The sequence below is a fragment of the Netta rufina genome (assembly GCF_964035555.1).
Source record: "Netta rufina genome assembly, chromosome: 1".
Lineage (NCBI taxonomy): Eukaryota > Metazoa > Chordata > Aves > Anseriformes > Anatidae > Netta > Netta rufina.
Genome location: NC_140123.1, coordinates 81,781,219 through 81,925,397, shown reverse-complemented (window position 1 = coordinate 81,925,397; position 144,179 = coordinate 81,781,219). Strand labels below are relative to the sequence as shown.

Sequence of the window (144,179 nt, the reverse complement as noted above, 5' to 3'; positions counted from 1 at the left end):
GTAGAGATGTCACAGTGGTGGGTTAGGGTCTGCCAGAAGCCACAGGTGTCTTTCTAATACCCACACCTTGCTGCCGATCAGTGCTGACTTTCCTTCAGAAAGAACAAACGAAACCTACTGGCTTAGCTCTGAACTTGACATTTTGCAGGTGACAATAGAAGTGGTTATTCTGGAAGAGACTATGGTTGATATCTTCATTGCAAAACTGGAGATGAGGTTCCCAGAAGCAGAGCAAGGAAGTCTTTCTCTAGCCTCTGTTGGCCAACAGATTGCTATGAGGCTATTTCCATGTCCTTTATCTACCAATATGGCCAATAAATGTAGAGCATCAACTACTCCAGTAGCACCCCAAGAGCTGGATGCCAGCCTCTCCTAACTTCATCAGTAGGCTCTTACAGTTTTCCTTCCTCAGTGTAAATGAGGTATTTGGGGTTTACCTGGAAACAGTCATCTTTAATACTTAAGGATACGTTTCATACTGACCTTCCCTGAGCTACTGGTTCCTTCTACCACTTCCTAATTCAGATGGAAAATTTCTCATGAGTATCATAATCAGCTCCTAGAGACCTATCTGTCCAGATACAGGTGAGGTATTCATGGCTTATCTTGGGTTGAGGGGCTATCTCAACTATTCTGTGCACTTCCTTGTTACACCATTTGTAAGTCTGATCCTGCTACTAATTACGTATTAGTTTTTACCACATGTCATTAGACAATCTCTACAATTACTTTGGCTTTTCATAAAGATTACACATGATTCATAGATCTTATAGGTGGCAGAGTCTACAGAAGGGCTTTTAGACCAAGCAGCTTCCACTCCATCCCACTGAGGCACAGGACAGCAGAGTGCTACACTGACTGCTTCAGAGATAAGGAAATGATACCCATGAGAGCCACAAGTCTGACGTCTGCAAACACTCATCTTCTGGTTTAATAACTGCCCTACAGTTGCTGAGACTAGTGTGGCCTGAATGACACAAGGCAGAAAATAATTACTTCTCCTCCTGTGTTTAAAAGTTACAAGAGAGCTCAGCTTGTAACATTTTCAGCAGAATCAAATGGTAATCATAAATAGAGGCCTGAGTACACAGACCTAATTAGTGTACAAGGCTGTTTCTCCAAGATTATGAAGTGCAAAAATCAGTCATGCTTCTTGGCTCCAATTCTAAGCTAAACTGCTCCAGCAAATACTGCTTCATTATCCCGAATCTGCTGACATATTTATATTGTTTACAGTGTGATTTTCCATGTCCTTTTTAAGCAAGTTGAGAAGACTGTCACACACAGCTGGATCTGAAAATACATTTATATTTTATATTCAGAATATGAGGGGTCTAAATTCATGAGGTATTTTGTTTGCAGATTACTTTAGGAAGCGTATCTGTGAAACCTAGGCTTCCCAAAGTGAAACTGCCCAGGACTGCTGGGGAGGCACAAGGGATGAGGAGGAGGTCCTGAAACACACACTGAAACCCAGGGAATCCCCGAGGGCTGTACTGCTCAGGTGCACCTCCACATCCCAAACAGCATAAGCACTCTGCCCCACAGATTTACACAAAAGTCAGCACTGGGTCCCTTCGGTCACACTTGAACAGAAGGGGTAGCTCATGCCTAGTCACTTTCGTCACCCATCTCCACCATGGTCAGAGACCAAGACCAGTTTCAGGGCAGGCAAAGTCAGTAGGCACCTGCCAGGGCACCAAACCCACTTGCACCCTAATGTTGCCCTGCTCCGGGCTCTGCCCCTCCACAGACAGTACCACAATTTACAGAGTTGTACCCGTCATGCTGTAAATGCTAACAGTGATGGCAACACACTGGGGTGTGGAAGGAGCAGTGAGTATCAGTCTCAGTATCATTAGCTAGGGCACCAGGTCCCAGACACCAGCTAGGACGCCAGCTCCCAGGCACCCCATTTTATGTCGCCACTTCTTCACTTGTCCTCTCATTAACATCTATATTAACTCTATTTAACATCTGCAACTATGTATGAATGTTCATAAAATGTATTGGTGACCATATATTTTGTGAACTCTATCTAAAACTAAACTCTTGCTTTATTTGGCATTTATTTTTATCATTCTCATTTCCTTTTCTTCACATGAGCGTGTGACTCTAGCACATCCCTGGTGGTTAATATTTTCAAAATGCTGTGCTGTATATCCTCAGAGCTCCGATAAGGGGAGCTCAGCCTGATTTGGCACATGTACTCGGGAGGCTGACAGGAAGACATGTTTGTTTCTTGAAGACCCCAGCACTTCAGGTACTGCAGGATGTGGTCATCCCACCCAACAGGCCCAGCTGAAAGGCAAAGCAGTCTGGGCACTTGTATGATACAGTCATGAGGCAAAGCTCTTACTCAGAACAGCAGTACTTTGAACAGTGCAGCCACAAAAAAAAAAAAAAAAAATCTCCAAAGAAGGAACAGCCATAATTTTTTTGTCTACAACTTCGTCTATTAGAAACCATGCAGTGCTACCACGTTAAGATTGTTTCCAGTTTTAAAATTTGCTGAATAATTTTTACAGTCTGTAAAATTTTCAGCTATTCAGAAAGACTCGGGGTTGTGCCACATTCGTTTTGATCATCTCATGGCAGCTGGCTGAGTCACTGAGATGGCGATCTGAAGGGAAGCTGCCATTTCTCTGAACCGCTGTGTCTACATTCCAAGTGTGTGAATGTGACTTTTTCAGCGTTCTCAGGTGGGAAAAGGTCTGGGATAATACTACAGATACAGAATAATCAGGGAGCCTCTCTAAAGCACTTCAGACACATGCAAAGAAGTGAAGGACTGTTAGAGCCCGGATCAGGAAAACACTGGGGTTATGGTGAAAAAGAAAAATAAACATTGATAAAATCTAAAAGTCAGAAAATTAAAGATAAAAAAATGCTTGTGCGCATTAAAAAAAAAAAAAAAAAAAAAAAAAAAAAAAAAAAAAAAAGCAGGCACTCAGGCACTGTAGCTCTACACCGTTGTCAACACTGTTTGATGATTGTGCAATTTGATGCCTACTGGTGCTGTCCTTTTTATGAACCATTCCTTGAAAATATTGCAAATTATTTAAAAAATAAGTTGCAAACCTATTTTTATTCTCTACTTTCCTCCTGGGGCACTTGCTTGGTTTTGAACATGATACTGCAACAGGTAAGCTGAAAGTCTCCCGTACATGGAGACTGGTTTTGATGCGTTTAATTACTATAAAACTAATCTCCTGTCAGTTCAAGACTTGTGGGTGCAGGTTGCAGAGTGAAATTCATTCATGAGATGTCCCTGTCACTCACTGATCTGGCAATTCTCAAAGACATTACCCATGACAACAAAAAGCATGTAGATCTGTGCCAAGTTACTGTTTACTTCCATAGCAATTATGTGGGAAAAAAAAAAAAAAAAAAAAAAAAAAAGGTTAAGTATTGTTGAAGTGAAACATTTGTCTTAAGAAGTTAGTCATCTCAAAAGGACAATGGAAGTAGGACTACTGTTTGTTACCATAACTGAAGTATCCTAATGAAAACATAACTCACTGTACCTCTATTTTAATCATAAGAGTAGACTTTCAGAACTGGATCAAAGCCAACCAGTCCACTACCTGATGGTGACCAAGCGCAGGTATGTGCGGAAGTTTATAAAAGCAGGATGAGCAATTGAAGACACTCTTGCAGAACACTCTCCTAGCCTCTGACAATGTGCTGGACAATCATATCCAGAGCCAGAGATCCATGTTTAATCTCAGCATTAAATAGGCTTCAGTGTCTGTTTTTTTTTTTTTTCATTTGTTTGGTTTTTTTTTTTCATGAATTTGTCTAATCATTAATACAATGTAAATTTTAGTATCTATATTATCACCAGGCCAGGTTTCTAGAGCTGAACTGTTGCCTTGTGATTTCCTTGGATTATTCCTCTTATTTCAGAAGAGAAAAATTATTGCTCCTTATTGATCTCCATCCCATATGTGATTATTTAACTGTCCTTCATATCTCTCTGAGTCATTTTTTCCTAGCTAGAGTCCTAGTATGTTTGATTATTCTTGTGTTGAAACCATTTCATATCTTTGATTGTCTGTGTCACTTTAAGATCTGTTCCTTTTTTGCTTCTATTATATATATATATTATGATATGTGGACCAAAAATGTCCACAACATTCAAGATATTGTAGCCTAATAATGCTTTAGAGTTTGTTCTCCTTTCATTCCCTAGTAATTTTCTTCATATTGATTGCCACTGAGCTGACATTCTTACAGAACTTGCTATTATAACTTCAGAATCTTTGTACTAGTTGATAATAGCTTTTTTGGAGTCTGTAATTGCATATATTAAATTAGGATTTCTCTTGTGAACTCTTTATATATTTTCATACATTCTCTTCACCCCTGCCCCTCCCACCCCTCCACCCCCGACATGTTACTCAGTATCACAAGACATAGCAATTCTTCACCCTTACTTTTTGCTTTTTCCAAGAGGAAGGGTTCAGAACAGTCACTGAACTTTATCACTTCATTTTCTGCCCTTTTCAATTCATTTGTGAAGATGATGAATACCAGCAATATTCCTGTGGGACCACAGTGCTCACTCTGGTGAGAAAAGTATCTACTTCTTCTTTTAATCAGTTGCATATCCATGTCAGTTCTATCCTCATCCCAGTCTTAATTTCTCAGAGACCCTTTGGTGAATTACCTCATCAAAAAATGCCTTCCAGAATTCCAAGGAGACTATAAGGGCTGTATTCCCATACTGATGTGCTTGCTCAGTCCTTCAAATAGCTCTAGTAGATATATGAGGAATTAAATTCCCTGACAAAACCATGAAGAATCTTGCCCAAACACATAATATTTTCCTACATATCCAGTAACTCTAGTATTTTATTAATGCACAACAATGGTCTTTAATCTTCTAAAATCCCTGCAACTCCTTTCAAAAATTAGCATCGCAGTTGCTATCTTCTGTTCCTCTGGTATTTAAGTGGTTGGTTGTATCTGAAAGATTTAAGTGGGTGTATACTACAACTAGTAGATCAGCTATTTCAGTAGCATCACTCTAGAGCTCTCAGGTGAAAAACATGTGGTCCTGCTGATATCTCTCTGTTAACTCTCCGTGTGGTGGCCACTTAGTGGAATCAGTCTTTTCATGGGTTTGCCATTGCCAGACTCAGTCCTCCAGAACTGCTTCAGGTTCGGGGCATACTGCAACCATTCTTTATTACTATGAAAGTAAGTGAAATGAGAATTGTGGAAAGAGAAGGAGAGGGAAAATACATAACAACCTATCCCTGGAAGACCACATCAGAATGCTCCTTTCAAAGACTGGCAACGCACAACCTTTATATTTAACTTCCCATGTCTTCCTTGAAAGGCTCTGTGGAAAAGCACAAGAGGAAAGAAAGAGCCTATGTTCCCAAGAGCCTCTTTTCCCATTCAGTTGTGTTTCTTTTTCTGTCTACACTCTCCTGGTTCAAGAGGAATGAACAGACAAAAGATTATGGTGCATATGGTTTTTAAGTAGGATGAGCCTTCATGAAATGAAAGTTTCTGTAACAAAGGCTTTTAGGCACTGGGGCTTTTTATGTATTGCTCACATATAATTTAGTAATGAGCAGTTACCGATGTAATTAGGCAGTTGTGGACCCAATTATCCAATTACTGCAACTGACTGCACAAACAGAGTAATTGTACAGCAGACACACTCATGTACTTTGTATTCGTGCTTTTGTAAGTCTGGCATTACCCTTTCAGTGTCTTTCCAGAGTGGGGACAGTTCACCCCATTTATTGTCACCTCTGTCCTTGGGCAAGTTGTAGCATACGTTTTGGGGAAGAAAAAAAAAAAAAAAAAAAAAAAGTTCTTTGTTTTCACAGAAGGCAGCTAACTGTAGCACTATCATGAGATATCTGGCAAGCAGAAGCACTAATTCTCTCAAATTCAGATGGCATTTAAGTTAAATTTGCTAGATTCTCTGACTTTCCTATCCTTGAAATTCTCTTTTGTGATAAGATAATTCTATTCCTTATAGATGCTGAAAGTCATAGCAGCCTCATCATACAGAAATTTGCATGCAGCTGAAATAAACCTGCAGTGAAATCTGATTTTTTCCCCTTTATCTTAATGGAATGTTAGAGTCTAATGTATGTCACAGAATACAAACCCAGACCTAACTCACAATAAATTTCAGCATTCTTCATGCTATTTCTCTTGACACACAGGTTTGGCTTGAGAAGAGAGAGGTGCATGTCAAGTCTGTGCCTGTGAAATAGCAGTATAAAGAATTAGGCAAATTTTTCTTCAAGACTTAAGTTCATGTACAAAGCTTAACAATAACAGCAGATTTTGGGGGCATTTTCAAATAAATCAGATCAAAAATTCATGTTGAGAGAGAGTGGAGTACATATTCTTCCACAATTTAAAGCAATGTGTTTTCCTTTGCCATTATATTTCTAGCTGTGAATTGTTGTGTGGGAAGTATAATGGCTGGGACAATTACTGAGTAGAATGGCACTGCAGGAAAGGAGATACTCTTTGTGGGATGCAGCAAAGGTAAAATCACAGGTTGTTCTAAACTGCTCGTATAGAATGTACCTTATCAGCATAAAATACATAATAGTATTTTTGCTTTGATACAGCAATATTCTTACAGTGTAAATCTTTTTCCTATTATTCTCACAGATTCCCACAGTGCACTGCTCCCTTTCATTTGTCCCTTATCCTAAAAACTAGTTGATCAAACTCCAGGACCATGTTTATCTTGCTGGAGGCAATTAGCTGGGACCAACTGTCAAAGCCACAGCCGGTTCCTAGCACACGTGGGTGCAGCTTGTCAGTGAGTCTAAGCAACAGCATATGCCTTCCAGCAGATAACGATATGGATCTTAAACTGGAATCAAGTTTTGTTTAGTAGAATAACACATGGGGAACCAGACTACACCATAACTGAATACTACGATATTTCGATAAGTGATTCAACGTCAGGCCTATTTTTGGTTTTGTCGACTGTTAGCACAGCAGCTGTCTTTAATACAAGCTCCAGTTTATCTATGCCCTCCCGGTACTTGGAGGTTTGAATACTCCTATTGAATTTAGTTCCATCTCTATTTTTAAAAGCTCATTTAGCAGATAAGTGCATCTGAAAGACCAAGAAAGCTCCGGGTTTTGAATGGATGGATTAGATTAAAGTGTTGGGCATACGTGAATATTTTATTCAATTATACAACTTCCCCTGCACATCAGTGTTTTCAACACTTTGTCATATTTAGAATCTGTTTAGCTGCAATATTATTAGAAACACTAGTTAAGTGTTACTTATGAAAGAAAAACAAAATAACATTACCAATTTGTGAGCCAGAAACCTCTACCTCCTACTGAATGAGAATTGTCAAATAATAAAAGGCTCTTTGAAATCTATAAAAAGACTCCTGTAGCAAAATATGTTCTACACCAAAACCCTGTAATTCACAACAAATTTAAAATGTAAAATCAATAAGGAACAAATGAAGATTAAGCTCATAGCAATCTCTAAGTACAGGTCAGAGATGGGAACTTTTCACTCTAGGAATGGTTCATCAAGATTAAGAAACTTTGTATTTGCGTGAAGACACACTTCTAAGGATGAACCTCATTCCCTCTTGCTACCAAGCACACTCCCTCACCCTGACAGGCTGTGACGGCCCCAAAAGGGAACCACTAAGATTGAAAGCTTTTCTGTGCAAGTTCCTCTAGGAAGAGAAAGTGTTATCAGGCCTGACAATGCTGTAGTAGCTTACTGGGAAACTGAGACAACCATCTGCTAGAAGGGAAGTTCAAACCCAGCATGGTGATTCCTTCTGAAACAGAGAAGTAGAAAAGAGAAACAAGCTACAGGAGCTTGAGCCACTTGTAAATGTAGTGTCATATAATAAACAGGGAGCTTATTGATAGCATATAAGTTATATCTTGGAAAGAAGTAAGACAAGGGAAGCTTTCCATCTTCTTAAGCGTGTACCTGAGTAGGTGACTCAGGGTGGTTTTGGATGTGTGGTTGTGCTTTATGTTTGTGCATGATTTGGACTGAAAACTTTGTCTTTTAAGACAACACACAGCTCCTGAGAAGTAGAAGAGCTCATATATTTTTGCTTGCTTTTAAAGTGTGAAGTTCTAGACAGTGGAGGTGACACCCTCTTTAATAAATGTTTTCCCTTTTTTTAGAGAAGGGAAATTGAGCTGGAAGCTCACTATAAGAGTAATTCTGAAACTCTCTCTCTTCATTTTTGGAGAACACTCTGCAGTGCCAGACATAGGAAAAAGAGAGAAAGAGAGAGAAGAAATAGGAGATGGGGAAAAAAAAAAAAAAAAAAATGTTGAACTGATATTGAATATTTTAAAATTATCCAAGTAATGTCTTAAATGAAAACAACCCTTGGTTATGTTGCAGAAGCTGCATGTGGATAGCCCTTCTGGGTAGAAAATTCTTCCTCCTAATTGTAAAGAAAAACTCTGTGCAAGTAATCTAAAAGGAGAATAATAGTATTAGTCACTCCTCGTGCTCTGAGATTAACTCCTTTCAAAAGACTGATTACAGCTCTAAGTACAATCCAAAACTGGTATTTACAAACCAGATGAGAAAGTGACATTTTAGCAATTCACTTTCAGATCCTAGCCATTTTCTTCCTACTTAACCAAGAGGGGCTTTTTATAAGCTTATAAATTTCCGCTTTACATAGTTATTCACCCTATACAGTAAACTTTCTCTATGAATCATACTATGTTTCAGTCAATTTGACTACTTACTGCCTAGGACTCAAAGTTATACTGTGTATGGCACCCCATTGCACAGCCTGCTTACTGCAAAGGACTGTGAAATGTCTCTCTGCCTGGCTCTTAAATCTCATCAGGCATCCCTATATAGAGGTCAGGCCATCGTTTTGAGTATAGGTCTTTTTTGCCTCCTGTGATGTGTTTGGCCTCCAGGTAGACACAGAATCCACGGGAGGTAACAAGGCCTGTTCTTGCACTAAGCACATGATGAACAGGGGACAGGAAAGCCTGAGTGGCCACATCCACTTGTCACTCCCAGACAGTCTTGGCTATTCCCTGGCAAACCAGTTCTCAGCTCTGAATACCCAAGGTCAGCAAGCAATAAATTATGTTGTGAGAAGATACTGACAGAAACACATGAAGAGACTTACACAGAAGTTCCATTTTGGAAAGAAGAAAGGAGGAAAGAAGGAAGAACCAGGAGCAAAGAAGGTTGTGAGGCACAGATACCCTTCTGTCATAGAATCAGAAAATCATAGAACCACATATTTGGTTTGAGCCGGAAGGGACTTTAAGAATCATCGAATGCCAAACCCCTGCCCTGGGCAGGGACACCTCCCACCAGACCAGGTTGCCCAAAGACCCACCCAGCCTGGCCTTGAGCACCTCCAGGGATGGGGCATCCACAGCTTCTCTGGGCAACCTGTGCCAGTGCCTCACCACCCTCCGTGTGAAGAACTTCTTCCTGTCAGAGGAAATCTACTCTTTTCTTCTTTTAATTATAGCTTGTAAATTTAAGCAAAATAACCCTGAAGTAGGAAACTTTAATGAAATCTTATTTAACAAGCCTGCATGTTCTCTGGCTTCTCGAGAAATTAAGTTGCAAAGTCAGCTACTGCCTGGTCTATCTCTAAACATCTGGAGGTTGCATATCACAGGTGTGCAGAGCAATTTCCAGGCTTCTATGAAGATGAGAAAAGTCTCAGAAAAGCTTCCCACCTTTTCTCTTTACCTTTTCTCCCTTGTGCCTGAATATGAGTACTGAGTCACGGCAACCTTACGCATGAGTTGGAAGAGAGATGTGTTTGTCCAGCAGAGTTCACATAACTAAATATATACTTAGTCTCTTGCCCGTATGAAAGCTTTAACTGCTGCTTAGCTCATACCCTGCCAAATGAAATCCATAAGGACTAATAACACCAGTGCTCAATGATGATGAAACTGTGTGGTCAGACTAACAAAGCAAGTGCTCATCCTGTGCTGAACCTGAAGAAAGCAGGCTGAAAGCTTGTTAACATGGATCATGTTACTGGAAAGGACATTAAGATAGTTTTAAGCTTAAAAAAACACAAGACTGAAACTCTGTAGTAACTGCATTTCATTACAAGCATTCGCAGTACACATCTGGTAACCTAGGTGAAAGTGATTTGATCTCAGTATATATGTTGACACCATATCACCCACATTAAAAGGATGTACATTTAAAGAATATGTAAATTGCCTAAGGACAGCAAGATAGAAAGCACTAATACTGAGGTTATTCATTTAGTCTTAAATCAGTCTGCTGCACTGATTCTTAACTGAATGATCATATAACATTTCTTTATTTCCTATTTCTTTCTGTGTATCAAGACTTTTATTTTATATCCTCACCTAACCCCAAAGCCAACATTTTTTTCCTTGAATTGTTCCTTAGTGCAGTTATTAGCATGTCAGTGAGTGTCTGAATATTAATATCAAATGGAAATAAAGAAAAGGAACAAACATACTTTTTTAATAATGTCTCCTTTTTGTTCTTTTTAAATTACTACCTCAGTATTCATCCCCTAACTTAAATGTATTTACTTGAAATACACTCGGGTGACTCAGTGTCCAGTTCCTATTCAAACCAATTAGCAGAATTCCAAGTGATGTAAATGAAAGGGAAAATGAGGCTCGGTTACGTCTCTCACTCCCAGCCTTATGTTCCTTTTTTCTCTTCCTTCTCAGATATTTCACTTGGTTTCTGAACGGGATGACATCTGACCACGCTGTCTGTCTGCCCACCTTCACTCCCATGCCAGCTTTTAAACCTTCTGACTAAATGTACCTTAGTTTGAGAAAGCTACTATAGCAGATAAAAGAAAGCTGAATCAGTCACCCCTCTAATGGAAAGGTATCAAAGTGAGATGTGTTGCTGCTCCGGGTTTGCCTGTGGCTGGCTCAGAGCCAGCCTGTGCTCCCTCTTGCTAAGGTGGTGCTTTGGAAACACAGGAGGGAAATGTGGACAGCAAGGTCAGTAGCTGGGTATCAGAGAACAGGGAAACGTGAGCAGGGTGAATGTGATAGCAGGTTTAGATAGATAGGTTGCCAGACTGTGGAAATTAAAATTCACAAGTTACAACTCACAAACTGAATGCCCTGTAATTCGGGGGATGGAGGAGGGGAAGCTGTGCTTGATCATGACTAGCAGTCCTTGTGCAGGTCTAAGGTCTGAAGATAAAATCTAGCTAAGTCATATAGGTATTCAGCTGAGCTAAAACTAAGCATAAACTCTGGGACTTGGCCCACTGATGGTAAGATCTTGCTTTCTCATAGCATTTCCTTCCCAGATATCAAATGAGCCTTTCACCAGGCTATCCGCTTATCTCACCCATGGCAGCTGTGAAAGCTCGTATCAGGTCCAGCTTCTCCATGTAGTTTCATCTGGTGTTGCATCTTCCCTCAGAGATAATTTCAACAAGACTTTAATTTTTGCTTCAGAAATATGACACCTCAAATCCCAGGTCTTAGAAATGAGGGCTGCTTTATGTAATGACTAATAAACATAAAAGTAGGACAAGAAATATGAAAATCAAATCCCATGGCCCACTCAGTTGTGGGAATTTCTTTCCATTATAATAGCCAGTGCAGCTGATGTATCTCAGCTACAGCTAAAATTATTCACATGCATGTTCTATTTTCTTCTTCACAGCAGCTTTGCTACTAAAAAAATAAATAAATAAAAAATAAAATAAAATGTTTTCCCCACATAATGACCTCTCAATCACATTGGCCGGTACCTTCAGGTAAGTCCTACCCAGCCCCCTGGTTTTGAGTACATCCAACTTCTGTCGAGCCTACAACTTTTTTGTCCCCTCCCCAGTGTTTTCTGACCCTTCCCACCCCAAATTATTTCAGTACCCAAACAATCTTTGCTTGTGAAGGCCAAGGAAAAAAAGTCATTGAATACAACAGCCTTTCCTGCTCCATCAGTAACAAGAGTTTCTTCTCCCCCTTTAATGGACCACTGTTCTTCATGAACTTGCTTTTCCAGATGGCATTGCCACAGGATCTCTTTTTCCCTTCAGTGCCCTGCAGGAGTCCTAGCTCCAGCTGGGCTTTGATTTTGACATGAGGTGCCTAACACTGCTTTTATACTCCTGTTTTGCTGCCTGTCCTCATTTCTACCTCTTCTCCACTCCCTTCTTGTGTGCTAGCTCACTGAAAAGCTCCCCATCTTGCCACGCAGACCTCCTGAAACTCCCAGTCTTCCTGCATGGCAAAAGAGTTCATTCCTGAGCTCTCAGTAAGTCACCCCTAGAAACCTCCCAGCTCTCCTGGATGCCCCTCCCCCTCACAACAGCTCCCCATGAGGACCCTGCCATACAATACCCGAACAAGACCCCATGTGCTTCCCCAAAGCCCATGGTCCCAACCCTGCTGCCCACCTTCCAGCCTTCCTCTGGACCCCCACCTGCAGCATCCTGTAGCTGTTGCAGCCAGGGCTGCCCCCTGTGAGCAGAGCTGCCAGCAGCTCTGCCCTGCTCGTGAGCAGCAACTTGGGTCAGCCACTGAGCCTGTTCAGCTCCTCAGGCATCTCCATGAGGACATATCTTTGCCCCTGCAGCCCAGGAGCCTCCTGGGTTCCTGCCAGCCTTTGTGTTGCCCTCCCAGGAGGAGTCTAAAGGACCAAACCCCCACCGCAGGATGACAGCCTGCAAGGAGGAGCCTGCTGCTAGTCTAACTGGGTCTAGCTGGTGTTCGATCCTGGGGAGCACACATCCTGCTGCCATGGGGGAGCATTCTGTGTCTGTAATGCCAGGCACTGCCAGCCACAGCCCCTAGTACACTCATAAGTCCTCACAGTGTGTCGCCACTGAGGAGAGCAGCTAGTCTATTTTTAGGAGACCTGGGAGAGTCTTTCTATTGACTGCAGAAAGACTTAATGCAATTAAAATGATGCTTAAGAAACCCAGACCTTCAAACCCCTGTCTGAAAACAAAAAGAGCACCAATCCAAATTACTTATTATAAATTGCTGATGAAGTTCAAAGATGTTTTATGTGCAATATAGCTTTCCAGTTTGTTTTCACTTTAAATTCTTTTCTGACCTGACATCCCTACTCCATTCGAAGACTTTTTTTTTTCTTTTTTTTTTTTAAAAAAAGCTTTGATACAGCATCTAAGTCTTGGGAGGGAGTGTTGGTGGTTCAACAAAAATAGTATTATACAGAGATTTTTTTTTAGAGTTAAATAACAAAATGACCATGTCTGTACTATGGCACTTCTAATAAGCACAACTACACTTTGTTCAATCTGTGATTATGAAACCGCTGTTTAGTGAAAGCTCAGATCCATGTGAATGCATTGTGGGGGCAGGGAAGAGTTTTCAGCATAGTGGTAATGGAGCTGTATGTCCCTGACAACAATAGCATGTCTGAGAAATCTCACTCAGGGATAAAAATGGTATAATTATGGGGGGAAAAAAGATACATGGCTTGGCACTTGCAGCAGTTTGTCAGGCTGGGTGGCTAAACCAGTACGGTCTGCATCAGTGAGACATGACCTTAATACAAAGTTGCAATACATTAATGTTTTTTATAGTACCTGAAATCTTCAGTGCTGAAATTCAGATCCACAAATATGGGACATGATGAAAAAGTGGTTACCTTTGAAAGTGTTCCCCTTTGAAAGCCTTTGAGACTCCTTTTTCCACAGTAAAAAAGAGATCCCTGTACTAAGAGTGCAGAGTTGCTGAGTACAGTACACATTGTGTGTTCTGTCAAAAAAAAGAATATGGAGAGTGCTGAATTTTAATGCTACCATCTACATTCTTCCCTTTCTATACCATTCTTTTTGATCTTTATAGTCTACACTTTGCTGATTTTCACTACCAGAAAATCTAATTTTAGAAGTAGGGATCCTTATTCCTGAGAATGAAGAATACATGGAAGTGAATATAGTAAAGTCAATAGATAGAATAAGTATCACGGAAATTTAGAAATGGACAACTTTGCTACCTCAGGTTCAATACACCCTATTCCAGTCACAGGTATCAGCTACCAGAAAGGTCTCCTTCCAGAGGTCAGAAGCTGTGTGGTACTTTGCTGTCTGTTGCAGTAGAGTGAAAGTCTGCAGTCCTTAAGTATTGTGAGTTTATGGGTCATGTAGGAATGAACAGATTTTTTCCCTATTGTCTTACTCCTTTCCTTTCAAGATTCTAGGTGAATGGCATTTGCAATGCCACCTCTGTCACATAAGCTCTGTTTATAAGACATTATGTTTTTATTCCCTGCCTTTCCTTAGCCATCTTTATCTAAATCGGTTTCTAAATGCTAGCACTTATGCTTCAATACCTGAATCCTGCCAGCAGGAATTTGATTCTGGTATCTATAGGGGTATATTATCTTCTAAATAATTACCTGCCTCTCACGGCAAGCCATTAAAATTCAATTTCAGTTTAGTTTTTGTTCCATCTGTTACAGACACTCAGTGTATTTGCCCAAATAGAAAGGCTAGAGTTTAACCCAATGGACTGAGTGGAATTTCCCAGTATATCAGGTTCTACCTATCTGGTATTACAGGCAAATAACCCATATCATCCTTTTCATAAACCTGCCAAGTTGTGTTTTAGAGCTGTTCAGATGTTGTCCTCCCTTATTTCCCTGTCTGTTTTAAAACTATCAAGAGTTTTACTGATTTGATGGTTATAAACCTCCTAGCCATCAATCTACATTTATTCACGGCCAATATCTACTCATTTGTTCCTGTAGCAGTACTGTTATTTAGCATAAATGTCTCCCTCTGTTCCAGGTGTTTTACCTGCTATGCATGCACAGAGAATAACCATGACATCTTTCAGCCTTTGAATTTATAAGCTGATCAAGCTTTCTTCTCTAAAACACTTTTCATTACTGTCATCACTTCTCTGCACCTGTTCCAGTCTGAATGCCCTCTCCCTCAGTCATTGATGCTCAGATAAGTATTGGCAGAGTCACACACACACCTGCATGAGCATGTCTCATTTTTATTAAAATCACCTCAATTGGCACATCTAAGCACTGCACTTCATGGAAGCTTCTCATTAGAGGCTTACAGTCAGATTCTGGTCTGTTAATACAACTAAGCAATTTATTCCCTCCACCATTCCCACTCCTACAACAGAGCACAGGATATTCCTGCAAGGAATAATTTCATTCATACAATTTTAGCTATTTAAATGTTAGCGGTCAGGCTCATCAACTTCAAAATAGTTGTCTAAGGCAATTTAGGCAGAAAAATCCCACTCTGTGATTCACCCCATCTATCATGCTGTTCATCCCATTCATCTTCAGTGAAATCTCTAGTACAAACACGATATCTAAAACTAAAGGTCATGCAGACTCTGGGACATGTGTGGGCTACATTCCCATGTAAACATCCATCCTTTGCCTAGGACCTAGGGGCCATTTGTCTGTGTCATGCTAGCCCTCTAAGTCCCATTTCTGTCCACTGTCTCCACAGTTCTCTCTGAGCTTACATCATCCTCAGCCAATGCAAACAAGTGAAAACCAATGCTCCCAGACTGTCAGTTAGGCTCACCCACCCTATGTAAACACTAACCCCCTTGGCCTTAAATTACCCTACAAGGAACAAATACATGAGACGTGTTTTCACAGAAGGCGTTTAGACTGAGTTAGACAGATGTTAAACTGGATTAGAGAAGGATGAATTGGAAGATAGAAATGGGACTTGGAAATGAAAAATATGGGCACTAGATGGGGACCATTTCTCCTCCTGGTCCTGGAACAAATGGATGGACAGACCTAGACAGCTTTAAAGTCTGGTGAACTACTCTGGTGAATCCCTGAGAGTACAGACAGTGGGACAGCTCATGAGCAGTGACCTGACATAAAACCACGCATAAGCTACACCTATATCTATACTTCTTTGTTTGCACATAACACAGTATAAGAAAGCTCTCAATGATATTTGCCACATTCTACTTTACAGTTTTCAGTCAGATGGCAATGTTTATCTACATTACCATCAAAATGCGCTAAAGATGTCCTAGAAAAGCCAATAGTTTTCAATCATGATTAACTCTGACTCTCCATCCTAGAGAAAGTTTTTTGAAAGTGTGTTGTCTCAATGCGTCTGAAGAGAGGGCATTAGATATCTTTTACAGAACAATAGAAGCTCATAAAACCGGGATAGCTCCGTAATTTTTATTCTGTCATGGTCCATGCAACCACCTGGCACAATTACATCATAAGTGCTATGATGAGCATTTTGATGCTTGCATCTATTTAATTTTGGCAAGTCCTTGATTGCAGCCTTTTGTATGGAGGCAGTTCCTGGTGCTTAAAAGCTGCAGCTAGGAATTGTGATAGACAGTAAATCTAACTGATTTTGAGTTGGGAACAATAGCTGTAATGAAGATTTGCATTTTTAAAGGCAAGTAATTAACACCAGTATTAGCTTCTTCCTCTAGCTAAAAAAGTCAAGCTCAACTACCTTTTGCTGAACTTTTGTTGGATTTTGTATTTCTTTCGCTTTGCTGACAAGTATAAAGCATGCAGATCAGCTTCTGCCCAGGTACTATTTTGTCTATTGCTCATAGAAATGGTTAGTGTGTGAGAGAGAAGCAGCAGGACAAATCAGCAGATGTGCTAGGAATCAACAAAATACGTAGTTTATTTCAGAACCAGATAGGGGGTATTCACATTACAAACCTGGGCCTTCCTCTGTTTTGTAAAACAAAATTACACTCTCACAGGGCAAGAAGAATTTCTCTTCCATAGTTTCTTCAAGTTATATTTTGCATGAATGTTTAACTAATATATACAGTGCCAAAAATGGAAGCGGCTTAGTTATCCCTTATGTTCTCCCAGTCTTATGACATAGAAATCCAATGAAGCATGCACCTCGATCCAATTATTACAATTTTATAAACATTGCCAAATATGAAATAGATTATGATTATTATTCTAGACAGAGTACCAAATCACATGGTTTTGAACAGCATAAAAGTCATCTACTGCCCAAAAGGCTGTATTCTTATTTCTCACTACGTTGTTTGATTCTTGTGGATAACATTTCTTGAGCTGAAATCTTCTTTAGCTTTTCTACCAGGCTCAGTAACTGTTAGTAGTAACACTGAAGAATGATTTACTCAAGTATTCTCTGGGCCAAATCCTGAGGTTTCTAATTAAGATTTATTTGGTACTTCATCAGACAAAATGATGAAGAGCTTCCCATGAGCTTTCAGTGGTCTTTGCTTTTAGAAACGCCTGCATATAGGCCTCTTTGTAGGATGCAGAGCCGCTAATGTGAAGAGCTCACCAAGGAGTATGCCAAGTTAAGAAGCAAAGCTAAGAATGAACATTTGAGATGCCAGTGTGGGATGGGAAACAAAGCCTCTCCTAGTTTTGTTTATGACACACAGCTCTTGATACCTGGAAATTTCAATTCTCTCTGGTAAAGTCCTTTACCAGTCCATGAGTAAAAGGAAGCATTCCTTAATACTTAACCATTGCTGTCTGGAAAAGAAACATTGGGACATTTTCACAGAAACTGTGTTTGTTGGTGTAGTCATTTAAGCCATAAACCATGCTCCATCAGCCTAATGCCTTATCTCACCCTTGTAGATGACTCAGTACAGTATTTAGAACAAAATTAATCTGACCATGAATTCACCCTGTCCTGACTCTTCAGGGATTCCTAAAACAGGATTAAATCAGACTCCTTCAATCTGCAGCATTAGGATGAGTCTTCTCCACACCATCCTAAAAATGACCATGCTCATGTTGAGTATAGAGACAATGTCTTAACTACATGGTGTTATACTAGGCAGTTGTTTTGACAGCTATTGCAAAGCTCCTAGGTTGAAGGATACTATGCAGCAATCTTCTAGGTCTGAATGAAGATTGCTGATTTAAAAGTTAAAAATTTAGATTGAGTTTTTCTACTGTAAGGATTTATTTGAATTATGCCTATGGTTTCAAAGGGAAAATTACTGTATTCATTGTTTTAATGCAATAGTATATTATCTTTCCATGTATTTAAATTAGATATTGTCATTAGTTTTAACAGTTAGTTTATAAGAAGATACATTGTACTATTGAAATTAATCCCAGTTGTAGGGGAAAGAGTAATAAAAGAATATTGCCATACAAAAGAATATTGCTAAAGTTGTTGCAACATCAATTTCTAGAACTCCACATTTATTTCCTACAGAAATACTCAGACCTATTATTAAAATACATGCACATAATTAAAACTACGACCAAAAAAAAAAAAAAAAAAAAAAAAAAGAGTTCATTAGAATTCAGAAATATGCCAGCATGTTTTTGTTTTTTTTTTCTGCATTGTCCTGAAGCCTAACAAAAAGGTGAAAAAACAGCAAGAGTAGTTCCCAACCTAAACTCTAGAAGGAGAAACTGAAAACTAATAAGGTAAAGATAAAAAATATGATAGGTCTGATGTTAAATAACTTCTAAAGATTACAGAAAAGTAAAATGAAACTAAGGCAACACTACTTAAACATCCTGAGGAAAACCACAGGGCTGAAACAATCTGTATCTTTTTGGAATTATTTCTTGTGTATGTTCTTCCTTGCTATAAATATTTAGAGCCTTTCATTGCTCTTAAATGTGCCTTTTTTTTTTCTTTTTTTTTTTAAGATTACTACCACAATTCCATTTTGCTTAGGAGACAAAGGTAGATAAAGGTTTAAAAGCCCAGGAGATGCAAAGTGGTTAAAAAAGGTGGAGCTCCTCTCATCTTCCACCAGCAGAGGACTGGGGCCCCGGGTAGTTAAATAAAGAAGGAGAGTCAAAAAGAAAGTTATGTTCTTAGGAAGAGTCTCTGCTTGCTGCTACTTTGCCAGTCCAAACTAAACTGCAATCCCTTTTTTCAAAATGTATGTAAAGTATGTAATGTAGACATCAAAAAATATTCGTTGTGGGCAAGGTAAATTCTGCCACAACCTCACAGGTACATGGAAAACAACAGATAACTAAGTCAGAGCACCCTCATGTTCAAAATTGGTTCATTTACACACCGACTTCTTCACTTCAGCTTGAAGAGACATTAGGGGGCAGGCCAAGAGAGAAAAATAAAAACATGGGAGTGATGGATCAGCAGCCAGCCCATCTCTCACTGACATCACTGCTTCTCAGCCTTACCACTGAAGTTAAGGTCATCTCTGCACTGTGGTCCAGTATGAAAACGGAAAACCATTCAACAGGACAACTCTGCCAAAATCTTGCAAATCCTTGCTTTATACCACATCTGCTCTGTGACAACAGAGTGCAGTTACTTCAGACCCTTTATTTCCTTTCTTCTTCCTGGATATGAGTACCTATATCTGCTACAAAGGTGGTGGATATTTAAAACAGCAATCTCATTGCCAAATAGATGAAATAAACATAACTACTTCACTTCAGACCTAACAAGTGAGTCAGCAGTCAGAGTCTATTTCCCCTGCTGAAGTCAGAAAACAAATTATGTTGACAGTGTGCCTGTAATGGTGATGCCATCACTGTGAGAGGAGTTATTTTCAGTCTGCACAGCACTAGTAGAGGAGAAGCAAACATGAGAAAAGGGAAGATGAACTTTCTCTCATGCCTGCTCCTAATATATTTGCTTGTACACCCACTCCTTCAGAGTAGGTTTTTTTTCAATTGTCATTATGTGCCTAAAAGTACACATGCATTTTTCAAAGACTTGCAATTGAATATGATTTATGTATTTATTTATTTATTTTTAGGGAGCTACATATACCTCAGGCTTAGAGCAATTTCATCTTTGTATTAAATGGGAACACCTCCTTCAAGTACTTCAGAATTTCTAAATAAAACTGGGAAGAGCTTAAATTGTTTGCCAAAATGTACAAAACTGACCTTATTTAGGGTCTCTCAGTCTTTAGATACCCACTGTGTCAGCCCTGAAGGACAACACAGAACGTGGTTCTACATCTGCCAAAATCTCTCTCCAAAATGCACTCACTGCTTTTAAAGTGGAGGTGGAAAGGCTTCTGCTTTTTGACATTACTAAAGCCATGCTTTGAAGAGTTTACTGTCTAACTTTGGAAAAATACAGTTTCTGGGACAGCAGTTGAAAGACACTGTTGAGCTGGATACAAGAAAACTTGAGGGAATTTGGGGAAAAGCAGGGCTTTTTACGTGAGAGGCCTGAAGCACAGAGTGACATAAAAAATGCATGAGGCTGAGAAACACAAGAGACAAAGCAGGAAAGAAGGATATGAAACCGTGAAAAAGGTAAAGGATAAAATAACTGCAGTAAGCCAGGGACAGAATTCTGCTGGGCCACAGAGGTGAACCTGGATAAGGAGCAGAAAGAAGTGAAGGGGCAAGAAAATGACAAGAGAGATCAGAGGAGCCTGGCTTTGTTGGTGAGTGATGAGAAATGAGGAGAGCCTTGCAACAACAGGACTGCAATTTCTGGCAGCAGCAATAGGCAGGAAATGCTGAATTGCAAATACACAGCTCGTGAAGGCACACGACTTAATGAGAAGCTGATGACTTGACAATGAGGATTAGAGAGGTTTCTTGTATGGCAGGTGGGAAGTTATTAAAAGAAAGAGTTTGGGTGGGAAAAGGGGAAACAGTTTTGGACACACTGCATGCAATGAGGTGAGAATAAGGATGACTGGACAAGGAAAGAGTAATGTGCTATGTGAGGAAATAGATGTGCACAAGGTGGGTGGGTGAACAGGGAGAGCAGGTTATCTGCTTCTTCTGCGAAGTGCCAACTTGGGGCTGCCTATGAGGGATGAAGAATACCTCAAGAGGAACGCAAGAGTGAAGTTAAGAGAACCAGAACTGTACTCAGAAGATAAAACAGGAGAAATTTGCAGAGGATTAAGAGGACTGAGAAAAGGCAGTCAGAGCTGGCTGGAAGGAAATTAGTGACAGATTTCCTGCTTGTCTCCAAGGAAAAATAAACCCAGTGTGGAATGTAACCCTTTAAACAAGAGCATTGGTGTGTCACTAATGTAAAAGGAGTTTTTGTGGACTAAAGTGGACAAATTTTGTAATATAGACAAGTGGTTCTTTTAAGGAGCTCATAAAGGATCTCTTTGTCTTTAGAAACTATTAAAACAAAAAAAATAAATCTGTAGCAATGACATTAATAATTAAAGAATCCTTGCAACAGGCTAATTCAGCGCTCTCTGGAGATGGCCATCTTATTGCAATTTGCAGTCTCTCTTAACCAACGTCATTAGTAGTGGTTCTAGAAAGCACAAAGGAACGAGACACTGAAATACTGCAGGAACACTGTCAACACTGATCAAAGCCCTTGTCGTAGTTTTTATTCAACTAGGGCAAGCAGCTCATTTGTGCACAGCACAGAGGCATTCATTCGGCTAAAGCAGGCAAAATAACGTCATTCCTTCCTGAAAATGGTGATTTTTATTTTTTTTTTTAAATAGCTTCTTTGAAGCCAGACAAAGTTTCATTTTTGCTACAAGTGAATCGGTAGGGGAGGAATATGATCCTGACAACCTGCTTAATCCCTTCTACTGTCTGTGGTGATTTAATACCAAAGACTCTATTAACTTGTAGGCCCACTGATGGCTGAAAATTTGCTTCTTACTGCAAACATTTAGCTGAAGCCACTGGACATTTTATCTGGTTGTAATTGATTTAATGAGACACTGAATGGATGTTTGCTTCATTAATCTTGTATCAAGTGGCCCTAAAAAAGAAAACATTGGCACATCTCTACAACTGCTTAGAGCTTCTCTATGGTTTATCACTGTTAACACATCAGCATTTCCAGTTTCCTGTGATTCACTAAATACTGACACAAAAATTCGTATATAGAATTACCTGGCTATTAATTTTCAAGGCACAACTGATCCTTACACGATCTCTAGAATTGTTTTGTGCTTTCTCCTCTTCCCTGTTTAAACAGCCCTCACCTATTCTCAGCATCCCTTTTCTGTTTCCTCCTACATATTGCTCTACCTTCGTTTTCACTTACTGGAATGATCAACAAGTCAAAAAACTTCCACAGCCTCCCCTCCTCTACCTGAAATATCTTGTGTGATCTAGGAGTAGGTCAAGTCCATACCACTTATTAGCTTAAGCACACCGTAACTCAGAACCTTTTACAGCTCAAACAGCACAGACTTTATAGTTTCTGACTCATCTGTTGCATGTATACATTTTTGCAACACCGCAGCTCCAAATAAGGGACCACATCAAAAAACGCAGCAATCAGCTGCTCTGCAACACTGCATAAATGTTGATGTCTCCTCGTCTTGCTACTCCTTTTGGCAAGGCAGTGATGCTGGAGCAAGTCTTTGCTCCATCAGAAAGGGCAAAGTGGGTCAACACAGCAGGGACAAAGTGTGTAACCCATGAGGGGGACAAGGATGTTTCAGACAATATGCTTCTCTTCAGTCCTTCCAGAAATCGAGATGATTTCCATCACATTCATTCCTCTCTTTCAGTAAACTCTGGTTTTGGGTGATGGAAATGAGTACTCACTGTGGGACTGCCTCATCACGAGGTCCTGAAGCTACTGCTGGAGGTCTAAAATGTCCATATTCAGAGTAGGCATCTGCCCTTTACATCAGTAAATCACCCAAGGGACCCATGATCCTGCTGGAAGGAGAAGTGCCTGCACTGTTTGGAGTTTGCCAGCCCCTAGTTGGGTTGTGAGTAGTGAAAAAACACTTCAGGGTAAGTCAGTCATCAGTGACATTTCTTATTCACAGAAGACACATCAACTAGGCATGGGAGTGAATCAGTCACATTTCTGAATTACAGTGAGGCCAGGGCTCACAGCAGGAGCTCCCAGGTGCAAGGGAACAGGAGACACCATAGAAGCAGGTGGGAAAAATACTACGTACTGTACACCAGGTACAATGACAACCCCTGGTGATTTACATTTGATGACACTACAGGTCTTATTTTTGTACTGGAGAGGATTTATGGACAAGGTGTCTGGCTACAGACCTGGGCCCCCCTCAGAAAGGCACTGCTTGGTTTTCTACAGGGAAAAAGACAAGGCACAACTGTGAGATGCTGGTGAAAGAGTGAGTGAACCATCCAGAGAAAGCACGCAGACCTTTTACTGTTGCAAAGAAACAGGGGTAGCAAACTGTATGTGTATGTCTGATCACTTTAACAGGAAGTATTCCAGAAGAGATTAGCAGACTGCTGGGAATGAGGATCAGGTGTTGTTCAACATGATAAAGGATAGATGTTAGCTCAGTCAGGAGAATCCTTTTTTGTATAATTAAGGGGCAGGAAAGAGAAAATAAAGCTTTCTGGATCTAAAAGGGATTCTTGGCTAAGAGACACTGGATAATCTATAAAAGGAAGTGAAGAGTTAGATCGTTAGAGCAGATGATTTGGTGGGTAGCTTTTGAAGAGAGCCAGTAACGGGGGAGGATATTAAGACAATTTAACTGGGAGCGGGCTATAGCACAAAATCAGGAAATGGAGGTAGCAATGTTACAACACAGAAGAGCTGGATAAACTGTGCTTTTCTTGTCAGTAGCCTCTTTAAATCAGACCTAATTTGATAACAATAACAGAAGGATATGTGATCCTTAAACTCCTAGGTCTGGGGGAGGAGACGGGCAGCGTATGTACAGCACTGTGGTCTCCCTGGGCCTAGTGTGTTTTATAGCAGTGACTTGTGAGGCTGACAAGTTTGTTACTGTTATACTAGCCTTGTATAAACACAACAGAGTCTCATATTCTACTTCCATCAACTTTGTATCTTTTTGCTTGTGAACAGCTACCCTATGTAATATGTAACCCAGCAGAACCCTGACCCACAGAGACTGATCCTTGTTTATACTGTACCATTTCCTTTCTGTGTCAAAATACCACCATCTGGAATTCGGGTATTCTTCTCGACGTCCCACCATAACAGGGTGGTAACTTGAACTCAGTATTTGATAGCAGGTTTCCATGCAAGACTTTGAAGCTCAGCAAAAGCTTTCTCATATTCTGCGGTGAACAGGATAAGCATTGTCATTCGGAAGATAAATCTGAGCTATCCATATGTACAGAAACGCTAAAATGAGAACATATGTTGGAGACAGGTAATGAGACCGTATTTTATTGAATTCCACATTTCCACTCAGGATATAGAAACCACAGGCACAATATTTCCTGCTAGTACTGTAACCACAGATAAAACTCAGATCAGCAATACCATGAAATCTGATCCATTACGCTTTACTCTTGTGATACCGGTGTACTGTGATATAAACATACATATATATGCATACACAGACAAGCTAGAGTTTTAAGTGGTGAGTCAGATACCACATCCCTAATATAGGTAGGATTTAGAAGTATTCTTATTGGCATTATTGTATCTTCTACTACATTTGCAGGATCAGAACTTCAAAGAAAAGTCTGCCAGAGGAAATTGTAGGAAATGTTTGCATTCCAGTACGATTCCATCATCCAGGGGACTGTAACAGTGAAAGCACCCTTCAGCAGATTATTTTTTTTTTTTTTTTTTTTTTGCAAGGCCAGGTCAGGTCTCTATCCACAATAGTTGTTCACTTCAGTTTTTCCCTTTTTAATTCTGTTATAACTCTCTGTAACCCTGGTTTACATAGATGATTCTATACATATGGGGGCAGACTACACGACTTCTGGTGCCTCTGCTACAGCAACTCACACCAGCTGGGAACTTCTTTCAGCACTTTATTTCTCTCCCTGGTCTTCATCAGCTCTCCAAACATCAATGAAACCATGCTTTCAATATCCCAATGAGGTTAAGGAGACGTTCCTTATATTTGCATCCAAAGCACAGAGCAACCAGTTCTAATTACCACTAAGGCTTCCTTATTCTATTCCGGCAGGATGTATTTACTCTTCCCCAATCAAGGCCTCTTCACTCTTTTGAAAACATCATTAAGAAAGATTAAGCGTCCTTAGATGAATCTCATCTATATTAAGTGACTTACCAAATTACACAATTGTCCTTTGTGATCTGCTAGGAACTGAATTCAGGTGTCCCGAGAGCAAGAGACTCTGCCTCTGCTAGCTAAACAAACAAATTGTACTGATTTTCTCTTTAACTCCTCTGATGTTTTTTACATGTAAATTTGAACAGTAACTTCTGTGTATTTTTGTGCATTAAATTCAAATTATATGCCTCAGTACTATGATCATAATACCTACAACTGAATTTCAATTTGCACTTTCAGAACGCATTTACCCTTTCATATTCTACTCACTGTAATCAGAACATACTGCACAATAATTCACACCTAATACACTACACCTATATGAGTGTGGAATTTGTGTTTTTTGTTGCCATAATTTCAGTTTGCTATGCAGTTCCCTCCCTTTTCTTCGTATTTTAAAAATGGAAGTTCTAGCTTCCAATTACTACTCTTATAGCAATACTAGCAAACTAAACCTTTTTTATACTTACTAATTGTTCTTCTGGTGGTATGACTATGGTGATTTACTAACTTTGCCAAGAATTTTGCCTTAAATACAAAGAGGAAGTAGATGCATTAGATGCCACTGCAAATAAGCAAAGTTCCCCAATTTCTATGACTCACAAGTAATATCTCCCCTTTCAATATGGTTTGAAAGGGGAGATATTACTTGTAAATAAAAAAATTATAAATAATTAAAAAAAAAAGTGCAGCTTGTGAAGCTCACTTAATTCCTATGTTGACAGGTTAACAAGATTTTATACAGTACTGTAATTGCAGTGCCATATGCTACTTCTTCCTAATGAATGTGATCACTTTTTCAGGTGCAATGCATGTATAACATCTGTGTGGATGCAAAATTATTGCAACCACTTATGCAAAGGTGAAACCAACCCTTGCTGAGTCTGGTGACAGAGTTAATAGCAGTGACTACATTTAAGTGGTGATAGCTGTGCTTAGAGGAAATTAAGTTAAAAGGAAAGGTCTGCTGCCATGGGTGAAACAAAGATCTTGCTTTGGCCTGAGAGAACAGGAATGAAACATAGGAGCTGCTGTCTTGAGGCAAAATACCTTCAGTATCTTACTTCTCACTGTGAGGACAATCCAACTCTGAGTCTAGCAAGATCTGAAAGACGGAATGCCCTACATCTCCCAGGGATTAACTGGTATGTTTCTCTTCCCCGTGGAGAAAATTTCAAGACAGTTTTTTTGTCCTCAAGTCTGTTCTTGCAAGGTAGCCCCTATTAAGATCCAAATGCAACTTCTTCCCTTATAAAATTTAAATGTGTGGTGTGATAATACTCAACCCCCCCGAACAATGAAATGGCATAATTCTGCCTACCCTCTGCATTTCTGTGCCTGAGAAAAGGTCAGATTTCTACTGTTTGCAGTCCTCTTATATGCTACCACATAAGATCTTTGCCCTTGTTTTTTCTGGATTGGATGACTGCATACATGGAAAGACAGAAAATGACCAACATACAAAAATTCAGAGTAACACCTGAAATGTAACACCCAATCTCCATCTAAAAAGAGTTTCAAATTCAAATAAGTAATTCAGAACAGGTACCTATGGCAGGAAAGGAACAGACAAATATGAAAGGAAAAGAGGAGATCATGGAAACTTTAATTTAATATGTGGAGAAAAAAATCTCCACATAAAGAGGGATTGCTTGAATTATGTTAAACAAAAGCTTTGTTAATATCTTTTTCTGTTTTGGTTGCCACCTTCCAGGTGACCAGATTCTTTTCTCTAACAGCAAGTCTCAGATGTATGTACCTGACTGTGTAGTTGATGCAGGTACGAAACAATTAAAGTGAGATATGCCTCTGAAGGAACAGAAATTGTTTCCAGAAGGATGTATGGAAACTTTTTTTCTTCATGGACTCTTACATGGATTCAAAAATCCTTATTTCCTTATTTGTGTGTCAAATGCTGTATGGCTGCTGTGAATATGAGCTTTCTATTCAAAGTTCCAGAAGCCACCTTGAGACTAAAGTGACCTGGTGCTAATGAAACTACCAAAAAAAAAAAAAGTCAGTCCTTGCTGTTAGGCTAATCTTGAAGGCTGCCAAGCACGACTTAATTGTCCAGTTTTTTGTTACCTCGCTCTAAATTTCAAACAAACAACTGGCCAGAGTTTTACAAATTGCCCGTGTTTTTGAAGGAAGCCATCCTGAATTCTCTTCAACCTTTAACTCAAATTTCAATAGGGTTGTGTTGTAAGTTTTTTGTTTGTTTGTTTTGGTTGTATTTGTTTTGGGGTTGATTTTAGTTGTTTTGTTGTTGCTTTGCTGTGGTGGTGGTTTTGTTCGTTTTGTTGCTTGAGGACAGCGGAGAAGACAAAAACGGTAGAATTAGATTTTACCTAGATCTACTCCCCGGTCTAATTCACCACGTGGCAGCACAAGTAATTGCACCACTTCAAAAGGGAGGGTGATGCAAGTGAACAGGCAGTGAGCAAGGGGAGGGCACAGCTGCTTCTCCTGGCAGTAGCGAAGGCTTAAAGGGATCGTTCAACTCTGACCTTTTACTCCAGACATGAAAGCCTCTCAGCTGAAGCCTGATTCACCATGAGCAACTCCCCATCTACTCCTTCGTACCTCTTTGTAGACAGATATTTACGCTCACATAAATATAAAGTGGGATGAAAAAAATGCTACCCAGCAGAAACGGAAGTAGCCTGTGTTCACCACAATGACGTGTGCGTGGACAGGACATGCATTTGTGCACACACAAACAAACTGATTTTTAACTACCAGCACTCTAGCCGTGCCACACACACACACCAGAAAAAGGAAAATAAATAAATAAAAAAAAAATTTACCTGCTATCAAAGTTGGAACAGCACAAGTTACCTGTAAAATCTGGACATGCTTTGGTACAGCGGGGGCTGTTCAAAATGATGTAGCCCTCTCAAACACTGCTCTGAAAACTCTGGCTTTGATAACAAGATGCTTGACATCCGTACCCCTCCTCAGTCGCTGGTCTAATGTTTCAAGGATTCTTCTGCGTCAGCCAAACTATCTGATGTTGCAAAAGGGTGGGTGTTTATTACAGCGCTTAACATCTTAAGAGAACCGTATGAGACTGCATACATTTCTGAATCTCAGTATACGTTTAAGTCAAGTGTTTGTGTACTAGCTAGCAGCTGAGGATGAAAAGGAGTAAAATAGGCACTCCTTTCAGAACCTGTGGGGCTTTTTGACAGCTTTATCTTCACGTCTCATGGCCTGCAGAAATATGACTTATCTGCTCTGAGCTAACTCTTACTCACACAGCCCAACCGCCGCTCCAACGGCGTTGATTTAAGAGCAGGTTTCTGCATCTTAATTCCTTCCCCTCTTTGCCTAATGGTCCTCTGCACAGCACTACGTCTCCCTCGCTTGCCCCCAGCACCTCCATCCCCTCTTCTGTTTACACAGACAAACTTTTAGCCTGCCCCCCACCACACACTCCCCCGACTCATTTCCCTGAGCAGCGCCAGCCCTCGGCGGGGCTTTCTGACAGCCCTGCGGGTCACGGCTCGGCTCGAACCACGCTTAGCGGAGGTGACGGGCACAACCCTACAGAGGCACGGACTTCGGGGAGCCCCAGCCCGGCTGCTTAACGGGCGGGGGACCGGCGGGGACGAGCTAAAACCTCCAGCGGGCCCCTCCGCCGCCTCTCCCCCGGCACCTGCGGGGGCCGCCCCGCGGCGGGGCGCGCAGGCGCCGCTGGGCGGGCAGGTAGGGGCCGGGCGCCATGTTGTGAGCGGAAGCCGTGCCCGGGCGGCTGGGCCGGGGGGAGGGCGGAAGCGCGGCCCCGCCTGGCGGCGGGGAGGGACGGAGGGACAGCGGCTGCGGGCACCGCTCGCTCGCTGCCGCTACCGGAGCCAGAGCCGGAGCCGGAGCCAGAGCCGGCCGGGGCGTCCCGCGCCCTGCCGTAGGGCTCTCCGCCCCCGGAGCGCGGAGGCTGCGGGAGCGGCGCGGGGAAGATGCCCCTGGCTCAGCTGGCGGACCCCTGGCAGAAGATGGCTGTGGACAGCGCGGCCGAGAGCGGCGCGGAGGTACGGGGCAGGGGGGGGTGGGGGTGGAAAGTTGCGGGATGGGGGTCGGGAGCCGGCCCGCGCTGCCCCCCTCCGGGGCTCCGCGCTGCTCCCGGCCCGCGCTCTCCCTCCCTCCCTCCCTCCCTCCCTCCCCTTCCGCCCCCTGCCCCGGCGGGGAGCGACCTGCGGCCCTTTTGTTCCTCCTCAGGGGCTGGGGGCGGCTGCGGAGGGCCGAGAGGGGCCGGGGTCTGCCCCCCACCCCCCCGGTGCCCGTCCCACCCCGCGGGGTGCCGAGAGGGCGAGCGGGCGGGCGGGCTCCGTGCGCTCGGCGGCGGCGGCTGCGGGGAGCGTCCCCGGCAGGGAAGGCAGCGCCGTGCGGTTTCCTGCCCTTGTTAGGCAGTGCCTGCTCGCCGCCTGCCCCGCGATCATGTGAGCCGGCAGCCCGGGGGGTGCCCGCGGCTCCTTTGTGCTCTTTGTGCCCCCAGCGTGAGCCCACGGGGCTGGAGGCGCGGTGGCCGTGCTCGCCCTGCGGTCCCCCGGCTGCCCGCGGTGTTTCTGTGCGGGCTGATCGGGCTCGCACCTGGAAGGAAAGAGCCTCCCCTGACAGGGCAGCTTCCACCGGGCTCCGCTCCAGCTGACACGCAGCCAGCAGGCTCCGAGTGATGCCCAGCGTGAAGCCTGTGGGCTCAGGCCAGCCCCCGGCGATTAGTCCGAGGCTAGGACTTACTCCTTAGGTGAGCAGGGCGGCGAGGGAGGCCGATGTAAAGTTTCCGCGCTCTCGGAGGTATTTGTCCTTCTGGTGCTTGTCTGCTCCGAGTGACCGCAGCTCTGGGAGCCGAAGGAATCCGCAGTTCTCATCTGACAGAGCGAGCAGACCTTTAAGTTGCTGCCAGCTGCTGGGGCTGCCCGCAAGGAGTTGTGAAGCGGCTCGGTGACTGCTCCTTCTGAAGGGAGAGCAGCTACAGCAGTAGAGTGGTGCTCGGGGGAAGGTGGTGGGAGAGGTGTTTCTGAAAGACTGCTTAGGCTGAGGGTTTAGAGGAAAGATCTTCACTGCTGCTTCAGACATCCACCACACTTACCACCTGTGCTTGATATAAGTAATAATTTCTGGCTTTATATGCCAGAAAGGCAGCAAAATAGATTGCTCCATTTGAAATGTGTGTACACGCATGATCAATTGCACTTTGTTACTTGCTTTTTTAATATACTTCAGAACATGGTTTGTTTTTAAACCACTGCCATGAACTTCTTGAAAAAAGTGTATTCCCTCTTCCTAAATACATTAACACTTAAAAAATATCGACACATGTCTACGGTAGTTTATAAGACGCCTAAAAATTCTCCAGGATCACTAACAAAACGTGGGACAGCAACTGAGCTGACTGGTTTGCACCGTAAGGTGCTAGTCCAGAATAGATGACCAGCTCTTGAAAAGACCAGGCTGCACCTATAAAACTGTTTTAAACAAACCTCGAAAGGAAGAGTGAGGCTTAGAAAGGTTGCTTACTTGAAATTGTTTTTTTTAAGAGGAGATGTTCCGGTGAAAAGAGATATCTGTCAAATACATAAACAAATGACCTAAATACATAACTTAGAATTTCAATTTACATGTGTTGTGTTTATCCATAGTGTAGCAGTCTCATAATTACAGACCCTGTCCTGCAAGAGTGTCCTTGGGCAAAAATATTTTATACGTCCTCCTGGAAGCTCATTGTGATTTTAGTCATAGGTTGATAGTAGTAATGCCTTTAGCTGTAATAGTGAGGTAAAGAGTTTCCACTAACGTTTCAGATGTGCTGACACAGCTCTTGTAACACCATCTTATCCACGTGGAATTATGAATTACTGAGCTTTAAAACTCAGCTCAGACACTTCCTTTGTCTTAACAACTCTCTGGAGTTTTATATTGGATTTTTTTTTTTTAATTTGCTTCCCAGTGAAACCCCGTATTCAGTTGTATGCCGCTACCACTGAGGGGGTGATTTGCTGTGATAAGTGAGCAAATTCAGTAGGAGGAATACAGTACCTTTAACTAGCATTAGTTTTTCAGACAGCGTAGTTAACCATCAACAGCCATTGCAACTGAGGTGTACAGGACAGCAGATCTGTAAAACGTGGTCCTTCTTAAGATAAAATGCAAACAGTTCTTTAGATAAGATATGGATTTCTAGTTTTCAGAACTCAGTTGCAGGATTTCTGTTTCAACAGTTACAAATAATTTGGTGATTTACAGTGCATCTCTGACAGTGTTTTCAATGTGTAAACTTGTTGAACAATGTAATTTAAAGGAGATATATTAACTACTGTGGGATTTTTTTTAACATTTCTTGTTTTAAATCAGAGCACCTTGAAAGCCCATAGAATTATACTGTCTTTTATTGACTCAGGGCTGACTCAAGATCTGTAACAAGCACAGGTTTGTTTTTCATGGTGAAAATGTGCCTGTTTTTTCAAGCCATCTGCTTTCAAGCAAATTAAGTATTGATGATTTGAATTTGTATTTGGATGTCTGAATAAGTAGCCTGAACCTCTGATCTGTACTCCCAGCTATGCATATTAATGTCGACTGGAGGAGAATGAATACAGTTACAGCAGCCAAGTTTTGGACACCAGTATGTTGAAAGAGTTGGCCATGATAAGGAGATATCGCTTGCTAGGCATCCAGGGAAGCATTTGTGCCATCTATCTTTAGGAGTTTTAATTTAGGTGCTCTAAATTGGCTGTGGAGAAAGTTCAGTTTTTTCCGCTGCCCTCTATAGAGGATTTATCATCACCTATTTAGGTACCTAAATAGAAGGTGTGAATTCTCTTTCTCAGAAATCCTTGTTTTTAGCTCCTGTATCCAGAATTTTATGAATCTTACACAAGACAATAGGTGCGAGCATTTAAGGGTCAAGTTGCTGCTTAAAAGAATCCAGCACGATGTAATTTTGGCTTTGTAATTCAGTTCTGATGTCAGTGTGACATTTCTTAAGTCGATGTATAGCTCTGGCCTGGACTCTGAAGTTCATCGGGTTTCTTGCTGCTGAGGCCAGGCAATCATCTGCTGGTTGTGATCCCCTCTGTACACCCTGTGCTGGTGTGTGTGCAATCGGTGCTAGACTTGTGCTCCACCACAACGGAGGCTGGATTTACAGTAAATTCTCGTGCAGTTCAGACAGACAAACAGCTGGAATGCTGAAGCAGGATCACCTAAAGGGGCTGGTCTGTGTGCGTTTTGGAGGCCATTCGTCATCTCTCCCTTGCAGTAAGAATTCCCAGCAGTGTCCTCACAGCACTCAGCTATCGCTTCTGATGCAGGGCTGGTGTCCGTACGGTGGGTTCTGAGGTGTGGTGGTATTTTTTTCAGATCTGTCAAGTGAAATTTTCTTACTGTGTGTCAGAAGTGACGAATGGCAGTATAATTCTCATCTAAATAAGCAGTTTACCCAGTATTCAGCAAACTACTGTGATAGAGACGCAGATAGCAGTTGCTATATATATGTAAATACTGACTTGAAAAACATACTATCTGCATGAAAGATATTTAGGTGTTTTTTCAGCCCTTCAGATCCTTAATGGCATGATTTTTACCTGTAGAATTTTTCAGTTTAGCAAATTACTGCTAAATGTGGTGTGGCAGAGAGATCTTGCTGTTGGATGGGTGGGACAGGAGGGGGCAGCTGCTTTGCTCAGCACCTCCACGCAGTGCTGCACGTTGGTTTCCTCATGGAAGCTTTGATTTCTCAGATTGCTCTCTAAGTTTTCCTAGGGCATTGGCAGCTCTTAGCTCACAATTGTTTTTTCCGTTGTCATGTACATAATATTTCTTGCCACAGTTGGGCATTTAACGCGCAGTAGATGGAAGCTGGCTGACGTGCTTGAAGGGTCATACTAATTGTAGTCGTTTTCCATTCACAGTGCTTCACTTAGATTTACAATGATAGACAGACTAAGGTGGACATGGCATTATCTCTGCATATCAAAAAATATTAGCTTTATGAGTTGATTGATCCTGGGAACTGGCCAAGTTACCAACTTTAAGAACTCGTGCAATACACTGGTTTTGTTATTAAGATATAATTCATTGCAGTATTTCAATAGTAAAACACTTAAGCAGCTCTTCAGGCAACAGCAAAACCTTGTGGCTGTTTGTTTCCATTGTAGTGACTTCTCGTGGGGAAATAATTTAACCAGTAAAACTGGAGACGTTTCTCTTCAGGGAATTTTTATGTTTAGGCCAACTAAAGTGGTTAATTATTGCAAGTATTGTGCTAGATACTTGCATGCATGATGCCATGCTACTTATTCTCTCCTTACACTTGGAAATAAAACAAAACTCCTCATCCATTGGAAGGGGGGGGGGGGAAGTCCTGTTTAACAGATGGGAAAATGAGGTGCAACATCTTAGTGACTCTGTCTAGTGTAATTCCTGGGGTCTGTTCTAGATCTAGGAGATGAGCGCTGGTTTCCAGGGACCCACTCCAGCGGCTCAACCACAAAGTTACTGCTAGCTGTTCTTATCAGTAACAGATACCATATGCTCCCTTTGATGCAAGGAACCCCCTGTGGTATGCTTAATGCTCTGCTTAACTCTTTTTGGAGGATATGTTCTCTCTCTTTTTTTTTTTTTTTTTTTTTTAAATTGAGTGACACAATTGGATCGTGTAAAAAGTAGCATGTGTCTCCTAAATGACATTATCATCATCTAAGTCTGTTTTCTGACGTAACTTTGAAGGTTCCAGGTCTTTTATTAACATTTAATTTCAAGCATTAACTTACTGGAACAGTTTGTGTTTACTGTATGCAGAAGATGTGAGGCAATGGTTTTCTGTCATGCTTTTAAGTGTCCAGCAAATCATAGCTTTGAAAAATGCCTTTTGTTCTTCCTGAAGCCAAACTTGTTTGTCCCGAAGGCTCAGAAGTTAGTGGTTTCTTGATGTAATTAGATCACGATTAATATTATTTATGTTATTTCTTGTAACTTGGTTGCCAAATTAGTTACTGTTAGAACTCAGACTCGCACGTTAATTTCTTTCACTCACAGAGGAGTATTCCTTCTCCTGTCCTCCAGCATTGCTCCACAGGCACCTTGGAAATCCATGATTTTAGGAAGTAGTGAAGTTGTTCCACACCTTAGTCTGTCTTCCAGAGTCTATTAAAATGGCTAAGTGACAAAATGAGCAGAAATGGGTGATACTTTCCCTGACATCAACTAAATTTCAGCCTCTGACATTAATCATAAGAGACCATAAGAAGCCCACTCTCCCCTTGGGAAGGAGCCAGGCAGGCACGGGGGGCTTTGGTGGGCCCTGCTGTGCAGCAGGCTGTGATGCAAAGTGTTTCTGCTTCCTGGTGCGACTACAGACTGCAGTGGGACCGTGTGCTGGAGGTGCTTGGGGCACTGGTAGCAGCAGGGAAGGGGTTCATGCTGCTTTCCTGCGTGTGGCAGTGGTCTGGATGTATTGACGTCAGTGATTTCTGCCTGCTTATCTCTTCCTTTTTGAAGCAGATGAACAGATAATAGGTGGTGTGTGTTTTACTAATGCTGCTGAACCTCTGTGTTATGGGCAATAATTTGTCTCCCATGTAGGTAGGGAACTAAATGAAAATCACTCATCCCTCTTTTATTTTCTCTCCTGAGCAACTGAACATATGTAATTTGGAGCTTGTTTTAGCTATAGAAAGCAGTTGGCCTGGACAAAGGTTTTATGATACTATATGTTTGGCATCTTGGATAATGCCATGCAACTTGCCTGGCTTGAAGCTGAGTTAATTCAGGGAATTAAAGTCACTGAAAGCTGCAAACTCTTTTTTAGTTCTCTTTTGTCACCTAGCTTGGCACAGGGCTGGCCAAATGCCAAGAGCAATTTAGTAGGAAAGGGACTGCTTTTCTGTGGCAGCTAGGCCACAGTCATACTCGAGTCGTATTTGTACTCTGTACTTCTGAGTCATGAGATAAGTGGCACTGTAAAGTAGATAAAGTTCAGGTTAAAGTTGTCCAAGTATCATAACTTTAGGAAGTTATTGGGCTCCATACCCAAATAATGTCTGTTAATGGCTTGTGTCTGAGCTTGCTTGCCTGCAGAAAGGCAAATGTTGGAAGTCCTGCCGCTGCTCCTAACACTCAGCAAAAAATCAGTCACCTCAGTTGATAAAGTTTATAGGGAATTATGTGCAATTAATGGAAGTTGAAGTAGCAGAGTTTTATGTAAAGAAGTACTAGCAGTATTTTTTTCATAAAAATAAGCACTTGCACCTTTTTGTTTTTGTGGAAATTAAAGAAGTTTTTTCAACTCCTTTGTACTATTTTTAACAGTATATGCAAAATACATTGAATGTATACGATGAGACAACAGCTAAAGAAAATCTGAGATGATAGCTCACATAATTAGCCTTATTCAGGTTAGGATTAAGGTAAGTGCTTTGGATGTGTGTGGTTCCCTAGCAGGGGAGTTAGGGCATGAGTCAATTCAGGTTCTGTTAAGGCCCTAGATTTTAGTTAAGAACTAAAATTAATCTTCAGTAAAGAAGTCTTTACAATCTAAGAAGGAGTTACACATAAACATCTTGAGTGATGTTTTAGGAATAGCTGATCACGCTTTGGTGCGCTGAGATAGGTTGGATGACCTCTCAAGGTCCCCTCAGTCTATTTTCAACTATTTTTCTGTGGACCTAAGAATTTTTTCTCAGAGTTTCTAAGCATTGCTGCTTAGAATAGCAAGTTTAAGCATGTGCAGCTTGAAAGGCTTTTACTGAATATAGTTCCACGCAGTGCCTTCTTTTACCAGCAGCAAATTTGTTATGAACGTTTCAGAGGGAACACCGCATTTTGTGCTGCTTTGAAACAAGCCGGAAGCTTTGTTACAGCTTCACTCAGGTCAGGGATTGCGGGGTTCTTGAACTGTGTTTGCCAGTTGAGTCCCCTGAAAACACCAGAGAGCAAAAGGTCTTGGATCTGCGTATGATCAATATTCTATTGGATAAATGATACAGAAAATGGATTTAGAAACATTTATTTTTGGTATCTTAAACTTGGTTTTCAGAAGGTTTAGAGGAAATAAAAAGTTTTCATTAAATTCTGTAACTGGTGAAAATTGTTGGGTAAGTTTGAAGATTTTGGTAGGTAAAAACTAGGAATTACCTGGGAGAATCTTCAGACATTCAGGTAACTTACCTAAATTCTCCTTCCAAAGAGTAATTAGATTATCACCTACGTCACATACTAGCCTTTTATAGTTTCTAACTACTGATTTTTACACCGTGTGATTCAGACCTCTTATCTTGTCTGCTTATTTACGCACTTAAAATGTCATCCTGCATTGATTTACGGTTCGTAAGTCTTTATTTGTACACTTGTAAACTCTAAGACTATAGCACTTTTGTTTTACAACATCTTAATTAGTGTGTATAGTTCTGCTAAAAGGCACCAATTACATGGAATATTCAGTAGTCATATAATATGCTGAAGTCCACTAGTAGTAGACTGGTTACTGATTTATATGCTCAAGCCTAATATTAATCGTTAGGGAATACTAAGATTAATGGAAGAAAAATTGTACCAAAAGCAATAACTGCTGTTATTTTCATAAGGGTATTTAAAACAACTGACAAATGGAGTTGGGAGGAAAAAGTTAAAATGTTTGGCAGAGAGGCTACTTAAGCATCCTAAAATAATCTAGCAATAGTCTAAACACAGAACAAAGATGCTCTGGGGAAGGAAGAGGTTATGTGTTGGTGTTTAATATTCAACAAGCTTCATGGTCAAACACACATTCTTCAGGAAGAAAATAATAAAATCTATTAAAACTGTATGTAAAAACATCCAGATCAGAGAAGTCCATATTAACAAAACTTTGATTTGCAAGGGCAATGTAAGAATGGAGATACCAAACTAAATCTATAAACTTTAAGTGTATACTAAGTGTATACTGTCTGTAACGATACTGATGAAAATAATAGGAAAAATAGGAGAAGTGAGCACTACAGGACACAAATGTTTTGTCTACTTAATATTTCAATTAGTGATTTAGATACTTGTAAAGAACTGTGTAGTGGGAATGATGGGTACCTAACATTATTATTAAATAAGGTATTCTGTGCTAAATTGCAAATGCCAAATTGCAGTTACAGATGCTCTTTCAGGTATTTTACGTACGAGATTACAAACACAGATCCAGTGCCAATCAGTTGAATGTTCCTGTTTTATTGTGCAGATGCCCAAGTTTGTACTGTTGCAAACTTGATTATAACTAAGGTTGACATTCATATACCAACTGGCTGATGCAGGTTCTCTAAGGATTGTCTGCTTTATGCCTGGTCAGGGAACCTGAAGGATCTCCTTTGTGTTCCTGTCTACATGCCTTCAGGAAAATTGCTGGAACCTAACTGTATTTAAGTATTCTACCAACTTAATGAAATGTGGCAACAGGTTTAAAAGCTTTGGGGAATGAAATTTACCTCCAACAACAGGGCTGTTTCCACTGGAAGTTAGAGTAGGAAATTGTATTGTAGTGGACTGGATAGCATTTTATAGATTACCTTTATAAGGGGTGTGTGCCCTCACTTCAGTGGTGTAATTTGAACGCTGACATGTTTAGGTGATAAGTAGAAGTTTTTTGTAGACCTTTTATATTGTTTTTATTACAGTTCTCTTGTGCTGTCATCTGAAACACCTGGTAACTTTTGGAGTTAGGGTACTGGAAATAACCAGATATTTGGTCTATTCTGCTTGCTTGGCATCCCTGCTACAGCAACGGTGCAGCTGAAGAATAATCAAGGTCTAGAGTCTTTTGAAATAAATCAATCTGTGCATGTAAAAGATGCATTCAGCCTTCTCTTACCCTGTATTCTTCAGACTATTATATCTAGTCCCAGTCTGTTATCTCATTGAGACGTGTCCTTGGCTCTAATTAAATACTAGAGCAAGTTCAGCCTAGCAAGAGGGAACTTATTTCATTCACTCACCTCTTAAGCATGCTGCTGATTTTGTTCCTCAAAGTGTTTAAATATTGTCACTTCCAATGTGAACTTTTTGGCTTTACATCTTAACTCTTCAGAAATGCAGTACAGTTTGTGGACCTTCTGAATACACAGCTGCTTTCTATTTAGTAGTATCTCAACTAACAACAACAAACCATAAATCACATCTACATATTCTTCTTTACCTTACATGGCTCAGGCTGTTCCAAGCAAAACTGGTTCTACCATCCAGTGATTCCTTAGCATAATCATTGTTTGGGGAGACTTGTTTAAAAAGATCTTGCTAATCTGGTGATCTGGCTCAGACACGGCTGCATAGCATACATGCTGACTTCTTGAGTTTGTTCGTGCTGCCAGCAAGCGTGTTTGGAATCCATTTATTGAATTCATGTGAAAAGTAACTGGAAGCAATGCAGGATTAGACAGGGAAACCAGATTGTACAACCCAGTTTATCTGTGATGCGAAAACTTTCTGCTTTTTGTTTCTTCTGGTAGACTGATGTTGAAGTCAGTGGGGTTACAGATTAGAGCTGTCTCAAAAAGCAGTTGATCTCAATTTTTTTGTCTTCAAAGAGAGGTTTGTCTCAAGTTTCTTGAAAGTGTTCCACTTTCAACTATTTTATAGTTGCCTTAAAATAGTAAGAGTGAGATCTTAAGGCTTAATGTTTAGTAACGTCTTACTTAACCTGCAGTTAATGTACATTATTTTTCAGTGGAATGACTTGTAGCAGAAGTCACTGTTTCTGCATGTGGAGTCAGTTTAGAGCAGATGGCTTTGATACACAAGTTGCCCTAGTTTAGGCCCCTGAGTTTAGCCATCATTAGTTGTCAGGACATTATAAACTCCTCCTTTCAGGCTGAAGTCAATTGTCTTGTTCTGCTGTTTTTCTGCTTGTTTTTTTTTTTTTTTTTTTTTTTTTTTTCCTATTGACGAGATCCTCTGGAAGCTATCTTGTGGCATGAATAGAGTATAGAGATATGTAGCTAAAATGCAAATGCTAATTTAACTTTTATGTATGCCATAGATTTGAGAAAAGGGAAAGTCTGTGACTTGATAGAAATGGCATATGTATAAACAATTATGCTTCCTTGTAAACAAGCTTTATTGAAAACGCTCGTTTCTGTAACTTAGATAAGCTGGTGTTCTTATGGTCTTCTGTTTGATAATTTCATTTTTTTTGTGTATCTTAAAGAAGACTAATACGATCTCTGCTATTATACTCTAAGCAGAAGATACTGCAGAAAGGGAAGCTTAGGTTCTTTGGAACATTGTCTTAGCAAATAACCCCTAACTGTACAATTAGAAGATATATTCTGACTGCTCTTAACTGCGAATTTAATAAAAATAGTAACCTGTAGTAACCTGTGAAAGTAACTTGTAACCTCTGTGGTAACATGTGAAGCTGTTTTTTACTACTCCTTCCTTCATGGAAACATGGTGTCTAACCAGAAGTCTCTAAAATCTTCCCAAAGTCAGTTCAGATGAGAAAATGGCAGTGTTATCATGTGAGCTCTGCACTGGAGACAGAATCAGCTGGGCCCTCTCCTTTCCTCCCATTAAAATAAAAAAAAAATAAATAAATAAAAATAAAAATTTAAAAAAAAAAAAGCCTGTGATATATTTGGGTATATATTTGGGCAATCCATAATTCTCATAGTCTAGCTTTATCCAGTTGTATCTTTCAGCAAAAAATGCACAGGGAAAAACTTGTTAGGAAGCTGGTAATCGTCATTTGGTATGTTTGGCATATCTGAAGGCTGCAATTCGTAAGTTGCTGAGGTTTAATCTGTTTTTTTCATAGAAAATATTCTCCAGCCACTTGCAAGCCAGAAGACTGTGTTGATCAGCAGCTGTTACAGCAGAACACAAGGAAGGTTCCACCCAAGAAGTCTGTTGAAAAACGGAACTGTGGGAAGGAACTTGCAGGACGAAACTCAAATCTCTGAACCCTGCTTAGCAGCTTTTCGTAGCTTTCTGGCATTTAGAAAATATGTGTCCATGTAACTTTTTCAGTAGATAAAGTTCTGTGAAAATAGATTAATTAGGCTTTGTGTTCTTTGGGAAAACAATGCAAAAATGGAAAAAACTTTGCCTCCACTGGTACTGGAGGACACGGCTATTTGGGGTATTTTTTCATTTGTTTCAAAAAGAACGTTAAATTTTGTAAAACTTTAAGAGCAAGCAAAGATTTAAAGCCCCAGGTGATATTCTTTACCACACCTTAGGAAACATATTTTTCCTTACAGCTTGCTAATATACATATCACTCTAAGTCTTTCTGGGAAAAAATGCCACTGAGAGATTCCCCAAGTAGTAACCACTGCCAAGGAAAAGAAAGCATTTGTTAACCAAGAAGGCATTTAGGCTTTTTCACATTTGAAAGCTTTTTAGAATGGTCTTTAGGAATGTACTAAAAGTAGTGAGTGGACCGTTTTGTTAGCCAGCAACTGTAAGCATTTGTAGTTTTTTATAAGTATATAGTGTAGTTATAAATGGTCTTGTAGTACTCATGGCAGAGTAAGGACTGACTGTTGCCACACAAGGTACTAGTCTAAAAAAGAACCTGTTTATCTGTTCTTTGATGTGGCTTTTTGCTGCTCAGTCTCTATTGGATTTATTTGCTTTTGAAGAGGTTGTAGTAATAGAAAATAATCTCTAGCTTTGTAGTAGTCAGACTTAAAATGCCAAGTTGTTTTACATGTTTCTTACTGTGACTTCATCCGATTCGGTCGTACATAAGGATCAGAGTGGCATGGCACCATGTGCCAGCCATAGGCAGCCTTTTGTGCCCACTTCCAATGATTCATTTTTTTGTTTTGTTTGACAATATGTTGAAGAGAACTCTTGACCCTATAGAGGAACATGCTGTATAAGCCCATCAGCAACGTGTATTTCTGTAGCTGGATTCAGCACCTCTGTTAACTTGCTGTGTCTGTTTTTTACAGAATGGACAGCAAATTGTGGATGAACCTATGGGAGAAGATGATATCAACCCACAAACTGTGAGTAAAAGATGGTTGTAATAAAGATAGTACTGTATTATGGCACACTGGTATCACAGTTTGCAGGCACTGTTGTTTAGGCTTACTTGACAAGAAGCTTACTTAAGCCAATTTAGGATCCTGATACTTTTAAGAGTTCTTTATCACTGGCTCTTGTCTGATGTGGTATCCTACTGTTTGTTCTGATGAACTTTCATGCTTTCCATACTATTTTTAGTATGAGGTAGAAAGCACAAAACTGAATATGGTAGAAATTATAATTGGACTGGGGAGTGAGAAGTCTTGAAAGTAAAATGTGGCTACGTAGAGCATTCCTGAACAAGGAGGGAGGTTGAGTTCCTCTGTTCTTATCCTTGCAAACCTTAAAACTGGTGGTTCTTTTTTTTTTTTTATTGCTCACTTTTTCCTAGTGCCAGTGAGCAAAGCACTTCATTGCCTTCTGTTAGTCTCATCAGTGCATAGGTGAAAATATTCTACATCTGTGAGTTCCAGAGTGTGCTTTATTAATAGTTAAGATTTCAGTTGTGGTCATGTCACAACAAATGATTCTCTCATGGTTAAATTCCACGTAGATTCCATTGCAGATGCATGTGTGTTTACTGTATGAAATCTGATTCTTTCAGAGTGACGGCATATACCATAGCTTCTCCCCGTCTAGTTTGGTGTGTAAGGTGTACAGCAGCTCTCGCCTTTGTTTTTTCTGTACTGTTGGGAGATTTTTTGGCAGTGTTTGTCTATGCTGTTTCATTGTTAGCATTGGTCATTTCTTATTTTCTTTCTTGACCTGTGCGAAACTAGAATATTTGCATAATAAGTCTTTATTAACCTGGAAGATTTTCTGCGTCCTTTCCACATAGATTATTAGGATTATACTAAACCAAGACATTAAGTTTTAAGTCGTCTTTCTGTGTTTGTTTCCAGCTGAAAAGTTTAGATATGTCTCTCTGGAGTGCATTCAAGAATAGCAAAGCTAGTCAGTTGAGGCACAGTGGTTTCTTAATTCTTTTCTTTGTGGGTTCCAGTTTTGCTCTTCTGATGCTATTTTGGCTACTTGATGTGGAAAAGAACTTCTGTTTATTAGTTCAGAGCTAACAAATCTAAAGGGATCCAGAAAAGTTTGTAGAGAGATACTTGAAGATGAAAGCTGTAGGTGTCAGTTTAGCTGGTGACTTAAGACCGTTCTCTCTTGGATGAGTTGCTAAATTCTGAAGCATGCACAGTAGAAACTTTCATAGTGGAAGAAGAGCCAAAGGCTAAGGCTGAACTATTAATACAGATCTGACGTGTTTGCTGTAAATCAATCTGAAGAGTAAACAGAGTGCTTTGAACCAATACGTTGTGAAGTACTTACTGGAACAAAGTGGTCCTTCTGAGCTTGAACTGGCAGGTGAACACAAAAAGAAGTATCTATCCTTTTTCTTTCTTCCCCATAACTTTTTTTAATTTCAGTTATCCATAAATTATAAAGGCCTGTACCTTAGTCCTCCCTGCTTTTCAGTTTCAGTAGTCTTTCAAGGGAAGACCCAGGGTGAGGAAGGACCATGAAGCTGCGGTTTCTTTTGCTCTTGTTATTGAGAGGCATTAGTCAGACATTCTTAACCCAGGCTTTTTGAACATAGGGCTGGCTGCTAAAGATCACAGTCCAGAAGGTTCATACGTAATCTGTAGAAGGTCCTTATCTTCATATCAGACTTGCAGTTTACAAAATCTCGTGATGTGGAGATATGAGTGACTTCAAGTTTCTTCATGTAATCCCTGTGACTTTCTCAGCAAAGAAGGCAACTTTAGTATTTATCTGGAGTTTTGTGTCAGACAGCACTAGCTGACCGGTAGACTTGGTGATAAAAGGGCCTTACTGATAAAACACAATTTTTGGAACTCCAGATATGGTTGAGGTATCATAGAATCACAGAATGGTTTGGGTTGGAAGGGACCTTAAAGATCACCCAGTTCCAACCCCCCTGCCATGGGCAGGGACACCTCCCACCAGACCAGGTTGCCCAAAGCCCCATCCAGCCTGGCCTTGAGCACCTCCAGGGATGGGGCACCCACAGCTTCTCTGGGCAGCCTGTGCCAGGGCCTCACCACCCTCCGAGTGAAGAATTTCTTCCTTATATCCAATCTAAATCTATCCACTTTCAATTTAAAGTCATTACCCCTTGTCCTACCCCTACACCCCCTGACAAAGAGTCCCTCCCAACTTGCCTGTAGGCCCCCTTTAGGCGCTGGAAGGCCACTATAAGGTCCTAGTGGAGCTTTCGCTTCTCCAGGCTGAACAACCCCAACTTCCTCAGCCTGCCTTCATAGGAGAGGAAGTACAACATATTGGAGTTCATATGCTGATACTGCACGTTGTGCAGACCTCAGCTTGTGATTTAGATGGTCAAACCTCTTTCCATCTATGCAAATGGGTATAATTACAACCTGCATAGCAGCTTACCTTTCTGCTGAAGTTGTGAGCAGAGCCATTTTAGATAATCAGTGAGTTGTCTTTTCCATGCTTGCGTAGCGGTAGTAAATGTAGCTCTTAAGCTGATGTGAAAAGTCAGAGATTGAAAGCCTGTGCTATGTAACCACTTCTGATTCCTCCTCACAGCATGCAGGGCTCCTATGTCTTTAACACAGGGTGAAGAAACAAAGGATGTGCTCACAGGTGACTCGGAAGTAGTGCGGTGTTAGAGTTGAAGGAATATAATAAGGCAACAGCAAAAGGGGATCGTTTGTTCTACGTATTCTGCATAACGTAGGCTATAGTGCTTACTTGAATTCTTTTTTTATCTAAAATGTTTCTTTCGGAAAAAATATTCAGTTTCAGTTGAAATCTTAGTAACAGTGATGAATGAGCTCAAATACTCATTGATATATTCTGACTATTGCCATTTCTTGATAACATTTTATTTATTTTTATTAACTTCACCTTCTACCTGTGAGCCTTTTTGTTACACGTTTATCCACTAAAATGATATTTTCTGTAGTATTATATTGGGTTTACATAACAAGGTTTTAGTAGTGGAAGGGGTGGCCTCTCCTGAGAAGAGACTGGGGGTTATCCCCATGCTAGATAGCTGGTTCCAAAACACAACCACTGCTGGTTATTGCTGGGCCCATCGGTGATTCTCATGGTGCCTCTGTGATGACATATTTATGGAAGGGTTAAAAAAATGTTGAGCAGCAGTAGTGAGAGAGGAGTGACGAAAAATGTGAGGAAACAACTCTTGCAAAGATCAGTGAAGAAGGAAGGAGAAAAGGCACTCCGTGTCAGAGCAGAGATCCCCTAGCACTCAATGGAGAAGACTGTGATAAAGTCCGTGGTGAAGCTGCCCATGAAGGACCATGTTGGAGCAGGTACCACACTGCAGGCCGTGGAGGACCCCAAACTGAAGCAGGTAGAGATACCCTGGAGGAAGCTGCAGCCATGCAGTAACAGGCTCCTGGCCTATGGAGAGGAGCCCATGGCTGTAGTAGGAGGTCTGACAGGAGCTGTGGCCTGTGGGATGCCCACACTGGAGCAGTCTGTTCCTGAAGGTCTGCATCCCCTGGAAGAGACCCATGCTTGGGGCAGTCAGTGTTTCATGGTAGGGATCCCACGGTGGAGCATAAGAGAAGTATGAGGAAGGAGCAGCAAAGACAAAGTGTTGGGAACTGACCGCAACCCCCATTCCCAACCCCTTGTGCTGTTCAGGGGTCACAGGGAAGAAGGATGTGGAAAAGTAAGGAGTGAAGTTAAGAGTTAAGCCTGGAAATAAGGTGTTTTTAGTTTTGTCTTTTGTTTCTTGTTATCCTACTCTATTTTTGATTGGCAATAAATTGATCTTCCCCCAGCAGTCTGTTTTGCCGATGACAGTGAATGGTAGACTATCTCCCTGCCTTTATTTCAACCCACAAGCTTTCGTACCTCTTATTTTCTTCTTCTGTGCCCTTGATAAGGGGGAGCAAAAGCATGACTTGGTGGGTATCGGGCAGCCAGTCAAGGTTAGCCCACCACAATTATCAGATTTCTCTTTCAAGATTTAATAACTGTAGGATTACTTACAGGTGGTTTCCTGTACTTTCTTCAGACACTTCCAAACCTTTACTTTTTTTGGGGGGAAGCAACCTATTTAACTGTGATTGCAGCCATTTAAAAACCAAACAAACAAAAAAAAAACCACAACTCTAATATTCTTTCTGTGATGCTTGAGCTGTTTGATTGTTTTAGCATTTTAATCCTTCAGACTAGTATTTTAATTTTGTGTTTTTTTTTTTTTTCATATATTGCTAGGTTGTGGTGAATAAAGCCAAATTGTTTTAAATCACCGCTGACAATCTTTTTTTTTTTTTTTTTGGGGGGGGGTAGGTTTTTGCCTCCCTAAAAAAAGAAAAATACTACAGCTGCTCAGTTATAGCAGGAAGGTAGTCTTGGATTGTCAGCTATTAAAATACTACCTCAGCTGAGATGCAATAGATTTCTTTGTGATTCATGTCTGTTTTGGCATAAGATAAAGACTAATGTTAAATTGGCGCTGAAACTCATTTTAATTCTTCTGTTTGACCTTGTGTCTAAAACGGCTTATGTGGTTACTGATAATCCATGAAATTTCTCTGCTGTAACTTGAGGACAGTAGCATGAACGGGCCTAGCATGTGTAGACACTTGTACGTCAGGTCAGAAGACAAAATATTCTCACAGTTGTGTAATGTATGCAAGCTCAGGATAGAGAGTTGCCACAGCTCTGTGGAGAGAAGAGGGTGAAAGCTTGAAATAGTGCATCCTTTTGCAGTGTCAATGTATGAATAGTATGCTGATAATGCAAATTGGATAAGAAGTTTAAAACAAATGTAGAAGTCTAATGCAATTTTGTTTGCATAGGAAGTCTCCCTAGTATTGTGCATATCAAAAGATAAGTTTCAAATTGTTAGATCCCTGTTCTTTCGCCCAAAAGTGAAGTTAATGGACAGGTGAGTCTGAGTTGCACAGATTTGTTTCAAACTCAGTGGTTTGTCATAAGAAAAGCAGCAGATTTAAGGTTACATACCTATTTCTGAGGAGTCCAAGGTGCTGTATAGTTCAGTGTTGTTCCTCTTAAAACAGGAATCACTCAATATTCCAGTTTTATTACAATTAATATACTGGTTATATCTAGCTTCATAACTTAAGTCAACATTTAATATCTGATGAATGTCATAAATAACCTGGGCCCGGCAGGAAATAAATGCAAGAACAAATACACTGGCTGAAGTTTGACCTGATGTGAAAGCTTAAGTGAAGATTACTGAAAAAGGGAAGCAATTTAAAGCCTTTTATTTGCTACCTTTCTCACTCTTGTGCTATCTACTGTTGTTTTCTTTACTGCTGTGTCCATAGAGATCGAGTTAATTAACAGAGCACATGAAATGTTTTGAGTTCTCAAAATCATGATGCACACTTTGCTACCCTTGTAATCTATGTTCAATTTGGCTGTTAAAGCAGTACTACAACTAGTCAGTTATCATTGCATTTTGCTAGCTTAAGCACAATATTAAAAATACAAAAATACTAGGTTCCAAGAATTTGTGAAAGGTGGTTTCTAATAATGCTTTGTAAGCTGCATGAGCTGACATACGTTTCTGTTTGGTAGCCTACAGGGACTGAAGGTTACTGTTTGTTTGTTTTTTAGTACAGGCCAGAGTGGAAATAATTCAGGCACAAGCAACTGAGATGAAAAAGTAAATGCTGTCTCCAGTGGGGGAGGTTGGGAAGTATTGTTATGCTTTTTGTATGTTTTGGTATAACTTTAAACAAAACCCTACTCTTAAATAAGTAGAACGTAAACACAGGTAGAATTACATAGAAGTGAAACATGAAACAGTATATTAAAACATGCTGATCTGGATGATGGAAAACTAAACCTCAGTGGCTTTCATCCATTCACTAAAAACATATAACTAAAATAACTAGGACTGTAGTCAACAGGTAACGTAAGCTAGGCTTATAAAGAAAAGTCAGTGGTTATGTCTGTTTTTCTCAATAGAATTGAAAACTGCAATCAGGAGGTATGAAAGTGGTGAGCTTTTTCTTGCCTATCAGTGTTTTATTAGAAGAGGTTATGAGGAAAACATGATCTTAGAAAAAAGATTAAAAATGCATTAGAAAAATAATTTGAAGCATATGGGCAAAATAGTTTTTGTCCAATTACTGGCCTTGAGGCCTTGAACAGTCAACTTTATATACTAATCTTGACATTCTACATTATGCATACCTAGGTATCTGATACACGGTATATAGTATATGTAAAATACTGGTCAACCTTTAAATATATATATATATATATATATATATATATACACACACATGGGATAATTTTGACAATAAATGTGCAGTATTTGAAACATCTTAGACCTTGAGGAAGGCTTGAGACTATAATCAGAGAGGTCTTACAGAAGATAGCTGAAATCTAGTGAACAAATATGAATCTACACAGAAAATTCCCATGTGAACATGTAATCCTCGTGTGCCTACTGTTATTCAGGCAGTACCACTAAAACCACAGTAATCTGGGGTAATCTCATTTGTTGTCACCAGCAATGAAAAGATAAAACATGAAAATGAAGTAATTCAGCAAAAAAGTGTGTGTTAACATGAAAGTGAATGTATTGCTGATGCTAATTTTGATACGCTTGTTTTACTTTTGCTGGCATAACATTTATATTTCAATTTTCCGTGTGTGGTTTTGTCAACATTTTGATGTAAATTCCTAAGTCTGTGGTAGGGGTTTTAAGATCTAGCTAGAGTTTCTTAGATATTACGGAAATGATTGAGCTCACAAGTGTTCACAGAGCACTGTGGTTAGGATTTCTCAATTTCTACAGAACTGTCTAATATTAGCAGAAACAGCTACTCGACTTTTTTATCAGTAGTGTAAAACATTGACATTTTAATATTTTTGTATTTTCCTGAGAGATGAGGTATACAGTCAAGTTATTTTTTCACATTGCTTACGCTTTATTTAGTGTGTGGTTATTGCCTGTTTATGTGGAAATCAAATTGAGGAAGCTTTGCAGCCATAGCAATGTAATTCTTTGAAACTCTGTATTACATAATTCAATATAACACCGTGTTCCTTGTTGTGAACTAAGTCATAGTTTCTGTTAATGCCAACAGATAATCTGACTATTTAATGAAACAGTGCCCGGTGTGTAATGAAGGAAACAGTCTGGGTGATAAATACTAAACTAAGACTTTAAGGAGTTTCATAGTTCTTATATTCCTTCTGCTGTATTTTACTAAATGTATTTGTATTTATTCACATGTACGTATGTATGTTTAATTATATTTTACAATAAAGTACCTTGATTCTTGAACAAGTAAGTTTTCCAAGGAAAACATTTACGTCTGTAAAAATCAAATCCAGTTAATGCCTTCTCTGTGCTCAAATTCTCCTTTGTAAAAGGCAGAATACTTTTTTTTTCTCTAGACTTAAACTGATATGCATGCACTTTACCTATGTAAGAATGAACTCATTGGTCTGTATGTAAGGAGTTACAGCATACTTGTAAAATATTGCAACGCTTTTGATCTGAAAGGTTAATTTATACATCAAACCCGTACAGGGCAGACAAGGCTTGGGATATTTTTTCCCCCCCAAGATGTCCTCAGGTGTTGAGGGAAGGTTACAGCAAAACTCTTTCAGAAAATCCATTAGAAGGCATCAATGAGTGCTTGGTGTCTTAGGTGCAGCATGCTTTCTGGATCTTGATCAGAAAATTGAATGATTTGAGCATGTAAGCAACATTAACAGTCAATCTGCTTACTTGTTACATGAAGAGAAAACAGATGGTAGCCCTGAAAAGCCTGCAAAATAGCAGATGGAAACTGCCACACCCTCTGATTAATATAATATTGCTGCCTTGGCTATACAAACATGTTTGTTATGAAGATAAGTATGTTATTCAGCTTCTGGAAACTCCAAGAAGTAGCTCTCTGTACCTACCAATTAACCTTCATCAAATGAGGGTTTTTCAGTTCTTGTGTACTCTTGTTTTGGGTGATTAAGGAGGTATTGGGGAGGCAAGGACAATCCCCAGACAAGGACTGTGTATCTCAAAACAAGACACTGGAACTCATGATAAGGAAGCAGCAGATGGACAAAGAAACAAATGTAAGGACTATAAATCTCAAAACTGGACATTGGAATTCATTATAAAGATTCAACAAATGGGAGAATTAGCAAGAATCAGCTCCTGCAATGAAGAAGCATGCCAACTCAGCAGATTCCTGACCAAAGGTGAAAAGTACACTGTGAGGAAGACTCGGGATCTTCCTCCCAAAGACCCCTGCCCACAATTCTTGGGAGGCTCTACGCAGGCGCAAGGTGCCAAAAGGCTAATTAGCATGAGAAGCGAGGGAAGGTGGGGATAGGTAATGAATATGTATAGGCACTTGCAGAATATTGATAGATTGATTGTATAAATTCAAGACTGCTTTCCGCTTTGTGTATGCACGAAAGGTGGAGAGATCCCCTGTGCATCCAGCGCTGCAATAAAGAATATACAACTTAAAGGAATTTCGGCTTTGATCTTTGAATCATGGGATTGTTGTTTTTCTTTGGTTTGTTTTGTGTTTTTTTTTTTGTTTTGTTTTCAGATAATTGAAGGTAATCTGTACTACAGAGTCCTCCTTGTCTAGGAACAGTAAGACTTCACATGCATTATTATGCTCCCCAGGCTGAGGGTACGGGAAAAAGTCCGGTTTACCTAGTGGACTCCACATAGAGGAAATGCCTCAGGTTTTTCTGGTAGTGTGTAAAAGTGGGTGTCCAGCTGTAGTGTGCACACTTTATTCAGTAAAACTTTGTGGTTCCCATGTTCTGTACCGTGTGGGGAGTTCCTCCAGCATCTTTCGGTTCTCCTGCTTTCTGTGGAAGCTGTGAGCTCCATACTCCTGACTGCAAGTTTGATGACGTTTTCCCTTCATTTTTCTAAGTTCAGAGCATCCAAATTCGAAGTGCAGAAGGGAAGGATGGGAGACAAGCTCACTTCGTATTTCCCTCCTGGAGGAGGAAATTCATTGTGAATTGTGTGCTTTTTTTTTTTTTTTTTTTTTTTAATCCAACCTGCAATTGACTCAGCTGTCACTGACAGGCATAGCAAATTCCTTTTTGTTTTGGGGACACTTGTGTTTCTTGATAAGCATGTAATATAAAAGCTTATCAGACTTCAAGGTTAGGGGAGCAATTTGCTGGAGCAATTTGTCCTCGTTATCACAGGCTTCCCTGTTGGGGGACCGCTGCCCTCTAACCTGTCTCCTTCTCATATGAAGGAATATTTAAAAGGACAAGCTCTCTTCTCAGAGATTCTCTAAATGAATTACATAGCGTATATCTTAATGTTTCTGGTTGGCTAGTAGTGCTCTTTGGGAACCATGCCGGCTTTATTCTCCCAGAACACAAGAAATTTCTTCCACCTGCTGCAGACCCATGCCGGTTATAGGAGAACTATTGTTGGGAAGTAACCCCATTGACCCCTGAGCACTGCGCTTTGTACTTCTCCGGGAGGTCAAATAAAAGGTTTGGGGAGCAGTAGTCAGTTATTGTATGAATGTAGCAGTTGAAATGTCTTATTTGTGTTGCCCTTAGCACATACAGCTTGCTAGTGCAATACACTCGCACCCTTCCTAGAAAAAGGGAAGAAAATGGTTATTTACCCACAGTACGTTGCCAGCTTGAAAGAGCTTAATATTTAATGTAGGTCTCCCTTGCTCTTCGTTTCTGCTTTTAGCAGTTCATCCTACGTACATTTAGTGATTTGAAGGAGACTCATGATGACTCTGCTTTTAGTGCATTCACACATGTGCTTGACAGGGCTCGGCAGAGAAAGCTTGAATGATCCCCCCCTGACCTTCCCACCCCCCTTTTTTCCTTCAAAGTGTAAACTTCTGTGTCGCTATTAAACTGCAATTCTCGAGATGCTACAGTTTTGAGGGGGAAGTCGCTGGGGATTTAAAGCAAGTGAAGAGAGCAATTTCAAGTAATTCTTGTACCATTTAGGAAATACTTGAAATCCTTGTGTAACCTCCTAGTGTTCAAGACGCCTTGTTTATCCCAAAGCATAGATTGAATCATTTTTCATGCTGCGTTACTGCTGTTGTAGTAGAGGCTGTTTATTCCAAACAGGCTGTAATACCCTGGTGTATAAAAAGGACATAGTAATTGAGAAGTTGAGGTGTAGTAGTGGTTACCAAATGTCTGTGTAATTTATAACAGCAATTGGTTCAAATTTTATGTACCAAATATAAAGACCCATGCTTGTAGATGTGGCATAAATGAACACCCAGAGAAGTACAAGAGAACATAAAAGCACATTTTTGCTTGGGGACCATGAATTATTTTGGCTCCGCATTTGGGCAAGAGGGTCTTCCGTGCTGAAGAGGTGTATAATGCAGGTTTTAAAGGCGAAGTTAAAAAGCGATACTGTAGAAAGCCAGGATGTGATTTACAGAGGGAAGCAACATGTTCTTTCACTTAAATAAATCACTGTCTTTGTCTTATGAAGAGCAATTAAAAGCTACAAAAAAAAAATAAAAAAATTGCAGTAATCCAGGTACTTGTTAGATCCCAATCAAGAAAGGTAGTTTGGAGGGTTTGTTTTAATGTCTTGTGCAGGAAGTGTACAGTATTTTGCCTTGTTTCCTTTGGTACAGATTTGCTAAATGGAATCACCTGGCTCTATTTCTGGTTGAGCATGTGTATATGCTGTTACCTAAATGTCATTACTTGCATTTATTTATTCATTGCTTGAATAAAGCAGTCTTGCTACGTATTATAATGGAGCGTGGACTGCAGAATTTGCTGGTTTTTAATGAATACTGAAGCGAGAGATCCTTATGTTGTCAATACACGTAACAGTGACTTAGGTACTAAACACAGAGAGATCAAACTGAAAACTTGGTCTCTAGCTGTTTGGAAGTAATATATTCTAATTCTAAGAAATATTTTGAAAGTTATTTTGGAAACACTAAAAGAAAGCTTAGGTATTTATATTAATTTAAGAAGTTATTCACTTTGTACAGAGCATTTGTAATATTTGTGCTTAAGTCAGACACTTGAGCTGGGTGATCCAATTCAAATAATTCCTGTAGTCTATCTTGGCCTAACCTCTATAACATCTGTGTAGCATTTTCAGTGTGCAGGGTTTCAAAGGCCTGTGTGCAAGGTCAGTTCTGTCCTCGAACAGCCCTAGTAAATAAAAATAGTCACTAAACATAAGCATACCACATTGTCTGCACTGAAGTCTAAAAAGTAGTGATTTTCGTGCAACTGAGCACAAAAAATACAAATATCATAAGCAGGACTTAAAATAGTTGCTATTCTCAATATGTTGCTTGGGAGCTTGATTTCTGAAATAGATGTTGATCTTTTTTGTTCTTTTTCTGGGAACGAGAAATAAATAACATCTGCAACAGCATGTTGCTATCAGGCAATCTGCTTAAGTTTCCTGTGCTGATCTCTACAGCATCAGCAACATGAGTACCAGCGCTGCCCAGTTTTTCTTTACCACAGGGGGAAAAAAATCAATTTCTTTTATTTTTTTTTCTGACCTTTTTTTCCCCCCTTCTCCCTCCCCACCCCCAACTGTGTCTGACTTGCCTGACAGGAAATTTTCTAATTGCCGGAACAGCTGGTCGCAGCAAAAACGCTAGGGCTGGTCTTCCCTGCTAGACTTATGATCGCTCAGTCAGAAAATCTAAACATCATGGCTTCTTAGTCATGTTTAAGTTTCTGGCTCTCCGTGCTCGTTCTATTCGGGTGAGTTTAGTTTCTTGATTAAAAAAGCTAAGGGAGAGATTTATTAGAGCATCGATAGGGCTTAAGCTTCTAGTTTCAAAGCACTTTTGGTATTTCACAGCTTTGTGATCAGTGCTGCTTGTATACAAAGCCTTCTGTATATTCTTTTTCTAAAAAAAAAAAAAAAAAAAAAAAAAGGATGTGGGAGGGAGTTTGTGTTCCTATAATATTCTGTAGAAACTTCTAAGGTAACTGCTGACAGCCTGATTGGGAAGTTTTTACCTCTGAAAATGCTGCAATGCTTACTATTTTCTCCCATAAAAGTATGAGTATAGCTATGTATTAAGCTTTCTCATTCGTAGTCTTATTTTATTAAAAATATTTCTATTTTGAAAATTAAAACTTGTTTTAGTAGTTAAATTATATGTAGTCCTTTTAACTATAAGGTGTAGTTATTTGTGGAGTGACAGTTAAAATAACATGGGCTCGTTAGTATTTACTTATGAACATAGAACTAGGAATAGTGACACTTGTGTTGTAGTTCGTGTTATGGTTATTTCATCTTGAGGCAATAATTTACATTAATAACTTGCATAGAATAATTTACACTGAATTTGTATAATTTGTTAAACCTATACATTTAAAGATAAAAGTTGCTTTCAGTTAAAAAAATCTCTAGCGACAAACTGCATTATCCTGTGCACTGTTTCCGATACATGTAATTTTGCAATGTATTTAAGAATTTTCACTGAAACTTAGATCAACTTTCATGTTTCTGCTCCTGTAAGTCTACAAATCCTTCTCAGTGTAAAACTTTCTTGTATGCTGTCTTAACATCCTAAGCAATGCATGTCTACTAGTTTGTAAATAAAAGGGATAATAATTTAACATCTGCTGGCCTATGTACTCATTTGAACTTTGCAGTAAGTGTTAAAAACTGAAGTCTAATTTGCTTGCTGTAACTGAAACAGTGAAACAGGACATGAATGTAAAACAATAGAACATAGGATGCAGTATACACAGCTTTTTTAAAAGTAACCCTATAAAATAAACGTTTGTCAACTTAGCCATGAAGTTTAGTTCTTTTCCATGAGCAAGGTGAAAGATATTTTTAAGTCTGTGATCAAAAATGACACTATTTTATCTGCCTATGGCAATTTGGCTATATTGTCTCTAAAATTCTATTGATTTTTTTTAAAATGCTAGACAGTACACCCTGAGCTAAGGGTTTTCAGACCACGTACATTTTAGAATATATTATTGAATAAAAGCAAGATTCATAGTTTTCGTAGATTAGTACTAAATCTGTTTATGGATTTCTAAAAATAATTCATTAAAAAAAAAATAAATTGCAGTGCTCTTAAATGCCAGTGCTTACAGAGGAACAAAGCTTGTATCAAAGTTACTGGGAAATGAAAGTTCCACCCAGTGAGTTATTTTTTTCCAATGCTGACATGCACAATCTGGTTCATGAGATAATTTTGTGGTGTTTGATCAAAAGAAAATGACATTACAAAACTGTTTTTGGTGACCAGCATCAGGCTTTTACGTGAATTCCTCATCTTTACCTGCTGAACAACCTAGTGCTCGCAGTTCTTTTGGGTAGGAAGGAACGGGATCCCTTTTTTCGTCCTGGCCTCTGTGTTTTCAGTATGAAAAGTATTTTCAAAATCACTCCCTTAGCCTTGGCCAGTCATGTTTATCCAAAGGGCCTCCTCATCTATCCATTGACGCAGTGCTCTGAGACAGGACTTGTTCTTCAAATTCCTATCTTGCTTCATCTGAAACACCAAAAGAATGGGAGGAGTTCAATCTCAGCAACCAGGTCTGTGGTTTTCATTATATGAATGAATTGGCTACCTGGAACAAATGTGGATATAGGCATCTTCTGGGACCTTAAAACTGTTGCAGTATGCTAGAAAACCATGAACGGAAAAGAGCAGAAGGTGCAGAAAGTAAAGAGGAGGTGCCTAAATACGGAGATTTTTGTTTGTAATGTCTGAATATTTTTTTTTTATTTTGGAGACTTCACGTTTCTTTTTTTTTTTCAGTTGTTAAATTAGGCACTTGCTAATCAAATTTGTTTTTAGGAAATTGTATTGTTTCTGCCAGGTAAAAATAATAGATACCATCTGCACAAGTAATATGATGTCAATAGAATTGAGATTTTTCTAATATTTTTAAGTATTTTTCTGTCCTAAAAAGAACCAAAGTTTATAAAGTGTGGAAAAACTCTGACTTCAAATGTCACTGTTAGTTACAACTTCTCTGTTCTTGCTTTGCTAAAGTACTAGTGTAAAAGAAAATGCACACAGAATATCCCTTAATAAGCTTAATTTTAAGCATGGCAATGCTTTGCCTTTTGTTGTATTAGAATAGTTACTACTTCAGTAGTAGCTGTTTTAACCAGCTTTTTAAAGCAATTGTACACTTATAAAAATTTAAATACATACTAGGTCTGTTAAATGACTTGAATTTTGAATCTTAGTCACAAATATAAGAATTGCTTTTATGCCGTGGTTTACATCAGTGATGTTGCTCACTGAAGTGATGGGAAGTTATGAAATAGTTGTTGGACATAGATATTTTTTTCAAGGGTAGTTCTGAGTTTAGAGGTAGGACTATAATGAGTATAGAATATGTGAATGTATATAGAATATTTCTGAAATTTAAAAGAAATAGCTGACGTGGTGCATTCCTCACACTTTTAACTCCCATTTTTAACTTAATAAAGATTTCCATAAGCTCTAATACAAGCGGTAAAAATAAATGGTTTTCAGTTTGCTGGCTCTTTCTTCTTCAAAATGCGTAGTTCATATGGATTTTATTTCTTCAGGTAACACTGAAAATTCATTCTACTTTCAAAACAAGTTAGGAAAGTCAGTGCATCTAGGAGACTTCCTGACTCAAGGGAGGGGAGGAAAAGGAAATTATGTATATGAGCTGCGGAGCTGTGCCAGCATTGAGTCATCCTTTTGAAATCACTTGATATCCAATAAGCTTACTGTCCTTACTGCTTCATGTAACTTTAGAAACGAGGTTTAATATCATAGAAACCATTTCTGAGATACTGAGTATTTGATTACCGGAATCAACGATATTTTGCCCATGACAGTCAGAAAAATGAACTCTGAGTACAATGAAGGTTAACAAAGTAGTAAAAGGAGACTTTCAACAGCAGTTGTTGGAGCAGCGTTAACAACTTGGTGGGGAATCCGTTTTTAGGTGTTCATCCTTACCTTCACTTGTACTGAGCATATGTGTGCCTTGAAAACAGTCGTTTCTTTCAGGGAAGCAAAACTTTCCTGAAAAAGACTGAGGGAATGAAAACAAAGCTGCTGCTTCCTTAGGGAAGATGGAAAAAAATCTATGTAGCTTACGTAGCTAAGACTTACAAGTGAAAGCTGAGAAAAGCAGTATTTTTGCTGGTGCTCAGCTTTGAAGTGGAAGATGACAACTGGAATTAGCTCTTTATTCACTGGATTTGCTTTTTGAAAGTTGTATGGTCAATAGTGTAAGCTGATAGAGTAGTGAGTTTGTTAGGTAAGTTAAAATTCATTTAGGGCAATTGAATAAATCCATTCATTGAACAGTCACTATAAACTGCCCTTTACGCTTTTAGAAATGACTATTTCCTGTCTTTTCAGGAAAAAAGATGACACCAACACCATTGAAATATCTGTCTTTATTTCAGTAACTTATTTTAAAAATTTATTATAGGGCTGTCTTATCTGCAAATATGGTTGATCTTTGGGGTGATATTCACCAACACTGGTCTGACTTAGTCGTGATTGAAGGTAGCAGAAAGGTTTTCCTCTCCTTCATGCTCTTTGCTGTACTGAAGTTGTGATTCCAGAAGCATGAACTTCCCTAATGGTGATTCTGGCTCTTTCTCTTCCATAAATTATCTCTATTACAGAATAAGCATATTATATGAAATGAATTTTAATCAATTTTGAGATGTTATTTTAAATGGGAAATATGAATTAAATAGTTCCCGAAGAGCGTTTTGGTGGAATCCCACCAGCATTTCTTAGTGCATTAATAGTGTCCTTTTAGAAGGAGTTTTCTAATTATACCTAGACTGACCCAGTTAAATGCTAAATTGTGTATTAGGAACAAAGAATTTTGCATGAGTTGGAGGTGGTCGTGGTGTTTAACACTGGAAAGTGGTGACTGGGAAAGGATGAGCAGTGTCACTTACCACTCATCTGAGTGCAGGCTTGGAATCATTGCCTTTGTAAGCACAGTTCTCGTGGGTCTGAGCAGGAAGATATGGACTTGGAGTAGTAGGGGGCTATGCCAGTTGTGAGCCCAGCTGTGATGCAGGGGCTTCCAAATTAACATTAAAAATGAAGTTTATCGAAACCAAAAAGTGATTTGAGAAGACCCTTTCAAGACCAGGGGGTGTGAGGTTGCTTTACAGTGGAAAAAAAACACTGAGCTAACCTTTACTTACCTTAAGGGGAAAATTAAGGTAACATAGCTAAGTCTGTAAGTACCTATACATAGAAGATGCTCCTGATTGCACCTTCTTAACTTGATTAAAAGAGCAGGACAGAATTAACAGGTGAAGGTGAAACCTGGAAATGTTGGAAGCGGGAACATCAGTGTTGAAGTTAACTTCTCCAGTGTTACTTAACCTGGTTTAGATATTCTGGATTCTCTTTAGATTAGAACCTTAATATAAGGAACCAATGTATTTCTGATCAACACCTGTATTTTTAGATGAAAGATCTATTAGGGATGTTGGAGATACTGTGTGAAAATAGGGGTATTCTGCAGAATTACAGATACACTGAGAACGGAATTTTAATAATTCCTTGACATTAAAATTTCTTAATCTGTTTATCTAATGCCAAAGTCTTAACACCACTTTTACTGCTTTTGGTCAGCATGTCAACAACCTTTGCTGTCCAGGAAGAATTTTTTTTGTATACAGGACCTATTTTTTGCATATGACTGATTTCTCACCCACAGAATCACAGAACTGTAGGGGTTGGAAGGGACCTCGAAAGATCATCGGGTCCAACCATCCTGCCAAAGCAGCCTCAGAGCAGGCTGCCCAGGCAGGTGTCCACATGGGCCTTGAGTATCTCCAGAGGTGACTCCACAACCTCCCTGAGCAGCCTGTCACAGTGCTCCGTCACCCTCACCATGAAGAAGTTCTTTCGCGTGTTGGTGCGGAACTTCCTCTGCTCCATCTTGTGGCCATTGCCCCTTGTCCTGTCCCTGCAAACCACTGAAAACAGGTTGGCCAAATCCCTCTGTCTCCCACCCCTCAGGTATTTATACACATCGATGAGATCCCACTGGGTTCTCATCCCACTGGGTATAAGCCATGTCTGTCCTAGTCATCTGAGCCTCATTACACATTAGAAAAATGTGGTATTTTTAAAAGCCCTACTGATAGGGAAGTTGCTTCTGAATTCCAAAAGCAAACATACCATGGTGTATTTTTTGGCCAGAAATTGTTGTAACATTCAGATGCTTTGATTTTTTAGAAGTGTGAGGGTCAGTTTTATTCTTGTTCCTTCATGTCAGTTATGAAAACTTCCATCTCTGTTAGACACAGAAGGGGATATCGCCTCTTTCTTTCTCTCAACCCTGAATATTTTATTGAGGTGTTACAGATTTGATGGTGTATTTCGTGACTTATTTCATGTAGTCAGCAAGTGTGCAGAAGGAAAATTCTTTTGGTTGGTGCTTAACTGTCTGCCAACTGAAATTCACTGCAGCTCCCAGGAGGTTCTCACCAGTGTCTAAGGAGAATTTGCTTTCTGGGAAAGCAAACAAACACGCGACCTTGTTTTGCAGTCACTGCTGCCCCTTTTCTTAACTGAATACGGATGCCGTGTGTTATCTTTCATAATTCCTTCCTGATGCAAAGGATTCAGCATAGGGCAAACAACTGTATTCTGTTTTTTCATAATGAGAACTTGTGGGGTTTTCTAAATCCATACCTGATTTACTTTCCTAATAAGGAAAATTTTCTTGGAAATCTGTTTCTGAGTTTGATAGAAGCTTTCTAATAGATTCTGTGTATTGTGATAATCTTTTTTTTTTTTTTTGATTTTTTTTTTTTTTTAACATTTAGCTGTTCCCTTCTTTGTTTGTTATAAACTAGAAGACTCATTTTATACAAGAACAGGCATCAGAGTCATTAAAATTGTAAAGCTAATTATTTTGAAACTAGTTGAACACTGTAGTGTGTTAAATATAAATGTTCTCGCAGAAAGTCTGAAAGTCTCAATCTACAGGCACTCAGCATATACTTGTCTTTGCTCTTGGTATTATAAAAATAAACTGCTTGTTATTCTGCACGTAGCTGACCACAAATGCATTAAAAAACAAACAAACAAACAAACATGCTGTTTTAATGGATTTAACACACCCGCTACTCAGTCTCTTTGTACATGCATATCTTTGTTAGAGGTTTGATGTTTGGATATCTGTTTTTTGATCGGCTTTCTGTATTTTATCTGATTTCAATGTAATTTCACTGAAGTTGATGGGAGAGAGTGCAGGGAGTCTTCTTGTTCAGGGTGGGTCTGGTTTTTTGAGTCACCTTCTATTTGACGTGAATGCTTAGGGTGGCTTAGGTTATAAGCATTTCCTTGTATTTCTTTCTTACCTTTATGGATCGATGTCACTTCACGACTTTACACCCATTAAAAGTCACCTATGTGTAGGAGCAATTTAAATATACCATTCCATCATACTGTGGCTGTAAAACTTTACATTTCTAATGTAGCTGCTACTTTTTCCCTCTGGTGTAGTCTATATGTCACAATTAACGTATGCTTCCACTACAACTGTATACTCAGATCTTTGTCACTCACTGTCAAGCTAATGAACTAATTTGTCTCTAAACACTTAACTTTTTATGATTACATATTTGAGTTATTAAAAATATTTATACTCATATTCATACAATCTTAAGTACCCAGAAATGAGGAATCTATCTTCCAGGGATACCTTTCCTAAACAAACATCCTGTAAGTGAACATAACAGTGTACTCGTTGATGTTCTTTTTAAGTTAACTCACATCTAATTTTTACATAGCTTTGAAAGAAAGGTAACTTTCTTGGTAGATTTCCAGTTTCTGTCCCAGTGTTTTGGAATTTTTGTCCTGTTTGTCGCTGTCCATGTTCACACTGTGCTTATACATTTATTCAGGAATCTGAAACTGAGAATTTTAGGCACGCAGGATGCCTGTGGTATTTCCATATGCTGATGCTCCTTATTCCTGATAGCTTTCCTCTCCATCATATGAGTAAGGACATAAGTCTGTTCCTGTGCCATCCGTTCAGATGATTCAGAGTTTTCTTTGCAGATGATTTTGTCTGCATCAGAGCATACACTTAAATATTTTTTTAATTTATAGTTGGTTGTTTCGCTGTTCTTTCATTGTTAAAGTAAAATTTATGGACTAAGCATGCTTCTGGTTTTTAAAGTACTGTTCGAATTCTAATTGTTGTTAATTATATTTTTCTAAATTTATCGAGTTGTGCACAAGAGCATATCACACACAGCACTCTCAACCGTTGGATAAGTATGTGTTTGGCAACCCTTTCTCAAAGTGACTACAGATGGTTTAAGCCCAGATGCAAGAATTTGGTTCATGGCCCCCCCTTTTACTTGTTTCTCCTTTCACATCACTGTCACGTTATGTTCAGCTTCGTTTGTCCTCTGTGGCACCTGCAGTGAGGAACTGAAAGTAGAGATAAAAGGCCTATACGTACTCCTTTTTGCCGCTATATTTATTAGAAAAGAAATACAATCTGTGAAAGCATCAGAATTACTCAGAGCAATAAGGGAAGTGGAAATTACAAAGCTGTATGATAGGAATGGTATTGTGGACCAGCCCTAGACAGCATGATTTCTTTTCAGTTTTTCTGAGGTGTATGTTTCCAAGATCAAGGTCTGCAGATAAACTGATTCACGTCAAGCAAGCAGTGTGTTATGGCATCCAATTCCGCATGGGTCACGTCTTTACAAATAGACGTGTTTTCAGATCTGCTGCTGAAAATTCAGAAATCCGAAGGATAAATTATGGGAGATTCTGCGTATAGACAAACTCTCGTTTTTCTCTTGGTTCTCTGGCCTTTGTCATTACTACTGAGGAATGTTTAACTAACAAGGCTCTTCTGTTTCTACTTCCTTTAGGGTTTGAAGTCCAGCTTCCTTTTAATATGTTATCTAGTAGTTGTTCCTGTAATAAGATCTCAGAAACAAATACAAGTGTTTTGTATTATAGCAGAGTTAATCAATCAAGGAAATTAATATGAATTAAAATACTAGAAGTAAAGTAAGCATTCAGTATTCAATAAGTACTTAAAATACGGAATAAAATACAGATTTTTTCCAGTGATAGGCAATAAAAATAATGGCCTAATTCTAAAAAGGGTTAAATAGCTTTTTACTGCTTGCCTAGAAGGTGTGTATATGTGTGTATATATATATATATATTTTTATTATTATTTTTTTTTTTTTTTTCTGACAAGCATATTTCCTATTCCAGTTTGCATCTGATTCCTAAAGAGAAAAAATGAGTCACCCTTGTGGCTGATGAATTCTAAATTTTGTTAGTTTTTCTCTTCTAGATTTGATTTGTCTGTGGAATATAGTCCATTCAGTGTTCTTCTCCTGTGTTTGTATTCCTGTGCACAGATGTAAATTGTGAAGTACATTACTAAGAACTTACCTATACTGAAATACTGACCAGCACAGTTGAGAGTCGTGAATGCATATCAACGATATCAATGCAGGAAGTTATTCTAAAATAGTGATGTTTTATATTCATACTCAAACTTGTTTTTCACTGACTTCCCGTCTAGAACAGTGTTGATTTAACACTATTATACTGTTAAGGAAATGTTAAGGAAACTCGGTGTAATGTTACCTTCTGTTTATTTCCTTGTGCTCTATATTTAGTTTCACAATAACGGAAGCCAGTAGCAACCACTTTAAGTTGACTAACACAGCATATGTGTTGTTTTTTTGTATTAAATGTGACTTTTTATGGCAGTTTTACTTTATGGTGTGAAGAAAGCCTTAAGACCTGTGTGGCTAGAAAAAGAAAAATTTCTTGGAATTTTCTATTTAGACAATGTTGCAGTATTAGGCTTGAGAAAAGGGAGCTTTCCAAGTTTATAAATAACCGAAATAAAAGATGGGCAGTATACTGTAATTATAACTGGAAGGAAGGGTCTGTCCCGCTGCTGTAGCGGCTGAAGCGCTGGTGAGTGAGTCTCTGTAGTGGTGTGAAAGCTGTCAGGGAAGGGAAGAAAGGAGAGGAGGACCAGAGTCTTTCAGCAGCCTATCTGTCATCCTATTTAATTTGAGCCCATCACATGAGGCAACTGTTTTTTTCGAAGTATCTCAGGAATGAGCAGGAATGGAGAAAATCAGCAAATTAGAGCAAATTCAGCACTCGACTGAATGGCTTCTCTTCTGGAGTATACATTACAACAGCACCTATCAATTACTGTGATTAGTGCTGGTGTCTGAGAAATAGCCATTTCAGCTTTGCAGTGTGAGAGGCTTATATTTTAATTCGAGTAGGTAATGGGTACAGTGAGGGTTAATTACTTTGGCATATAATTCTCCTCTCTATAAAAGGCTGAACTTTTGTATTTTTAGCTGCACTTGCAAAATACTGTTTAGGTTAAAATAACAAATGTTCAGCAATTATGTAGAAAGAAGAAGAAACTGCAAATCTGTGGGTATATATTCATCATAAATCTTGCTCCGAAGCGTATGTTAAGGACAAGCTACTAAAGTAGGATATGATCTGAGTTCCCGTTTGTTTATAAGGGAGTTATATTAGGTCTGCCTTATAAGGACTGAAAAGTATCTGAACCTTGAGAACTGTGAAGACTGGAAGTATTCACTTCGCATCAGGAATGTGAAGTGGTGTTTTTGAAGAGGGTGCCCAAAATAACCACTGGAAAGTTTCTTACATAATAATTGCATAGCATTTGAAAATATGTTTTGTTTGTTTATAGAAAACATGTGAATATCCTTTCCTTTCATGTCTTTGTTACCTTTTGCGATGCTTTTAAAACAACATGCATACCCGATCAATTTGAGTCCTTAAAAGTGACTAGATAACAAGAAGATTGGATTTTTTTTTTTTTATACTTTCCCAAGACTCCAAGGGAGTTAATAGGTAAAACAGTTGAGCTGAAGCAGATCAAAGTGTACAAAGGAATATGTGCTTAGCAGTCTGTTCTATTGTGCTGCTCCTCCCCTGGGATTCTCTAAGATTGCAGAGAGTGGTTCAAGTAGTATGTTATCCAGCTGATCACATGCTAAGGTAAAGCATAAAAACACAGATACCCACCAACAAATAATTACTTTCTGAAGTAGAAGGAACCAACATTTCTTTCAGGCTCTCTAAAGATTCAAGTTTGAGTGATTGATCGAAGTATTCATAACTTTCTCATGAAAAAAGGTTTGGGATAGATTCTGACATTAGGAGCAGTACATGGCATACGTGCACGCACATGTGGAGTTTCGGCTGTTTTACAAGAGAAATTGGCCCCTGTCTTTATTGGTGGTCTTAGTTTTTGAAAAATCCAGTTGTTTTGTTTTTGTTTTTTTTTTTTCTTCTTCTTTTCACTATTTCATTTCAACAGTTGCTAGTACATTCTGTGCATTCTTAAAAACTGTGCACTGGAATTATTCTTTATATGTGGATAGATGTGCATGCTCAGGCTTTGTTGTGTGCAGTTTGTTTCCAAGTTTGGTTGCTAACCTTTTGAAAAGAGTCCTTAGAAAGAAAAACAGTGATCTAGAAGTACGTTTCAGTAGACATGTATGGACAGTTACTGTGCATTTGTAAGGGATATTAAAATGACTGTACAAAACTATACTTTTAGCAATAATTCATGCACATAAATGTTGCCGAATGCTTGAAAAATACATAAATGAGTGCTGCAGAAGCACATATTTAAAATGCTACCTCTACTCCTCTGTCACTAGAATTATTGTATATTTTGGTACATTTTTATCAAGGGGAAGATCTGGAGCAAGAAAGACCTTACCGTTGGTGGAAGAGGGATGGGTTATGTAGTACTTAAAGTGGATGTATGTGAAGTTCATTGGCTATGTCGGGATGCACACGAGTGCTGACGGGACCTGTCTCATGGCACTGTGAGGCCATGCTTGATTATCTTCCAGTTATCGTGGCAAATGGGAGAGGTGTCCAAGGACTCGAGCAGAGCTTATGCAGCTCCTGTCTTCAAAAAAAGCAAGAAGGAAGACCCAGGGAACTACAGGCTGGTCATCCTCAACCCCTGAGAAGACAAGGGAACTACTAATCCTGAAAACTATTTATGTGTGTGGAGGAAAAGGTGCTTGCAGTTAGTCAACACAGATTCACATGGGTGAAATCATGTTTGACCAACCTGATAATGTTCTACGATGGAATGGGTAGACAGATAGTGGATATTGCCTACTTTGACTTCAGTAAGACAGAAGACAATCTTCCATAAGATCCTTACATAGAAACCAATGAAGCATGGGCTCAATGAACAGACTGTGGTGTGGATGGTTCTGTACCAAGGGTAGAGTAACTCCATGCAGTAGCAGTGGGCCAACCACCAGCTGGAAAGAAACTTTGCAGGGAAGGACCTGGAGATGCTGGCCCACAAGGTGAACACGAGCTAGCAAAGTGTCCTTGCAGCCAGCAGGCTGAGGGAGGTGATCATTCCTCTCTACTTTGCACCAAGTGCCATGTCTAGTTCTGGGCTCCCCAGTACAAGAGTTAGAGAGCTACTGGAGAGAGTATCCCTTAGTAAAGGGATACTAAGGTGTTTGAGGAACTGAGATACCTGTCATGAGGACAGGCCAAGAGAACTGAGATCCTCTGAGGTCTTTAAAAGCTGCCTGGGCAGCCTGCTCTTGATGTCCATGTTGAGCAGGGGGGTTGAATATGACATCCAGAGCTGTCTTCCAACCTCAGCCATTCTGTGATTCTGTGAAATAAATCTGAGTTTAAGTAGAGGGAAAGTATTCTTAGTTTTGTTTTATTCACTGTAGCCCAGGGAAAGAATAGGAAGAGAATGCACAAAAAGTTGAAATTGTTGTTGTTGTATTTATCATAGAAGTTACTTAAGCAGCACTGACTGTAAGTTTGGGTCATGTATAATGCCTAGATAGTTGTTCAGGTGACGCTGATAAGAATGCATTTTTTCTCACCTTTGAATGATTGCTGATAAGTTTTGAAATTCTTCTGTTGTGTGGCACACAGCGTTGTTTTTCAGGGGATTATCAAATTTTTAGTAAAAAAATACAGGATTAAGTGAAGACTGGAAGATGACTAGGAGGCCCGCTGCCTCACAGTCGTCCTTATTCAAGTGTTAAAAATCTCTTCCTAAGAGATCTGGTCCGCTTATTACATACTTTAAGGGAACTTTAAGGGAAATTTGGTTTCCACCTCTGGGTTGTGAATCTGAAATGGAGATGATGAACCAAACAACATGGGCTTAGCCACAAAAACTTGGGTACTGATGACATGTTACTGTCAACTCCGTTATTGTCTGGTTTCTGATATGTCTCTAAAGGTTTAAGCTACATGGTCACTAAATTAATGCAACCTTTTGTACCAGGTAAATTTTTTATTTTTTTTTTGTAAACGCCTTAATTATGGGAGTGGTATTGCTGAATGTTTTATCTACTGTTGGGAACATATAGTTGGTTAGATTCAGTTACACTTATTTTTTAATGTACTGTGAATTTATAAATGTTTCAGGAAGATGCACCACTAATGTAAATTTGCTCATCTTTCTTGCTCTGTCAGGAAGAAGGAAATATCAAAGAAATTGCAATAACTCATCATGTAAAGGAAGGACACGAGAAAGCAGACCCGTCACAGTTTGAACTTCTAAAAGTGCTCGGACAAGGATCCTTTGGGAAGGTTGGTAATAGTCCTCTTGTGGAGTAGTATTTGGGAATATCATATTGAAAAGTGTTGAAGAATGAAATATTTAGAACAGTCTCGTTGAATTAAGGCAATGTTGGTGGTCAAAACTGCTTTCTAAATTAGTGCTAATTAGTGCCACCATAATTGTGGCAGATCTTCTAAAGTGGTAAATTTATTCTAGTTTGCATGTAGACCTCAAAGATGCATGGAAAATTTGACGTGAAGGAAGGAATGTCATTTTGCTTTAACTACTTTTCTGTGTTTGAAAGGGACAAGGTTTGAGAGTTTTTTTGGTATGTAATGCTTGTTGCTAACTCAAAGGTTATCACCAGTACAGAAACTACAGACAATATATTTTTGTAATACATTGTAATTTTAAATAATAAATTTTAGACAGTGGTAGTCGTTGAAGTAACTATTATATACTTTGGATTGTTAATGCTAGGCCCATGCTAGAATTTGGTTAAGGCACAGTCTAACTGGATACTTATTTAAACTTCTGTTAAATACTCATTTTCTGGCATTTTAGTGGGTACTCTCCACACCAAGATCTCAATAGGTGTATGTGACCTCTACCTTTCACTGTCCAAATCAAACTTAAAAATAAAACATTAATTTCTTGTGACAGAGAGATCATTGAGAAAGAATGGAATTTACAATGAAAAGCAACAGAGCTTTTAAGTCCATTTTTAGCCTTAATTCAAGTTCTGAATGTAGTGTTAGCTTTCTAGTATGTTAAACCAATGCTAAACCAATCTTGGATACTGGGGAAAATTAGAATAGTCAGTTCACTTCTTGTCGTGGAAGAAATTTACTATTGGTCATGTTGTTGAAGCAGCAGTTCCAATTAATCTTGGAAATCTAGATGTTTATAAATTACGAAGTTTTGTACCCATGTCTAATAAGTACTCGATCTAATAAGACTACACTGGAGAAACCTAATGGTCATTTCTGATGTCATTTGATTACATACGGAATGAAGATAATAGCTTTTATTTGGAAATCTTCTAATCAGGAGAAGTAAATCATTCAGAGGCAAGGAGATGTAAGCTAATGAATGATGATTTCAACAACCCCTTCAATTCTGTTGATATTACTAAATATGATGCTATAATTGACCTTTTTCATGTTTTGAAAAAGCAAAAATACTTAACTACCCAGCTGAGATATAATGTAAAAATGCTTGTCTTCTCACTTGCTTTAGCATTTAGGTAAAAAATATATATATAATTATTATTATTTTCTAAAAAGTTTGGAAGATACTGACACTCCGCCACTATTCGTTCAGTTTAAAAGGCTAATCTGTATGCTTTTCAAGGGTTGTTAATACGACGGGTTACAAAAACAGATAAAACTAATCTCATATAGCACATTTAATATTCTCATTTACCACAACATATCTCTGTGCTTTTTCATGAATAACTAGAAAACCTGTGGGAAGTGTATATTTCTCATCTCAAAGTAGAGAATATATCTGCATCTTAGGGTTATTAAAAACAACTCCAGTCAAGAAATCCTTTTACACAAAAGAATAAAGTGAAAGACACTTTAGTTGAGGCTGGTTTTACTTCACAGATACATGCAAAATTCAATCAAAGTGTATTAGCTGTGTTTTTTTTTGTGACACAAGGTTGGTTCTCGCTATTTTATATGTTGCTAAAATGAATTATTAAACATTATTTTACATAACTTTGTGGATCAACTTCTGTACACTGATTTATTTTCATATCAGGCAACTATTTCATTAGCACTTTCATTATGCTATCTTACAAATTTTATTAAGACGGAGCTACTTAAAAAGTTAACATCAATAAGCTTATTTTTACAGAAGAGTATGACTATAAAGTTGAATTTTGTTTCAATCTTTTCATCTAAGTGAATCCAAATTCATCCTTCCCTTTTCTCGCTGAAATCAATTAAGTTTAACCAGAATTAATTTGGCAGATTTTGCCTTGAATGAACCTTTTAGATTATGAAATTAAATAATACTATGTAAAAATGCAAGGAAATTTCTATTTGTACTTTGCAGAATTTGAAAGCAAGATATAAAAAATGTAAGAGGAGCAAACTCAGGTTTTGTACCGAAGTATATTCATCTGAGTTGCCTTTACTTCTTTTTAATAATTCTTTTAATTTTCCATGCAGGTATTTCTTGTCAAAAAAATCTCAGGATCAGATGCCAGGCAGCTTTATGCAATGAAGGTGTTGAAAAAGGCCACCTTGAAAGGTAAGCACTATTTGGAGCAAGGAGGTAGAGAAATCATGGATATTATTACCAAAAAATAATCTTTACACACAGGCTATTCTACAGATTGTATTTTAGAACTTATTTCTATCAAACTGTTTTGTGTAGTAAACACAGAGAGATTTAGTAAACAGTACAATATTGCTATTAAAGGGGGAATTAGGTTCAGTCCTTTGCCATGTTAAATGTTAGGTCCCTCTCATTGGTGGTGGTTTAAAACAGTAGTTGCATTGTATCTGCCACTTGACTTTCTACTGAGCTGTTGTGTGAAACATAATATCCTTCCTTTTTTAACTTTCTGTGTATCGCAAATGAGACAGCTAATACTGTTTGCTCAATTTACGTTGAGGTTACAATATTTAAAAATGTACTATTCGAGTTCTTTTATTCTAGAATCTCTAAGAAGAGTTAGGTTTTGTTTGTTTTTTTTTTTTTTTTGCTTGTTTTTTTAATATATCAGTACATTTTTCCAGAACTTTTGATGCTTGCTCTTGGATGTAGGATATATTTGAAGAAATCTTAAGTGTCTTAAGCTAAATGAGCAAAAATTAGTTTTAAAATGAGACATTATAATATTTTGTTTCTTGAGTGGTTTTGGTCACAAATGATATCAGTAACAAAATAAGTTCAAACCTGCACAATATCAAATCTGTCCTGGAGAATTCCATAAGATTTTTTTTATAGTAGATTAAAGTGTTCTCTAATTGCTTAGCCAGAATGTGTATTTATTGTTTTACGTTATTGTTTAATATTTCAGTCTATTGTTGATATTATTTAGATGTTACTGATATAATACTGATTTGCAGTTTTAACATGTTTTAATCTAAAAATATTCACAGATGACATGTAAACAAAAACTTCATACTTGCATTGAATTACGAACCTCTGTTAAAATGTTGAACTTTGCATTTTTCTGCCTAAGATCTAGTGCCAAATCTCATTATACTTCACTTACGTTTAAAACTATTAGGGTGTGAGTGGTTTTGAACAGTTTCCTATATTTTGATTACTCTGTATTGTGGCACAAGTTATTCTCATTATTTACTTCCTATTTTTCTGTAATTGATTTCCACTCATTTAAGGTCCTTTGATATCCTCAATAGTCTTTCATTTCCCAAACCTGTTAATAGCTGAGAATTGGAGTCAAAGGTCATTTAGCAGTTGCTTTTTTAAGATGTTTGAGCGTTTGTCTTCATCACATTTTAATGGTGGTTGAGCCTTATGAATAAAAAGTTGTGGATCTAGTTCTGCCTGCACATGGGGAGACTGATAAACACTGAAATTGGAAGTGTGACTTGCAGCTGGAAAAGGAGATGCTCTGAGGCAGTAAGCATTCAAGGATGCAAAAGGCTAGAACAGAAAACTGACAGTAGCAGGAAGATATCACACTTTTCAACTATTTTCAGTTGGTTTGGAGTGTCATTTGGTTCAAGTTTTAAGAAGAACAAAGTTGAAAGCAAATGAAAGTTACTGTTAAAATCTTAATATGAAACTATTTGGAAATAATGCTCTTTTTCTGTAATTGCAACTTCCTTTGAGATCTAATATTGTAATTTAAAATACGCTGTATTGCTTGATTTGCATAAGGTTCTTTAGTTCTTTTGAATCTATTTCATAATACTATTTTTGTGATGTAAAAGTCTCGAATCTCGTCTGTATACACAACAGGGATCTGTAGGCAGTTGTTATACCACAGTATGTGATGTGAAGTACATCAGGAAATATAGGAGCAATGCTGATTCATAATGTGATTTACTTTTTTTTAATCTTGCTCCTGTTCTGTTGTAGTTCGAGATCGGGTTCGGACAAAAATGGAACGTGATATATTAGTAGAAGTTAACCATCCTTTTATTGTCAAGTTACATTATGGTGAGTTGGAGGGGGAAAATAAATTATATCTTAAAAATGGGAGCTTGTTGAAGTACTACGTAACATTTATATTGTAGTTCAGAGAATCATAGAAAATGTGTGCTGTCTAAATCCTGATTGTGCAAAGGCTTGCTGTGTAGTAGTTTTCATGTGACTCTATATACATGGTTAACTTCATACATGGTCTTAAATCTTTATGGGACTGAGAGTCTGTAGTTCTCTGCTTTATCAGAAAGGACGTTTACCTATCTGTATCTAGCTATTCTTTTCCAAAACCTCTTATCTTTTATATTAGTCATTCACTTTTTAAAAATTGATTTCTTACCTTTGCCATGCTCTGTAGAAAATGTGCAATGGTATCACTTCTGGTTTCATTAAAATTGGTGAGAAAACTTCTTTTAATTTTATTGCATGGACAGCCATTAATGTGTATTCAAGTTGAGGGGGAGGAAATTAATACTTTTAAAACATTATGCAGAAAGTAAACAAGAAAAAAAAATAGATAAACAGAGTAGTCTTTATTGTTCAATTCATTTTTTTTCTTTTAGAGTCCATTTTTTCCTACAGTTCAAGTTTCAGATCTGTCACTCTAATGTGGCTTAAATAATGTTAGATTATACTATTGTCATTCTTTTGCGAGATAGACTATATCTTCCTGCAAAGCTGAGTTTCCAGAAGTTTTAGAATTAGTTAATTCCAGATTTTTCAAATCTGTACTTCCAAAATCTGGAGTGAAATGTTGATTAACCAAGGTATAGCTTAAATTTTCAGGCATTCCATTGATGACTTGTTTCTCTCTCACATGGTATGAGAGTTTCTTGGCCCATTGAAGAAAAACATTTAATAATTTTAAATACATTTAAAATATACAAGGAAATAGAAGGAATATACAATATACAAGGAAAAAGAAGAATAATTCATTTTAATAAATGAAAATGAGGGTGAAAGATAAAGAAAATAAGGGTGAATTATTGGGTAGATTATTCTTCTAATAATGGGTAAAATTAGATAATGTTTAATGTTTTTAATTGATCTTTTCAGCTTTTCAAACAGAAGGGAAGCTGTATCTTATTTTGGATTTCCTCAGGGGAGGAGACTTGTTTACACGTTTATCCAAAGAGGTAAACTTTTTTCTTTGAAAATTGTATATTGATAAAATTTGACTTTTAAAATTGCCTAAACTAAAATTGCCTGTATTAGAAAAGTTTACTTCTTATAATTCAATTTTCATTGAATAAAATTTTGAATAGTCTTCTTTTAATGAGCTAGGTTTTTGCTTCGTTGCTTTTTTGCACAAAGTCTTTCCATGAGAACCCTTGGTAATTTACATCTTTTCTGAAAGTCTTAGACATGCAATATTTCTTCATTGCTTTTTATACCTTGCTTAGATTTTCTTCTCTTGCTACTACATCTAAAGATATGTCAAAACATGGATTTACATGAAGTAGTTATTCCAAAAAATCCATGTTTTTTTCTCGATTCCTAAGAAAGAATGTATAACACTTTCCTGGTGATGACTATTTTATCTTAAGCCACTCAAATTTTATAAGATTTAATGCAGATAAGTTCTTTATAGGTACCTGCATTTAAGCTAATGGTTGATAACTGACAGTGAAATGGGCGTGCTGGATTTGTTTCATCCTCATATGAATTCATCTGATCTATTCAGAATCATAGAATCACTGAGGTTGGAAAAGACCTCCAAGATCATCTGGTCCAACCGTCTCCCTACCACCATTGTTGCCACCCACTGAACCACATCCAAACATTCCTTGAACACCCCAGGGATGTCCCAATGCTTGACTGCTCTTTCCGAGAAGAAATGTTTCCTAATTCCCAACCCAAACCTCCCCTGGCAAAACTTGAGGCCATTCCCTCTAGTCCTATCACCAGTTACCTCTGTGAAGAGGCTGACCCTTCTTTAGATCAGATCTATCTGATAGATCAGATGAATTACAGTCTAAAAGTTCCTGCTTTTTATCCATTAACCACAAAGGAGAAAGTGATTAATTCAGAGCTAGAAATCTACACTGCAGATGTTTAAGTTCAGGAGAAATTAATTTCATTCAATGTTTTCAAAGAACATAGTGTGGGTGTATAATCAGCCTCATGGGATCTTTCATTCTTTGAGCTTTTAAGTGTTTCTTGTAGAGATTTCCGTCCTTCTTCAGTGTACCTGTACTAAATACTAGCTCTTCTGTAGAGGTAACATCAGCAAGTGCTTCTTGTGCAAGCTTTGGTATCATCTCCTTTCCTTAAACTACTAAGATGAAAATGTGTTATTTTTAATTCTTGCTTAAAACAGTGGTCGTCTGTGATCCCCATTGCTGTTTTTTTCCCCAATCCACGGGGGACAATTATCCAAAGATGTTAATTTTTTTAAAGCAGTTCATATTAACTGAGGTAGAATCAAGTCATGAAGGAACTTATTTTTTAACTCTGAGCAGTTTAATTGCAATTTTTTTTTTCTCTCAGTGGATCACAACGGTTGTTCATATAGTAGGAATAGCATGTTCAGAGGCCCTGACCAACCTGATGCGGTGGGTGGCATCGCTGCCTATGGTAGGAGGGTTGGAACTAGATGATATTTGAGGTCCCATCCAACCTGAGCCATTCTCTAATTCTATGATATCATTGAATCATAGCAGTGATTAGTTCCTAATAGAAAATGCAGATTGTTACCAAAGATCTTACCTGTGCTTACTTGTGCCATTTCTTTAGTTCATTCTTTGATCTTTCTCTTCTGCAGTTTCATTTCAGGCTTCATTTTGGGATTTTACTATCCATGTAACTCCTTTATGATGGTACTTAGAGAAATGCTCTTCAAAAATGATGCATATGCTTTTCTTCTCTCTTAGACTTTGTAGAAGAAATTCAGGTGTTTGGACTTCAGTTCATTTGTCTAGAAACAACGTGTTCACATCCATTGAAGAGAGAGTCACATTCTTTAAATGCTTCCCAAAATACTTCAGTCCTGCTTCGATATCTGTTTGTTCTCTTGGGCAATCAGAAGTAAATAACCTCAGTTTTGCAGAAAGTATAGTACAATATTGCTTTCAAAAGTTTTCAAGTACATACTGTGCAACAGTGTTGATTATAAAATTCTAGACCTTTTCTAACGAAGCAATTTGAATTTCTAGTTTTTTATAAAAATCAGTATGAGTATTAAGAAGAAACATTCTGTAACACCAGATTGTCTGGACCATTCAGTTGGTGCTGATGTAAGCTTTAGAGGTTTTGTATGTAAAATAATGTGTTTTTTTTTTTTGTTCTTTTTTAGGTGATGTTCACAGAAGATGATGTTAAATTTTACCTAGCAGAATTAGCACTTGCTTTAGACCATCTACATAGTCTTGGAATAATATACCGGGACCTAAAACCAGAAAAGTAAGAATCTGCTGTGGTAAATGCAGCGTATTAATTTGATTTGTATAGCACTTCTACCAATGCACTTCTCTTTCCAACTGTTAAATTTTAATTTTCTATTTAAATTTGCTATATAAACTGAACAGGGAAGAAGATGGGAGAACCTTATAGGGTTTTGTTAATTAAGTGTTGAATTTAATTTCCTCTCAAACAGGAGCATTTAGTTTGAGCGATATGCCAAGTACTATAATCCATGTTACTATAAGTAAAGAATATACTGAAACATGTACCTTTCATTTTCCATGTGCTTTAGAGTGTACAGTGGATAAGACATCGTTTTAGCCTTCTGTTTTTGTCATTATTGTAGAATTTCTGGACTTAAAGATAAACTTGGAACAATTTCATGATACAGGGTTCCAGTTGAATGCTACATATTTGCATTTGAAAGCTTAACAATAAACATTTTTCCAAAGCTGACTTTTAAAATATGCTGCAGTAAGAGCAGAATGGAGTTTAAATGTTAAATATGAAAATAATGCGTCACATGCTAATTTAACCTATTGACAATCAAGAAATTACACTGAAAACTTAAAATAAGCTTGGAGTTAAAATTCCGGTATAGGGTTGCCTCCCAATACATTAGTCATCTCTGTCTCATTCAATGACTGCATCCTGTTCTCTTCCCTCCAGTAATTTTTTCAGTGTTAGAAGATGGAAAGAAGAAAATGTCAGCAGTGTCATCTGAAACACTTAAATGTTTCAGATAAAAATGCCAGTGTATGTATATGTTATGTATGCTGTAGTACTACACTCTACCTGGAGAGGAGTCTAAGATGAGGTAGTTAACCTACGCTGCCTCATTGCCAGGAAATCTGTAATGAATCTGAAGTCCTGATGTCCTTGGTGATCCTCTGTCATGGCTATGTGGAGGACCTGAAAAGTCTGTGTGAGAACTGTCTTACGTAAAGTGTTGGTGGAAAAGACCAAGAATGAGTAACAAGTATTACAGAAGCCAGCTGTTAAATGGGGCTTCCATTAGCGTAGCTTGTTCTTTTGTGCCTCTCCTGGAAATAAGACACAAATTTAAAAATGTTTAGCCCTGTCTGACAAGAAGGGGAAAGATTCATTCTCAAATCAGAAATCTGAAGACTTCCAGGGCATGAGGTTGCACTTGAAAATGAAGAGGGAAAGGGATTATGTGTAAACGTTGAGAGCATTCTGTTAAGTAATTCCAAAGTGAGGAAAAAATAGACTTGCTAGGTGAGAAAAGATCTTTAAATGGCAAAGTGAGAGAACCTCGGTTATGTTGCTGACATTTACTTGCAAGAGGAAGTCTTGCCAAAAGACTGAGTAGCTACTGCCTCAAATACAGCATTAAAAAGAAAAAAACAAATGTACCAATCAAAGAACCTTGGTTTTAAGCCTTGGAAATATCTGATTCAAAATCATATCAAAGGCTGAAATTGCACATTATTGGACAGTGAGATATCAATAAGTCTCACATACTGTGTCTGTACTGTGAAATGATGTTTCCCACCATGGAAACTGGAAAGAGGAAAAGGGATGGGCAGGGGAAATGGACAAGCAGTGTGTGTCTGGGTCACCTCTCATCACAGGGAGGAAATGCAGCTCCCCGTGGGAGAAGCAGGAGGAACTAAGTCCACAGTGTAGGCTTTGGTATAGAGTCTAGCCCTGGAATACTTTGTATGCTTTGAATCACAATTATATTCAGTGGTTGTTACGGACAGCTGGTATCTCAGATAGTGTGACCTTTTGTGTGATTGAAATAAACAGAAGCATAAGGCCTACTCTTTACTATAGAGCCTAAGGATATAGGGGCTCTGGTACAACATGAAAATATCTATTACTTGATGTTAATTAAAGTAGTCAATATCCTTTGAAACTATAATTGCAAATTAATACAGATTTTGCATACATATGCAAACATAAGTTCTTGCTTAATTTAAGAAAAATAGAAATGTATCTTTCATTGTCACAATTGATTAAAAAAAAAAAAAAAGAAAAGATACACATGCTACAAGTCTCCAAAACTGAAGGTTCAAAATGAAAGTTACTATGTTCCATGCTGAATTTAACCAAATAGTTGAATAAAAATCTGGTATGTTGATTCTGTTGTATAACCTTTTAATAATAAAGGATTGAAGGGAAAAAAAAGTGTACTTCCAAAGTATCTCCTCCTGATGATTCATTTTCATGCACGCATACTGCAGTGTCTTTGTGCATGCTGTTCTGCTTTTTCAAAAATGTTGCCAGTATACTGTCTGAAACAATAGTTAAAAGATTTTTTTTTTCTTTTTAGCATCCTGCTTGATGAAGAAGGACATATCAAATTGACAGGTGAATAAGAGGAAATTGTAATGCATGAATTTATTCTGTTCATAATAAAATCTTTGAATTTCCCGCTTTTTTTGGTAGAGCAATGCAACAAAATCAGCAATTTTAATTAGTATGTAATTTTGCTGTGAGGCAGAGCAGATAGTGTAATTAATTTGGAGTAAATGAAATATATATTCTGTTCTGGAAGTATATATTATGGACCTACAATAGTTGGGGGGGGGGGGGGGGGAATCTGTACTTCCTATGTGTATATTTAGGTGTGTATACATGTATGTATGACTGGTAAAGGCATCACCTTTCACATTATGGTAAAGGTAATTACTGTGATTGATTTTAAAGAAGTGCATTTTGAACTACTGTATTTTCTTCCAGATTTTGGCTTAAGTAAGGAGTCAATTGATCATGAGAAAAAGGCCTACTCTTTCTGTGGAACAGTGGAATATATGGCACCAGAAGTCGTTAACCGACGAGGCCATACACAGAGTGCAGACTGGTGGTCTTTTGGTGTTTTAATGGTAGGTTTCTGGTAAATGCAAATAATAGCAGAACTGCTTTATAAGGTTTGGTGAAACAAATATTGAACTGTAGGGAGATCTTTAAATGAATTCTAACTACCAAAAATCCAAATTACGTGAAATTAATAAACAGTACTGCAATCAACTATGCGGACTGGGTCTCATGTCAACACCAACAATATGCCATTGTATTGTTATTGTTGAATTGAAATATGCATCTATTGTGGTTTGAATGTTACAGAGACTAATAGGAGTACTAAAATATGCAGGAAAAGTTCCGTACCTACCAAGTTGGGAAAGACATGGATCCAAATTTTAAATTTGAATTTATTCTCAAGTGGCAAAAAAAAAAAAAAAGCAATAACTTTCCGATTAGTCTCCAGTTTATACAATTTATACCACAACTTGTCAGAATAATGACAACGCTTGCTTGCACATACTAAAATATTGACACTGAGGTGATATGGGATATAGTAGCTCAGAAAAGTCATCTTTACAACATTCCTGGAAGGAGTTAACTTCTGTTGAGTTGCACGGTCAGGGGAAATAATGTGTATCAAGTATATCTTTGGGGGAAAAAGTAGATCATGTTTTGTACTTTAGGAATGCTTTAATGGCCTTTAATATTTATAATGTTTGCATTTTTCATGTAAAGATAAACTAATTGTTATTTTTTAAAGGAAATGTGTGTTTTTTATTGCTTCTGTAGTACATATATAACTGTGAAAGTACAATGTGTGTGCTTTTTAGTATAAGGACTTTTTTGTCTGAAAATAAGTCATCATACCACCTTTTAATCATCTAGAATGCTGTTGTGATCTGAAAAATGACTATGTAAAAGTAGCACCTCGTGACTAAACTCTCTCTAGACAGAAAAGCACAAACACCCTCAAAACCACTCATTTTATCAGTAAGAACACATTTTATCATCACTATAAGCTTTGAGCATCCAGTAAGTAAATTAAAAGATAACTGCAAACTAGTGGCAGAGTATTTGTTGTTGATAATGCAAACATAGTTAAACTTCAGCTTCACTTTACAGAGCTGAAAACAATAGCTTTGTGCTTATGAAGCGCATGTTAATATTGAAAATTGCTGAAAGATGCTAGACATGACTGGTGTAGTCTAAATGCACTGCATTTTAAACACTTCGGCTTCTGTTTTGAATATGAAAATATGACCTTAGAAAGCACATTCTCTAAATTAGTACATGGAATATAGTGCAATTTTCTCAAAGACATATTTTTTGTGCCTGCATCTCTAGTTCACATGCAAATTTTCATAGGCAATCTGTGTGTATCCACTCTTAAATCATTCTTAATTCAAATCTCCGTTGATTGAGAAGAATTTAAGTCATTGTTTCTGTGGTATCTGTACACAGGATCTAGATGAGCAAAAGTTATAGCATAGAAATTGAGATCAGGAAGATAATAAGTTGTTTGGCCTCTCTTCTGTTCTAAGGCAAAAGTCTTTGTAAAGCCATCCTTGAGCTGAAACTTCAAATTTGCCCTTTAAAACACCGAGTGCTTTCATGAGTGCCAGACATCTAAAAACATTCATTTTAAGTTTTTGGAAGCATTATGCATTTGTTGAGGTACTTACTGTCCTGCTGAAATAAGTAAACGATGGTGACTAGGGAAGGCCAATGTTGACTTAAAGTACTATAGATCTGTTGGTCTTGGACTACAATGTTGTTTTTTTTTGAGGGGGAGTGAGGGTGGGACAAAGAACACACGTGCTGAGTTGTTTCTGCAAAGGTATGCTTGGGACAAACAGGATCATGCTAAAGAAACTTTTTGTTATTAATCTAGAGCACTTCAAGTAAGCAAAACATGTAACACAACAAATCTGCTTTTAAAAAATGAAAATCTGCAGGCATAGTTTATGAAGCAGATCAATCTAAAGTATATACAACCAAAAAGTGAATTATTTTTGGTAGTGTTGCTTAAAGCCTTGTACCTCTTCCTGACAATTGTGGTAAGAACTGTTCAAGTAATGCTTTTTTATGTTGGCTTTATATTAAATTTAAAATATAAAATACAAGTATATGAGTGAAAAGAATAATTGCAATACAAAGTGTCTAGCAGTAATGCAGAGTTGGCAGCCCTTTTTCTTCTGATTACTTTATAAGGTAATAAGAAATTTAAAAATGTATTTAATTAAAAAGGATTTTTAAAGAATGCTTCTATTTCAACTTCACACTCTTATTTTAGGTTTATAATACTACAGTCATGTCAACCTACATTTTGTTAAGACTGAACGTTTGGATCATAACAGAAAAATAATGAATAGAGGATACCTCCTGTTCAAGATAACTTAACCTTGCATAGGCTGTCCAGAGAATTCCTTTAGAATTACTTTAATTGTGGTAGCTTTAAGTGTATGTCATAGAATTTCATCAAACTAAACTGTTTTGCAACTCTTATACCAAAAAATCAGAATTCTTGCCTCAGTGTTAGCTGCCATGGCTGCTATCAGATGGCTTTCAGTACCTCAGATGTGATATCCCTGCAGAATACTGCAGCCCAACAGAAGTTCCTTTATATTTACTATTTTTACTCAGTCACTTTCAGAACAGATCAGTATTTTAACAGTGTCTAGTGCCTTCTGCCAGGCACTGCAGAATGTGCATGCATGTACTGTGTAGCTTATATGTTCCTTCAGACTCTATTTCCACTGTATGCATACAGTAACCACTTTTCATCATGCATGTCTTTGTCAATCGACTAACCTTTTTCCCTTTTCCAACAAAGGCTATGTACATGCCAATTTTAAACACATTGACCTTTTTTAATATCTCTGCATGAGGAGAAATTATCACTAACTTTTGAAAGGGGAACTTTTTTCCCTCCCCCAGCCCTCTTGAAATCTAAAATATAGTTGTATGGCTCAAGTCTTCTAAGAATGGACTTTTTAGGCAGAAATGATGCACAGATTATAGTCTAAATTGTTTAGATGAAAGCATGTGAAGCAAGGTATTAATATAGGAAAATATTTTGCAGCATTAAAATGGCAGAGGCTGCTCAATGTTCATAGTAATTTAAGCTGTACAATGAGAAGTTGTTTTGCACAGACTTGATTGTTAACATGCATGAATTTTGGAAGGTTAAGATGCTAAGTAGTTTTGTCAAAAATTAGATTTTGTCCAGGTAATGTAATTGATGAAAGTTTTACTCTATACAGTTTGAAATGCTCACTGGTACTCTACCTTTCCAAGGGAAAGACAGAAAAGAAACCATGACTATGATTCTCAAGTGAGTACACTCTTATTTATATATCTCATCAGGTATTCTACAGGGATGCCCTCCGGGCTGCAATATCTAATTTCTACTCTTCCCTCATTTCCAAAGGTACTGGTAAATCCTCACTCCCTATTAATTTCCTTTGCCGCCTATCTAATTTGCCTTTCTATTCCTCCCCCATACCAGGTACAAAGAATTTCATAGCAGCTCTTTAATCTGTAATAACAACTTCTCCAACCATATTATCTTTCCCATCTTATTTCCATAATACTTTAACCTTCTTATCCTTTTTGATACCCTGTACATTTTTTTTCTTGTTTCATTTTAGTTTTTTTTGAGAAAGTACTTTCTCTTTTAATCCTTCTTTCTTACCAGCTCCTCACCCTACTTTTTTATATTACTACTGCTGCCAACAACTTGCTTCCCTGAAACTTCCCCATTTGCTAACGTGCATCTTCCCTTACATACTTTCCTATGACTTTCCCAAGCTACAATTTTCCCCTTGACTATTTCTAGTATAGGTTTTGCATTAACTCTATTGTGGAAATTACTTTCCTTCATGCAGTTAACGTTTTTGTTTTTGCTGATGAAGGCCTGCTCTTTTTCTCCTTAATTAAACCTATGACATAATAGTCCCACTTTCAAGACTGTAACCTAACTCTGTACAAACAATTCTGTTTTATCGTGCTATAATTTCACTTCTGTGTCCAACCATTTCTTACTAATACTGCTTCTTGTTTTATTTTTTTTCTCCTGGAAGCTCATAAGACTACTAGTTTTCTCATTTGTTTCCTTTTTCATTGTTTTATCTCATCTTTTGTCCACATGTCCACCTATATATTGAAGCTATTGCTTCTTTTGCACCAACAAACTATTTTTAAAAAACAATATGAAATTCTTATTTTTTCTAAGTAATTTCAAAGTGAAAACTGCTAGAAAACAAACTCATTTCTTTTTCTTGATTTTTACATTCAAGATGCATACACATTGTTTTTCTTTGCCCTCTCTTTTCTTTCTCATCTTCCATTTGTAAATGTATTTACTGGTGCTAATTTCTACTACTGTTTCAACACCATGCCAATTCAAATCTTCATGTCGTGATTATTGAATGTCTTTAACTAAAAGGTTCTATCTATTCACAGCAAGTGTAAACTAGTTCTGCCCACCTCCTGTTTACAAGAAACTAGTCTGATAGTTTTATTCACTCACACTTATTTCAGGAGCCATACATTTTTTTCTATCCATGTCTCAAGTCATATCTTTCTCTTTATTGTTCATGTGAGTCCACTCCATTCCTCAGTCTTTCCACTGTTGCTAGAAAAATCTTCTGTGTTCAGCTGCCATGTAGAATATCCTCCTTGCAAGTTAATTGACATTCATAATTACTTTCAGATTTCATCTGAACGTGTATCTCTAATGCTTTTTTCAACTTTTTTTCCTCACTTTCTGGTCTTTCTAATTGTTACTTGTTTCATAGAGCTGCACAAAAAATGTGGTATGAAGAAAGACTTCGTACGTGTTTTAACGTTCCATACAGTTCTGCTTATTACATACATACAAATCTGTTTTGCTGTTGGTAACATTAACAGCTGAAAAAAAAAAAAAAAAAAAGGATTCTTAAAGTCTTCTGATATTTTCACATTTTTTGTCCAGCCCCATAAGAATTAGTGAATGGCAGTATGCTTTCTTATTATTTTCCATATATTAGTTAACATACTATATTTCTCCTTATTTTTTTCTTAACCATTGAAAATGTACAGGTGTGCATCTGAATTCATATTTTCATAATGTATCATATAAGATATATTGCTTTTCTTACCTTGTGTTCCTGAAAATCCACAAAAAATGCATTCTTTTTACAACGCATTTTCCTGGGCTCTTTATTTCTCACAATGCTGCTGAGACAAGTTTTTATTTTTGTGTGTTTTTCCTAAAACTGAGAAGCTCTCCAATTTGGTGGGGGAGAAGCATAGTTGGCAGCAATAAAGTTAACTTTTTTAAGCATCTTGTCTCCTTTACTGAAGGTATGCCTTCATATAAAATTTGGTCTTTGTCCATCAGGAATTTCAGAAAAAAATGCTGTCACTCATGTAGTTTATAACCTAGGAACTCTCAGGACCTGGGGACTGCTTTTTCTTTCTGCTGTGTCAAGTGGCCACTAAAGGATTTTGTGCAAAGTGCTTCATGATGAAAAGGATGTGATAAGTCTTAGTCTCTGGTTTACATGAGGTCCTCTGACTCACTGCGCTATAGATTGGGGTACATAGCATTCATCTAGCAATTCTTTGTGTTCTACCTTTTTTTATTGAGTTACTTCTCTAAGATTAATTGTGGTTTATATTTTGCCAGGTTTTAGATTTTTTTTCAAAGTACTTAACGTCCAGCACAACTGTTGGAGCTGTTTCGGATTATAATAGCAGGGCAAAGATTTCCACCCACCCTGGCAGGGTTCTGTGGTATTCAGTTCTGTTCTCTGTCCTTCAGAAACATTGTTTTGCTACAAACGATAGATACCATTACGCATCTGCAGACAATGTGTTCCTTGCTTCCTTCCTACAGTATAGCTCTCAGCTACTTTGCTGTGAGTAGGAATGACGTTAAGTGCAATGAAATAAATGCATATAAAGTGCATGAATAAGAATTCCCCTGCTAAAGGTGCATGGCAATCAGGGAAATGCTGGTTGGCTTCCACCATTGTACAGGTGATCTTGATCTGCCTGTAGTGAAGAGCCCAAAAAAGGCATTGTGTTTTTTTTCTTCCCCAATACTTTCATGCAGAAGGGAATTTAAAAAAAATAATAATAAATTACAGTTTTTTGAAGCAATGAATAGTGAATTGATGGCAGTAAGGATGTAGTTGCTGAAGTGACAAAGGTGGACTTCTACAAATGGCTGGAATGCAAGGCAAAGCATGTCTGCTTGAAATGCAGAGAAAGCTTTTGTTGTGGATTGTTACAAGTATAAGCTAAAGGTTGAACAAGAGATGGAAAGGAGGGAATTATATCCATCCTGACCATTAGAAAATGGTTATAAGGGCAAAAAAATGAAACCCTAGTAGCAATGAAATTACTGTAGAAACTATTAAACGAGGCGGGGGGGGGGGGAAAGGGTGAGGATTTCAAAATGAAATGGCAACTAACAAAACCTAAAATCTGAAATTCAGGCCTGGCAAGCTGCAAAGTAGTATTTGAAATGAAATGGAGAGTGGGGGGCGGGGTAAAAAAAAAAAAAAAAAAAAAAAGTGATCTTTCTCTGACCTGCTCATCTTGCAAGATCTGTCCTACCTTTATTCAATTTGTATCTTCAAGTTTTCCGTTGTTTTGCCCAGGTGTTTTTGGTATATGTCATACATGGTGCTTTTCTTACACCTTCTAAGATGTGTTTTATCATACCGTCAAATGGATCTGCTTGCTTGATGTCACTTGTTTAAAACTGCAATCAAAATGGATTACAAAAAATACAAGTTTGTAAACTGTTATCCTGTAACTATTCTTTTCTACCACTTTTTTTTACCTCTTTTTTAACACTTTACATCCTCTGTGTAAGTTCCCAAGTCATTACTGAAAATATTATACTACACAAAATGGAAAAAAAAAATGAAATTACAGGTTTACATGACTGACAGCACTTTTACCCTGTTTCTGATGTCTGAAGGCAATTTCTCAGTGATGCTATTTTTTGTGATTTGGATTTGTTGAATGACAAAGGGCAGGAGAAGTGCAAAGTTAATTCTTACCTTAATATGTTTGTATGCTATTAATTATTTTTGTTTTATAGGGCGAAACTTGGAATGCCCCAGTTTTTGAGTCCTGAAGCACAGAGTCTTCTGCGAATGCTCTTCAAAAGAAACCCAGCAAACAGATTAGGTAAAGTTTTTAATAGAATATTTTAAATTGGATCATAATTCTGGTAACATGAATGACATTAGATTGACTAAATAAGTTTGCAATTTCATGTCTAAAACAGGCTTTGAAGCAAGAACATAGTTTGCCTGTTTGCTTTTCTAATGATCACAGAATATTACTGTTTTTGCTATTCACGTTTCTAAAATTAATGAAGTAGTAATAAGAAATAATAATTCTGCTAGTAATTCTTTTTGACTAAGAAAATCACTTCTTCCTTATAAAAGGAGCAGGTCCAGATGGAGTTGAAGAAATTAAGAGACATCCATTTTTTTCCAAAATAGATTGGAATGTGAGTATCTAATTCAAAATAAAATTAATAAGCTTCTTAATTAGAAAGTATTTGGTGGTGTCATACAACTTTTTAATCCATTCTGGGCTATCTTTCTCTGTAGAAATTGTACAGGAGAGAAATTCATCCTCCTTTTAAACCTGCAACTGGCAGACCAGAAGATACATTTTATTTTGATCCTGAGTTTACAGCTAAAACTCCAAAAGGTAAAAAGAGAAGAACCAATCTATGTGTTCAGAAATTAGAAACATTGTTCCTCTTCAACTTACGTAAAGCATCTTGTTCTTGTAGGTGTTGATGGGCAGTTACCAAATCTGAGTACTACTACTCCTCCATAAATATAACAACAATATGCTCATCCATACGTTAGTATATGTAAACACTTTCTGCAGATTTTCTGCAGTTTTTAACTTACAAAATATTCTGACAATAATATGATCTTTGTAGTAGCTTGTTATCAGTGGTGTTTATGCATGGCATATGCAAAACAATTCAGTACTTACTTGTATTTTGGGCCTGAGAAAAACTTTCTACAAATTCTAGTTTGTGTGCTTTATAGAATAAGGTTGTATTTTACTCTTCAGAATAGACATAATCTCTTCATTTTAAAAACTGTGCTTGTAAGTAGATGACATGTTTTTCAGATTCGCCTGGTATTCCACCTAGTGCTAATGCACATCAACTTTTTCGTGGATTTAGTTTTGTAGCTATTGCATCAGATGATGAAAGCCAATCAATGCAGACAGTTGGAGTGCATTCAATTGTCCAGGTGAGTACATCAAATTTAACAATAAAATAAACATATTAAAAAGTTAATAAAACAGTGTTACTGTCTCTTGGTGGAGGGGGTTTTACCTTCATCATAAAATGTCATGACAAAGTCATTATCAGCTTTTTATTCAGTAAAAGCAAGGATTGGATTATTTTTCTGAACAAGATTTCTAAAGGTGCAGGACCTATTTCGTTACTCAGCAGCTGTGAGTGTGAACGGTCTTCAACCCTTTAAATGAAAACATTCTAAACATTCTGTCATCTGAATTGTAATTGCTCTTTAATATCTAGCCATTATTATAAGCCAAAGGGGAATACAGACATCTTGATTGCTTTCCCCTACACCCCACAATATTGGTTCTGGCAGTGCAGGTAGGAAGCACTGTAACACAACTGTAAAGTCTCTCTGGATGTTATTAGACTGCTATGTATTTTAGAACTATGGTTATATTCAGTCTTTCCCAAGGTACTTTTTTATTTTAAGTGCTAATCTGTGACATTTGGTGGCTATTTTTGCATCGTGTAAGTCAGTGTTAAAGTACACACAAGCTTTGGCTTCCTACTGATATAGAATGGTTTCCCATATTAATTATTGTGAGGTTGTTAATTTTAATAACCTGAAGTGTCACTATTTTTATACATTCCATTACTTCTGATGCTGCTTATTTTTAAACAACAAAGCTTTGGTTAGGCACAATCCTGTGTGAGACAAGAAAGGGTGACTTCATGCTAGAATAGGGGAGAGGCATGCCTTGACTCCATATAAGACTGAGGTCATTTTAAAAGCGTGTTTCAGCAGTGGAGAGTTTGCAGTAAGCAGAACAAAAGTAGATGCATGTAAGGGGGGTGGAAATGAAAGACCTCTGTAAAAATTCTATTTCCACCTCCTTTTTCTGCTTTTAATACCTGACTACTGAGGAAGACTAAGTCATGAAAACCAACTGGTAGTCTAAATTGTGGTGAAAACTTCTTAATGGTGTATAGGTAGGAATATAATAGTATACTGTATGATTAGATTTCCTTGTAGTTTCACTGCAAGGATGTTTTGTAAGTGTATGAGAAGTTTTTGTGTTGTTTTTTTTTTGTTTGTTTAACAGTCTATGCATAACCAAAATAGCTTTTCTTTAGTCCACATACAGTGTCTCAAATAGTTGAAATATTCTTGCTTGTGCTCATTACCTGTTTCATTTGTGATAAACTGTTAAATTTCAAGAGTTCTTTAGAACAGAAGAGGATCTAAGAAGCTGTTTGATATAGTATACACATCAGAATAACTTCTGGTCCAGAAGTTCGGGTCTTGCTAACAGTTTCTGCAGGCTTCATTGTACTCCTTCTTTCCCACATAGTTCTGTGGATCAAATTCTTTCTCTTTGTATATGGTTTCCTTCTCTTGTAAAAGTCTTTCTCTGTTGCTCTTCCTTTGTGCCCCTCAACCACTTCCTCACTCTTATTTCCTCTTTTCTCTGCTGCAGGATACCCAGATGGTTTCCTGCAAATGCTTTGCATCCTTTGCACAAACTCCTTATACCAGATCGCCATTTCCTTCCGAGAGTGAAACACTTCTCCTTTATGCTCTTTGTTTCTGTGAAACAATTTGAGTGTTCCATGAAAATCCCAGTTAATCTAATCATATTGAATATAATCTGAAATTTCTAGCTGGCATTTGACACGTAAAGAAAACTTTAACATTCATCTACTTAGATAATAGAAACTATTTTTTATTACTAGCTGTAGTCCTCAGATCTTTTGTCTATGAGTTTCTATTTTTAAGTTAATAAATCAGTAACCAGAAACATTATGTTGTAAATTTGGAAAATAGTGTGCATTATTTGTAATGTATCTAATATATAATTTATCACAGTAACCATCAGTTTAAAATTTGATGCAAATCAGTAGGAATTCAAAAATGTGTTACTGATATTTATATTTATACATATTTAGAATATTCATCAATTGATAATGTTATTTTGGTAGCAGTTGCACAGGAACAGCATTCAGTTTACGGATGGATATGAAGTAAAAGAAGATATTGGTGTTGGGTCTTACTCTATCTGCAAAAGATGTATTCATAAAGCTTCAAACATGGAATATGCTGTAAAGGTAACTATTTTGTTATAAAACACACTGACTGTTCTCAGGATTTAGAGTCATAGACGTAGTTATTGTAGATTTACTTGCCATAAAGAACACAGAAAATTAATTTTCTTAATATCTAGAGATTTTAGATGCTAATGTGAATTATACTTATCAAGCAAATAGAATAATTACTGGCAGATTTTTGTATGGAATTGCTGTGGTTTTGTTATCTGTGTTGATTCGGGAGATGAAAAGCAATCTTCAGTCTTTGAAACACCTGTGTGTAATTACAATAAAAGTGATGGGAGTTGAATGACTACTTCTAGTAGAAAATGTACATTGAAAAAGCTTACATTTTGTTCCATCGCTTAAAAAGATATAATAGATTGCTTTTATTTAAACGTAATTTTATATGTTGTTTTGCTTCCAAAGTAGATTAATAAATTGCCAAATAGATACAAGTTCATGACACTGAATATAATAATATATAATAGTGGTGTACCTTCCAGAATAAACTTCATCTCTTTGCTTGCTGGTTTTTAATAAGGATTCTAATGTTATTTCAATGTTATTCTATCAGGCTTTATAACACTTCTTTGAAGGCATTGAATTCTTAATTGCTGAAATCCATGGAATTCACAGAAGTGCAATAAGAAATCTATTTTTATTGTCTTTCATCATAACACTGTGGAGCTGGATAGTTAACATGCAGAAGTATAGGTTAGCAGACTTTAAAAATGGAAGGGAAAAAATATTTAAATCATAGACTCATAGAATGGTTTGGGTTGGAAAGGACATTAAAGACCACAAAATTCCAACGCCCATGCTGTGGGCAGGGACACTTCCCACTGGACCAGGTTGCTCAAAGCCCCATCCAGCCTGGCCTTGAACACCTGCAGGGATGGGGCATTCACAGCTTCTCTGGACAACCTGTGCCAGGGCCTCAGAGCACCCTCACAGTAAAGAACTTCTTCCTTATATTTAATCTAAATCTACCTTTTTAATTTAAAACTACTACTCCTTGTCCTACCACTACAATTCCTGGCAAAGAGTCCCTTCTCCAGCTTTCCTGCAGGCCCCCTTTAGGTGCTGGAAGGCTGCTATAAGGTCTCCCCGGAGCCTTCTACTCTTGTACTATGAAGCAGTTCTTTACTTGAATTGTTGAACAATTGACTACTCACATATGTAAAACGCAAAGATAAATTTAGCTTTTTTTTTTTTTTTTTTTTTTTTTTTTTTTTTTTTTTTTTTTTTTTGCTGTATCCTTGTACACGGTTTGTCTACTGGAAAGTCTCCAACTTCAATTTGGTAGTCACATACTTGTCATTATCCTGGTTCTAGCCAGGAACAGATATGAGTTCTGTGCTTGCGATTTAGAGTAAGTTCTTGAAACTGGAAGAAAATTACTGACATAAATTCTCTAAGCTGTAACATTTATTTTATCTGTTGTCTCTGTGGCTTTTTTCCACTCAAGGGATCATGAAACAAAGAATTAAGTTATCAGTGTCCAGTATGTTAGTATGACACTGCTAGCAGAAGGGCTGTAGGATGTCAGGAGGAAGAAGGCATAAGATATTAGAGCAAATTATACATTTCAGAAGGAGGAAAAAGGAGAAGGACTTTTTATATGTTTATGAATAAGAATACTTTGTAAATAGGGCCAAATAATGTGGGTTGTTTTTTTTGTTTGTTTGTTTGTTTTTTCGCACGTAGTACTTCTGAGCCTAATAGCAAGCATCCAGAGATCCAAATGAAGTTTCATGATAGAATGTTTGTCTGAATTAACTTTAGGCTTTCTTTCCTTCTTCCTATTTTTGATTCCCTTACTCTCCTTCTTTGTCTTTTGCTGCACTAAATAATTGTTTGAGATTAGCTTTGGGAAAGCTTTGGGAGTTCATTAGCATTGTCAAACCAGTATCTCAGGTCAGGAATTTCCTATTTTATTAAATGGTGGGTGACTGAAGTCTCATCCACTAAGCAGCCTTGCATAATTTATCACAGCCTGAGGGATCAGATCACTTACCCACCAAAATTGTATTCAGCTGAGAGATCTTTGCACCTTTTTCCAACTTTCTTCACTATGTCTCGCTATCCCAATTTAACTTGGTTTTGGTTATATTCCATACCCTTTGCCAATAATGATAAATTTTGCTGATGTGTTTCTGCTAATGAGCACACCGAAGTGTTGCACTACATAATATTCACAAAAAGAGTCATGTCTGCATGTCTATTTGCTCTTACAGATCATTGACAAGAGTAAAAGAGATCCAACAGAGGAGATTGAAATCCTTCTGCGCTATGGACAGCATCCAAATATTATTACTCTAAAAGATGTAAGTGATGTGTTAAAGACATCCCTTAGTACGTTACAATTGCATATTACTTTTTAATTGAGCAATGAAAAACTACATGCTTCAGATTTGTTATTGATTTTCAGTAATTAATAATAAAATGTTGTAATACCATTTGTTCAACAATATCCAATTTTTTTACTGAGTTGGCTCATTGTCATCTTTTAAAGATGCTCATATTTTTGTACAGTGTAGGCTTAAGCAGCCAAATAATTCATCATTGAAAAAAACTAGCACACAATTCATTTTAACATTGGCTGTACTTTTAAAGGCACAAGCAAGGTTTTTGATTGCTCATTTAGCTTTGAACCTACCTTTGTTTTCCTTAGTCAAAAGCAATTTTTTTGTTTTTACATAATAGTGTACTGAGTGTTTGAGGTTAGCATAAATACCCAAAGCAGTTTTCATGGACAGTAATGAGTAGCATTTAGTACTGGATAAAACCTCTTCGTATCACTTTTCTTTACGCAATATCTTTATCCAGTCGTTGTATGGAAGTTTGCATCTGGTTATTTTTTCCTATGTTGTGTTTCTGACCATGGAAACACTTCAACCACAAAACCCGAAGAATAACAAGTCAGGTGGTAGAGTTCTTTCATAATGAGCACTGGATTCTGATTATCTAACAGAAAGAGAACTGTATTTCTTTGATTAAAACATATGTTTAATTAATTTTTTACTCTGCAAGAAGGTATTCTGGTCCCTGAAAAAAACAAACATCAATCAAAACAGAGCTAGCCATTTCCAGGAAGCTGAACTGGAGGCAGATTCTCGGATATTTTGAAGTCCTTAAAACAGTAGCTTGTAAATACTGTGGAAATAAGTACTGGAGAATGCTCCCAAGAGTTTGTCTACAATAATTTCTCTGGTTTATTGTTACGTATTTTGACCCTTTCTTGGGACAACAAAATAAGTCACATACACAAAGTACCCAACCATGAAGCTTATACCTCATTGCATGTTGGGGATCACAAGTCAGGTGTTCTATGATCACAATTACGGCCACGCTTTGTTCTGCTTCATGTGGTTGGACAATTATACAACCTGAGAGCAACCACGTTCACACAAACTGCATCACCATTCAGCTTGCTTTTAGTGCTGCGTGGTAGGTTTGTCTGTTAACTAAATTCGTAAGAAAGGTAGTTATTCAGGCAGGAAGAGAAACACAGGGAATTACAAGTACTTATCTGGTAAGTACTTGAGAATCCCAGGCAGCCTTGACTAGTTGCCTCTTATGCCAGATCATTCTCCTTTGTGATTAATTCTTCATAATTCTCAGTTATCTTCCAGTAGGAGACATCTTTCGTTCAACCAACAGTAATATACTAAGTGCAAAAGGTTACTATAAAAAAAAAACTCAAGTCCACAAAGGAGAAGAGAAATGACTGTAATTCTCACTTACTTTTACTTCAGAGCAATTCCACAGGCAAAGCTGGTGGAATTATGTCCAGTGCAAGGAAAGAGACATAGGAATCGTATGTATTATGAATTTGTATAATGTCCAGTACTGTATGAATTTAACATTATTTTAAGTTTTCGTTGAATTTAACATTATTTTAAGTTTTCGTATAGATGCTTGGGGCAGATTGCTTGCATGTCCCATAATAATGTTTTCAGAGGAAAGAATAAGGAGGGGTAGGCCATTGGACCTCAAACTCATTGTGGAATACCACATGTTATGTAAATAAAATTTAATGTTGATTTAACTAAATTTTTCAATCAGTTCCACATCAAAGTTTAGTTACTTCTATTCTGAAATTTTAAAACAAATTTTCTGGCATTTAAGTGCATGTCTTGGAAATTACTGTTTTGCAAGAAATAATATTTTCTTCTTGTCTTCCAAAAAAAAAAAAAAGCAGTAATATTTGAATTTAACTTAAGATGGAATTTCTCACTTTTCCCTGACCTTTTTTTAATGGAATTTAATTGTAAGGTGTTTGGATTAAAACAATGGATATTCAGAACAGTGAATTCTTTCTGCAGTGCAGGATCCTCTAGGGTTTTTCCTTCCGATTGTTATCAGTGTTTTTTTTTCAGTCACACAGTACATAAACAAAAGGAGTTATACTGTGCTAAATCAAATGCTCTTATCCAATATCCTGCCTCTGATGGTGGTTAGTAGTGGATGCTTAGGAAACGGTGTAAGAACTGAGGAAGCACAGAGCCTCCAACAGTCCATTGCCTAGGAACTTCCTGTGCCAGACCATTATATGTATTTTCCCTTTTTTTTTGCCTAATACTGTTCTGTAACAGAACTTCTGGCCCATTTTTATTTAAAACATTGGCTGAATAATCTATTCAGAAGCTTTTTGGAATCCTGAATGCAGTATATCTAGTCTTCCTCTTTAAGTGCTTATTTATGACTAAAAAAAAAAAAAAAAAAAAAAAAAAAACAACAACAACAAAAACCACCTCCAAATATTGTATGTGAAACCTTATCTCACTTTATGAAATCGGTGTTCTCTCTCTCCATTGTATTGTTTTCTTCAGTTGCCTACATCTTTTGGTTTTCACTCTAGTTTCTTACAGACTGATCTTTGGGGTGTCCCTGGAATTCATTCTAAAAACTGACAGTGCATTTATGATCTCAGCATAATGCAGTGCACCTGATGGTGAAGGAAACTTCAAGAGTATTTATTTGGTACAAACAGCTTCCTGGAATTAAGTTGATTAGAGAGATCAGGGCAAGGAGAAAGATTGAGGGCTGTTTTGGTGGTGTGTTTTTGTTTTGTTTTCCTCCAAGCAAAGCAGGGCCAGCAAGGGTTAGCAAATGTTGGAGCCAAATGCAGATTTGCTCAAATGTTCCCCTGCAGGAGTGAGATGTGCGTGCTTCACAGCGTCAAATGAAATAACTTGTTTCCTCATGCTATACTGGGATTAGAGGCAGCATTTAAATATATATATATATATATTTAAAAAATATTTTTAAAAAAAAGTAATAAAAAAGGCAAGCTAAAACACCATTTTACTGTTTAGAATTATATAATCCTACTTTTTAAACCTGTGTAATATTTCAAATCTTAAACACATTCAGATGATTAGTCATTTATATGTAATGGGGGGCAAATTGCTGTTAAAGAAGAACTTAAAAACCTGTCATGTTGTTGTCATCTTAAGATCATAAGCTTGTGAAAGCCTGCAGACTTATCTAATGCTCTTCCTCTTTTTTGTAGTTGGTGAGAAAATAATCCTTTTAGTAAAGAGAACAAAAACTTATAAGCTTAGAAAATTTGAATTTTCAGACTGAAACCAAACTGTAGTTATTAGAAGTGCTTAGTAGCATGTATTTGCCAGATAATTTGACAGAGGAATTGGAATAAAAGCTTGCTTAATTTAGCTGTTATCTATTCCTAAATCTATTTTGCTACAACTTGAATAATTGTTTCTACTTAAACAAGCTAGTGTTTATTTCTCACACATTACAGAAGAGAACAATTCCAACATCACCATGAAAAATAGATTGAAATAACAACAAGGAACAGAGTGTGAAAGGTTTCTATACAGTAAAAAACAATTTCTGAGTTAAGTCAAAACTCCAAGAAAGTGAAATTAAATGTTTAAAATGTGTTTTGCTATAGTTTAGTCTGTAGTGCCCTCTGGTGGTACTGTAAATAACCTCTCAACTATTGTTACCCGAGAAGATGAAAGCTATGTACAAATATTTTACATAACTAAAAGCGTGTGTGTATTCATTTTAGACTTTGGTGTAGGCTTTATGTGAAGGACTATGTATAAATTGTGTGTTTTTAAATAACAGTTTTGTATACATTGACTTCATTGTACACAGATTACTTGAGGTCAATGTTTTTCTGACTGGTTGGTTGGAATGGTCTCCGTTCATATTTGCAATTTAGTGTAATAATTGCTTCTAGAATTGGCTCTAGTTTTGCTTAATTAGATTAATTTCCATTTATTTTTCTGATTTTTCCCGTGTCTGGTTTAATGTTTCAGTTATTAAATATGTATGCAGCTATTTGAGGACAACTACATGTTACTCAACCTTTTTTGTCTTAAAACTTTTACGTGCCAATACTTTTGAGTTACTTCATTACTGTAGCACCTTTCTGTAGATTGTTTTGTGCTTATTTCTGAAGATGAACGATGTGTGAATACTGCGTGGGGTAAGAAATATGAGAAAAGTAATTGAAGTGGCTTATCTAAGGAAAAAGTTTGTGGACATTCCTGCACTATCTCTGTGCATTTCACAGAAACAGAAGCAGCATTTTTGAAGTTTACATCTCTATGTACTTTTTTTGCAGGTGTATGATGATGGAAAATATGTGTATGTAGTAACAGAACTTATGAAAGGAGGAGAGCTGCTGGATAAAATTCTTAGGCAAAAATTTTTCTCAGAACGAGAAGCTAGTGCTGTTCTGTTCACAATAACAAAAACAGTTGAATACCTCCATGCTCAAGGGGTAAGTTTTCACCTCAGAGAAAATGCTTAAAGATGCAAATGTTCTTCTCTTTCAGAAATAGAAACCCAATTTCTTACATGTTCTTCTTCACAGTAATTAAGTAATTTCTGGTAAATTATTACATTTCAATAGAAAAGTCTTGTTACAATTATAACATTCATCATAAGTCATGTACATGTCCAGGTAGCAGTGATGGCACAATGGTTTCTCTTGTCCTTCATATAGTCTCTGAGCAGTTCTGTGGAATATGCAGATAATGACTAATAGAATATGAGAGGAAGTAAGCCAAGAAGTGGTGCTGGGGCCAGCATTGTTGCTTAGTGATGGGATCTACTGTAGTCCCAACCTCATGCTGTGACAGACTTTGAACATCTATTATTTTCCACCTGTTATTCTTGAAATTTCTTCCCCTTCTTGTTTCTGAAGTTTGACTTGTAACTCCTGCACAATAGCATCAGGAAGTTGTAGTAAACTGTTAAGAAAAAGAAAATTAATGTTTCAAGATATTAATCTGGAGACAGAGGAAGTAGTTCAGAGAGAGAAGGCAAGTGTGGTAATTGCATGGCAAGAATGGCAAGCTTTGTTGCATTTTTAAGTAAATGAGAAAAGTAGGACAGAAAAGGCAGAAAGCAAGGGTGCAAGGAAAAAGACAAGTTAATAACACCTATTTTTATTATTATCCAAGAAAAGAAGCTTCAGAATGAGTAGTATTCACATTATTTTAAGAAACACAGGATACTTCAGCGCACTTTTCTGTGAGCTCTTATTTCAGAAAACCTGTGATCAGAATTATCTGGTGTATCTTACTGTGTGATTCATCACTTCATTCAAGCACTTGCTTATGAGTAGTTTTTTGATCCTGTATGTGCTTAGAATCTTTGGCCAGCAGCACCTGAGACATGAATAAACCTTAACTTCTGTACAGAAACAAATAATAACTTGATTCTTTTTGACCACGTGGCCACAAAAGCCCAGTGTCTTCGTGTTGAATAGGGGTGTTGGGAATTTTAAGTAGAGGGTTGGGAGGTTTTTTTCATTTATGTTTAATATTGGTATTTGTAAATACTGGCATTTTAACTTTCATTGTACTACATGCTCTTTGAAACTTATGGAAACTTTGTCTACTTATCATAAGTACACTTCAACATGAAAGATTGTCAGATAGCTAAATAGTAGTCTATTCAGTAGTCTATCTAATTCTCGCCTGGAAAAGTCCAATCACATTTTTTTTGGACACCAGAGGAGCTCACTTAACTATGGTGTTAGTAATCTGATTTGACAGGTTCTGGATGTGTGCTGTCTCTGCAGCCCTTCCCAAAAGACATTCCTCATGGACATGCAGAGGATACTTTTGAGCTGAAAACATAGCTAAGCAAGGAAGGAAATCCTCCTCTTCAGGTTAAGCAATACTTCTAACTCTTACCCAAACCATTTTAAATGTGTTAAGGGCTTGCATAAAACAACGAAGGGCTAGCACAATAGACATCACAAAAAGCATAAACAGGAAGTATCATGTGATCTGGAGTATGCTGGTAATGATTGACACTGATAATCAAAAACATGATACTAAGAAATAAAGAACTGAAATGTCCTGCATATTGTTTTTGCTGTCTACTGTTGCTGTAAAATAGTGTTATTTCTGGGCAAAATGTCAATATAATCTAAACAATCTGACATTTTTAAAATTCACCCTTGGGAAAGCAGATTTGTACAAGAAGGTATGTTATTCTAACAAAAAAAAAAAATGTTTCCTTAATAATATTTAGGGTTTCGATTTGAACTAGACTGTTAACACTTACTCTTCCTTGCACTTAATTGTTTCCCGTTCTTCCCCCCAAGAAAAATGAAACTTGGACTCCTTCTAGAAGCAGTCTGACAAACCCACAGATCTTTGTACTTCCTTTCAACCCTGTTTAGCATATATTAAAAAAAAAAAAAAAAAAAAAAAAAAAAGCACAACTAGATTAAAACTGTGTTTTTTTTCCTGCCTCTTGGAACAATGAGGGATATTTCACTCATTAGACAAAAACAGATTCTAAGGTTCAGAAAATGAGGGCTACCAGGAGTCATTTCTTTCATAAACTGGGATCTCAAGCCAGGGTTTTTCACTTAGCATCTGCCACCTCTGATTCTTTAAGATAGTTTTTGTTTTTCAGCTTCAAAGACACATTTGTAATTTTAGGTATTTTATTAAGTCTGGGAATTGCAAATTTCATGTGCTAAAAAAAAAAGTCTCTAGTAAGTAGGCTCAATTGTAAGTGGCTTTACAATTTGCAGACCCTCTGCAGTCTTTTACTTCTTGGTCTTATTTTCCTGAAACATAGCTTCTGATTCTGCATATCACTTTTAGGAACTTTGGGATATCTTCTCATTCTAATGTAATTACATCCTTAGAATGTTCCACTACAATCTTTTTGAAGAATAAAAGAGCTTTCTATTTAAATTTAACCGTGAAAAGTTGTGTTTAATATTAATCAAATACATTGGACAATCAGGAAGATTAAGGCCTTCATAGTAGTTTCACTTAAATTCCTGATAGAAGATGTTCAAATCCAATATACTGTCTAGAGCCATATATACTCTTTTCTTTACAGAGAGCAATGCATCTTGAGACTTCTAAGATAATTTGTCTTGTGCAGAAAATAGGTGTAACAGGTCATCTGATTTCAAAGATTGTCCTTACACTTTACAGGTTTTATTAAGGAGTATTGCAACATAGCTTCAGAGAAGATAAGATTCTGCTATAACTTTGGCAGCTTTTATAGTTTTTTTTTTTATCAAGTGTTTTACATCTCAAATGCATGCAGAACAACCATAGGGGAACCAGTATAGGCTTTTATGAAATGTTAGTCCATTTGAAAATTATATCTGTATTTTTTGACAGAGCTGTATTAAAAACTCTCCTTAATGTTTGGCTATAAATGTTTGCACTGAGGTTAATTTAGTTTATCAGAATTGAATACAGAGAGTTATTCCTCTCTGTATATGTTATTCCTCTCTGCAATAACTGGTGTGTGGTTATGTGACACAGGGGCTCAGCATCAGCTAAGGACATCCATGATTGCAAAAGGTATTGATAGCCAGAGGTTCTGCTCTAAAGAGTCTCATATACCTATAGATATAGAGACTCCTACGTATGTGAGACTCTTTAGATCATATGTATATGTATAGATATGTATATTTAACATATAGGTACATGTTAAAATGCAAATACATGCATTTGCCCCTTAGAACAAAACATCTTGGTTTGTGGTTTTGCTGGGGTTTGTTGGTGGTGGGGTGGAGTTTTCACATTAGAATTGCACTACTCTGGATACCACTGAGTGTCAGAATGCTACAGTTAATGTCAGACGCTAGAAATCTGACAGTGATTACTGATGAGTTTGAAATTAAATAGCAGAATAGATGATTACAATAGAAACTGCTTTCCCCTCTTAAGTTTATTGTATTTTGTGGTTTGTTTTTTTTCCAGGTTGTTCATAGAGACCTGAAACCTAGCAATATTCTTTATGTTGATGAATCTGGTAATCCAGAATCAATTCGAATTTGTGATTTTGGCTTTGCAAAACAACTACGAGCAGAAAATGGTCTTCTGATGACTCCATGTTATACAGCAAATTTCGTTGCACCAGAGGTAAATACCAGGATAACTAATGCCTCGATTTCTTTGATGGGATTTTTTTTTGCTAGTTAGGTGTTTGTTTCATTCTTGTATAACAAGTGAAATCACTTCAAGAACATTAAACATCTAAGAGCTTAATGTTGTTATTGCATAATCTAAGCATTTTTTTGCAGAAAAAAATATTTGTCTCCCTCAGGTTTTAAAGAGGCAAGGCTATGACGCTGCATGTGACATATGGAGCCTTGGTGTTCTGCTTTATACTATGCTTACTGGGTAAGAGTTTGTGTTTTTTGTTTGTTGCCTTGCTTTACTTTAGAATAGCAAGCAAAAAGAAAATAAGCATGTAAACAAAAAGAAATACATGTATAAGCCCACTATTGAAGGTGTTTGTCAGGACAGTAGGACACAGATCATTCTCAACTTCAACTGCAGTGGAAGTTAAATATGTTTTGCCTTTAACAGAATCCAAATTTGCAGGAACTGATATGGAAAATTCTCAGTTCCTCATGTCACATCTACTTCAGGTGTTTAATTTCTGCTTTATTGTGATTTAGGAGTAAGAGTTGGCTATGTGAAAATTAGCTGAATAAGCAGCATATATTTTGAAGGAAATATGTTGCAAATATAATTGCAGTGCTTTGAAGCATGATTGTGGGCAAAACTCAGCTGTTGAATAGTTTGAAGTGATGCAATTATGATATAATAAATGCTATAGAAATGTTTGTATGCAACAGACATGATGTATATAAAAGATGACAAATAACTAATTCAACAAGTTCAAAACTAGCTCCACAAGTTCAAAAGATAGCTGCCATTGCACCTGCTAGATAATTTTTTTTTATGCTGGATTGTTGTTGTTTTGTTTTTTTTTTTTTAGCAGCGTTGCAGTATTTTCAAATAATGATAATGTTACTAACTCTTAAAGGAAGTGTTGAATATGTTTGTTTTTAAATATACATATAATTCTTTTTTGTTTTGGATGTTCTGATAGCGTGAATGCTTATAGCAAAGCAAGTAAAATTGCTACACCTTTGTATCAAAACAGTATTCTTTTTCAGATACACTATGAAGTCTTCACATTTCATTGTATAATAGCTTTATTACTTCACTAAGATATGAAGGTTTAAGGACTACTTTATGCAATTCAGGAACCACCAATAGTTAGGTTTCTTAGAACCAGTAAAGAAAGAATACATATGGTAAGAACAGTCAGTGTCATGCATTTTCATACCTGTTAAGAATACATGCTCTTCCAGCTATTTAGCTATCTGTTGCCTATAATTATGTTGAACTTGTTGAATATTGTAATAATTTATAGTAACAGTTGAGGTCCAGATTATGGAAGTAATTAACATTGAAATTGTTTGTTTAAATAGCTACACTCCTTTTGCAAATGGTCCTGATGATACCCCAGAGGAGATTTTGGCCCGAATAGGTAGTGGGAAGTTCTCTCTCAGCGGTGGTTATTGGAATACTGTATCAGATACAGCAAAGGCAAGTATATTTGCTTATTCCTTTGGGGGATGAGAAATAGATTTCAATATAATGTGTTGCTAATAATGTATATATCATATCATACATGATTTGATACATTTCATCTGTTATTATTGTTACTTCAAAATACTGAGCTGATCCCTTATATATTAACAAGTTTTTAAGATCCTTTTGTGTTTCAACAGTCACTTGCATGTAGGAAGAAAATTAGGGCTGCTTTATACTATAGTTGTTAACAATTGTCTTAGAAATAGATCATGTTTTATCAGCATTTCACATAGGTGTGCAACCATCTGTGTCACAAAATGCTGTAATGATACTTCATGTGGAAGAATGACATTCAAAAAAATCATTCAGAAAATCTAAATCAGGAGACTAAAAATATTAGAATGTGCCCCACTGATTCAGGCTAGAAACGTATTTCACGTTTTTCTGTTTGGGTGAGTTCTTCAGAGTTACACAAGACAGTTCATCTCATACTCTTCCGTTAGGATTTGAGTAGTTTATATGTTGAAGTACTAGAATTCAATCTTCAACATGCAGAGCTGAAAGATTGTTAGACAATGGGAAGATAAGCAAGGGGAAGGATTATCTATTTTCTCAGTTGTTTATTTCTCAGTTTTGTTGCCTAATGTCCATTCAGTTGCATAACTAAAAGATGTAGTGTTAGGTACTGCTCAGCAGCTTTTTAGCTGCTTCAAATGGATGTTATGAACCTACATTTATACTACTAAAATTTTCAATTTTGAACTGTAGTAAGTTTTAAAGCTGAAGTTTTACTGTTACTTGCATTGACTCCTTGTGTATTATTGACAGGATCTTGTTTCAAAAATGCTTCATGTTGACCCACATCAAAGACTGACTGCAGCCCAAGTTCTTAGCCATCCCTGGATAGTTCACTGTGACCAGTTGCCTCAATACCAGCTGAACAGGCAGGATGCTCCACATTTAGTGAAGGCAAGCAGATATTTGTTCATTTTTTTCTGTTTAGCCATAATAACTCTAAAGAAAATAATTAAAAATTTAAAGACATACATGTAAAGTTACTGTAGATTGTGTTTTTTCTAAATACTGTTTAAAAGTTACAATTGTTGATTTAAGTTGCTTTAAGCAATAAAGTGATCTTGTTATATACAAAATAGGATTTCATAAGAGCACATTTGCTGTCCATAAATACATGTATAATATGTTTTAAAAAGACTCATTTTCTGAGGTTCGAAAGTTATTGTACTTTTAAGGAAGTTAAACTTACCAGTATGAAACTGAAGTTAAAAAAAAAAATCAAATTTCTAAGTGGAAATGTCATGTGACTATAGGGCAGATGAAAAATAGTTGAGCTAATTTTAAAGTGTTTTTTTTTTTTTTTTTAAGTCAACTTTTTCAAAATTCTACTCCTGTGTATTCCACACTACCCCATCAGTTTTGTGTGGAAAAAAAACAACAACAACTGTCATGCAACTTTAAAGGGATCTGAAAAATATAATTAACATTCCGTTTGAGTCAGTTACTAGAAATTTCTAGCATCCAAAAACAAGTAGAAAGTGGAGCAAGTTTTGATCCCATGGCTTACAATGTTGTGTTTTTAAAAGTGTAAGAAAACTTATGTGCTGAATAATGTTGGTGATTTTTAAATATTTTGTTGAAAATGGAAAAGGTTATGGAAGTTATAAGCAGAGATGGCCCACCAAGTATTTCACAAAGCATGGAGAGAGAACTTGATTTTGCAGTATTTCTTATACCTTCTATTTTTTGTTGTTTTTTTCTTAATCAGGATAAAATCACTTCAGATTGATCTGAAAATTATTTGTTATATGTGAGTTTTGTAGTGTAATACTGCTGTTATTTGAGTAACGCAGTGGTGTGTTTCTGTTTCGTAGGTGAAAATAGACTGAAAGTTAAAACTTGTTCAGAATGTCTAATACTTAATGTTGTGTTATCTATAATAAATGCATCACTCACAATGCAATCTTCTCATTTTTCCCCCTTGGCATTCTCACAACAGGGTGCAATGGCAGCGACTTATTCTGCTTTGAATCGTAATCAGTCACCGGTTTTGGAGCCAGTTGGCCGTTCTACTCTTGCTCAGAGGAGAGGTATAAAAAAAATTACCTCAACAGCCCTGTGAAGTGACCTCACCCAGATATTTGGTACCATGGTATAAGATGATAGCACAAATCATGGCGACAGGTAGCACATATCTGACAGATACCTGCAAGCACACTCTGTCCCAGCTGGTACCTATAATGCTGCTGCTCCTGCTGCTGCTACTGCTTTCATCTATTCTCGCTTTAAAAACTGTTGATGGCAAGTTACTGATCTTACTGGAGCTTCAAATGGAGTGACAAGTGGAAACACGATGAAAATGATCATGTTCACAATTGAATAAACCAGAAGAATTACAAATGCCACCTCTGTCAAAAATACACTGAATAAAGCACTCTGCACCACATAGCATTATTTTTTATAAGGAATATTTTTTGTCCCCTAACATATTCTTTGTTACAGGTAGAGATGGACAGTTTATGTTAAGCACTTAGCTTAAATGATCTGTTTATATTAGCACTATATACTTTGTGCCATCCAACATTTTGTATGTTTTTGTAAACAGTTCATGAGCAGCACATTTCTGTGCTGTTTTCTTTAATGTATACATGCCTTGTTTTACTTAGATATTATTAACCATTTTGACAATTAAGTCTGATTAAACAGTTCACCTGGATTAATCAGCATTGTTGGACAGCTCTAAAAGAAGCCTGACTGTTAAACAGCTATTGAATGTAATACTATGAATATGTATTTCTCCTTGCCTATGTTTTTTCTACATTTCCATGTTTTTGACGCTGCATGTCATGTTATAAAAACCAGGATGCTGTTTATAGTATTCAAAATTTAAACAGTGGATCTCTTGCCATACTATATATACAGTAGATAATATAACCCAGAGAAAAGATAACTTGCTCCATATCTCACTATGTGTTCTGTTCCTCCTCTCCTCCCTTTTATTTTGCCCCATCTAATCTCTGGACTCAGGAATCATTACTAAATACTTTCGGATAGAGGACATTTCTATATTGTTTATTCTTATAATCCATTGTTAATATTTTAGCTCTATTCTGTGACTTTTTTGTTTAAGCTGCAGAGGATTTGTTCAGTGAATGTTGGTATTATAGAAGAAAGGCAGCATTGAAGAGAAAGCAAAACAATGTCCACTAATAAGCCCGGAAAAAGCAGGTTTAAACTGCATTCACTGTAGTTGGAAAACTGATGGATCCAATGTTCTGCCAGTTAACTTCTCATAATTTTAAGTGACAGCCTAAACAAAACACAGAGAATCATGCTGATCTGTCTGGGATTGGAAAAGGTCATTGTAATTTACCATGAAAAATAGTATTTTTCCAGGTTGGGTAAAGCAAAACTGTTCAGAAATGAGTGTTCTCACTTTTCCACAGCTGAAAGCAAATTTGTAATAGGGGTGGAAGACTTGTTTTTAAATACTAATGCTAACTTTTAATGCTCTGTTCTCCTCGTATCTTCAGTAGTTAAAGACATGTCTTGATAGCTGGTCTTGAAAGCTCAACTGCCCAAATGAGAAGGCACGCTGGAATGTGTCTGAACTGGGATGAGTACCCAACTCCACCAAAATACTGTGCTACGTCAGCTTGATCCAGAGATGAAAATGGTTGTTAGGACCTCCAGCTTTAAAAAACGTAGGTCCAGGTGAACATCTCTATGTGAACCAATACAATTGAAAAAGTAAAAGCTGTGATTTTACATGAGAAGGTGTTTTCTTGATTAGTAGTATAACATTTCTTTTATAGTGATTAATTTGCTGCTTTCCCTGAAATCATCAGAGGGGAAATCATCTTCACAACACCACAGATTTGCTTTATGTGAATGTGAGAATGTTCCTTCTGACACAAGTTTTCCCAAGTTCTTTGGGAAAACTCCCTTTGTTAAACTTGCAAAGGATCCCATTTCATTTCCCTTCTTAAAAATCTGTTAAATATTTAATCCATGATGATAATTTGTCCCAGTGCTGATCTCATTTATTTGGCAAAGCTGCTAGAAAATCAGGCTCCCTAAATCCAGATCTAGTACTTCATCAATACTCCAAAGATGTATTTTTTTTATTTATATTTTTTGCTTTTACATGCATGGTGTTCTTCATATATTGCCTTTAATGGCTAAGGAATTGGTTTAGGAGCAAAGATACTTAATGACCATCAATCTCAGAAACTTAAACACACAGTTCTTCAGGGCAATTAGCAGTTTTCCCTTACATGGTGCTCTAGCATTGAAGTTTACTTCAGCTGTACAGGTACATCTACCCTTTGTTCAAGAAACATCTTTAACTAGTAGCAGAAAAAGGCCATCTTGACTTTTTGTTGTTGTTTGACAGTGTCTGCAGTTTCAGTGTCTGCAGTTTCAAAAAAACTTCACTTTTCAGAAAATGTATTTTCAGCTCTATGAGTGACTGTAAGTCAGACTTACCAAATCCTAGAAATCATGCCTTCTGGAATTGTTTTTAAAAGTGTTAATCTGAATATTGTCATATCTAGTCAATAAACAAGATGTAAAAGTGATACTGTTGAAGTAAAGGAATGGCAGTACTTGCTAATGTGTTGGTAATACTATTCCAGTTCAGGAAGGAGTTTCTCCCATGTTCTCAATGTGCATAGATAGCTGGCACAGAACAGATTGAAAGGAAGTATTAAGATGCTTCTCTATTGGCAATTATCCATGTTAAAATAATATAAAAATCTCATTAGTTCAGCCATTTTTTGTAGCTCTCATGCTCACTGGTCATGAGTCAAATAGCCAAGCAATGTCAACTCCTGCATTTTAGGTTATCTACATTCTCAAGTAAGCTGATAATTTAGTCTAGATTTGACAGATATTGCTACTGTTTTGTATGTAGTGACACAGGATGAACATTTAGATGTCAGTAAAACAGGACGGTTTAGTGTATGATGATGAAGTATCAGATGTGTTGAAGTCTAGATCCACTATTTTTTTCAAAGTTGCTTTCTAAACAAAGTTAGAAATGGCCCATCTATGCAGGTAGTACATTTTACAGGCTAGACTTGCTTCTATACCTTTCCTCCATTTTTGGATCTATGTTCACAACTTTCACATTTACTTTTGGTTTTCTAGCTGCAGTTTGTTAAAAGCTGTAAAGAAATCCACATAATGCTTCTTTGAATCCTAGCACCTTTCTATTAGAATGTACGGGTGAGACACTGTTAGATTCCCTGCTGGACTGCTGCTTGGTACAAAGCATAGCAGGATACCAAGTTCTGGAGGATTTAAAAAAAAATAAAATAATAAAAATAGAAATGCAGGTGAATTTCCTATATGTAGCCCATCATCTGTTTTTAGTGTGAAATTACTGTACTTGAGAGCATGAGAGAACAGCGGGGGAGAGAGTAGTTGCAATACTCATTTAATGCCATCTGTATCTAGTAAGGGCAAAGTTCTTCATTCAATGTTACAGTAATTATGAATAAAACTTATAGGGAATTTTTCAAGGGAATATTTAAAACCTTTTTTCTAAAGAGTCTAGGGCATAAGAAAATAGATTTGCGTGTCCGGGTTTTTTTTTTCTTTTGTTTTTCTTTTGTAAATGTGGTGTACCAACTAAAGCTGTGCTTTTTTATTACTGGAAGGAAAGGATTCAATGTATGCTGGTCCTCAGTAAGCAGCAGTGGTTAATGGATGAATTTTCACTTATGAAAATGATGTAAATTAGCTTTATCTTGATACTCTTGACCTAATCAAAGGGAAGGTGTACTTATGAGGGATGTAATTATTTTGCAACCTAGATGGGGGGGAGTCTACTTAAAAACATTTTTAAAAAATGACAAAATCACAGATAAAATATTTTTCTACAATTCTATACAATCATACTTTATACTAGTTTTCTCAGCATGGCACGTGAGTGAGTCTAAGGTACTATTCCAGGAAGTCAGTGGTATTGTACCTTATTCTAGACCATTACAATAGCATCTGATAGATGCTTGGCACTGCTGTCATAGATTTGAAATGCTAGTTAAAAAAAATGTACTGAATACTTTAAATGATTGTTTTATTCAGAGTTTGATCTAGGAAATGTTCCAATCATGCTATTACTGTGTAATCAGAACTGTTCCAGATATAACTATGAACAGTTCTGGAGAGATAATGTTGCTTGTACTCCTGTCTAATGGCAGGTTTTGTAGTCTTCAAAAGAAATTGAAATTTCTACTATGAATAAACTTTCAAACATATTACAAGTTGCTTTCTTGGATAGTCATTTGTTCTGCCCAGTTATAAATCCGTTGTGTGTGCCCATCACTAACACTAGACTACATTTGCAGCATACTGGGGTGGTTTTACTCAGGTGGGCAGCTAAGCTTTACACAGCCACACTCTCACTCCCCCTTCTCAAAGGGGAAGGGGGAGAAAATACAACACAAAGGGCTCAAGGTTTCAGATAAGGATGTTTAAATAAAGGGTAAGGGGAGAGGAAAAACAAACAAACAAAAAAGCAATGGCCCCGCAGAAGCACAGAGAGAGAAAAGCAGTAACACTATACTTCCCACCAATGAGTGATGCTTGACCACGTCCTTGAAGCAGGACTGCAACACATGTAGCTGTTGTTCAGGAGGACGGAAGTTTTCACAATGAGAGCCTACCATTCCCTTCTTCTTCCTTTTCCCACCTTTTATTACTGAGTGTGACACCACATGGCATGGTTCGGTTTGCTTGGGTTAGGTCAGCTGCCCTCGTGATGTCCCTTGGTCTCTCTTGTGGGTGATAAGGGATATGTGATACACCCACTCAATGCCATGCCTCTTAGTCCAGGAGGTGACAAGATTATTTGGGAAATGACTCCAATTGTCAGACTCAATTCTCTCTGGTGTACCATGACGCCACAGCACTTGCCTTTCCAGGCCCAAGAGTGCTTCAGGCCATGGCATGCTTTACAGGTAATGTTTCCAGCCACCCAGTAGTTGCTTCTACCATGGTGAGTATGTACCGTTTGCCTTGGAGGGTACGTGGGAGTGCTCCGATATAGTCAATTTGACAGGCCTCACCATATTGAAAGCCTAGCCATCTCCCCCTGTTCCAGGGAGACTTTACCTTCATGGCTCTCTTGATTGCAGCACAGGTCTCACACTCATGGGTAACCTGTGTGATGGCCTCAGGGGTCAGGTCCCCGCCTCGATCACGAGCCCATCTGTATGTGGCATCCCTCCCCAGATGTCCTGATGTTTCATGGGCCCATCGAGCGACAAACAGCTCACCCTTACGTGCCCAGTCCAGGTCCACCTGAGCCACTTCAAGTTCTGAAGCTCCATCCACCTCTGTGTTGTTCTGATGTTCTTCCGTAGGGCGACTCTTGGGCACGTGGGCACCTACCTGACGTACCTTTACACCCAGGTTTTCTACCTGAGCAGCAATATCTTGCCACAGGGTAGCAGCCCATGTAGGTTTACCTCTGCTCTGCCAGTTGCTTGGTTTCCATTGCTGCAACCACCCCCACAGAGCATTTGCCACCATCCATGAGTCAGTGTGGAGGTACAGTGCTGGCCATTTTTCTCTTTCGGCAATCTGTAGGGCCAGTTGTACGGCTTTCTTTTCTGCATACTGACTCGACTCCCCTTCCCCTTCCACGGCCTCCACAACTCACAGTGGGGGACTCCACACAGCAGCTTGCCATTTCCGATGGCTCCCTAGCACACGGCAGGATCCGTCAGTGAACAACACCTACTGCTTTCTGTCTTCTGGCAACTCTTTGTGTGGTGGTGCCCCTTTGGCACGCGTTACCTTTTTGTCGGCACTCTGAAATCCCTGCCCTCTGGCCAGTCCATGATCTCTTCCAGGATTGCTGGGCGGCTGGCTTCAAGCGGGTTCTAGCCTGCTGAGAAATTAATGCTACCCACTTACTCCAGGTAGCAGCAGTTGCAGGGTGTGCAGTGGGGATTTTCCCTTTGAACACCCAATGAAACACAGGCAGCCGTGGCGCCCAGAGGTGCTGTGCTTCTTTTCTTGATGAGTGTGACAGCACATGGCACGGTTGGGTTTGCTTGGGTTAGGTCAGCCGCCCTGGTGATGTCCCTTGGTCTCTCTTTGCCCACGCGCAGCCTGCTGGCCCTGGGGAGCTGGAGGGAGTCCCGATGCGGTGCCAGCACTGCTCAGCAGCAGGCACAGCACCGCTGTGATACCAGCGCTGTCCTATCTCCCAGCGCAGAGCCCAGCGCTGTGTGGGCTGCTGCAGGGAAAGCTGGAAAGTTAACACCGTTCCAGCCAGAGCCAGCACACCCAGCCTGGCCAGAGACCCCGGATCCTCAGGCACTGCACTGAGCCCCTGCAGCTGGGCAGCAGCACTCCTGAGCAGCAGCGGCTGCAAGAGGCAGCGGTGCTCTTTGAACCTCTTTTACCTAACAGCAGGCTGCAGAAATCCTCAAATGACTTCTCAGAAGTGTAACCACTGCTAACATACAACCAAGCCCAAAGATCATGTCTTTATTGGAGAGAAGAGATGGAACCAAAGGCTAGCTTCCCTCAACCAAGTTTCTCTTAGACACTCAAGAGAAGACACTCAGGGATGGTGTTAAACAATATAATTTATTGTCTTTTTACTTGAACTAATGCTTCTAGAGGGGTCCACTCCCCTGGCAGCGTGGGCAGTTGCTGTGCTGGTCGTAATGGCAGCCTCTGCTGCAGGACTCGTGGCAGCAGCATCTGCAGATGGATCAGGCGAGAGTCTTCAATTCGTAGTTTTGTTGGAATGCCAAAACCCAGCTGCAGGGTTGTCCTTATAAACTACACGTCTATTTCTATTTAGGTAGCTATTCTATATCGGAGAAATCATCTTGTAGAAAAAAAAAAACTCAACTATCTGACTATTCCTATGCATCTAATCGTTCTAGGTATTCCTCAGGGGAAGCTTGAAGGGAACTACGAGGAGAACCATTAAGTCGGGCATTGGAGCAACTGAGGGAAGAAACAGCCAGGTTGTTCTCAACCAGGGTTGCAAACAAACCCATCTCTGCCTGCAGCTCCATCAGGAGGGTGCTTCTTTGAAGGGCATTTGCTGCTGCAGGGTTCGCCCCTGCCGTCTCTTCCATGATGTTCTGCATCCTGAGCAGCTTCAGCAGCAGAGACTTCCCCAGCTGACCCACAAGCAGGCCCAGATCACGTTGGCTTTTGAGGTCCTCTTCTTTCCACTCCTCTTCCACGCTCAACTCCTCCTCAACTTCATCATCTTCCTCTCCTACACCCTCATCCTCGCTGCTAGAGCTCCAACAGTCAGCAGCAGCATTGCCCTCAGCTTTTCTCTGTCTGGGCAGCCAGTACATGCCAAACAGTATCAGAGGCACTTCACAAAGCGCCCAGAACTGCCAGTGGTGGCACATGGTGAGGAGTACGAATACTGCGCTGTTCCTACTCTGCAGCTTGCTCCCCTCCTCAAACTCTTGCAGCAGCTGCGACATCTCCTGCCTCATCATCGCCTCTCGCTCTTGCATGAGGTCCTGGGTGACCTTGTCAGGCTGGTCCCCAACCTGAAGCATGAGCTGTAGGAGGCTCAGCACCGACAGCACGTGAACAATCATGATAGCCATGGTCTGGAAGAGATGGGAGAGAAGGGGCTCAGCAGGGCTGGGTGCGAGGGAGCTGGTGGCTGGGGGAGAAGGGACAGGAGCCAGAGAGATGCGAGGGTAGGTAGGAGAGGGGGCAATGGAGCTTGGAGGCAGCAAGGGCAGGGTTTGGGAGCGCTGCACATCCCGGGCCACAGGCCCCCCCAGGCAGGTGTTTGTGTGCAGCTCTCAGGTGTCCAACAGGGCTGCGAGCCCTGGCCAGAGGTGGCGTGGGGACCGTCCTGCCAAGCTCTGCCCATGAGCAGCCCTGGGCTGGGCTTTGCCGCAGCAGGGGCAAAGAGAAGAGCCCAGCAGGGCTGCTGAGAAGGCAGGGGGCACCACAGGAGACTGTCTCCAAGCCCCAGCCCCTGTGGGGCAGCAGCGTCTCCTGGGGCCACGTGAGCCTGCCTCATCCCCAAAGCCTCTGGGCACTTGCCCTGGCTGGGGCACCTCTGTGCCCAGCCCAAGGCCCTCCCCAGAGGGGCTGCGCCCTCATCCCAGCCTTAGAAACCACCCCGGGGGCTGCCGTTTGTGCCCCTGACCCTGCCCTCGGCCAGCCTTCCCCCCGCCTGCCGCACTCACCGATGGCCTGCAGCGCACTGCATCACAGAGCCCCGCTGACAGTCCCCATGCCGACTCATCCCAGTTCCATTGTGGGCACCAGAGCACCATGGTGACCACCGCAGCTCTGGGAGGCCCCAGCCCATGGCCCCAGTCTCGGCTCAGCATCACACAGCTGCCCCGTGCACCCCAAACCCCAGCCCTGGCCACCGCAATGCGCAAAGCACAAACCCAACAAGCCGGTCACCTTAGGAGCCTGTCTCTGCCTGAGTGTGTCCTGTGCATCTCGGGGATACATGCTCAGCTTTGCTACTGCTTGAACCTGCAAGGGGAAAGCTGCAGCCCCATTCCCCAGTGGGCTGGTTTTACCTTGCTAGGCAGCTGAACTCCAACACAGCCGCTCTCTCACTCCCCCTCCTCAGAAGAGGAGGGGAAGGGAAGAAGAAAAGGAAAGAAACAACTCATGGGTTGACATAAGGATAGTTTAATTAAAGGAAAAAATAATTATTAAGGGAAAATATTATTAATTTAACAATTTAACTACAGGGAAAAAAGGGAAAGGGGAAAAGGGAAAAGAATAAAGATAAAGATAAAGATAGATAAAGATAAAGATAAAGATAAAGATAAAGATAAAGATAAAGATAAAGATAAAGATAAAGATAAAGATAAAGATAAAGATAAAGATCAAAGCAAAGGCTGTGTGGAAGTGCAGAGGAAAGAAATTACTCTCTACTTCCCACCAAGGACCGATGCTTGACCACGACCTTGAAGCAGGGCTTCAATGCACATAGCTGGTTTTTGGGAGGACAGATGTTTTCACAGCGAGAGCCCACCCCTCCCCTCTTCTTCCTTTTTCCACCTCTAATAAGAGCTGAGTGTGACACCACAGGGCATGGAATAGACCTTTGGTTGGGTTAGGTCAGCTGCCCTGGTGATGTCCCCTGCCCACCTCTTGCCCACCCACAGCCTGCTGGCTCCGTGTGTGTGGAGGGAGTCCTGATGCGGTGCCAGCACTGCTCAGCAAGAGTCACAGCACTGGTGTGATACCAGCGCTGTTCTAGCTCCAAGTGCAGAGCACAGCACTGTGTGGGCTGCTGCAGGGACAGCTAACATCTCAGCCAGAGCCAGTACAACCTCTACCCCTTATTCCGTAACATTTGTGTCACTCTCAGGTCCCCCATACTTTAGCGGATAAGTATTCTCATCACCGTTGTTCCTTGTCCCTGAACAGACTGATAGGTAGGTACATCTTTTCATTCCATAGGTCTTTCTCAAAAAATGTTCATAAGAACTGGTGATGATTTAGTCTTCATCTGCCAAAGTGCTCACTCAGGACCAGCAGTGTTGGATTTCTGGATGCCAGCACCTTCTTAGCTCGAGACGTTACTGCACTTGCCCAGTTCCTTGCAAAGTTGACCTATCATTGATCCTGCAGTGTCTTCCTACAACATATAACTTAGATTACAGAATAGTTTTCTCCCCAGGTTAAATCTCCTTGAGGTATGCACCCGATATCCCCGTTCTTTTGCATGACCCATCAGGTGTACCCTGGTCCTTGGGCGAAGACAACCCCACGACTGGGTTTGCCTTTGACCGAGGCAGGAGCAACCCACACCGCCTTCCCCATCCACTTCCCTACATGCACTAGGGGGGCTTCAGCTCCTCTCACCGTGTGTAAGGGATTTCTTTCAGCAGGACCACGATGGTTGTCGGACCCTCTGCTGTTAACTAGCCAAGTGGCTTCTGGTAGATTTATTTCCCATTGTTTCCATGACCCAGCACCCCATGCTCGTAACATAGTCTTTAACAGTCCATTGTACCTCTCAACCTTCCCAGAGGCTTGTGGGTGATAAGGGATGTGATACACCCACTCAATGCCATGCCTCTTGCTCCAGGAGGTGACAAGATTGTTTTGGAAATGACTCCCATTGTCAGACTCGATTCTCTCTGGTGTACCATGACGCCACAGCACTTGCCTTTCCAGGCCCAAGAGTGCTTCAGGCCATGGCATGCTTTACAGGTAATGTTTCCAGCCACCCAGTAGTTGCTTCTACCATGGTGAGTATGTACCGTTTGCCTTGGAGGGTACGTGGGAGTGCTCCGATATAGTCAATTTGACAGGCCTCACCATATTGAAACCCTAGCCATCTCCCCCTGTTCCAGGGAGACTTTACCTTCATGGCTCTCTTGATTGCAGCACAGGTCTCACACTCATGGGTAACCTGTGTGATGGCCTCAGGGGTCAGGTCCCCGCCTCGATCACGAGCCCATCTGTATGTGGCATCCCTCCCCAGATGTCCTGATGTTTCATGGGCCCATCGAGCGACAAACAGCTCACCCTTACGTGCCCAGCCCAGGTCCACCTGAGCCACTTCAAGTTCTGAAGCTCCATCCACCTCTGTGTTGTTCTGATGTTCTTCCGTAGGGCGACTCTTGGGCACGTGGGCACCTACCTGACGTACCTTTACACCCAGGTTTTCTACCTGAGCAACAATATCTTGCCACGGGGTAGCAGCCCATGTAGGTTTACCTCTGCTCTGCCAGTTGCTTGGTTTCCATTGCTGCAACCACCCCCACAGAGCATTTGCCACCATCCATGAGTCAGTGTGGAGGTACAGTGCTGGCCATTTTTCTCTTTCGGCAATCTGTAGGGCCAGTTGTACGGCTTTCTTTTCTGCATACTGACTCGACTCCCCTTCCCCTTCCACGGCCTCCACAACTCACAGTGGGGGACTCCACACAGCAGCTTGCCATTTCCGATGGCTCCCTAGCACACGGCAGGATCCGTCAGTGAACAACACCTACTGCTTTCTGTCTTCTGGCAACTCTTTGTGTGGTGGTGCCCCTTTGGCACGCGTTACCTTTTTGTCGGCACTCTGAAATCCCTGCCCTCTGGCCAGTCCATGATCTCTTCCAGGATTGCTGGGCGGCTGGCTTCAAGCGGGTTCTAGCCTGCTGAGAAATTAATGCTACCCACTTACTCCAGGTAGCAGCAGTTGCAGGGTGTGCAGTGGGGATTTTCCCTTTGAACACCCAATGAAACACAGGCAGCCGTGGCGCCCAGAGGTGCTGTGCTTCTTTTCTTGCTGAGTGTGACAGCACATGGCACGGTTGGGTTTGCTTGGGTTAGGTCAGCCGCCCTGGTGATGTCCCTTGGTCTCTCTTTGCCCACGCGCAGCCTGCTGGCCCTGGGGAGCTGGAGGGAGTCCCGATGCGGTGCCAGCACTGCTCAGCAGCAGGCACAGCACCGCTGTGATACCAGCGCTGTCCTATCTCCCAGCGCAGAGCCCAGCGCTGTGTGGGCTGCTGCAGGGAAAGCTGGAAAGTTAACACCGTTCCAGCCAGAGCCAGCACACCCAGCCTGGCCAGAGACCCCGGATCCTCAGGCACTGCACTGAGCCCCTGCAGCTGGGCAGCAGCACTCCTGAGCAGCAGCGGCTGCAAGAGGCAGCGGTGCTCTTTGAACCTCTTTTACCTAACAGCAGGCTGCAGAAATCCTCAAATGACTTCTCAGAAGTGTAACCACTGCTAACATACAACCAAGCCCAAAGATCATGTCTTTATTGGAGAGAAGAGATGGAACCAAAGGCTAGCTTCCCTCAACCAAGTTTCTCTTAGACACTCAAGAGAAGACACTCAGCGATGGTGTTAAACAATATAATTTATTGTCTTTTTACTTGAACTAATGCTTCTAGAGGGGTCCACTCCCCTGGCAGCGTGGGCAGTTGCTGTGCTGGTCGTAATGGCAGCCTCTGCTGCAGGACTCGTGGCAGCAGCATCTGCAGATGGATCAGGCGAGAGTCTTCAATTCGTAGTTTTGTTGGAATGCCAAAACCCAGCTGCAGGGTTGTCCTTATAAACTACACGTCTATTTCTATTTAGGTAGCTATTCTATATCGGAGAAATCATCTTGTAGAAAAAAAAAAACTCAACTATCTGACTATTCCTATGCATCTAATCGTTCTAGGTATTCCTCAGGGGAAGCTTGAAGGGAACTACGAGGAGAACCATTAAGTCGGGCATTGGAGCAACTGAGGGAAGAAACAGCCAGGTTGTTCTCAACCAGGGTTGCAAACAAACCCATCTCTGCCTGCAGCTCCATCAGGAGGGTGCTTCTTTGAAGGGCATTTGCTGCTGCAGGGTTCGCCCCTGCCGTCTCTTCCATGATGTTCTGCATCCTGAGCAGCTTCAGCAGCAGAGACTTCCCCAGCTGACCCACAAGCAGGCCCAGATCACGTTGGCTTTTGAGGTCCTCTTCTTTCCACTCCTCTTCCACGCTCAACTCCTCCTCAACTTCATCATCTTCCTCTCCTACACCCTCATCCTCGCTGCTAGAGCTCCAACAGTCAGCAGCAGCATTGCCCTCAGCTTTTCTCTGTCTGGGCAGCCAGTACATGCCAAACAGTATCAGAGGCACTTCACAAAGCGCCCAGAACTGCCAGTGGTGGCACATGGTGAGGAGTACGAATACTGCGCTGTTCCTACTCTGCAGCTTGCTCCCCTCCTCAAACTCTTGCAGCAGCTGCGACATCTCCTGCCTCATCATCGCCTCTCGCTCTTGCATGAGGTCCTGGGTGACCTTGTCAGGCTGGTCCCCAACCTGAAGCATGAGCTGTAGGAGGCTCAGCACCGACAGCACGTGAACAATCATGATAGCCATGGTCTGGAAGAGATGGGAGAGAAGGGGCTCAGCAGGGCTGGGTGCGAGGGAGCTGGTGGCTGGGGGAGAAGGGACAGGAGCCAGAGAGATGCGAGGGTAGGTAGGAGAGGGGGCAATGGAGCTTGGAGGCAGCAAGGGCAGGGTTTGGGAGCGCTGCACATCCCGGGCCACAGGCCCCCCCAGGCAGGTGTTTGTGTGCAGCTCTCAGGTGTCCAACAGGGCTGCGAGCCCTGGCCAGAGGTGGCGTGGGGACCGTCCTGCCAAGCTCTGCCCATGAGCAGCCCTGGGCTGGGCTTTGCCGCAGCAGGGGCAAAGAGAAGAGCCCAGCAGGGCTGCTGAGAAGGCAGGGGGCACCACAGGAGACTGTCTCCAAGCCCCAGCCCCTGTGGGGCAGCAGCGTCTCCTGGGGCCACGTGAGCCTGCCTCATCCCCAAAGCCTCTGGGCACTTGCCCTGGCTGGGGCACCTCTGTGCCCAGCCCAAGGCCCTCCCCAGAGGGGCTGCGCCCTCATCCCAGCCTTAGAAACCACCCCGGGGGCTGCCGTTTGTGCCCCTGACCCTGCCCTCGGCCAGCCTTTCCCCCGCCTGCCGCACTCACCGATGGCCTGCAGCGCACTGCATCACAGAGCCCCGCTGACAGTCCCCATGCCGACTCATCCCAGTTCCACTGTGGGCACCAGAGCACCATGGTGACCACCGCAGCTCTGGGAGGCCCCAGCCCATGGCCCCAGTCTCGGCTCAGCATCACACAGCTGCCCCGTGCACCCCAAACCCCAGCCCTGGCCACCGCAATGCGCAAAGCACAAACCCAACAAGCCGGTCACCTTAGGAGCCTGTCTCTGCCTGAGTGTGTCCTGTGCATCTCGGGGATACATGCTCAGCTTTGCTACTGCTTGAACCTGCAAGGGGAAAGCTGCAGCCCCATTCCCCAGTGGGCTGGTTTTACCTTGCTAGGCAGCTGAACTCCAACACAGCCGCTCTCTCACTCCCCCTCCTCAGAAGAGGAGGGGAAGGGAAGAAGAAAAGGAAAGAAACAACTCATGGGTTGACATAAGGATAGTTTAATTAAAGGAAAAAATAATTATTAAGGGAAAATATTATTAATTTAACAATTTAACTACAGGGAAAAAAGGGAAAGGGGAAAAGGGAAAAGAATAAAGATAAAGATAAAGATAGATAAAGATAAAGATAAAGATAAAGATAAAGATAAAGATAAAGATAAAGATAAAGATAAAGATAAAGATAAAGATAAAGATAAAGATAAAGATAAAGATAAAGATCAAAGCAAAGGCTGTGTGGAAGTGCAGAGGAAAGAAATTACTCTCTACTTCCCACCAAGGACCGATGCTTGACCACGACCTTGAAGCAGGGCTTCAATGCACATAGCTGGTTTTTGGGAGGACAGATGTTTTCACAGCGAGAGCCCACCCCTCCCCTCTTCTTCCTTTTTCCACCTCTAATAAGAGCTGAGTGTGACACCACAGGGCATGGAATAGACCTTTGGTTGGGTTAGGTCAGCTGCCCTGGTGATGTCCCCTGCCCACCTCTTGCCCACCCCCAGCCTGCTGGCTCCGTGTGTGTGGAGGGAGTCCTGATGCGGTGCCAGCACTGCTCAGCAAGAGTCACAGCACTGGTGTGATACCAGCGCTGTTCTAGCTCCAAGTGCAGAGCACAGCACTGTGTGGGCTGCTGCAGGGACAGCTAACATCTCAGCCAGAGCCAGTACAACCTCTACCCCTTATTCCGTAACATTTGTGTCACTCTCAGGTCCCCCATACTTTAGCGGATAAGTATTCTCATCACCGTTGTTCCTTGTCCCTGAACAGACTGATAGGTAGGTACATCTTTTCATTCCATAGGTCTTTCTCAAAAAATGTTCATAAGAACTGGTGATGATTTAGTCTTCATCTGCCAAAGTGCTCACTCAGGACCAGCAGTGTTGGATTTCTGGATGCCAGCACCTTCTTAGCTCGAGACGTTACTGCACTTGCCCAGTTCCTTGCAAAGTTGACCTATCATTGATCCTGCAGTGTCTTCCTACAACATATAACTTAGATTACAGAATAGTTTTCTCCCCAGGTTAAATCTCCTTGAGGTATGCACCCGATATCCCCGTTCTTTTGCATGACCCATCAGGTGTACCCTGGTCCTTGGGCGAAGACAACCCCACGACTGGGTTTGCCTTTGACCGAGGCAGGAGCAACCCACACCGCCTTCCCCATCCACTTCCCTACATGCACTAGGGGGGCTTCAGCTCCTCTCACCGTGTGTAAGGGATTTCTTTCAGCAGGACCACGATGGTTGTCGGACCCTCTGCTGTTAACTAGCCAAGTGGCTTCTGGTAGATTTATTTCCCATTGTTTCCATGACCCAGCACCCCATGCTCGTAACATAGTCTTTAACAGTCCATTGTACCTCTCAACCTTCCCAGAGGCTTGTGGGTGATAAGGGATGTGATACACCCACTCAATGCCATGCCTCTTGCTCCAGGAGGTGACAAGATTGTTTTGGAAATGACTCCCATTGTCAGACTCGATTCTCTCTGGTGTACCATGACGCCACAGCACTTGCCTTTCCAGGCCCAAAAAGTGTTTCGAGCCGTGGCATGCTTTACAGGTTATGATTCCAGCCACCCAGTAGTTGCTTCTACCATGGTGAGTATGTACCGTTTGCCTTGGAGGGTACGTGGGAGTGCTCCGATATAGTCAATTTGACAGGCCTCACCATATTGAAAGCCTAGCCATCTCCCCCTGTTCCAGGGAGACTTTACCTTCATGGCTCTCTTGATTGCAGCACAGGTCTCACACTCATGGGTAACCTGTGTGATGGCCTCAGGGGTCAGGTCCCCGCCTCGATCACGAGCCCATCTGTATGTGGCATCCCTCCCCAGATGTCCTGATGTTTCATGGGCCCATCGAGCGACAAACAGCTCACCCTTACGTGCCCAGTCCAGGTCCACCTGAGCCACTTCAAGTTCTGAAGCTCCATCCACCTCTGTGTTGTTCTGATGTTCTTCCGTAGGGCGACTCTTGGGCACGTGGGCACCTACCTGACGTACCTTTACACCCAGGTTTTCTACCTGAGCAACAATATCTTGCCACGGGGTAGCAGCCCATGTAGGTTTACCTCTGCTCTGCCAGTTGCTTGGTTTCCATTGCTGCAACCACCCCCACAGAGCATTTGCCACCATCCATGAGTCAGTGTGGAGGTACAGTGCTGGCCATTTTTCTCTTTCGGCAATCTGTAGGGCCAGTTGTACGGCTTTCTTTTCTGCATACTGACTCGACTCCCCTTCCCCTTCCACGGCCTCCACAACTCACAGTGGGGGACTCCACACAGCAGCTTGCCATTTCCGATGGCTCCCTAGCACACGGCAGGATCCGTCAGTGAACAACACCTACTGCTTTCTGTCTTCTGGCAACTCTTTGTGTGGTGGTGCCCCTTTGGCACGCGTTACCTTTTTGTCGGCACTCTGAAATCCCTGCCCTCTGGCCAGTCCATGATCTCTTCCAGGATTGCTGGGCGGCTGGCTTCAAGCGGGTTCTAGCCTGCTGAGAAATTAATGCTACCCACTTACTCCAGGTAGCAGCAGTTGCAGGGTGTGCAGTGGGGATTTTCCCTTTGAACACCCAATGAAACACAGGCAGCCGTGGCGCCCAGAGGTGCTGTGCTTCTTTTCTTGCTGAGTGTGACAGCACATGGCACGGTTGGGTTTGCTTGGGTTAGGTCAGCCGCCCTGGTGATGTCCCTTGGTCTCTCTTTGCCCACGCGCAGCCTGCTGGCCCTGGGGAGCTGGAGGGAGTCCCGATGCGGTGCCAGCACTGCTCAGCAGCAGGCACAGCACCGCTGTGATACCAGCGCTGTTCTAGCTCCAAGCGCAGAGCCCAGCACTGTGTGGGCTGCTGCAGGGAAAGCTGGAAAGTTAACACCGTTCCAGCCAGAGCCAGCACACCCAGCCTGGCCAGAGACCCCGGATCCTCAGGCACTGCACTGAGCCCCTGCAGCTGGGCAGCAGCACTCCTGAGCAGCAGCGGCTGCAAGAGGCAGCGGTGCTCTTTGAACCTCTTTTACCTAACAGCAGGCTGCAGAAATCCTCAAATGACTTCTCAGAAATGTAACCACTGCTAACATACAACCAAGCCCAAAGATCATGTCTTTATTGGAGAGAAGAGATGGAACCAAAGGCTAGCTTCCCTCAACCAAGTTTCTCTTAGACACTCAAGAGAAGACACTCAGGGATGGTGTTAAACAATATAATTTATTGTCTTTTTACTTGAACTAATGCTTCTAGAGGGGTCCACTCCCCTGGCAGCGTGGGCAGTTGCTGTGCTGGTCGTAATGGCAGCCTCTGCTGCAGGACTCGTGGCAGCAGCATCTGCAGATGGATCAGGCGAGAGTCTTCAATTCGTAGTTTTGTTGGAATGCCAAAACCCAGCTGCAGGGTTGTCCTTATAAACTACACGTCTATTTCTATTTAGGTAGCTATTCTATATCGGAGAAATCATCTTGTAGAAAAAAAAAAACTCAACTATCTGACTATTCCTATGCATCTAATCGTTCTAGGTATTCCTCAGGGGAAGCTTGAAGGGAACTACGAGGAGAACCATTAAGTCGGGCATTGGAGCAACTGAGGGAAGAAACAGCCAGGTTGTTCTCAACCAGGGTTGCAAACAAACCCATCTCTGCCTGCAGCTCCATCAGGAGGGTGCTTCTTTGAAGGGCATTTGCTGCTGCAGGGTTCGCCCCTGCCGTCTCTTCCATGATGTTCTGCATCCTGAGCAGCTTCAGCAGCAGAGACTTCCCCAGCTGACCCACAAGCAGGCCCAGATCACGTTGGCTTTTGAGGTCCTCTTCTTTCCACTCCTCTTCCACGCTCAACTCCTCCTCAACTTCATCATCTTCCTCTCCTACACCCTCATCCTCGCTGCTAGAGCTCCAACAGTCAGCAGCAGCATTGCCCTCAGCTTTTCTCTGTCTGGGCAGCCAGTACATGCCAAACAGTATCAGAGGCACTTCACAAAGCGCCCAGAACTGCCAGTGGTGGCACATGGTGAGGAGTACGAATACTGCGCTGTTCCTACTCTGCAGCTTGCTCCCCTCCTCAAACTCTTGCAGCAGCTGCGACATCTCCTGCCTCATCATCGCCTCTCGCTCTTGCATGAGGTCCTGGGTGACCTTGTCAGGCTGGTCCCCAACCTGAAGCATGAGCTGTAGGAGGCTCAGCACCGACAGCACGTGAACAATCATGATAGCCATGGTCTGGAAGAGATGGGAGAGAAGGGGCTCAGCAGGGCTGGGTGCGAGGGAGCTGGTGGCTGGGGGAGAAGGGACAGGAGCCAGAGAGATGCGAGGGTAGGTAGGAGAGGGGGCAATGGAGCTTGGAGGCAGCAAGGGCAGGGTTTGGGAGCGCTGCACATCCCGGGCCACAGGCCCCCCCAGGCAGGTGTTTGTGTGCAGCTCTCAGGTGTCCAACAGGGCTGCGAGCCCTGGCCAGAGGTGGCGTGGGGACCGTCCTGCCAAGCTCTGCCCATGAGCAGCCCTGGGCTGGGCTTTGCCGCAGCAGGGGCAAAGAGAAGAGCCCAGCAGGGCTGCTGAGAAGGCAGGGGGCACCACAGGAGACTGTCTCCAAGCCCCAGCCCCTGTGGGGCAGCAGCGTCTCCTGGGGCCACGTGAGCCTGCCTCATCCCCAAAGCCTCTGGGCACTTGCCCTGGCTGGGGCACCTCTGTGCCCAGCCCAAGGCCCTCCCCAGAGGGGCTGCGCCCTCATCCCAGCCTTAGAAACCACCCCGGGGGCTGCCGTTTGTGCCCCTGACCCTGCCCTCGGCCAGCCTTCCCCCCGCCTGCCGCACTCACCGATGGCCTGCAGCGCACTGCATCACAGAGCCCCGCTGACAGTCCCCATGCCGACTCATCCCAGTTCCATTGTGGGCACCAGAGCACCATGGTGACCACCGCAGCTCTGGGAGGCCCCAGCCCATGGCCCCAGTCTCGGCTCAGCATCACACAGCTGCCCCGTGCACCCCAAACCCCAGCCCTGGCCACCGCAATGCGCAAAGCACAAACCCAACAAGCCGGTCACCTTAGGAGCCTGTCTCTGCCTGAGTGTGTCCTGTGCATCTCGGGGATACATGCTCAGCTTTGCTACTGCTTGAACCTGCAAGGGGAAAGCTGCAGCCCCATTCCCCAGTGGGCTGGTTTTACCTTGCTAGGCAGCTGAACTCCAACACAGCCGCTCTCTCACTCCCCCTCCTCAGAAGAGGAGGGGAAGGGAAGAAGAAAAGGAAAGAAACAACTCATGGGTTGACATAAGGATAGTTTAATTAAAGGAAAAAATAATTATTAAGGGAAAATATTATTAATTTAACAATTTAACTACAGGGAAAAAAGGGAAAGGGGAAAAGGGAAAAGAATAAAGATAAAGATAAAGATAGATAAAGATAAAGATAAAGATAAAGATAAAGATAAAGATAAAGATAAAGATAAAGATCAAAGCAAAGGCTGTGTGGAAGTGCAGAGGAAAGAAATTACTCTCTACTTCCCACCAAGGACCGATGCTTGACCACGACCTTGAAGCAGGGCTTCAATGCACATAGCTGGTTTTTGGGAGGACAGATGTTTTCACAGCGAGAGCCCACCCCTCCCCTCTTCTTCCTTTTTCCACCTCTAATAAGAGCTGAGTGTGACACCACAGGGCATGGAATAGACCTTTGGTTGGGTTAGGTCAGCTGCCCTGGTGATGTCCCCTGCCCACCTCTTGCCCACCCCCAGCCTGCTGGCTCCGTGTGTGTGGAGGGAGTCCTGATGCGGTGCCAGCACTGCTCAGCAAGAGTCACAGCACTGGTGTGATACCAGCGCTGTTCTAGCTCCAAGTGCAGAGCACAGCACTGTGTGGGCTGCTGCAGGGACAGCTAACATCTCAGCCAGAGCCAGTACAACCTCTACCCCTTATTCCGTAACATTTGTGTCACTCTCAGGTCCCCCATACTTTAGCGGATAAGTATTCTCATCACCGTTGTTCCTTGTCCCTGAACAGACTGATAGGTAGGTACATCTTTTCATTCCATAGGTCTTTCTCAAAAAATGTTCATAAGAACTGGTGATGATTTAGTCTTCATCTGCCAAAGTGCTCACTCAGGACCAGCAGTGTTGGATTTCTGGATGCCAGCACCTTCTTAGCTCGAGACGTTACTGCACTTGCCCAGTTCCTTGCAAAGTTGACCTATCATTGATCCTGCAGTGTCTTCCTACAACATATAACTTAGATTACAGAATAGTTTTCTCCCCAGGTTAAATCTCCTTGAGGTATGCACCCGATATCCCCGTTCTTTTGCATGACCCATCAGGTGTACCCTGGTCCTTGGGCGAAGACAACCCCACGACTGGGTTTGCCTTTGACCGAGGCAGGAGCAACCCACACCGCCTTCCCCATCCACTTCCCTACATGCACTAGGGGGGCTTCAGCTCCTCTCACCGTGTGTAAGGGATTTCTTTCAGCAGGACCACGATGGTTGTCGGACCCTCTGCTGTTAACTAGCCAAGTGGCTTCTGGTAGATTTATTTCCCATTGTTTCCATGACCCAGCACCCCATGCTCGTAACATAGTCTTTAACAGTCCATTGTACCTCTCAACCTTCCCAGAGGCTTGTGGGTGATAAGGGATGTGATACACCCACTCAATGCCATGCCTCTTGCTCCAGGAGGTGACAAGATTGTTTTGGAAATGACTCCCATTGTCAGACTCGATTCTCTCTGGTGTACCATGACGCCACAGCACTTGCCTTTCCAGGCCCAAAAAGTGTTTCGAGCCGTGGCATGCTTTACAGGTTATGATTCCAGCCACCCAGTAGTTGCTTCTACCATGGTGAGTATGTACCGTTTGCCTTGGAGGGTACGTGGGAGTGCTCCGATATAGTCAATTTGACAGGCCTCACCATATTGAAAGCCTAGCCATCTCCCCCTGTTCCAGGGAGACTTTACCTTCATGGCTCTCTTGATTGCAGCACAGGTCTCACACTCATGGGTAACCTGTGTGATGGCCTCAGGGGTCAGGTCCCCGCCTCGATCACGAGCCCATCTGTATGTGGCATCCCTCCCCAGATGTCCTGATGTTTCATGGGCCCATCGAGCGACAAACAGCTCACCCTTACGTGCCCAGTCCAGGTCCACCTGAGCCACTTCAAGTTCTGAAGCTCCATCCACCTCTGTGTTGTTCTGATGTTCTTCCGTAGGGCGACTCTTGGGCACGTGGGCACCTACCTGACGTACCTTTACACCCAGGTTTTCTACCTGAGCAACAATATCTTGCCACGGGGTAGCAGCCCATGTAGGTTTACCTCTGCTCTGCCAGTTGCTTGGTTTCCATTGCTGCAACCACCCCCACAGAGCATTTGCCACCATCCATGAGTCAGTGTGGAGGTACAGTGCTGGCCATTTTTCTCTTTCGGCAATCTGTAGGGCCAGTTGTACGGCTTTCTTTTCTGCATACTGACTCGACTCCCCTTCCCCTTCCACGGCCTCCACAACTCACAGTGGGGGACTCCACACAGCAGCTTGCCATTTCCGATGGCTCCCTAGCACACGGCAGGATCCGTCAGTGAACAACACCTACTGCTTTCTGTCTTCTGGCAACTCTTTGTGTGGTGGTGCCCCTTTGGCACGCGTTACCTTTTTGTCGGCACTCTGAAATCCCTGCCCTCTGGCCAGTCCATGATCTCTTCCAGGATTGCTGGGCGGCTGGCTTCAAGCGGGTTCTAGCCTGCTGAGAAATTAATGCTACCCACTTACTCCAGGTAGCAGCAGTTGCAGGGTGTGCAGTGGGGATTTTCCCTTTGAACACCCAATGAAACACAGGCAGCCGTGGCGCCCAGAGGTGCTGTGCTTCTTTTCTTGCTGAGTGTGACAGCACATGGCACGGTTGGGTTTGCTTGGGTTAGGTCAGCCGCCCTGGTGATGTCCCTTGGTCTCTCTTTGCCCACGCGCAGCCTGCTGGCCCTGGGGAGCTGGAGGGAGTCCCGATGCGGTGCCAGCACTGCTCAGCAGCAGGCACAGCACCGCTGTGATACCAGCGCTGTTCTAGCTCCAAGCGCAGAGCCCAGCACTGTGTGGGCTGCTGCAGGGAAAGCTGGAAAGTTAACACCGTTCCAGCCAGAGCCAGCACACCCAGCCTGGCCAGAGACCCCGGATCCTCAGGCACTGCACTGAGCCCCTGCAGCTGGGCAGCAGCACTCCTGAGCAGCAGCGGCTGCAAGAGGCAGCGGTGCTCTTTGAACCTCTTTTACCTAACAGCAGGCTGCAGAAATCCTCAAATGACTTCTCAGAAATGTAACCACTGCTAACATACAACCAAGCCCAAAGATCATGTCTTTATTGGAGAGAAGAGATGGAACCAAAGGCTAGCTTCCCTCAACCAAGTTTCTCTTAGACACTCAAGAGAAGACACTCAGGGATGGTGTTAAACAATATAATTTATTGTCTTTTTACTTGAACTAATGCTTCTAGAGGGGTCCACTCCCCTGGCAGCGTGGGCAGTTGCTGTGCTGGTCGTAATGGCAGCCTCTGCTGCAGGACTCGTGGCAGCAGCATCTGCAGATGGATCAGGCGAGAGTCTTCAATTCGTAGTTTTGTTGGAATGCCAAAACCCAGCTGCAGGGTTGTCCTTATAAACTACACGTCTATTTCTATTTAGGTAGCTATTCTATATCGGAGAAATCATCTTGTAGAAAAAAAAAAACTCAACTATCTGACTATTCCTATGCATCTAATCGTTCTAGGTATTCCTCAGGGGAAGCTTGAAGGGAACTACGAGGAGAACCATTAAGTCGGGCATTGGAGCAACTGAGGGAAGAAACAGCCAGGTTGTTCTCAACCAGGGTTGCAAACAAACCCATCTCTGCCTGCAGCTCCATCAGGAGGGTGCTTCTTTGAAGGGCATTTGCTGCTGCAGGGTTCGCCCCTGCCGTCTCTTCCATGATGTTCTGCATCCTGAGCAGCTTCAGCAGCAGAGACTTCCCCAGCTGACCCACAAGCAGGCCCAGATCACGTTGGCTTTTGAGGTCCTCTTCTTTCCACTCCTCTTCCACGCTCAACTCCTCCTCAACTTCATCATCTTCCTCTCCTACACCCTCATCCTCGCTGCTAGAGCTCCAACAGTCAGCAGCAGCATTGCCCTCAGCTTTTCTCTGTCTGGGCAGCCAGTACATGCCAAACAGTATCAGAGGCACTTCACAAAGCGCCCAGAACTGCCAGTGGTGGCACATGGTGAGGAGTACGAATACTGCGCTGTTCCTACTCTGCAGCTTGCTCCCCTCCTCAAACTCTTGCAGCAGCTGCGACATCTCCTGCCTCATCATCGCCTCTCGCTCTTGCATGAGGTCCTGGGTGACCTTGTCAGGCTGGTCCCCAACCTGAAGCATGAGCTGTAGGAGGCTCAGCACCGACAGCACGTGAACAATCATGATAGCCATGGTCTGGAAGAGATGGGAGAGAAGGGGCTCAGCAGGGCTGGGTGCGAGGGAGCTGGTGGCTGGGGGAGAAGGGACAGGAGCCAGAGAGATGCGAGGGTAGGTAGGAGAGGGGGCAATGGAGCTTGGAGGCAGCAAGGGCAGGGTTTGGGAGCGCTGCACATCCCGGGCCACAGGCCCCCCCAGGCAGGTGTTTGTGTGCAGCTCTCAGGTGTCCAACAGGGCTGCGAGCCCTGGCCAGAGGTGGCGTGGGGACCGTCCTGCCAAGCTCTGCCCATGAGCAGCCCTGGGCTGGGCTTTGCCGCAGCAGGGGCAAAGAGAAGAGCCCAGCAGGGCTGCTGAGAAGGCAGGGGGCACCACAGGAGACTGTCTCCAAGCCCCAGCCCCTGTGGGGCAGCAGCGTCTCCTGGGGCCACGTGAGCCTGCCTCATCCCCAAAGCCTCTGGGCACTTGCCCTGGCTGGGGCACCTCTGTGCCCAGCCCAAGGCCCTCCCCAGAGGGGCTGCGCCCTCATCCCAGCCTTAGAAACCACCCCGGGGGCTGCCGTTTGTGCCCCTGACCCTGCCCTCGGCCAGCCTTCCCCCCGCCTGCCGCACTCACCGATGGCCTGCAGCGCACTGCATCACAGAGCCCCGCTGACAGTCCCCATGCCGACTCATCCCAGTTCCATTGTGGGCACCAGAGCACCATGGTGACCACCGCAGCTCTGGGAGGCCCCAGCCCATGGCCCCAGTCTCGGCTCAGCATCACACAGCTGCCCCGTGCACCCCAAACCCCAGCCCTGGCCACCGCAATGCGCAAAGCACAAACCCAACAAGCCGGTCACCTTAGGAGCCTGTCTCTGCCTGAGTGTGTCCTGTGCATCTCGGGGATACATGCTCAGCTTTGCTACTGCTTGAACCTGCAAGGGGAAAGCTGCAGCCCCATTCCCCAGTGGGCTGGTTTTACCTTGCTAGGCAGCTGAACTCCAACACAGCCGCTCTCTCACTCCCCCTCCTCAGAAGAGGAGGGGAAGGGAAGAAGAAAAGGAAAGAAACAACTCATGGGTTGACATAAGGATAGTTTAATTAAAGGAAAAAATAATTATTAAGGGAAAATATTATTAATTTAACAATTTAACTACAGGGAAAAAAGGGAAAGGGGAAAAGGGAAAAGAATAAAGATAAAGATAAAGATAGATAAAGATAAAGATAAAGATAAAGATAAAGATAAAGATAAAGATAAAGATCAAAGCAAAGGCTGTGTGGAAGTGCAGAGGAAAGAAATTACTCTCTACTTCCCACCAAGGACCGATGCTTGACCACGACCTTGAAGCAGGGCTTCAATGCACATAGCTGGTTTTTGGGAGGACAGATGTTTTCACAGCGAGAGCCCACCCCTCCCCTCTTCTTCCTTTTTCCACCTCTAATAAGAGCTGAGTGTGACACCACAGGGCATGGAATAGACCTTTGGTTGGGTTAGGTCAGCTGCCCTGGTGATGTCCCCTGCCCACCTCTTGCCCACCCCCAGCCTGCTGGCTCCGTGTGTGTGGAGGGAGTCCTGATGCGGTGCCAGCACTGCTCAGCAAGAGTCACAGCACTGGTGTGATACCAGCGCTGTTCTAGCTCCAAGTGCAGAGCACAGCACTGTGTGGGCTGCTGCAGGGACAGCTAACATCTCAGCCAGAGCCAGTACAACCTCTACCCCTTATTCCGTAACATTTGTGTCACTCTCAGGTCCCCCATACTTTAGCGGATAAGTATTCTCATCACCGTTGTTCCTTGTCCCTGAACAGACTGATAGGTAGGTACATCTTTTCATTCCATAGGTCTTTCTCAAAAAATGTTCATAAGAACTGGTGATGATTTAGTCTTCATCTGCCAAAGTGCTCACTCAGGACCAGCAGTGTTGGATTTCTGGATGCCAGCACCTTCTTAGCTCGAGACGTTACTGCACTTGCCCAGTTCCTTGCAAAGTTGACCTATCATTGATCCTGCAGTGTCTTCCTACAACATATAACTTAGATTACAGAATAGTTTTCTCCCCAGGTTAAATCTCCTTGAGGTATGCACCCGATATCCCCGTTCTTTTGCATGACCCATCAGGTGTACCCTGGTCCTTGGGCGAAGACAACCCCACGACTGGGTTTGCCTTTGACCGAGGCAGGAGCAACCCACACCGCCTTCCCCATCCACTTCCCTACATGCACTAGGGGGGCTTCAGCTCCTCTCACCGTGTGTAAGGGATTTCTTTCAGCAGGACCACGATGGTTGTCGGACCCTCTGCTGTTAACTAGCCAAGTGGCTTCTGGTAGATTTATTTCCCATTGTTTCCATGACCCAGCACCCCATGCTCGTAACATAGTCTTTAACAGTCCATTGTACCTCTCAACCTTCCCAGAGGCTTGTGGGTGATAAGGGATGTGATACACCCACTCAATGCCATGCCTCTTGCTCCAGGAGGTGACAAGATTGTTTTGGAAATGACTCCCATTGTCAGACTCGATTCTCTCTGGTGTACCATGACGCCACAGCACTTGCCTTTCCAGGCCCAAAAAGTGTTTCGAGCCGTGGCATGCTTTACAGGTTATGATTCCAGCCACCCAGTAGTTGCTTCTACCATGGTGAGTATGTACCGTTTGCCTTGGAGGGTACGTGGGAGTGCTCCGATATAGTCAATTTGACAGGCCTCACCATATTGAAAGCCTAGCCATCTCCCCCTGTTCCAGGGAGACTTTACCTTCATGGCTCTCTTGATTGCAGCACAGGTCTCACACTCATGGGTAACCTGTGTGATGGCCTCAGGGGTCAGGTCCCCGCCTCGATCACGAGCCCATCTGTATGTGGCATCCCTCCCCAGATGTCCTGATGTTTCATGGGCCCATCGAGCGACAAACAGCTCACCCTTACGTGCCCAGTCCAGGTCCACCTGAGCCACTTCAAGTTCTGAAGCTCCATCCACCTCTGTGTTGTTCTGATGTTCTTCCGTAGGGCGACTCTTGGGCACGTGGGCACCTACCTGACGTACCTTTACACCCAGGTTTTCTACCTGAGCAACAATATCTTGCCACGGGGTAGCAGCCCATGTAGGTTTACCTCTGCTCTGCCAGTTGCTTGGTTTCCATTGCTGCAACCACCCCCACAGAGCATTTGCCACCATCCATGAGTCAGTGTGGAGGTACAGTGCTGGCCATTTTTCTCTTTCGGCAATCTGTAGGGCCAGTTGTACGGCTTTCTTTTCTGCATACTGACTCGACTCCCCTTCCCCTTCCACGGCCTCCACAACTCACAGTGGGGGACTCCACACAGCAGCTTGCCATTTCCGATGGCTCCCTAGCACACGGCAGGATCCGTCAGTGAACAACACCTACTGCTTTCTGTCTTCTGGCAACTCTTTGTGTGGTGGTGCCCCTTTGGCACGCGTTACCTTTTTGTCGGCACTCTGAAATCCCTGCCCTCTGGCCAGTCCATGATCTCTTCCAGGATTGCTGGGCGGCTGGCTTCAAGCGGGTTCTAGCCTGCTGAGAAATTAATGCTACCCACTTACTCCAGGTAGCAGCAGTTGCAGGGTGTGCAGTGGGGATTTTCCCTTTGAACACCCAATGAAACACAGGCAGCCGTGGCGCCCAGAGGTGCTGTGCTTCTTTTCTTGCTGAGTGTGACAGCACATGGCACGGTTGGGTTTGCTTGGGTTAGGTCAGCCGCCCTGGTGATGTCCCTTGGTCTCTCTTTGCCCACGCGCAGCCTGCTGGCCCTGGGGAGCTGGAGGGAGTCCCGATGCGGTGCCAGCACTGCTCAGCAGCAGGCACAGCACCGCTGTGATACCAGCGCTGTTCTAGCTCCAAGCGCAGAGCCCAGCACTGTGTGGGCTGCTGCAGGGAAAGCTGGAAAGTTAACACCGTTCCAGCCAGAGCCAGCACACCCAGCCTGGCCAGAGACCCCGGATCCTCAGGCACTGCGCTGAGCCCCTGCAGCTGGGCAGCAGCACTCCTGAGCAGCAGCGGCTGCAAGAGGCAGCGGTGCTCTTTGAACCTCTTTTACCTAACAGCAGGCTGCAGAAATCCTCAAATGACTTCTCAGAAATGTAACCACTGCTAACATACAACCAAGCCCAAAGATCATGTCTTTATTGGAGAGAAGAGATGGAACCAAAGGCTAGCTTCCCTCAACCAAGTTTCTCTTAGACACTCAAGAGAAGACACTCAGGGATGGTGTTAAACAATATAATTTATTGTCTTTTTACTTGAACTAATGCTTCTAGAGGGTCCACTCCCCTGGCAGCGTGGGCAGTTGCTGTGCTGGTCGTAATGGCAGCCTCTGCTGCAGGACTCGTGGCAGCAGCATCTGCAGATGGATCAGGCGAGAGTCTTCAATTCGTAGTTTTGTTGGAATGCCAAAACCCAGCTGCAGGGTTGTCCTTATAAACTACACGTCTATTTCTATTTAGGTAGCTATTCTATATCGGAGAAATCATCTTGTAGAAAAAAAAAACTCAACTATCTGACTATTCCTATGCATCTAATCGTTCTAGGTATTCCTCAGGGGAAGCTTGAAGGGAACTACGAGGAGAACCATTAAGTCGGGCATTGGAGCAACTGAGGGAAGAAACAGCCAGGTTGTTCTCAACCAGGGTTGCAAACAAACCCATCTCTGCCTGCAGCTCCATCAGGAGGGTGCTTCTTTGAAGGGCATTTGCTGCTGCAGGGTTCGCCCCTGCCGTCTCTTCCATGATGTTCTGCATCCTGAGCAGCTTCAGCAGCAGAGACTTCCCCAGCTGACCCACAAGCAGGCCCAGATCACGTTGGCTTTTGAGGTCCTCTTCTTTCCACTCCTCTTCCACGCTCAACTCCTCCTCAACTTCATCATCTTCCTCTCCTACACCCTCATCCTCGCTGCTAGAGCTCCAACAGTCAGCAGCAGCATTGCCCTCAGCTTTTCTCTGTCTGGGCAGCCAGTACATGCCAAACAGTATCAGAGGCACTTCACAAAGCGCCCAGAACTGCCAGTGGTGGCACATGGTGAGGAGTACGAATACTGCGCTGTTCCTACTCTGCAGCTTGCTCCCCTCCTCAAACTCTTGCAGCAGCTGCGACATCTCCTGCCTCATCATCGCCTCTCGCTCTTGCATGAGGTCCTGGGTGACCTTGTCAGGCTGGTCCCCAACCTGAAGCATGAGCTGTAGGAGGCTCAGCACCGACAGCACGTGAACAATCATGATAGCCATGGTCTGGAAGAGATGGGAGAGAAGGGGCTCAGCAGGGCTGGGTGCGAGGGAGCTGGTGGCTGGGGGAGAAGGGACAGGAGCCAGAGAGATGCGAGGGTAGGTAGGAGAGGGGGCAATGGAGCTTGGAGGCAGCAAGGGCAGGGTTTGGGAGCGCTGCACATCCCGGGCCACAGGCCCCCCCAGGCAGGTGTTTGTGTGCAGCTCTCAGGTGTCCAACAGGGCTGCGAGCCCTGGCCAGAGGTGGCGTGGGGACCGTCCTGCCAAGCTCTGCCCATGAGCAGCCCTGGGCTGGGCTTTGCCGCAGCAGGGGCAAAGAGAAGAGCCCAGCAGGGCTGCTGAGAAGGCAGGGGGCACCACAGGAGACTGTCTCCAAGCCCCAGCCCCTGTGGGGCAGCAGCGTCTCCTGGGGCCACGTGAGCCTGCCTCATCCCCAAAGCCTCTGGGCACTTGCCCTGGCTGGGGCACCTCTGTGCCCAGCCCAAGGCCCTCCCCAGAGGGGCTGCGCCCTCATCCCAGCCTTAGAAACCACCCCGGGGGCTGCCGTTTGTGCCCCTGACCCTGCCCTCGGCCAGCCTTCCCCCCGCCTGCCGCACTCACCGATGGCCTGCAGCGCACTGCATCACAGAGCCCCGCTGACAGTCCCCATGCCGACTCATCCCAGTTCCATTGTGGGCACCAGAGCACCATGGTGACCACCGCAGCTCTGGGAGGCCCCAGCCCATGGCCCCAGTCTCGGCTCAGCATCACACAGCTGCCCCGTGCACCCCAAACCCCAGCCCTGGCCACCGCAATGCGCAAAGCACAAACCCAACAAGCCGGTCACCTTAGGAGCCTGTCTCTGCCTGAGTGTGTCCTGTGCATCTCGGGGATACATGCTCAGCTTTGCTACTGCTTGAACCTGCAAGGGGAAAGCTGCAGCCCCATTCCCCAGTGGGCTGGTTTTACCTTGCTAGGCAGCTGAACTCCAACACAGCCGCTCTCTCACTCCCCCTCCTCAGAAGAGGAGGGGAAGGGAAGAAGAAAAGGAAAGAAACAACTCATGGGTTGACATAAGGATAGTTTAATTAAAGGAAAAAATAATTATTAAGGGAAAATATTATTAATTTAACAATTTAACTACAGGGAAAAAAGGGAAAGGGGAAAAGGGAAAAGAATAAAGATAAAGATAAAGATAGATAAAGATAAAGATAAAGATAAAGATAAAGATCAAAGCAAAGGCTGTGTGGAAGTGCAGAGGAAAGAAATTACTCTCTACTTCCCACCAAGGACCGATGCTTGACCACGACCTTGAAGCAGGGCTTCAATGCACATAGCTGGTTTTTGGGAGGACAGATGTTTTCACAGCGAGAGCCCACCCCTCCCCTCTTCTTCCTTTTTCCACCTCTAATAAGAGCTGAGTGTGACACCACAGGGCATGGAATAGACCTTTGGTTGGGTTAGGTCAGCTGCCCTGGTGATGTCCCCTGCCCACCTCTTGCCCACCCCCAGCCTGCTGGCTCCGTGTGTGTGGAGGGAGTCCTGATGCGGTGCCAGCACTGCTCAGCAAGAGTCACAGCACTGGTGTGATACCAGCGCTGTTCTAGCTCCAAGTGCAGAGCACAGCACTGTGTGGGCTGCTGCAGGGACAGCTAACATCTCAGCCAGAGCCAGTACAACCTCTACCCCTTATTCCGTAACATTTGTGTCACTCTCAGGTCCCCCATACTTTAGCGGATAAGTATTCTCATCACCGTTGTTCCTTGTCCCTGAACAGACTGATAGGTAGGTACATCTTTTCATTCCATAGGTCTTTCTCAAAAAATGTTCATAAGAACTGGTGATGATTTAGTCTTCATCTGCCAAAGTGCTCACTCAGGACCAGCAGTGTTGGATTTCTGGATGCCAGCACCTTCTTAGCTCGAGACGTTACTGCACTTGCCCAGTTCCTTGCAAAGTTGACCTATCATTGATCCTGCAGTGTCTTCCTACAACATATAACTTAGATTACAGAATAGTTTTCTCCCCCAGGTTAAATCTCCTTGAGGTATGCACCCGATATCCCCGTTCTTTTGCATGACCCATCAGGTGTACCCTGGTCCTTGGGCGAAGACAACCCCACGACTGGGTTTGCCTTTGACCGAGGCAGGAGCAACCCACACCGCCTTCCCCATCCACTTCCTACATGCACTAGGGGGGCTTCAGCTCCTCTCACCGTGTGTAAGGGATTTCTTTCAGCAGGACCACGATGGTTGTCGGACCCTCTGCTGTTAACTAGCCAAGTGGCTTCTGGTAGATTTATTTCCCATTGTTTCCATGACCCAGCACCCCATGCTCGTAACATAGTCTTTAACAGTCCATTGTACCTCTCAACCTTCCCAGAGGCTTGTGGGTGATAAGGGATGTGATACACCCACTCAATGCCATGCCTCTTGCTCCAGGAGGTGACAAGATTGTTTTGGAAATGACTCCCATTGTCAGACTCGATTCTCTCTGGTGTACCATGACGCCACAGCACTTGCCTTTCCAGGCCCAAAAAAGTGTTTCGAGCCGTGGCATGCTTTACAGGTTATGATTCCAGCCACCCAGTAGTTGCTTCTACCATGGTGAGTATGTACCGTTTGCCTTGGAGGGTACGTGGGAGTGCTCCGATATAGTCAATTTGACAGGCCTCACCATATTGAAAGCCTAGCCATCTCCCCCTGTTCCAGGGAGACTTTACCTTCATGGCTCTCTTGATTGCAGCACAGGTCTCACACTCATGGGTAACCTGTGTGATGGCCTCAGGGGTCAGGTCCCCGCCTCGATCACGAGCCCATCTGTATGTGGCATCCCTCCCCAGATGTCCTGATGTTTCATGGGCCCATCGAGCGACAAACAGCTCACCCTTACGTGCCCAGTCCAGGTCCACCTGAGCCACTTCAAGTTCTGAAGCTCCATCCACCTCTGTGTTGTTCTGATGTTCTTCCGTAGGGCGACTCTTGGGCACGTGGGCACCTACCTGACGTACCTTTACACCCAGGTTTTCTACCTGAGCAACAATATCTTGCCACGGGGTAGCAGCCCATGTAGGTTTACCTCTGCTCTGCCAGTTGCTTGGTTTCCATTGCTGCAACCACCCCCACAGAGCATTTGCCACCATCCATGAGTCAGTGTGGAGGTACAGTGCTGGCCATTTTTCTCTTTCGGCAATCTGTAGGGCCAGTTGTACGGCTTTCTTTTCTGCATACTGACTCGACTCCCCTTCCCCTTCCACGGCCTCCACAACTCACAGTGGGGGACTCCACACAGCAGCTTGCCATTTCCGATGGCTCCCTAGCACACGGCAGGATCCGTCAGTGAACAACACCTACTGCTTTCTGTCTTCTGGCAACTCTTTGTGTGGTGGTGCCCCTTTGGCACGCGTTACCTTTTTGTCGGCACTCTGAAATCCCTGCCCTCTGGCCAGTCCATGATCTCTTCCAGGATTGCTGGGCGGCTGGCTTCAAGCGGGTTCTAGCCTGCTGAGAAATTAATGCTACCCACTTACTCCAGGTAGCAGCAGTTGCAGGGTGTGCAGTGGGGATTTTCCCTTTGAACACCCAATGAAACACAGGCAGCCGTGGGGCCCAGAGGTGCTGTGCTTCTTTTCTTGCTGAGTGTGACAGCACATGGCACGGTTGGGTTTGCTTGGGTTAGGTCAGCCGCCCTGGTGATGTCCCTTGGTCTCTCTTTGCCCACGCGCAGCCTGCTGGCCCTGGGGAGCTGGAGGGAGTCCCGATGCGGTGCCAGCACTGCTCAGCAGCAGGCACAGCACCGCTGTGATACCAGCGCTGTTCTAGCTCCAAGCGCAGAGCCCAGCACTGTGTGGGCTGCTGCAGGGAAAGCTGGAAAGTTAACACCGTTCCAGCCAGAGCCAGCACACCCAGCCTGGCCAGAGACCCCGGATCCTCAGGCACTGCGCTGAGCCCCTGCAGCTGGGCAGCAGCACTCCTGAGCAGCAGCGGCTGCAAGAGGCAGCGGTGCTCTTTGAACCTCTTTTACCTAACAGCAGGCTGCAGAAATCCTCAAATGACTTCTCAGAAATGTAACCACTGCTAACATACAACCAAGCCCAAAGATCATGTCTTTATTGGAGAGAAGAGATGGAACCAAAGGCTAGCTTCCCTCAACCAAGTTTCTCTTAGACACTCAAGAGAAGACACTCAGCGATGGTGTTAAACAATATAATTTATTGTCTTTTTACTTGAACTAATGCTTCTAGAGGGGTCCACTCCCCTGGCAGCGTGGGCAGTTGCTGTGCTGGTCGTAATGGCAGCCTCTGCTGCAGGACTCATGGCAGCAGCATCTGCAGATGGATCAGGCGAGAGTCTTCAATTCGTAGTTTTGTTGGAATGCCAAAACCCAGCTGCAGGGTTGTCCTTATAAACTACACGTCTATTTCTATTTAGGTAGCTATTCTATATCGGAGAAATCATCTTGTAGAAAAAAAAAAACTCAACTATCTGACTATTCCTATGCATCTAATCGTTCTAGGTATTCCTCAGGGGAAGCCTGAAGGGAACTACGAGGAGAACCATTAAGTCGGGCATTGGAGCAACTGAGGGAAGAAACAGCCAGGTTGTTCTCAACCAGGGTTGCAAACAAACCCATCTCTGCCTGCAGCTCCATCAGGAGGGTGCTTCTTTGAAGGGCATTTGCTGCTGCAGGGTTCGCCCCTGCCGTCTCTTCCATGATGTTCTGCATCCTGAGCAGCTTCAGCAGCAGAGACTTCCCCAGCTGACCCACAAGCAGGCCCAGATCACGTTGGCTTTTGAGGTCCTCTTCTTTCCACTCCTCTTCCACGCTCAACTCCTCCTCAACTTCATCATCTTCCTCTCCTACACCCTCATCCTCGCTGCTAGAGCTCCAACAGTCAGCAGCAGCATTGCCCTCAGCTTTTCTCTGTCTGGGCAGCCAGTACATGCCAAACAGTATCAGAGGCACTTCACAAAGCGCCCAGAACTGCCAGTGGTGGCACATGGTGAGGAGTACGAATACTGCGCTGTTCCTACTCTGCAGCTTGCTCCCCTCCTCAAACTCTTGCAGCAGCTGCGACATCTCCTGCCTCATCATCGCCTCTCGCTCTTGCATGAGGTCCTGGGTGACCTTGTCAGGCTGGTCCCCAACCTGAAGCATGAGCTGTAGGAGGCTCAGCACCGACAGCACGTGAACAATCATGATAGCCATGGTCTGGAAGAGATGGGAGAGAAGGGGCTCAGCAGGGCTGGGTGCGAGGGAGCTGGTGGCTGGGGGAGAAGGGACAGGAGCCAGAGAGATGCGAGGGTAGGTAGGAGAGGGGGCAATGGAGCTTGGAGGCAGCAAGGGCAGGGTTTGGGAGCGCTGCACATCCCGGGCCACAGGCCCCCCCAGGCAGGTGTTTGTGTGCAGCTCTCAGGTGTCCAACAGGGCTGCGAGCCCTGGCCAGAGGTGGCATGGGGACCGTCCTGCCAAGCTCTGCCCATGAGCAGCCCTGGGCTGGGCTTTGCCGCAGCAGGGGCAAAGAGAAGAGCCCAGCAGGGCTGCTGAGAAGGCAGGGGGCACCACAGGAGACTGTCTCCAAGCCCCAGCCCCTGTGGGGCAGCAGCGTCTCCTGGGGCCACGTGAGCCTGCCTCATCCCCAAAGCCTCTGGGCACTTGCCCTGGCTGGGGCACCTCTGTGCCCAGCCCAAGGCCCTCCCCAGAGGGGCTGCGCCCTCATCCCAGCCTTAGAAACCACCCCGGGGGCTGCCGTTTGTGCCCCTGACCCTGCCCTCGGCCAGCCTTCCCCCCGCCTGCCGCACTCACCGATGGCCTGCAGCGCACTGCATCACAGAGCCCCGCTGACAGTCCCCATGCCGACTCATCCCAGTTCCATTGTGGGCACCAGAGCACCATGGTGACCACCGCAGCTCTGGGAGGCCCCAGCCCATGGCCCCAGTCTCGGCTCAGCATCACACAGCTGCCCCGTGCACCCCAAACCCCAGCCCTGGCCACCGCAATGCGCAAAGCACAAACCCAACAAGCCGGTCACCTTAGGAGCCTGTCTCTGCCTGAGTGTGTCCTGTGCATCTCGGGGATACGTGCTCAGCTTTGCTACTGCTTGAACCTGCAAGGGGAAAGCTGCAGCCCCATTCCCCAGTGGGCTGGTTTTACCTTGCTAGGCAGCTGAACTCCAACACAGCCGCTCTCTCACTCCCCCTCCTCAGAAGAGGAGGGGAAGGGAAGAAGAAAAGGAAAGAAACAACTCATGGGTTGACATAAGGATAGTTTAATTAAAGGAAAAAATAATTATTAAGGGAAAATATTATTAATTTAACAATTTAACTACAGGGAAAAAAGGGAAAGGGGAAAAGGGAAAAGAATAAAGATAAAGATAAAGATAGATAAAGATAAAGATAAAGATAAAGATAAAGATAAAGATAAAGATAAAGATAAAGATAAAGATAAAGATAAAGATAAAGATAAAGATAAAGATAAAGATAGATAAAGATCAAAGCAAAGGCTGTGTGGAAGTGCAGAGGAAAGAAATTACTCTCTACTTCCCACCAAGGACCGATGCTTGACCACGACCTTGAAGCAGGGCTTCAATGCACATAGCTGGTTTTTGGGAGGACAGATGTTTTCACAGCGAGAGCCCACCCCTCCCCTCTTCTTCCTTTTTCCACCTCTAATAAGAGCTGAGTGTGACACCACAGGGCATGGAATAGACCTTTGGTTGGGTTAGGTCAGCTGCCCTGGTGATGTCCCCTGCCCACCTCTTGCCCACCCCCAGCCTGCTGGCTCCGTGTGTGTGGAGGGAGTCCTGATGCGGTGCCAGCACTGCTCAGCAAGAGTCACAGCACTGGTGTGATACCAGCGCTGTTCTAGCTCCAAGTGCAGAGCACAGCACTGTGTGGGCTGCTGCAGGGACAGCTAACATCTCAGCCAGAGCCAGTACAACCTCTACCCCTTATTCCGTAACATTTGTGTCACTCTCAGGTCCCCCATACTTTAGCGGATAAGTATTCTCATCACCGTTGTTCCTTGTCCCTGAACAGACTGATAGGTAGGTACATCTTTTCATTCCATAGGTCTTTCTCAAAACATGTTCATAAGAACTGGTGATGATTTAGTCTTCATCTGCCAAAGTGCTCACTCAGGACCAGCAGTGTTGGATTTCTGGATGCCAGCACCTTCTTAGCTCGAGACGTTACTGCACTTGCCCAGTTCCTTGCAAAGTTGACCTATCATTGATCCTGCAGTGTCTTCCTACAACATATAACTTAGATTACAGAATAGTTTTCTCCCCAGGTTAAATCTCCTTGAGGTATGCACCCGATATCCCCGTTCTTTTGCATGACCCATCAGGTGTACCCTGGTCCTTGGGCGAAGACAACCCCACGACTGGGTTTGCCTTTGACCGAGGCAGGAGCAACCCACACCGCCTTCCCCATCCACTTCCCTACATGCACTAGGGGGGCTTCAGCTCCTCTCACCGTGTGTAAGGGATTTCCTTCAGCAGGACCACGATGGTTGTCGGACCCTCTGCTGTTAACTAGCCAAGTGGCTTCTGGTAGATTTATTTCCCATTGTTTCCATGACCCAGCACCCCATGCTCGTAACATAGTCTTTAACAGTCCATTGTACCTCTCAACCTTCCCAGAGGCTTGTGGGTGATAAGGGATGTGATACACCCACTCAATGCCATGCCTCTTGCTCCAGGAGGTGACAAGATTGTTTTGGAAATGACTCCCATTGTCAGACTCGATTCTCTCTGGTGTACCATGACGCCACAGCACTTGCCTTTCCAGGCCCAAAAAGTGTTTCGAGCCGTGGCATGCTTTACAGGTTATGATTCCAGCCACCCAGTAGTTGCTTCTACCATGGTGAGTATGTACCGTTTGCCTTGGAGGGTACGTGGGAGTGCTCCGATATAGTCAATTTGACAGGCCTCACCATATTGAAAGCCTAGCCATCTCCCCCTGTTCCAGGGAGACTTTACCTTCATGGCTCTCTTGATTGCAGCACAGGTCTCACACTCATGGGTAACCTGTGTGATGGCCTCAGGGGTCAGGTCCCCGCCTCGATCACGAGCCCATCTGTATGTGGCATCCCTCCCCAGATGTCCTGATGTTTCATGGGCCCATCGAGCGACAAACAGCTCACCCTTACGTGCCCAGTCCAGGTCCACCTGAGCCACTTCAAGTTCTGAAGCTCCATCCACCTCTGTGTTGTTCTGATGTTCTTCCGTAGGGCGACTCTTGGGCACGTGGGCACCTACCTGACGTACCTTTACACCCAGGTTTTCTACCTGAGCAACAATATCTTGCCACGGGGTAGCAGCCCATGTAGGTTTACCTCTGCTCTGCCAGTTGCTTGGTTTCCATTGCTGCAACCACCCCCACAGAGCATTTGCCACCATCCATGAGTCAGTGTGGAGGTACAGTGCTGGCCATTTTTCTCTTTCGGCAATCTGTAGGGCCAGTTGTACGGCTTTCTTTTCTGCATACTGACTCGACTCCCCTTCCCCTTCCACGGCCTCCACAACTCACAGTGGGGGACTCCACACAGCAGCTTGCCATTTCCGATGGCTCCCTAGCACACGGCAGGATCCGTCAGTGAACAACACCTACTGCTTTCTGTCTTCTGGCAACTCTTTGTGTGGTGGTGCCCCTTTGGCACGCGTTACCTTTTTGTCGGCACTCTGAAATCCCTGCCCTCTGGCCAGTCCATGATCTCTTCCAGGATTGCTGGGCGGCTGGCTTCAAGCGGGTTCTAGCCTGCTGAGAAATTAATGCTACCCACTTACTCCAGGTAGCAGCAGTTGCAGGGTGTGCAGTGGGGATTTTCCCTTTGAACACCCAATGAAACACAGGCAGCCGTGGGGCCCAGAGGTGCTGTGCTTCTTTTCTTGCTGAGTGTGACAGCACATGGCACGGTTGGGTTTGCTTGGGTTAGGTCAGCCGCCCTGGTGATGTCCCTTGGTCTCTCTTTGCCCACGCGCAGCCTGCTGGCCCTGGGGAGCTGGAGGGAGTCCCGATGCGGTGCCAGCACTGCTCAGCAGCAGGCACAGCACCGCTGTGATACCAGCGCTGTTCTAGCTCCAAGCGCAGAGCCCAGCACTGTGTGGGCTGCTGCAGGGAAAGCTGGAAAGTTAACACCGTTCCAGCCAGAGCCAGCACACCCAGCCTGGCCAGAGACCCCGGATCCTCAGGCACTGCGCTGAGCCCCTGCAGCTGGGCAGCAGCACTCCTGAGCAGCAGCGGCTGCAAGAGGCAGCGGTGCTCTTTGAACCTCTTTTACCTAACAGCAGGCTGCAGAAATCCTCAAATGACTTCTCAGAAATGTAACCACTGCTAACATACAACCAAGCCCAAAGATCATGTCTTTATTGGAGAGAAGAGATGGAACCAAAGGCTAGCTTCCCTCAACCAAGTTTCTCTTAGACACTCAAGAGAAGACACTCAGCGATGGTGTTAAACAATATAATTTATTGTCTTTTTACTTGAACTAATGCTTCTAGAGGGGTCCACTCCCCTGGCAGCGTGGGCAGTTGCTGTGCTGGTCGTAATGGCAGCCTCTGCTGCAGGACTCATGGCAGCAGCATCTGCAGATGGATCAGGCGAGAGTCTTCAATTCGTAGTTTTGTTGGAATGCCAAAACCCAGCTGCAGGGTTGTCCTTATAAACTACACGTCTATTTCTATTTAGGTAGCTATTCTATATCGGAGAAATCATCTTGTAGAAAAAAAAAAACTCAACTATCTGACTATTCCTATGCATCTAATCGTTCTAGGTATTCCTCAGGGGAAGCCTGAAGGGAACTACGAGGAGAACCATTAAGTCGGGCATTGGAGCAACTGAGGGAAGAAACAGCCAGGTTGTTCTCAACCAGGGTTGCAAACAAACCCATCTCTGCCTGCAGCTCCATCAGGAGGGTGCTTCTTTGAAGGGCATTTGCTGCTGCAGGGTTCGCCCCTGCCGTCTCTTCCATGATGTTCTGCATCCTGAGCAGCTTCAGCAGCAGAGACTTCCCCAGCTGACCCACAAGCAGGCCCAGATCACGTTGGCTTTTGAGGTCCTCTTCTTTCCACTCCTCTTCCATGCTCAACTCCTCCTCAACTTCATCATCTTCCTCTCCTACACCCTCATCCTCGCTGCTAGAGCTCCAACAGTCAGCAGCAGCATTGCCCTCAGCTTTTCTCTGTCTGGGCAGCCAGTACATGCCAAACAGTATCAGAGGCACTTCACAAAGCGCCCAGAACTGCCAGTGGTGGCACATGGTGAGGAGTACGAATACTGCGCTGTTCCTACTCTGCAGCTTGCTCCCCTCCTCAAACTCTTGCAGCAGCTGCGACATCTCCTGCCTCATCATCGCCTCTCGCTCTTGCATGAGGTCCTGGGTGACCTTGTCAGGCTGGTCCCCAACCTGAAGCATGAGCTGTAGGAGGCTCAGCACCGACAGCACGTGAACAATCATGATAGCCATGGTCTGGAAGAGATGGGAGAGAAGGGGCTCAGCAGGGCTGGGTGCGAGGGAGCTGGTGGCTGGGGGAGAAGGGACAGGAGCCAGAGAGATGCGAGGGTAGGTAGGAGAGGGGGCAATGGAGCTTGGAGGCAGCAAGGGCAGGGTTTGGGAGCGCTGCACATCCCGGGCCACAGGCCCCCCCCAGGCAGGTGTTTGTGTGCAGCTCTCAGGTGTCCAACAGGGCTGCGAGCCCTGGCCAGAGGTGGCATGGGGACCGTCCTGCCAAGCTCTGCCCATGAGCAGCCCTGGGCTGGGCTTTGCCGCAGCAGGGGCAAAGAGAAGAGCCCAGCAGGGCTGCTGAGAAGGCAGGGGGCACCACAGGAGACTGTCTCCAAGCCCCAGCCCCTGTGGGGCAGCAGCGTCTCCTGGGGCCACGTGAGCCTGCCTCATCCCCAAAGCCTCTGGGCACTTGCCCTGGCTGGGGCACCTCTGTGCCCAGCCCAAGGCCCTCCCCAGAGGGGCTGCGCCCTCATCCCAGCCTTAGAAACCACCCCGGGGGCTGCCGTTTGTGCCCCTGACCCTGCCCTCGGCCAGCCTTTCCCCCGCCTGCCGCACTCACCGATGACCTGCAGCGCACTGCATCACAGAGCCCCGCTGACAGTCCCCATGCCGACTCATCCCAGTTCCATTGTGGGCACCAGAGCACCATGGTGACCACCGCAGCTCTGGGAGGCCCCAGCCCATGGCCCCAGTCTCGGCTCAGCATCACACAGCTGCCCCGTGCACCCCAAACCCCAGCCCTGGCCACCGCAATGCGCAAAGCACAAACCCAACAAGCCGGTCACCTTAGGAGCCTGTCTCTGCCTGAGTGTGTCCTGTGCATCTCGGGGATACGTGCTCAGCTTTGCTACTGCTTGAACCTGCAAGGGGAAAGCTGCAGCCCCATTCCCCAGTGGGCTGGTTTTACCTTGCTAGGCAGCTGAACTCCAACACAGCCGCTCTCTCACTCCCCCTCCTCAGAAGAGGAGGGGAAGGGAAGAAGAAAAGGAAAGAAACAACTCATGGGTTGACATAAGGATAGTTTAATTAAAGGAAAAAATAATTATTAAGGGAAAATATTATTAATTTAACAATTTAACTACAGGGAAAAAAGGGAAAGGGGAAAAGGGAAAAGAATAAAGATAAAGATAAAGATAGATAAAGATAAAGATAAAGATAAAGATAAAGATAAAGATAAAGATAAAGATAAAGATAAAGATAAAGATAAAGATAAAGATAAAGATAAAGATAGATAAAGATCAAAGCAAAGGCTGTGTGGAAGTGCAGAGGAAAGAAATTACTCTCTACTTCCCACCAAGGACCGATGCTTGACCACGACCTTGAAGCAGGGCTTCAATGCACATAGCTGGTTTTTGGGAGGACAGATGTTTTCACAGCGAGAGCCCACCCCTCCCCTCTTCTTCCTTTTTCCACCTCTAATAAGAGCTGAGTGTGACACCACAGGGCATGGAATAGACCTTTGGTTGGGTTAGGTCAGCTGCCCTGGTGATGTCCCCTGCCCACCTCTTGCCCACCCCCAGCCTGCTGGCTCCGTGTGTGTGGAGGGAGTCCTGATGCGGTGCCAGCACTGCTCAGCAAGAGTCACAGCACTGGTGTGATACCAGCGCTGTTCTAGCTCCAAGTGCAGAGCACAGCACTGTGTGGGCTGCTGCAGGGACAGCTAACATCTCAGCCAGAGCCAGTACAACCTCTACCCCTTATTCCGTAACATTTGTGTCACTCTCAGGTCCCCCATACTTTAGCGGATAAGTATTCTCATCACCGTTGTTCCTTGTCCCTGAACAGACTGATAGGTAGGTACATCTTTTCATTCCATAGGTCTTTCTCAAAACATGTTCATAAGAACTGGTGATGATTTAGTCTTCATCTGCCAAAGTGCTCACTCAGGACCAGCAGTGTTGGATTTCTGGATGCCAGCACCTTCTTAGCTCGAGACGTTACTGCACTTGCCCAGTTCCTTGCAAAGTTGACCTATCATTGATCCTGCAGTGTCTTCCTACAACATATAACTTAGATTACAGAATAGTTTTCTCCCCAGGTTAAATCTCCTTGAGGTATGCACCCGATATCCCCGTTCTTTTGCATGACCCATCAGGTGTACCCTGGTCCTTGGGCGAAGACAACCCCACGACTGGGTTTGCCTTTGACCGAGGCAGGAGCAACCCACACCGCCTTCCCCATCCACTTCCCTACATGCACTAGGGGGGCTTCAGCTCCTCTCACCGTGTGTAAGGGATTTCCTTCAGCAGGACCACGATGGTTGTCGGACCCTCTGCTGTTAACTAGCCAAGTGGCTTCTGGTAGATTTATTTCCCATTGTTTCCATGACCCAGCACCCCATGCTCGTAACATAGTCTTTAACAGTCCATTGTACCTCTCAACCTTCCCAGAGGCTTGTGGGTGATAAGGGATGTGATACACCCACTCAATGCCATGCCTCTTGCTCCAGGAGGTGACAAGATTGTTTTGGAAATGACTCCCATTGTCAGACTCGATTCTCTCTGGTGTACCATGACGCCACAGCACTTGCCTTTCCAGGCCCAAAAAGTGTTTCGAGCCGTGGCATGCTTTACAGGTTATGATTCCAGCCACCCAGTAGTTGCTTCTACCATGGTGAGTATGTACCGTTTGCCTTGGAGGGTACGTGGGAGTGCTCCGATATAGTCAATTTGACAGGCCTCACCATATTGAAAGCCTAGCCATCTCCCCCTGTTCCAGGGAGACTTTACCTTCATGGCTCTCTTGATTGCAGCACAGGTCTCACACTCATGGGTAACCTGTGTGATGGCCTCAGGGGTCAGGTCCCCGCCTCGATCACGAGCCCATCTGTATGTGGCATCCCTCCCCAGATGTCCTGATGTTTCATGGGCCCATCGAGCGACAAACAGCTCACCCTTACGTGCCCAGTCCAGGTCCACCTGAGCCACTTCAAGTTCTGAAGCTCCATCCACCTCTGTGTTGTTCTGATGTTCTTCCGTAGGGCGACTCTTGGGCACGTGGGCACCTACCTGACGTACCTTTACACCCAGGTTTTCTACCTGAGCAACAATATCTTGCCACGGGGTAGCAGCCCATGTAGGTTTACCTCTGCTCTGCCAGTTGCTTGGTTTCCATTGCTGCAACCACCCCCACAGAGCATTTGCCACCATCCATGAGCCAGTGTGGAGGTACAGTGCTGGCCATTTTTCTCTTTCGGCAATCTGTAGGGCCAGTTGTACGGCTTTCTTTTCTGCATACTGACTCGACTCCCCTTCCCCTTCCACGGCCTCCACAACTCACAGTGGGGGACTCCACACAGCAGCTTGCCATTTCCGATGGCTCCCTAGCACACGGCAGGATCCGTCAGTGAACAACACCTACTGCTTTCTGTCTTCTGGCAACTCTTTGTGTGGTGGTGCCCCTTTGGCACGCGTTACCTTTTTGTCGGCACTCTGAAATCCCTGCCCTCTGGCCAGTCCATGATCTCTTCCAGGATTGCTGGGCGGCTGGCTTCAAGCGGGTTCTAGCCTGCTGAGAAATTAATGCTACCCACTTACTCCAGGTAGCAGCAGTTGCAGGGTGTGCAGTGGGGATTTTCCCTTTGAACACCCAATGAAACACAGGCAGCCGTGGCGCCCAGAGGTGCTGTGCTTCTTTTCTTGCTGAGTGTGACAGCACATGGCACGGTTGGGTTTGCTTGGGTTAGGTCAGCCGCCCTGGTGATGTCCCTTGGTCTCTCTTTGCCCACGCGCAGCCTGCTGGCCCTGGGGAGCTGGAGGGAGTCCCGATGCGGTGCCAGCACTGCTCAGCAGCAGGCACAGCACCGCTGTGATACCAGCGCTGTCCTATCTCCCAGCGCAGAGCCCAGCACTGTGTGGGCTGCTGCAGGGCCGCTACCCCCCCCCCCCATCCCATCCCATCCCATCCCACCCCACCCCATCCCACCCCATCCCCGCGGCTGCGGCTCCTCCGCTCCTGCAGGGGGCGCCTCCCGCCGGCCCCGCCGCCTCCCCGCGCCTTCCGCCGCCGCTCTCCCTTTACCGCGCGCAGCCGCCGCTCGCCGAGCCCCCAGGCCCACCCGCCGCCCTCCGCCGCCCCGCGCCCGGCGCCATGCCCAAGAACAAAGGTGAGGCCCTCCCGGGTCCCTCCCTTCCCCCCCGGCACCTCCCCGCCGCCAGCCCCCGGCCCCGGGGCCCGGCCCCGAGCCCCGAGCCCGATGCGGGCCCCGCCGGGGGGAGCGGGGCCGCCCGGGGCCTGCCACGTGTGGGGCTCCTGCGCCGCGCCCAGCGGCTGGGGGGGGTTGTGGGGGGGGATTGGGGGGGCTGGGGTTTGGGGTTTGGGGGTAGGAAGGGCGGGGAGGGCGGGTGGAGGGCTGGGAGGGAGGAGGAGGGGGGTTCTGTGGTGCTGCTGCCCGGGCAGGGGTTGGGGTGGAAGTGGGGGATGAGCGAAGCAGGCAGGGCTGGGGAGGGTGGTTAAAAGGAAGCAGGCACGGAAATCCTCGTCTGGTTACTGCGCTTACTGCGTTCATGCACTCATTAAGGTGGGAAGAGACCCCCAAGATCACCTGGTCCAACCACCCCCCTACCACTACTGTCACCCACTGAGCCCTGTCCCCAAGCACCACGTCCAGCCTCTCCTTCAATGCCCCCAGGGGCGGTGACTCCACCACCTCCCTGGGCAACCCATCCCAGTGCCTGACTGCGCTTTCTGAGCAGAAATGTCTGCTAATTCCCAACCTGAACCTCCCCTGGCACAACTTGAGGCCATTCCCTCCAGTCCTGTCACTAGTTACCTGTGAGAAGAGGCCAACCCCCAGCTCCCCACACCTTCCTTCCAGGTACCTGCAAAGAGCAATAAGGTCTTCCCTGAGCCTCCTCTTCCCCAGACCAAACACCCCCAGCTCCCTCAGCTGCCCCTCACAGGACTTGTGTCCCAGGCCCTTCACAAGTAATAACACATACTATTTTCTCCCCTTTTAAAATGTAGGTAAAGGAGGTAAAAACAGACGACGAGGTAAGAATGAGAATGAATCAGAAAAAAGAGAACTGGTGTTCAAGGAGGACGGGCAAGGTGAGTTGTCAACTACCATTTGTCAGTGCCATTGGTTTCAGTCAGGTGTGTAAGTGACACACACAAAA

General features: G+C 42.1%; 2 protein-coding genes across 3 annotated transcripts in view; both read left to right on the top strand.

Moving 5' to 3' along the window:
- Window positions 1-28,672: 28,672 nt before the first annotated feature.
- Window positions 28,673-104,347, top strand: RPS6KA3 (ribosomal protein S6 kinase A3). Of its 2 annotated transcripts, none has more exons than XM_084283384.1 (22): window positions 28,673-28,940; window positions 40,826-40,882; window positions 65,432-65,548; window positions 67,700-67,781; window positions 69,588-69,668; window positions 70,710-70,789; window positions 72,949-73,055; window positions 75,355-75,392; window positions 75,765-75,907; window positions 79,091-79,161; window positions 82,927-83,015; window positions 83,279-83,343; window positions 83,447-83,549; window positions 83,988-84,112; window positions 86,092-86,214; window positions 88,434-88,523; window positions 92,801-92,959; window positions 96,432-96,593; window positions 96,778-96,854; window positions 97,958-98,075; window positions 98,892-99,032; window positions 100,078-104,347. In XM_084283384.1, the coding sequence occupies exons 1-22, from the start codon at window positions 28,869-28,871 to the stop codon at window positions 100,198-100,200; spliced, it is 2,223 nt and encodes a 740-aa protein (XP_084139510.1). In that variant the 5' UTR covers window positions 28,673-28,868; the 3' UTR covers window positions 100,201-104,347. The 2 variants fall into 2 exon arrangements, with proteins under 2 accessions (XP_084139510.1, XP_084139509.1); XM_084283383.1 differs by having other exon boundaries at window positions 28,674-28,940; window positions 86,089-86,214.
- A 38,701-nt stretch (window positions 104,348-143,048) lies between these two features.
- EIF1AX (eukaryotic translation initiation factor 1A X-linked) overlaps window positions 143,049-144,179 on the top strand; it is a 10,517-nt gene continuing 9,386 nt past the window's right edge. The window contains exons 1-2 of the mRNA XM_084302167.1: window positions 143,049-143,167; window positions 144,028-144,111. Of these exons, the coding sequence (XP_084158293.1) occupies window positions 143,152-143,167; window positions 144,028-144,111 (100 nt within the window). The 5' untranslated portion in view covers window positions 143,049-143,151. The remainder of the gene's footprint in view (window positions 143,168-144,027; window positions 144,112-144,179) is intronic.

Bases quoted from the DNA above. Each gene is read 5' to 3' on its own strand.
- RPS6KA3 (XM_084283383.1), top strand. From the start codon at position 28,869: ATGCCCCTGGCTCAGCTGGCGGACCCCTGGCAGAAGATGGCTGTGGAC. The intron at 83,016-83,278 runs GTAAAGTTTTTA...TCCTTATAAAAG, and splicing joins AAACCCAGCAAACAGATTAG to GAGCAGGTCCAGATGGAGTT. The intron at 92,960-96,431 runs GTAAGTTTTCAC...TTTTTTTTCCAG, and splicing joins AATACCTCCATGCTCAAGGG to GTTGTTCATAGAGACCTGAA.